The sequence below is a fragment of the Microcaecilia unicolor genome, chromosome 3 (assembly GCF_901765095.1).
Source record: "Microcaecilia unicolor chromosome 3, aMicUni1.1, whole genome shotgun sequence".
Classification (NCBI taxonomy): domain Eukaryota; kingdom Metazoa; phylum Chordata; class Amphibia; order Gymnophiona; family Siphonopidae; genus Microcaecilia; species Microcaecilia unicolor.
In genome coordinates this window covers 248,836,477-248,960,515 of record NC_044033.1, presented here as the reverse complement: position 1 = coordinate 248,960,515, position 124,039 = coordinate 248,836,477, and the positions used below count along the sequence as shown (strand labels likewise).

Genomic DNA, 124,039 nt, shown 5'->3' with positions numbered 1-124,039 from the left:
TGACATTAACAATTACACACATCCTCATGCAAGCCCTCTACTTCTCATATTTAAAAAATGGATGTTTTAACAATACCTTTAACAGCCCAATTAAAGCATCTGGTACACCTGGGATCACCTCTGTATCCGGTCCCACCAGCTACGTGAATCAGATGATTCACCGTACACCTCACTTCCTTCTTTATAGCGTTATCAATAATGGCCAATCCACTTCCTTATTTAAACCATGTGGCTCCATAGTACCCCAATTATATATCAACCGCTGTTCCCTGCGGATTAATTCCCACTCAAGATTGCCCACTTGGCCCTGTAATTGAAACAATACTACAAATCTCAAGTCATCAACCAAATGATTAAACTGCAACCAATGGCTAACAAGCGGAGTGTCGACTTTCTTAAGTCTAATGTTACTCAGGTGCTGTGCTACACGCATTTTGATCTTACGTGTGGTTTCACCAATATACCACAATTGGCACGGACAGCATATACCATAAATCACATTGTGAGAGTTACAATCAGTTTGCATCTTTAAATAATAATATTTACCTATCGATTGAACCCACACACGATCGCTGCACAAAGCGTGTCCACAATAAACACAAGTATTACATTGTGCATGTCCACCAGACCTCCCATATTCACATTGTCTAGCTAGCCTTTTCTTAGATAATATCTCTCCAACATTCCTGTCACGAGTACATGAAAACCGTGGCTTATTTATTAATGCCGGATGTAAGGATAGAACAGACCAGTGTTTCATTAGAATATTTTGAATCAACAAAAATCTTTGATAGTAGTTGCTGCATCAGTTGAGACTTTTCCCCCCTTTTCTAATATAGACACTACAATACTGCTGATTTTGGAGAAATGAAAATTGCTGCGCGCCCATTTTGGGTCTGAGACCCTACTGCTAGCCATTGACCTAGTGGTAAGGTCTCATAAGGTAACTGGGCGGTAATGACGATTGCCGCCTGATTACCTCCAGAAAATAAAAATATTTTCCACGTGCCTAGCAGACGCGCGTCAAAAATGACATTACCGCAGGGGCCACACGGTAGCTGGGCGGTAACTCAAAATTGACATACGTTGGGCACGCGTAGACACCTACACGGCTTAGCAAAAGGGCCCCATAAGATTTTGCTCATTAGACGAATACACAAAGCAGTCACAACTTTATCTGATGACAGTTTTGCTGATGGAGCAGAATCTGTGGTAGCCAATCATTGACATGGATATAACAAAAGAGAGGGAACGAAGTACAAACTAAAGTCCAAACAAAAAAAACAGCACCACGGGCCTTTAAAAATGGAACACAGTTCTTTAATGAATGAGCCTTGACAAAAAGACCCGACACGGGCCGTGTTTCGGTGACTAGCACCTGCATCAGGGGTCTACATAGAATACAAAACATAGAAATAATATATTTTTAAAATTGTTTTAATATATAATGAATAAAACCAAAGATTAATATTTAGACTCATCAAGCATACATATATAAGCCTATATAAACACCTAAAGCATTTAATATTTTAACATTGCATTTAATATTTTAACATTCTCATATATTATTATATAGTAATTTGAAAATAAATGGATAATTAATCAAAACAAAAATGGTAACTCACCACAGTGATGACGTGGAAAACTTGGGGAATAACTCGAATATATTCCTCTACAATATATTATTCCTTACTTTTGGACAAAAATTTTTTTCATATATTAATATTATATGTTTAAAACGCTTATTTTAATTATTTATAATATATTTTATAAAAAGGTCATATTATATAATACTGGCTATAACTAAATTTCATATTCATAAAAGCTTAAACTAACAGGTCAAAAATAATTTTTTAAAACATTTTAAAATATACAATAAATTTCAAACATTACACTGATAATATCATAAACCTTCAAAAACATTCAAATCAGCACAGAAATGAATAAATATATACATTTTCAAATATAAAAAAAGCCAAAACTATAATATCTAGTGGCATTACTTGATCTTAATTTAAAAAAAAAACATTTTGTCACTATTCAAAACGCCATTTGCATAATTGATTGCAATTGGCAGATAACAAGATGAATAACAAATTCAAAAGTATTTTATTCATTGACTAAAGTAGCATTAGCAGTTACAGATAAAATTGGTATATAGCAAAACAAGTGTACCCAGAGCTCCGAACAATAAATAAGTGAATAAAAGCCCTGTTAACCTTTTGTCACTATTCAAAATGCCATTTGTATAATTAATTGTGATTGGCAGATAACAAAATAAATGCAAATTTTAAAGGTATTTTGTCACTAACTAAAATACCATTAGCAGTTACAAATAAAATTTACATAATTAATTGTAATTGGCAGATAACGAAACAAATATACCCAGAGCTCCAAAAGATAACAGAAGCCCTGTTAATGCTATAATATATATATATATATATATACACACACATACATATATATATACACATACATACACATATATATGTTTCTCACATCAGCATTCATTAAATAAAATGTCTTCAATATTTCTTTTAGAACATGATTTTCATAAGCAATAAAATACTGACTTTCATTTTAAGTCAAGTGTCAAAAGAAAAAAATCTGTATACCTCAAACTGTATTGCCAAACAGAAGGGTTTCAATAAGTATAACAAACCATAATGCCACAGACATTACCAAGAGGATTGTGCAATTGATAAAAGTTGTCAAATCATGAGGCAGCAAATACTATAGTGCCTAACTTAGAAACTTCCTACAATTTATTGTCATGACAAAAACTTATCCCCACGTCTCATATAGTAAAAGCTACAAAGCACCAAGGCACTTTCACTTTCTGTATCCAAATGGATGAAAAGCTGTGCTCTCAAAAGGCTCTGCTTGTAATACCAGGTCACACAGGGTGGAAAATTTTTTTAATTAACTTAAGTGAAAACACCTGATCTTCACAAAGCATTAACCTTTATCCTATCAAATGAATTTAGGTGATTACTGGGTCTAAAAGCCTGCCAGATATGCAGGAATCATTTACTAGGTCCTAAAGCCTACATTGTTAAAATATCCATTTGTTTAAAATATATATAAAATGACAGGATATTGAGTAATTATCAAAACAATTAACTAACTATATTGCAATTTTAATCTATTTAGCAAATCTATAAATTGTGTCTTCAATTAACTGTTCATATGCCAATTTGTTATCTACTCTTAAATTGAATATTTATCAAATATTAAATGACCAAATTTAAAAAGATTTTCTGAACAAATATGAACTTACCATACCCCAATTTTAATCTATTTACTAAGTCTATTAATTATATTTTAAATTTAACTGTTCATATACTATTTTATTGTCATTAAAAAAGCTTATAAATGCTAAAATTGAGTTAAAACAGCACTTCATTCTTATAATTGTATGTTTATATTGTGCCATTATTATCTACCTTATGAGTCTATAAATTGCATTTATAATTAATTATTAAATTCTAAATATAAACTTAAATAATACTACAAACATATGGTTTTTATCATTAAATGTACCAATATATTCTAATGTATTTACTATATGAAATGATTATTTAAAAAATGAATTAAAATGAATTAAAAAATTAATGAAAAACATTTTTTGAAACCTTAAAAACATTAAAAACTAGAATGAAACGTGAGTTGCATTACAAATCTGTAGTTTTATCATAATGTTATGTTGAATATACCCATGCAATCAGGTGTTAAACTTAAATAAGTACATATATGAAACATTTGTTCATAAATACATGACATCAGACAATCAAAAATATATGCTTTAAACCAAGCATATATATAAATGTTCCTTAAAATAAACTGCAAAGAACATCCTTCCAATGTTTAAAAAGAAAGAAAACAACATATTGTCTAAATATTCATTGAAAAACAGACAAGTCTATCTCTAGATTAAGTCCTGCAGGAGTTACTGTATTAAATTCAAAAATAGTTCTTTGTTCTCATTGTAACAAAAGCAGATCAAGGTCACCAGCACGCCACGGCTTTTAACCACTTGATAGACAAAAAACTGGAGATCAGACGGGGAATGCGGTTGTTCCATATAATGTTGCACAAGTGGGGCAGTGAGATTACCCCGATTGATATTACTCCTATGCTCAATTATGCGCGTCTTGATTTTTCTCTTTGTTTTACCCACATAAAGTAATGAGCAAGGGCATATAATAACATATACAGCATGTGTGGTATTGCAATTAGTGTGGTTCAGCAGTTTATAAATTTTGCCAGTCTGCGGATGTTCAAAGGAAACAATATCCATTGACAACTGACATACCGAACAACTCTTGCATGGATGATGGCCAGTAACAAAATGATCCAGTTCTAATCGTTGATCATTGTTAGTTTGAGGCAGTGAAGATGGGGCATTGTAACTTTTTTTTATCTCGAAAGCAACTGTGTTCTTCAAGGATATGCCAGTTGTTACATATAATTTTCTGAATATCTCTTGAATAGTTTGAGAACTGTAGGCTGCAAATCTTTGTTTTTATTCATTATATGTTAAAACTTTTTTAAAATATATTATTTCTATGTTTTGTATTCTATGTAGACCCCTGACGCAGGTGCTAGTCACCGAAACACGGCCCGTGTCGGGTCTTTTTGTCAAGGCTCATTCATTAAAGAACTGTGTTCCATTTTTAAAGGCCCGTGGTGCTGTTTTTTTTGTTTAGCCAATCATTGACAACCATTCTTTTGACCATTTTACAACAGGATTCATGATGTTCGCTTGGATCAAAACCTCTCGTCATACTCTAATATCACTTAAATCTGACCTGGGTGAACAAACTCTCCCAGACGATCGCCTTCTCATCAATGGTGAAGTCCGGTCCCTGGGGAGCGTAAGGGTTATAACTTCCAACGACTTCATATTTCCATGTCCCATCAGGTAGGAAGAGCAAATTCACAATATCGTAGCCGGTGCCAAGGTCTCCATTCTCATCCATGTACAGCTCTTCCCCCAGACCGTTCTTAAAGTGGAGGTTCCTCAGGTAATGATGCAGCTAAGGAATGAGGGGTACATTTTCAGTCGTACCAGGTTACACAAGCATACATAAAAACAAAACAATATCTTTATAATTGTAGGAAGCAGTGGTGTAGCTGCATGGGGGCCACAGGCACCCACCAAATTTCCTCTGGCCCCAATCCCCATCAGCTGAAGCCTTGTCCAGTGCTGGTCTCTGGTGCTGCCGCATTGCCTGCTCTGTTCTCTCTTCCTCTCACGTCAGGCACACTCCTTTTAATGAAATAGAAGCGTGCCGGATATGAGGGGAAGAGAGAGCAGAGCAGGGCAGGCAACACAGCGGAGCTGGAGACTGGCGCTGGACAAGGCTTCAGTTGGCCAAGGTATTTGCTGCACAGTGGGTGGGGAGCGGCAGGAGGGCGGCGGTGGGAGTAGAACAAAATGTCCCCCCCCCACCTTGGGCTCTGGCCCCCTCCCATCACGAGGTCTGGCTATGCCCCTGGTAGGAAGAACAAATTTAGAAGTCATTTATGGAGGTTAAACAATGCTTTGCCCAGGCAAATAGTTTTTGGAATGTTTTCCACCCTATATACAAGTAAAATTATGACTTTTCTGCCATTATGCATAAACTAGGGAATTCGATATATGGTGCCCATCGTTACACACTATTTCCGCACTGATTGTTCATCATAGAAAAACATTATAATGGAAGCAAGGTGCCAAAACAGCCCTGTAACAGCAGATTGGCGGCGCTACACTTCCGTGTGGATCTGAAAAGGGCCAAAAGAATAGGATGGATATGGACGGGTCAGGGGTGTTCCCTTAAAATGCGCGCAGTGTTATAGAATTCGGGAGCTCATCGGCTACAAAAAACCTCCAGCATTTGCCCTGCTCTGTATTTAAAAGTATGATGTACAATTATGCATTCATACAGGATTGTCGTGGGAAGGGTGGTGCTCAGATGAACATGATTGTTGAATTTAATTATCAAAATCTTGGAGGCAAGGGCTGTGTAGGCACCCTATACATGAGAATATAAGCATTGCCATACTGGGACAGACTGAAGATCCACCAAGCCCAGTACCCTGTTTCTAGCAGTGGCCAATCCAGGTCACAAGTACCTGGCAAGATCCCAGAACAGTACAATACATTTTATGCTGCTTATCCTAGAAATAAGCAGTGGATTTTCCCCATTTTAATAATGGTTTATGGAGTTTTCTTTTGGAAAATGAACCAAACCCTTTTTAAACCCTGCTAAGCTAACTGCTTTTACCACAATCTCTGGCAATGAATTCCAGAGTTTAATTACTTGTTGAGTGAAGAAATATTTTCTCAAATTCATTTTAAATTTACTACTTTATATCTTCATTGCGTGCCCCCTAGTCCTAGTATTTTTGGAAAGGGTAAACAAGCGATTCACATCTACCTGTTCCACTCCACTCCATCATATCTCCCTTCAGCCGTGCACAGGCCCTCTTCTGACTGTGGACTGAGCATTCGAGCACCCTCCCTCCTCTTCTGAAAGCTTCCTGTTCACTCTGTGCCAAGTACACCACTCATTTGTTTTTCAATATAAAATTCCTTTAACATAATGTAATATTACCTTCCAAGGCAAACCATCCAAAAATTCCCGTTTTTCTCTGTTCCATGCTATGTCATTTCCTGAGTTAGACATGACCATGTCATGCAGCGCGTATGCCACGGCATACATAGCATTGTACACGCTGTAACTGTGTGCAAATTGCGTGGTGTGACAGTGAAATCTGAAGCTGAACATATCCGGAGGGTTGCAATCTCTTTTGATATGTGTTGGACATCGGCTGTCGCACAGGCCCATCCACCAATCCAAAGCTCTGGAATTAGTTGGCATCCCGATAGGTTTCACCTCACGGATAAATTTTAAAAAGTTTGGCATCTCTCGCCTATGCTTTGTTAATATCAAGGTGTTGTTCTTCATACGAAGCTGCAGGAGAACTTTTGTGTCTATCAGCATCTCAGCTATGGTGATGAAAACCTTGCCAGGTGTCAGCAGAAAGTAATACCTCATTACATCCTGAATACGATATGCAAAGTTTTCATTAAAGTAGAGAATGTTCACAGTAGACGATTTGTTAATTGCTCGTTCGATTTTCTCTAATTGCATCTCTGGGTTTCTGCTGTGGTGAGGGAACGTTACGTAGAACGCGATGCAGCCTCCGTTCCGTTCAATCTCTTGTCTCAGGATCTGGACAGCCCTCACGCTGCGGTCGTCATCGGATGCGATGATACCGACCCAGTTCCAGCCGAAGTGCTTCAGTAGCTTGCTTATCCCAGCACAGAGAGGCAACTCGTTGGGGACAGTCCGGTAGAAATAAGGAAACTGGACGGTGTCGCTCATAAAAAGATGCTGTGATGTGTAGCTGATCTGTTGCGAAAAAATTATGAGCGCATCACTATTTTTGTCACAGTGAGAGAACAGTTTTAATCGCAGAAGCCATAGGCTTATGATAGCACATAGTTGGCAGGTGGACATTCACATGGGTATAGTCTGGAAGGAGCCTGGGCAGGACGCATCTTGCGTTGCATTGCATAGTTTAAGAAATGCTATAATCCATGCATGGTCTTGCAAAATATTGTTACAGGATTTTACCATCTTTCCTAGGGCTGGTATAAATTTCTATGCATGTCTCATGTCTCTTTAGGAGTCCTTTTACTAAGGAGCGCCAAAATGTGGCCCGCGCTGGTGTAGACGCGTGTATTGCATGCGCGCAGATCCATTTTTCAGCTCACCTGCAAAAAAAAGCCTATTTTATTTTTGGCTGAAAATGGACGAGTGGCAAAATGAAAATTGGAGTGCGTCCATTTTGGGCTTGAGACCCTTACCGACTTAGTGGCAAGGTCTTACACGTTAACCGGGCAGTAATCGTCAGTGCCGTACAATGCTGATTTCCACCCACTGCTGCAGGTAACTCGAGCTAAGCTTTAGTAAAAGACCCCCCCCACACACACTGTGCCTTAGAGGAGCAGGTGTGGATCAGATTGACAAACCCCTGTTCAGTTCACTTCGTACAGCAATAAGTGTCTCTCCTTTTCTAGTATACCCATAAGGGACATCTGTGGATCAGACTAGCAACCCCTGTGCTGATTCTTCTTTCTCTCTCTCCTTCCCTAAGCCCCTAGAGTAGGAAACTGAGGTAACCAGTTGCTCCTGGACTGACTCCAAGGCAGTGCCGTAGCAAGGCCGGCTGACACCCGGGGCGGGTCGCTGCTGCGCACCCCCCCCCCAGGTGCAGCACGGCACGCACCCCCCTCCGCGATGCACCCCCCTCCACGGTGCACTCCCCCTCCGTGGCGCACTCTTACTTGCGGGGGACGGGCGGGAGGGCCGATCCGCTCCGAGTGCACGTCGCTCGGAGCTGTGTCGGCTCCGCTGGTTCCCTGCTCTCTCTGCCCCGGAACAGGAAGTAACCTGTTCCGGGGCAGAGGGAGCAGGGAACCAGCGGGGCTGACACCCCCCAGCACGTGCACCCGGGGCGGACCGCCTCTCCCGCCCCCCTTCCTGCGCCACTGCTCCAAGGCTTCTCCCTTAACTTAGGGGTCCTTTTACTAAGGTACGCCAAAACGTGGCCTGGGTTGGTGTAGACGTGTGTATTAGACGTGTGCAGGTCCGTTTTTTTAGCGCACCTGCAAACAAGGCCCTTTTTTTGGGGCCGAAAATGGACATTGACTTAGCAGTAAGGTCTCACACGTTGATCGGGCGGTAATCATCAGCATTGCGTACAATGCTGATTACTGCCTGGTTAGTGCCCGTGGCACATAGTGGACGCACGTAAAAAATGAAATTACCGCCTGGGCCACGCGGTAGTTCCGAATGTGCTCATGTTGGATGCACATATGCGCCTAAGTGGCTTAGTAAAAGGTCCCCTCAGGGTTTTATACTTCCCTTCAAAAAGTTCAAGTCCAGTTGTTCCACTTCCTCAGAATAGACCTCAACCTATTCCGATTTATTTGGCAACTGTAAAGAAAAGAGCATTTTGGCATTCTGCTATAGTTGAATTCATTTTGAGGAAGGGTGTGTAGGGATGGAATAGATGGGATGAGTGGTAGGGTTTTAAGTAAGGTTAAAACCTCTCTGACCTGTGGATAGTGGTATATCTGGAACGTATTGTAGAATCGATAGGATTCCTCAGCTGGAAATCCTTCGATGATAGCAGCCAGTGTGCGAGATGAATTGCAGTTGAAATTTACTAATGTGCTTTGTCCGGCCAACATGTTTAAGGCCGCAGGAAGTATGAAGGTTGCAGACCTGAAAGACTCTTCAATCTGAAGTCCCAGTGTGATGTTGGGTAAGAGCTCCGAGCTGTTGTTAATTTCCTCCACCGCAAACACGAAGGCCAAGAAATTGTAGGTATTGTCTGCAAAATACCTGAAATGAAAATTAGGAGGATATTTTTATTGCAAAAGGGCACCTAGAAATGTTTGCAAAATTGCACTTATTTAATGCCTGTTTTATAAAGGCATAAACTCCGAAGCAATAACGGTTCCAGAAGAGTGAGACATATCCACTCCTTCTCTCTACAAAGGCAACACCGGTGCTAAAATACCTCTGGCCCTCTCTGATGGGTCCTTTTACAAAGATGTGCTGAAAAATGGCTTGCGGTAGTGTAGGTGCGAGTTTTGGGCATGCACCGATCCATTTTTTAGCGCATCTGTAAAAAAGGCCTTTTTATTTATTTTTTTGCCGAAAATGGACAGGCGGCAAAATTAAAATTGCTGCATGTCCATTTTGGGTCTGAAACCTTATCGCCAGCCATTGACCTAGCGGTAAAGAATCTGGGCGGTAATGACCTATGCTTGTCAAATGCCACTTGGCACGCGTCCAACACGTGCGCCCGAAAATAAAAAAAAATATTTTTCTGATGTGCATATTAGACACGCGGCAAAAATGAAATGACTGCAACAGCCACACAGTAGTCGGTCGGTAACTCCATTTTGGCGCATGTTGGGCATGTGTAGACGCTTACGTGGCTTAGTAAAAGGGCCCCTGAGTTTCCCTAACCTCAGGCTTCTTAGACTTCCTGGTTGGAACACCAGCCTCTTGGCTAGGCTCTTTATATCTAACTCTTTAAGGAGGCCCTATGGGGGGATGTGTTTAAGGAGGATTGGGGTTAAGTACATAAGTAATGCCACACTGGGAAAAGAGCAAGGGTCCATCGAGCCCAGCATCCTGTCCACGACAGCGGCCAATCCAGGCCAAGGGCATCTGACAAGCTTCCCAAACGTACAAACATTCTATACATGTTATTCCTGGAATTGTGGATTTTTCCCAAGTCCATTTAGTAGTGGTTTATGGACTTGTCCTTTAGGAAACCATCTAACCCCTTTAAACTCTGCTAAGCTAACCGCCTTCACCACGTTCTCTGGCAACGAATTCCAGAGTTTAATTATGCGTTGGGTGAAGAAATATTTTCTCTGATTTGTTTTAAATTTACTACACTGTAGTTTCATCGCATGCCCCCTAGTCCTAGTATTTTTGGGGTTCTTTTATACAGTCCTTACATAGCAACATGGAGGGGCATAATCAAAAGGGACATCCTCGTTTCGATTTGGACGTCCTCGCAAAATGTCCCCATCCAGGGGCGTGGAAACCCACATTTTCAAAACAAGATGGACATCCATCTTTCGTTTCGATAATACGGTCGGGGACGCCCAAATCCTGAAATTTGGTCGTCCTTAGAGATGGTCTTCCCTAGACTTGGTTGTTTCTGATTTTCGGCGATAATGGAAAACAAGGACATCCATCTCAGAAACAACCAAATGCAAACCATTTGGTCGTGGGAGGAGACAGCATTTGTAGTGTACTGGTCCCCCAACTGTACACCATTACCATAGGTGAAGGGGGGCACCTAGATGTGGGTACAGTGGGTTTGTGGTGGGTTTTGGAGGGCTCACTGTTTTCTCCACAAACGTAACAGGTGGGAGGGGATGGGCCTGGGTCCGCCTCCCTGAATTGCACTGCACCCACTAAAACTGCTCCAGGTACCTGCATACTGCTGTGATGGACCTGAGTATGACATCTGAGACTGGCATAGAGGCTAGCAATCAATATTTGGAAAGATGTTTTTTGAGGGTGGGAGGGGGTTTGCGACCACTGGGAGAGTAAGGGGAGGTCATCCCCGATTCTCTCCGGTGGTCATCTGGTCATTTCGGGCACCTTTTTGTGCCTTGGTTGTAAGAAAAACACGACCAGGTAAAGTCGTCCAAGTGTTCATCAGGGACGTCCTTGTTTCTTTCGATTATAGGTCGAGGACGTCCTAGTGTTAGGCACGCCCAAGTCTCACCTTCGCTATGCCTCCGATACACCCCCTTGAACTCTGGCTGTCCCTGCGATGGAAAGCAGTTGGGGACGTCCAAAATCGGCTTTCGATTATACCGATTTGGACGACCCTGTGAGAAGGTCGCCCATCTTCCGATGTATGTTGAAAGATGGGCGTCCTTCTCTTTCGAAAATGAGCCCAATAGTAATGTTGGCAGATAAAGACCTGTAAGGTCCAATATCACTCTGGAAACACCTATACAGGGTCCAAGTACATGTCCTCTTGTTTGCATGTGTATTTTTAAACATGTATTCCTCTAAGCAATTTCATAAGAGCCATGCTACAGACGTAATCTACTTAGATTTCAGCAAAGCTTTTGACATGGTTCCCCACAGGAGGCTTTTAAATACACTGGATGGGCTGAAGATAGGACCCGAATTGGTGAACTGGATTAGGAACTGGTTGACGGACAGATGCCAGAAGGTGGTGGTGAGTGGAATTCGCTCGGAAGAGGGAAAGGTGAGTAGTGGAGTGCCTCAAGGATCGGTGCTGGGGCCAATTCTGTTCAATATATTTGTGAGTGACATTGCCAAAGGGTTAGAAGGTAAAGTTTGCCTATTTGCGGATGATACTAAGATCTGTAACAGAGTGGACACCCCGGAGGGAGTGGAAAACATGAAAAAGGATCTGAGGAAGCTAGAAGAATGGTCTAAGATTTGGCAATTAAAATTCAATGCGAAGAAATGCAAAGTGATGCACTTAGGGAATAGAAATCCATGGGAGATGTATGTGTTAGGTGGTGAAAGGGAAAGGTGAGTAGTGGAGTGCCTCAAGGATCGGTGCTGGGGCCAATTCTGTTCAATATATTTGTGAGTGACATTGCCAAAGGGTTAGAAGGTAAAGTTTGCCTATTTGCGGATGATACTAAGATCTGTAACAGAGTGGACACCCCGGAGGGAGTGGAAAACATGAAAAAGGATCTGAGGAAGCTAGAAGAATGGTCTAAGATTTGGCAATTAAAATTCAATGCGAAGAAATGCAAAGTGATGCACTTAGGGAATAGAAATCCATGGGAGATGTATGTGTTAGGCGGTGAAAGTCTGATATGTACGGACGGGGAGAGGGATCTTTGGGTGATAGTATCTGAGGATTTGAAGGCGACGAAACAGTGTGACAAGGCGGTGGCTGTAGCGAGAAGGTTGTTAGGCTGTATAGAGAGAGGTGTGACCAGCAGAAGAAAGGGAGTGTTGATGTCCCTGTATAAGTCATTGGTGAGGCCCCACCTGGAGTATTGTGTTCAGTTTTGGAGGCTGTATCTTGCTAATGATGTAAAAAGAATTGAAGCGATGCAAAGAAAAGCTACGGGAATGGTATGGGATTTGTATTACAAGACGTATGAGGAGAGACTTGCTGACCTGAACATGTATACCCTGAAGGAAAGGAGAAACAGGGGTGATATGATACAGACGTTCAAATATTTGAAAGGTATTAATCCGCAAACGAATCTTTTCCGGAGATGTGAAAGCGGTAGAATGAGAGGACATGAAATGAGATTGAAGGGGGGCAGATTCAAGAAAAATGTCAGGAAGTATTTTTTCACGGAGAGAGTGGTGGATGCTTGGAGATTTCTTTATTTACAGCAACGAATAACAAAAATACAGAAATCATATAAATACCAATATTCACATGCCTAACACAAACCATTCTATCACCAAAACAATCCCTTCTTCCCCTATACATATATACACCCCTCCCCCTCCCTTTCCCCCCCCTTATTCCCCCCCTACAATTAAAACCAACACAACATCACAGTAACTATAATCATAAGGCCTTTAACCTCACATGCTTCCACCACAAGGACACCATCGGTGAATCCCTCTCCACTCTTTCCCATTGCGCCACTTGCTGTACCGCCCGCACCACATCCCAACTGACCTGTTCAATGGATCTATCTTCTTGGTGCAAGGATACCCGGCAACGAGCCATCCAAAGACAGAACCGGAGAATGAGCGAAATCAAGAACCCTGTCCCCGGATCCAGCTGACCTCTCTTGAATCGATATCCATACACCCAGTCCGCATACGTATAGGAACGGAACGTGGGGATCTGGAGGAGAGCAGAAACCCTGTCACCCACCCCCCGGGAAAAGGGACAGTCCTTCAAAAAGTGGTCCATGGTTTCTAACTTCCCCACACATTCCCCCCTTGGACAGTTCCTGTCCTGGATCTTCCTATCTCTCAGATTCTCTCTGACATATAATTTGCCGTGTAGGGACAGCCAGGCAATGTCCCGATATTTAGCCGGAATCCTCTCCGAATTGATATTCCGTAGCCCTTGCCTCAGCACTTCCCTGGGAGCATCCCTCAGTACCAGAGGGGAAGAGAACATCTGGGAGCGCACTCTCTCCACCCAGATTCCTCTCTTCCCATCCCTAATCTCCCCCACTAGAATCCCCCAGACCCGTACTAATTTTACTAACGTTTTATAGTACCCTACCCTTTCCGGAGCCCCTTTCCGCAATACCCCTACCCTCTCCCCTCTCCTCCACCCCACCCAAACCCTCTCCCACCACCCCAGCACACTACTCGCCCACCCTGGAGAAGCCTGACCCACCGCTCTCCCTAGATTAAAGTGCACAAACAAAGAACTAAAAAACAAAACCGGATTGATCATCCCTACCCCCCCCCTCCTTCCTAGATAGATATGTGGTGTTTCGTTTAACTGGATTCAACCGATTGCCCCACAGCAGCTGGAAGAAAATGCTATACAACGAGGCATAGCACTTTTCAGGTACCAAACAAATGTAGCTGATGAACAAAAAGAGGGGCACCAAATGGGTCTTGATGAGTTTCACCCGATCTTCCATGGACATTTTCCACCTCTTCCACCTGTCCACCCGCCCCTTTGCTTCCTGAAGACACCTGTCCCAGTTGAATTTAGCATAATCTCCTATCTCAAAGTAAATCCCCAAAACCCTCATTCTATCCACCACCCCCGGGAAACCCCCTCCTAATTCAAACTGCTCCCCTCCTGGCCCCAACCACAAACTGTTGCATTTGTGGATATTCACCCGTGACCCTGTAGCCCCTGCGAAATCGTGGATGAACTCCAAAAGTTTATCCCCTTCTGCTTTGTTCGCCACCCACACAGTAATATCGTCTGCGTATGCCACCACCCGCAACTGTTCTCCCGTGCTTACCTCCACCCCCCTCAATCCTCCCACCCCACCCTGCTCCAGACGCCTAATAAAAGGGTCTATAGAAAATGCATACAGCAAAGGGCTTAAAGGGCACCCTTGCCGAACCCCTGCCGTCAGCTCAAATTCCCCCCCTTTCCACCCATTGATCAATGGAAATGCATGTGCATGAGAATATAACAATCGTAATTGTGCCACCCAATCCCTAGGGAACCCGTAATACTCTAAAACCCGCCAGAGAAATTCCCATTGGACCCTGTCAAAGGCTTTCTCTTGGTCAAGCGCCACCATCAGCCACCCTGACCCCTCCTCCCGACTCCGCTCTAAACCTTCCCTCACCCATGCCGCAGCCTCCAGAACCCCTCTACCCGGCACCCCACACGCCTGTGAGGCTGCCAACAAGTCCCCCGAGAATTGCCGCATACGCTTAAAGAGCATCTGCGCAAAGATCTTACGATCACAGTTTAGTAGCGCAATAGGCCTCCAGTTAGTTAACAGCTGCGGATCTTTGCCCTTACTTAACAAAATCAATGCAGACTCCAACAAGGATTTTGGAAGAGACCCCCTCTGACGTGCCTCTTCCCAGAGATCCAATAAAATCGGAGCCAGGCGCCTGCGAAACGTATGATAGAATTCTGCCGGCAGCCCGTCCGGCCCCGGAGATGTCCTCTTTCTCAGGGCCCCTATAGCCTCCTCCACCTCCTGCAGTGTCCAGGGGCACGAAAGGGCCTGGAGATGAGACCCCCAATTCCCCACCCCCGGAGTCCCTTCCACATACTGATCCATCCTCCCCCCATCCAAGTGCTGATCCGAAAAAAAACCCCTGAAGTGCTCTTCCACCACCTTCAATATTCCCTCTTTGGAATCCTGCATCACCCCCCTAGTATCCCTAAAACCCTCCACCACCCTATGCTCTCTTCTTTCCCTACAACAAACGAAGGGATCTGGGCTAATCAATTTACCAAAGTCCCTCTCATAAACTAAAGAGGAATACCGATCGTATTGAGTCTTCTCTAACAGAGACTGTAATTCTTGGATATCCTCTTTCCTCCCTCCCTTGGAAATCAAATAATCCTTCCTTTGCTTCAAGGCCATCCCCAAACGTGTCCTTTCCCTTCCCCTCCTCCGTGCCTGTCCCATGAAAAGGAAACGCGTCCGTTTTTTCACCACCTCCCACCATTCTCCTCTGGAGGGAAAGATCCCCCGTAAGGATAACTGGTCTTCTAAAAAATTCAAATATTTCTTTTGAGCCTCCTCATCCTGGACCCATCTTAAATTCATCCTCCACAACCCCCTACCTATCCTATGAGCCGCCGACCCCCCTACTTCCACAAGAAGCAGTTTATGGTCGGAAAAATCCACGTCCAGCAGGCGAGGCCCCCGCTGGCATACCCCTCTTCGAACCAAAAACCGATCAATACGGCTCCTACATCTCCCCCTGCTAAACGTGAATCCATCCTCATCTGGGAAATGATCTATGTGAACATCTATCAACCCCCCCTCTTTCATGATCCCGAGCAAGCGCACCCCATCATATGTCACCTGTACCTTAGTACCCCCACTATCCTGTTTCCTAAGAATTAAATTGAAATCTCCCCCCCAAATTACCTGGCGTGCAGTAAACAAGTAAGGCCTGATCTTCCCTAATAACAAACTGCGCTCCTTCCTAGTCTGTGGCCCATAAAGATTAATAATTCGCAACGCCATACCCTGCCATAATACGTCTACCACTAAACACCTCCCCACCCCGAGTTCCATCACACGCTGAATTTCCACCTTATGTGACTTAAATAAAATCCCCACTCCCCCATATCTTTCCCCAGCCAGCCCCCACACCGAGGGTCCCCATCTCCAATCCCTGCGCGCCCTTCTCAGCTGCTCCAGGTTCTGCAAACGCGTTTCCTGAATCAGAAAACAATCGGCCTTAACCTGAGAAAAGCACTCATAGGCCAAACACTGAGCTCTCTGGGAAGCCACACTCGCTACATTTAGGGTGGCGAACGTCAGAAGAAGCCCTGCCATACCCCCCATTAGGACTCATGCAACTCCTCACTCTCCTCCTTCCTTTGCATACTATCTACTCTCTGTGGCAACCTGCTACCCAGAATGTAATCCTCCTCTCCATTATCCCCTATCTCTGCCGCCCAGTCCCTTATCCTTGTATCCTGATCCCCACCTTCCCCTCCCCCCTCCCTCATTCCTTTCTTCCTCCCTTTCTTCTTTTTAAACCCTACGGAATCCCTCCCTGCAACCTTCCCCTCTTGAACCTCTCCCCTCTGCACCCCCTCCCCCTCCTTTCCTACCTCTACACTACCGTCCCCTTGAGCCTGCTCCTGGCTAACCACCCCCTGCCCCATCCTCCTCTTACCCCCCCTCCCTTCCCTACCGGAACCCCCTCCTCCTCCCCAACCCCAGCATCTTCCCCTTCCATCCCCCCCTCCTCGTCATGGGTACCCCTTCCCTTCCTACCTTGACTCCTTTCCCCCTTATCCTTTCCCCGACTCCTCTCCCCTCCTCCCTCTTCCTGAGGTCCCTTCTCCCCATCATCCCCCTCCCCCTGTATCTCTGCCCCCCCTCCTCTTCTTCCAAAATCTGAAATCGATTACCCCCCTGCCCCACCCCAGGCGACCCCTGTAATGTCAAACCCTTACCCTTTGAAACCTTCCGTTTCTTTAATTTTGACACTTGAACCCACTCTCCCTTTCCCTCCCCCTCCTGTCCCCCTCTATTCTCTAGACCCCCGCCCTCCTCTAACCGTGAACCCTCCTCTTCCCCCTGCAAACCACCCCTCCCCTGTACCCCCAAACCTCCCTCTCCTCCCCCTTCCTCCCAAGCCCTCCCAACCCCCAGACCCCCAGAACCCTGACCTAGATCCTGCCCCTCTCCCCGAATCATATTCCCCCTGCCCTCATCCCTCCTATTATGACGCGCCCTCGGGCAGTCTCTAAAGGCATGCCCCAGACCCCCGCACAAATTGCAACGGATAGAGGAACAATTTTCTGTATAGTGCTCCTTACTCCCGCACTTTACACACTGTTGTACTGGGCAAGACATACTATAATGGCGAAAGGATCCGCAACGGAAACACTGCCGTGGCTGTCCCTTGTAAAAACAGAGAATCCTGTCCCGGCCAATAAAAGCCGCAGAAGGAATGTGCTTGACCACTTGCCCTTCCTGTCTTAGCTTAACCCAAGCCCCCCACCCCCCTGCCCACACCCTACTTGGATCCGGGAGTTTGGATAACGGGGTTCTCAAATCCGCATGCCTCTGTAACCAGTAGGCCAGGTCTGCCCCTGAAATGGACTCGTTTCGTACCAATACAGTGACTTGCACCAAGTCAGGTCTACTAATAGGAATAACCACATAATTGCTCCAATCCCCCCTTCCTTTCACCCCCTCATACCTTTCCCAAAAGATTTCCATACCCCTCTGCGTTAGAAAACTAACATCGTACTCAGGCAAATTAACTGGGTGAATACAGGCATAGAAGTCCTCCGGCACAAACCCCAGACCCATGACCATCCTCAAAACCCTCTCCCGAGAAGGCATAGCCCCCTCCCCCACCCATCTAATCTGCACAACATTCCTTCGTTTGGGGATTTGCCCCGCCCCTCTCCCTTCCCCCCCTTTCCCCCTTGATCCCTCCACAGGCACTGGCCGCCCCCCCATCTCCCCTCCCCCCTCACCCCTCACCACCGCCGCAAAGGAAAGAGCACCCTGCCCCTCACTTCTCCCATACCCTTCTTCCCTTCCTCCGAATCCCGGCTCCCCACATCCCCCTCCCCCACCTGCCGACAAGAAAGCATACCCCTCTCTTGACCAAGACCCTCCCCCCGCCCCCCACCCTCCCCTCGCACACAGCCCCCCCTCAACCAGTTCAAACCCAGACCTTCAACTGGGACATCAGGAGCTTTAGCAATTAGTGCACTTTCAGAGCCTACTCTGGACTGAGCAATTGGTCCAATGTCCTGCTCCATTCCATGCAACTCCTGTTCCAGCTCCTCTTTCTCCTGCTGATTCTCCATGTCCTGGGAACCATACCCTAGCAGGTCCCCTGCAACCTTGACTGCAGATTGAACAGAGACCTCTCCTGATTCTTCCTCCTGGCAGACCTGCTCTGAGCCAAGCTGCACAGCTGATGATAATTGATTACCAGAAACTGCTGCCTCAATCAGAGCACCTTTGGAGTGCTCCTGCAGTTGGAAGCCTACTGGCTTTTGCTTCTCTTGCAATCTCTCCATACAGGTAAGTTCAATACTTTTTTCCACACCCTGTTCTTCTTCCCCACTAGTGGGTACTGAAAAATTGTCCTGGGTGAAAAGCCTGTCTCCATCCGTTTCAATAATATGAAAGTGTTGTAACTTTGTGTCTTTTCCTTTCTGTTCTACCGGAATACCTGAGGCCAAACAATCCGCCCCTCCCCCTTCTCCTGGAACCGTATCCAACCTGAGTACTCCCTCTTCCCTTGGGCTCATCAGGGCTTTCATAGTTTGCAATGTACTTTGACTGTTTGGACTTTGTACAATCTCTGTTACCAACTGCCTTTTGTGAAACAATGTTCCTGAGCTTAAACTGGTAGATTCCTGTGCTGGGGAAAAACCCTCCTGGCTCATAGTTTTAGATGTACCAGCCTGCATCCTCTCTTGATTCTCATAAACCTCCCTCAAGGGATTTGCAGAGCCTGTTTTAAAACAAGCAATTCTTTTTTCCTTCTGTTTCAGCAACTTTGTTAAGCGCTTTTCTTCCGTCTTATACTTTTGACCATGCTCTGCTGGGGCAAGCCTACTCATGGCTTTAGTCATTTTCAACCGTTTCCCCAGCTCCTCTATTTCCTTCTCCAGAGACTTGATGTGCCTCACCCGCTCCACCGTTTCTCTGGCACACTGTCCTGGGTCCATCTTCTCCCACTCACCGGCCTCCTCCCCTTCTTCTGACCACTCTTCTTCACTGCCGGCTGCCTCAAATCCCAACTGGGCCTCCTGCCCCACCTCCATTCCTTCTTGTCCTTGCTCCTTCTGGGTCTGCACCTTTAGGGCCTCAACCTTCCTCCTTCCTCCCCCATGATCTTCAGGCTCCTTACCTGGACGCCGCTGGGTCATGGAGGAGGCACCAGATCCACAATCCTCCCTGGCCCTGGAAGCTTTACGGTCCAGGGGACTACGCTCCCTTCGTGCTGGAGGAGGGGCTGGCTGAGAGCTACTCCGCCGGGCCTTCAGATCCTTCGGCCTTGTAGGCCCCATAGCCTGGGAGTTTCCTGGGCCTCTCTCCCCAGGACCCCTCCGCATAGCTGGGGAAGGGACCAGGCCTGGCTCCCTTTCCTCAGAGCCTCTGACAGCACCTCCTTCCTGTCCTATGTCTGACAACAACTGACGCTTGGAATGCCCTCCCGCGGGAGGTGGTGGAGATGAAAACGGTAACGGAATTCAAACATGCATGGGATAAACATAAAGGAATCCTGTTCAGAAGGAATGGATACTCAGGAGCTTAGCCGAGATTGGGTGGCAGAGCCGGTAGTGGGAGGCGGGGCTGGTGGTTGGGAGGCAGGGATAGTAGTGGGCAGACTTATATGGTCTGTGCCAGAGCCGGTGGTGGGAGGCGGGGATAGTACTGGGCAGACTTATACGGTTTGTGCCCTGAAAAAGACAGGTACAAATCAAGGTAAGGTATACAGAAAAAGTGGCACATATGAGTTTATCTTCTTGGGCAGACTGGATGGACCGTGCAGGTCTTTTTTTTGCTGTAATCTACTATGTAAAACACATTTTATACATGGAACATGTGTTATAAAGTTACTCCTTAACACAGTCGTTTTGTTACAACCCATCTATCTTTTTAATCAACTCTAGAAATCCCTAAGGTTCTTCCTCTGTAGCAGTGTAGGAACCTCTAGAGAGAGAAGAGCAGGAGACCTAGAATTAGAGGAGAGTAAAAAGAGGCTAGTAATGAGAAAAAAATCATAAAAAGGTTGAAGGCCAGAGGTGCAGATGTTGACCATCTAGTGAGACTCAACATACTCTGCCTGGCTCCCAAAGGCCTAAGTGTAAAGGTGTGTTTTGAGAGTGGCCTTGAATTTCTTAAGGGATGGTTCTGTGCGAAGTGGAAGCAGAAAGGCCTTTTAGAGCTGTGGGCAGTGTAACAGAACGTGCTATGATAGGTCATATCAAGTCTAGCTTGCAAAACAAGAGGAATATAAAATCGAGATCATGCAGGGACTGATTAATGCAGATAGATAACAATATTAGGACCTCAAGCTGCATTGTGTAACCTATGGGAAGCCAGTGGTGATGGAATAGTAAAGGTTTAGCATGATAAAATTTTTTGGTGTGACAGAGATTTTTCTCAGTTGTACTTTGGGCCACTTGAAGACACTTAAGCAATGATACAGCCTTGAAGCTATCAATGCATTTACCAGAGCTATCTGGGATGGATCACCTCATTAGTAACATACCATATGGAATTGGCGTAAGCCCATCTTCTTTAATGCAACAACCTGGTAGTCAAACGAAAGTTGATGATCAAGGAGGGTCTGTAGATACTAAGAGTAATTAGTGAGCTGCAGATAGTAGGGTAAAGCAAGAGATGCAAGGACCAGCCAGTAATCCAGTATACCACAGTTTTGAAAGGATCAAGACAAGATGATTTTCACTTAACCAGGCTGAGAAGGCATCTAAACATTCACTGACTCAGTTACTAGGGACTATATGGAAAATTAAAAGAATATCATCTTCTTAGTATTATCAATAGAAATCAAACAAAATAAAATATTGAAAAGAAAATAAGATGATACCTTTTTTATTGGACATAACTTAATACATTTCTTGATTAGCTTTCGAAGGTTGCCCTTCTTCTTAGTAGAATGTACTTATGCCAGAATCTTGTAGTATAACAGCTAACGAGCTAAGAAAAATATTAAAAAGCAACAGTCCCAGCACAGACCCCTGGGGAATCCCACTATCTACCCTTCTCTATGGGGAATACTAACCATTTAACCCTACTCTCTGTTTTCTATCCTGGATCCCATTAAACAGTGACCAATAAATGCAAGCTAGTACCCCGGGGGCTTTAGAAAAATGCAGTTTCTCAGTATCTTTCAAATTCTTTCATATATCTTTGTTAAACATATTTTCTGCCAGTATTAATATACTTTAAAAATGAACAGCTTAGGCCAGCTAACTGTAATACGTTGGGGCATCTTTACTATGCTATTTTAAAACAATGTATATGCATATTTCTCTATATATTAATATAGAGCATAATTTGCACAGGTAATTTTACTGCTTCAGGTGGTCTCCACTGAGTCTTAAATATCTGGGTATATGAGTAGAAACTTCGTTTTCAGAAAATAGCATTTTGTATAGAATGAAAGTTCAAAGTCAGGGCTCATCATATGAAGCTGAAGGGAGGAAGCCAAAATTGACAATGTGAAAAAAACACTTTTCCACATATTCTGATTAAAATAGATAACAGGGGGTGGGGCCTGTGCAAAGTTTAATGTGGATGAAAGGAGAGGCAAAATCCCTTCTGCAAAATATTTCATAGCTTAGGGCATCAGCCTTTTAGCTGGCTCGCACCCCAGCTGTGGACAAATGGGGAACTTTGCGTATCTGGGTTCAAAAAAGGTTTGGACAAATTCCTGGAGGAAAAGTCCATAGTCTGCTATTGAGACAGACATGGGAAGCAACTGCTTGCCTTGGGATTTGTAGTATGGAATGTTGCTACTCTTTAGGGTTCCAAAATATTCTACTCTTTGGGGATGTACATGTAATTTTGCTATTTTGGGGGATTCCGGAATCTTGTTACTCTTTTTGGTTCTGGAATGCTGTTACTCTTTGAGATTCTTCATGGAATCTTGCCATTCGTTATGTTTCCAGAATCTTGTTACTCTTTTTGGTTCTGGAATGTTGCTACTCTTTGGGATTCCGGAATCTTGCTATTCTTTGGGATTCTGCAAGGAATGTTGCTACTCTTTAGGGTTCCAGAATCTTGCTACTCTTTGGGGTTCTTCATGGAATCTTGCTATTTGTTATGATTCTGGAATCTTGTTACTCTTTGGGGTTCTGGAATGTTGCCACAATTTGAATTTCTGCCAGTTACTTGTGACCTGGCTTGGCCACTGTTTGGAAAACAGGATACTGGGCTAAATGGACCACTGGCTTGACCCAGTATGGCTATTCTTATGTTCTTATACTGTTTGTCTCCAAGGCAAATAATACTTTCTACCCAGTGACCACAAAATGTTTCTGAAAAAACATTAATAATAATCCTTTCCCTACTGTAAGAGAAATTCTTCTGAACCTCTTATTCTCCCCTTTTCATCGAGGTCCCCTCCTTTACATTGATTGTGTTAAATGTGACAGCTCCTGCTCTGTTGGGTGGACAGTTGAGAAGGGAAAATACCCTGCAATCTTGTGAAAAAGCCATGTACATTCTCTGCATTTCTCGTCCTGTCAAAACACCTCTGGGAATACCTTCTCACTGGCTGCCTACAGGTGGAAGAACAAATGTGCTTTTTAGACAGGATAATCAAGACATGTTCATCTGATCTGAAAATTGCTAAAGTCCATAAATATGAATCTGCAAATAAACCCACAATATGATAAAACATTAGTATATAGAAGCTTATTACATGGCTGGTAAGAATTCACCTGCTACAGTTTATAATCTAATAGTTCAATGGTAAGCAAAAATATTCACACATACGTACATATAAGTATTGCCATACTGGGACAGAGGAAAGGTCCATCAAGCCCAGCATCCTGTTTCCAGTAGTGGCCAATCCAGGTCACAAATACCTGGCAAGATCCCGAAAAAGTACAAAACATTTTATGCTGCTTATCCCAGAAATAACAAATCGGAACAAGAATAGAGCTGCAATACAGAGAAGTGACTGCTGCTGGTGCAGGCATCTGTGGGTGCAGGGAAAATCTCTTTTTCTACAGGAGTCTCATATATCGTAAACAGCTGATCACACTTCACCTTGAGGTGAATCTAAACACTGTGTGTATTCTTAATCATTGACTCTCCTTCCCCCTATTATTGTAGGTTCGTTGCCATCAATTCCCCTTGACAAAGCGTCCTTGCGAAACAGGCACCTGTCGGGGACGTGGAGGCACGCCGACCTACACAGATAAGTAAAGCGCAGCAATTGACTAATTAAAACTGTTGGCTTGCTGACTCGAGCAGGCATCAGATTATTTAGCATTAGAAAGGTGGGGGAAGGAGAGTTGATGATTAAGAATACACACCGCGTTTAGAATCACCTCAAGGTGAAGTGTGATCAGCTGTTTACGATATATGAGACTCCTCCTGTAGAAAAAGAGATTTTCCCTGCATCCACAGATGCCTGCAGCAGCAGCAGTCACTTCTCTGTATTGCAGCTCTACTCTTGTTTCGATTTGTTATTAGACATTTATAATAGAGACTAGCTGTTTGCTGTTGACAGTATCCCAGAAATAAGCAGTGAATTTTCCCCAAGTCCATTTTAATAATGGTCTATGGACTTCTCCTTTAGGAAGCCGGCCAAACCTTTTTTAAACCTCGCTAAGATAACCACCTTTACCACACTCTGAATGGGGACACCAAACCCTCAAATGTCTCAGAATTAGCAACAAACAGACCAATTGATGTGAAGATCATAGATCTTCACATCAATTGTTTTTTTTTTTTTTTGCTGTTTGTTACTTTATATGTGAGCAGGGTCTTTGCCTCTTTTGTTGCTGGATCAGATAGGAGGAAAAATCACAAAACTCCTTACTCTTTTTCATCATAAAATAGTGAAGGCCTCTCAAGGAATGGAGTTACATCTCTGCTGTGCTCTTGAACAAATCCTCCGATTATAATGTTACCGTCCCTGTAGTAGTTGCGTTCTGAACTCTTCGCAATGATCTGCCCACACCGGCAATCAGCGGCCTTCCAGAGATCGGCGTACAGTATTATCGAAATCAGAAGAGGATGCGTTCTCATCGTTCCAGGTGGAAAAACAGCCAATCTTCCTAAGCTTGACTCTGGTAAATATATAACGGAGGATACCGCACAGGTCTTGGCGACTCCCAACTTTCGGAATCTTTGTATTGTAGGCAGAAAAGATTGTGCGCTAACCAAGCGGTTTCAAAGTAGACACGGAAAGATTTTTTTGATGGACACAAATCACATCACAGATGGACCACGGAAGTCTTCTGCTGATGTCGATGTGAACTGTGATCCGAGCGAGTATCCAGCAGCTGTGTGGAAACCGTGTGATCTTTATAGGACTCTGCTCCTGAAAGGTTCAGCCTCTAGGGATATCTTCTGCAAATCTATGCATTTAATATTAAATATAGGTTGTTTTTATAAATATGAGCTTACAGAAGCTTTGCTTTCATTAAATGCAAGACAAATATCCATTGGAACAGAATGCTTGGTGAGGTCTGTAATAATCCCAGTCAGAAATAAATAAAGTAGAAAATACGCTTGTGTGATTAAAAATCTATCAGATATTTAATCCCCTGTAGGACAGAGCAGGTGTCACTGCATACAGAATAATATCTTCAGTCTTATAGACAGATTTATCAACGTTATTTTCATGAACAAGGAGAATAAGTACATAAGTACATAAGTGTTGCCATACTGGGAAAGACTGAAGGTCCATCAAGCCCAGCATCCTGTTTCCTACAGTGGCCAATCTAGGTCACAAGTACCTGGCAAGATCCCCAAAAAGTACAAAACATTTTATACTGCGTATCCCCAGAAATAGTGGATTTTCCCTAAGTCCAGTTTAATAATGGACTTGGGGAAACCTTTTTTAAACTCTGCTAAGCTTATTACATGGCTGGTAAGAATCCACCTGCTACAGTTTATAATCTAATTGTTTAATGGTAAGTAAAAATAGTCACACTCTGGATGGGGACACTGGACCCTCAAATGTCTCAGTTAGGAAGAAATAAGAAACAGCAAATAGCAGTAGTTGGTCTCCATTTATCAGAAATCAGTGTATAGGAACTGTTTTTACTACATTGAAAGGGAATTGTGCTGTGTTTGAAAAGACCCTAAGAGTCTGAACTTATTCCTTTATTATGCTTTACACAATGATTTTACGCAAGCGTGTATGAAAACATATTTATATTGTGTATGATGTGAAATGAGTATAGCAATAATAGAGCTATTCTGGGTCAGACTGAAGGTCCATCTAACTTAGGAGTCTTTTACTAAGGTACACCGAAAAATGGCCTGTGCTGTTGAAGGTGCGTGTATTGGACATGCGCAGGTCCATTTTTCAGCGCACCTGCAAAAAAGGCCTTTTTTGGGGGGCCGAATATGGATGTACAGCAAAATAAAAATAGGCGTGCGTCCCTTTTGGGCCTCAGACCTTACTGCCACCCATTTACTTAGTGGTAAGGTCTCACGCGTTAACCGGGCGGTAATCGTCAGCACACATACATTGCCAATTATAGCCCAGTTAGCGCCATACGGTAGAAAATAAAAAATATTTTCTGCCGCGCGTAAAAAATGGAATTACCGCCCAGGGCACCTGGTAGCTGGGCGTTAGCTACAAATTGATGCACGTTGAACCCTTAGTATCCTGCTTCCAACAGTGGCCAACCCAGGTCACAAGTATTGGTGACATTCAAAGACATTACAGGTGGACAAATTTGGAATTTATTAGTTCATATGGAGATTGGATTAAAGATATTCCAGGTGTGTGGCCTAAATTTAACCCCCGCAGGGTGGGTCTATAAAGGGTCCCCTATTTTAGGTGTCAAGAATGTGCCTGTTTGGAGCCCAACCTACACAGAAAAATAGGCCTCTTCTTTGTAGGCCCAAGAGCACGGTTATAGTTTAGGCCCGATCACACTCATCAGCCCTAGAACTGGAGTAAATGCTTGTCCACCTGCAAAGCACGCACCATCCAACAGTGGCACATGCTTACAGAACAGCATGCAGCCAAAAAATGGTAATGTGTCAACATGCATGTGTGTATGATTTGAATACCAGCTTTCATATGCTTTCTTGTCACCTAAGGGGCCCTTTTACAAAGGCGTGTTGAAAAATGGCCTATGGTAGTGTAGATGCATGTTTTGGTCTCAGCAGAATCATTTTTCAGCGCACCTATAAAAAATGCCTTTTAAAATTTTTGCCGAAAATGGACGCACGGCAAAATGAAAATTACCACGCCACCCATTGACCTAGCGGTAATGGTCTATGCATGTAAAATGCCGATTGGCATGCATATCAGATGCGGGTCAAAAATGAAGTTACCGCAAGGGCCACGCGGTAGCCAAGCGGTAACTCAAAATTGACGCGCATTGGGCACATGTATAGAAGAGCCTCCAAAGCAGTGATGTGTAGCTGATATCTAGAGAAAGTTACCCATCTGGGGACATACGTAGCCAATTTGGTAAAAAAGGATATCCCCAATGAACACGAATGAGAAAGACATGCATGAATAAAGATTTCCATACAATGTATAAAAATAGTATTACTACTAGACATCAAAAAAACCTCACAAATGATAGTCATAATTTCCAAATATGCAAGTTATCCATTCAAGCTAAAGACTGACTATTCTGTGATCATGTAGGGGGTGAGGTTGCACTACTTGAACTGATGCACCTTTTATATTTGGACTTTGAATTGGACTTTGAATATACTTTTGTGTTTTAACCAAAGAATCACAGTTCCTCTAATGAGTCTAAACTAAAATCGCACAGCTTGAACTTGTTAATAGTAAAACCTACTTGTTAACCAGCAGCTAGATAACAATTTGTAGTAGTCAGCAATTGGGGCTTGTAAGGGAGACAGCTGGCTCTGTCAGTGCAGTCTCGTGATCAATACACAGAGGCTGTATTATGTGGATGTGCTGAAACAATATAATAAGTTGCATTTTCTTGCAAAGTAACATTTTCTGTGAAACTGACGTATTCTTTCTCTGTGAGAACTACAGAACTACTAAACTGTACTTGTACTGCACATGTGTTGGTGTGATGCTTGTGTGATGTATGGCATGCGTTATGCGCATGGTCACTAACGATGTATAAGAATGAGTGTCAGGTGATGCTCGGGGCACAGTATCCTGAGTCTGAACTTAGTACTGTGTCAGCTAGCTAATAAAAGTTGCCTTGCTTTGGAAGTCAGCGTCTCAGCCTCCTTATTTACTTGCTGATCAGTCCGGTTACAATCATACCTAGGGATGACCTCTGAATATTAGAAGTAAAGATAAACTGATAACATATCAATTTATCTTTATTCAGTAGCATGTCTTTTTATTTCCTGCTGTTCCTATCAGGTTTCAGCGGAATAATGTAGCATTTGGGGAAAAAGATACAGCCCAGGAGTCCAGCACTGGAAGCGAGAATAGCAAATATCTCCACTGCCACCATGTACTTGCCCTTGGTGCTCAGGTATGTTGGAATGAAGGAGATCCAGACGCTACAGAACACCAACATGCTGAAGGTGATGTACTTGGCTTCATTGAACCTGTCGGGGACATTTCTTGCTAGGAAAGCTACGATGAAGCTGATACCTGCCAGAAATCCCAGGTAACCCAGAACACAGTAATATGCAACTATTGACCCTTCATTACATTCAATTAGTATTGCTCCAGTTTCTGATCTCATATTAAGATATGGGAATGGGGGAGCAGTGAACAACCAGGCAAGACACAGAACAGTTTGAATGAGGGAACAGGAAAAGACTATAGAAACTGAGACCCTGGAACCCATCCATTTCCGGAACTTACTTCCATGCTTAGTGGAATGAAAGGCTGTGACCACAGTGACAGTTTTTGAAAGAATGGAAGAGAGAGAGATGTTGAAAGTCACCCCAAAGGCAGTCTATCGGAGAATGCAGGTCAGTTTGCTTGGACAGCCAATGAATATTAAAGAGCAGAGGAAGCTGAGCATGAGAGAGATGAGGAGAATGTAACTGAGATCCCGGTTGTTGGCTCTCACTAAGGGAGTGTCTCAGTAATTAATAAAGATTCCCAGGATGACAGCAGTGATCAGAAAGAAGAAAGTGCTGATGGAAGTCAACACTATCCCCAAAGGTTCTTCAAAGGACAGGAAGGTTGTCACTTTTGGGATGCAGGCGTCTCTTCTTTGATTGGGCCATTGGTCTTCTGGGCACTTCCAACAGATGTCGCCATCTAAGAATGAACAATACCGGCTAAGTATCTCATAAATAGCATTAGTTATAGGACAGTGACAAAAATTCTCTTTTATTATCAATAATTTCACATTGTAGAAAGACAATATCAGAATAAGAACATGGCAGCGCTTCTATATTTTATGTCCTTTGAAAAATGCTGAATGCCTCAAGAGATATAGCAACATATCTCCTTGGAGCTTCTCGCCTGGAGACACCTTCACTTTGGACCTCTCCCCCGTGAGATCTTCCTTGGGGCCTCCATGAACTGTTCTGCCGCAGGGCATTTAACCACTTCTCCCCTCTGAATCAGCATAATAGCTCCACCTGCTGAAAGGTGATTTAACTGCAATACCAGTAAGGGAGTGTTCAAACTTCTTCTACTGACCTATAAATGTACTCACTCTGCTGCTCCCCAGTATCTCTCCACACTCGTCCTCCCATACACCCCTTCCCGTGCACTCCGTTCCATGGATAAATCCTTCTTATCTGTTCACTTCTCCACTACTGCCAACTCCAGACTTCGCTCCTTCTGTCTCGCTGCACCTTACGCCTGGAATAGACTTCCTGAGCCCCTACGTCTTGCCCCATCCTTGGCCATCTTTAAATCTAGATTGAAAGCCCACCTCTTTAACATTGCTTTTGACTTGTAACCACTCACCCCACCTACCCTCCTCTCCTCTTTCCTCTACACATTAATTGATTTGCTTGCTTTATTTTTTTGTCTATTAGATTGTAAGCTCTTCGAGCAGGGACTGTCTTTCTTCTATGTTTGTGCAGCGCTGCGTACGCTTTGTAGTGCTATAGAAATGCTAAATAGTAGTAGTAGTAGTAGTAGTAGGGGCACCTGCCGCTTATATCACTTACTCCCTAACACATGTAGATATATATGGGTATATAACAATGCACATAGGCACATATATGCTAGTATTCTAAAAATGTACTCGCATAACACAAGCATTTATTTTATTGAATTGCCCTTTTAGTGTGCGCTAATTTATTCACTGGCTCAATGGCTAGTGCAAGAGGTCGAACTTAAATATATGAGTGTATTTGCCTTGCTTTCCTTTATAGCATAGACTCCAAATAGGCACCTTCTTGGCACTTAATTATAGCTGCCCCCTTATAGAATTACTCTTCAAGTACATGGCGAAGAATGGGCAGCACAACATCTTACACTTGCAGGCTCATTTTCGAAACAGATGGACATCCATCTTTCGACATAAATTGGAAGATAGACGTCCATCTCCCAGGGACGTCCAAATTAGTATAATTGAGAAACCCGATTTTGGATGTCTCCAACTGCAGTCCGTCGCAAGGATGTCCAAATTTCAAGGGGGCGTGTTAGAGGCATGGTGAAGGTGGGACTTGGGCGTACCTAAGACTTGGACACCTTTGAGCCATAATCGAAAAAAGCAAGGACGTACTAAAGTAAAACTTGGACGTTTTCACCCGGATGTGTTTTTTTTTTACGAATAAGGCACAAAAAGGTGCCCCAAATTACCAGATGACCACCGGAGGAAATCGGGGATGACCTCCCGTTACTCCCCCAGTGGCCACTAATGCCCTCCCACCCTCAAAAAATATCTTTCAAAATATTGATTGCCAGCCTCTATGCCAGCCTCAGATGTCATACTCAGGTCCATGACAGCGCATGCAGGTCTCTGGAGCAGTTTTAGAGGGTACTGCAGTGCACTTCAGACAGGCGGACCCAGGCCCATACCCCCCTACTTGTTACACTTGTGGTGGAAACAGTGAGCTCTCCAAAACCCACCAGAAACCCACTGTACCCACATATAGGTGCCCCCCCTTCACCCGTAAGGGCTATGATAGTGGTGTACAGTTGTGGGTAGTGGGTTTTTTGGGGGCTCAGCACACAAGGTATGGGAGCTATGTACCTGGGAGCATTTTATGAAGTCCACTGCAGTGCCTCCTAGGGTGCCCGGTTGATGTCCTGGCATGTCAGGGGGACCAGTGCACTAGAAATGCTGGCTACTCCCACGTCCAAATGGCTTGCATTTGGATGTTTTTGACATGGATGTCTTTGGTTTAAAAAATTGCCAAAAGTCAAAGATCGCCATGTCTAGGGACGTCCAAATCCAGGGACGTCCAAATTCAAGGACGTCCTTGGAATTTTCGAAATGAAAGATGGATGTCCATCTTTTTTCGAAAATACGGTTTTCCCCGCCCCTGGATTTGGACATTTTACAAAGACATCCAAATCCAAACATAGACATTTCTTTCGAAAATGCCCCTCTTGGTCACTCTATAAGGATCAGTCTAGTTTAGGCTGCAGAAAGGCAGGTAAATGGCAGCATTGTAATTTTTTACACTACTTGTGTTGGGGCCCTTTTATAAAACTGTGATAAAAAGTGGCCTTAGCGCTTCCTTACATGGGTCATTCCCGCAAGCTAAGGCCATTTTTACTGCTGGGGAATAGTATTGTATTGTGCAACTTATCTTCCGCCTTTAACCTTAAGGATGCAAGGCAGATTACTAAAAAGAAAAAAAAAACTTCACCTATGAAGGGACAAACAGCACTCTTCCTTATTAAAAACAAATAAAATTTACAATCACTGATTTAGAAATAGATATATTTTAAGTGCCTTTTGAAATAAATGATAAGATAACATTTGGCAAATCTGATAAGGAAAATTATTCGGAAGAAAAGAGTAGCAAAGTCAACAGAATTCTTCCAGAAAAAAAAACACGCGGGTGATGATAATGGATCAAATTTGAATTTTATTGCATAAAAGGACTCAACACAGCTCAGTGTTTCAGCTAGTGTGCCTGCATCAGGAGTCTAAAAGAATAAATAAATAAACAAATAAATAAATAAATAAATATATATATTATATATAAAAATACATTTATGAGGACAAGATATAATGCTTAAAATAACTGGCGATATGTGTATATACATATAGATACATACACAAACAAGATATAAATATGAAGGATAAAAGTGTAATGGCTCATACAAGGTATACATATAGGGGCACTTTTATTAAACTGCGTTAGGCTCCACGCTCATGCAGCACGTGCCCAAATGAGACTACCGCCAGGCCAGCGCACCCCCTGGAGGTAATTTCAGATTTGGTGCATGCCCATAACACCTGGATGAATTATTTATTTCCTCCTACACATGCCGTTTCCAGCGGTAATCGGCAGTCAGCGTGCGCCAACTGGTCACTGCGTGTGTAGTGCATGAGCCCTTACCACTAGATCAGTGGGTGGCATTAAGGGCTCAGGCCAGTTTTAGATGCACGCTGGTTTCAGTTTTACTGCAGACCCTTTTCCCGTCACTAATACATGCGACAACACTGCTGCAGGCCACTTTTTACCGTGGCTTAGTAAAGGTTAGCAAACTACATGATCAACCATGCATTAAACGATACTTTGATATACAAGAGATCCTTCCCAAATTGACTTTTGACTTACCTTTTTCACTGATGGAAAATCTAAGTTCAATCTCCGAATGTTTCTCAGAATCAACCTATTAATAGAAAATTCTAAAATGTGTACCATTATATAGATGATAAGGGCTCATACGCTAATTGGTTAATACTCAGCAATGTAGCTGCGCTAACCAATTAATGGAGACTATACCCACTCTCCATTCCTAGACCGTCCCCAGCACCTGCACATGCAAAATTGACTGCAAGATGTCAGAATGCAGCCCACGGTAAGCCCACATTAATGTGATGGTTTGGAAAAACTGTCTGAGAATAGAGATCCCCGGGTCCAGGTTGAAAATGATTATAATTAATGTAACAATTAAATCAGGGGAGACAAAAAGCTTGCAGCTAGATGATTCTTACTGGACATTGAGCTAATGTTGAAATAACTTGAGACAGATGCTAGACAAAACACATTTTTTTGTTTTTTTGTTACATTTGTACCCCGCGCTTTCCCACTCATGGCAGGCTCAATGCGGCTTACATATACAGGTACTTATTTGTACTTGGGGAATGGAGGGTTAAGTGGCTTTGCCCAGAGTCACAAGGAGCTGCCTGTGCCTGAAGTGAAAATCGAACTCAGTTCCCCAGGACCAGAGTCCACCACCCTAACCACTAGCAGAATGATAAAGAACACGGAACCGTGTCCCTGATCAGTAAATTTAATTATAGCTTGCTTTTGGGAAATCATAGATTTGTCAGCATTAAATGAGTTGACGTGAATTAGAAAGATAAAATAAAGGTCAGCTTGTTACTAATATGCTGGATGGACAACTGCTGACATATTCTGATATTACAACAATTTTCCATGAATCTGTTGAACTTTCATAAGAAAGGTAATGATTAGTGAGTAATCTCTCTATATAAAAGGCAACCTCAACGTTCTGAAGCCTCCACGGAAGTTGAGGCGCCCGAGATATCCGGTGTGCCCTGGAGTGTCTGCACCGCCCTCGCGTCAAAACGTCATGACGTCGAGGGCGGAGCTATGACACTCGAGGGCCGAAACGGAAACGCCACAGCGAACTAACAAGGCAAGTAGCTCGGAGGGACGGAGGGAGGGGGCCCCTTGCTAGCGCCCGTTTCATTGTGCTCAGAAACGGGCATTTTTTCCTAGTGTTTTCCATATGACGCTGATAACATGTGACTCCTGAATCTAATGATGATGTGGCTTTGATTGCTTACCTATAAAAAGAAAAGGGCTGAAGTGTATCTCTGAACCAGTCCTGTAGAATCTCTGCGGTTCAAGAGACTCAGGAGTTCGCTCTGCATTGGTCTTTACTTTTATTTATATATATATTTGTGTGTGTGCTTTATTCCAATTTCTCTTCATCTCTTCAGGGAATCTAGGATAAAGAACTGATAGGTCCCCTGATGGGGGAGGGCATATAAAGATCAGCTTAGCCCTGCACGCTTTCAAATGCAGCTTAGTAAAAGGACCCCTTTGTGAGTTATCCTCCTAAATCGGCCTCTTTGAAAATTTATTAGGGCCGAGTGCCTAAATTTATATTCAAAATTTCGCTAGGGTCCTAACTTTAGGAGCATTTAAAGTGGGTTAGAACTGATTTTCAGCACTAGGCTCATAAATCAGAAATGACTGACAGGCCTACCAGTTAATGCAGAAGGTTTGAAGTTACCGAATGTTAATTTTGGCAACTAACGTGATTACTGAAAAATCTTAGTGAGGCTTTTTTTACTTTTATTTATTTATTTATTTATTTATTTTTAAAGGCGGGGACCGTAGGCAATGACATTTTTCTCTCATTCTCCAAAGAAAATAATGCCAATCAAACTGTGGATTAGTCATGGTTCCTGAAAGTCCAAACAGGTTCTTTATTTGTACAGACCCAACGTGGCCACGTTTTGCCAATATGGCTGCATCAGGGGTATTGCCATAAAACAGCTAACAAGGAGAAGATTCATCACAAAATGATAAAATGTTTTCACATAAAAAAATGACAATAAGTCATCAGGTTTAAAGAATAGCATGCAGCCAGATGCACTTGGAAATTCTAATTGATGCCAATAATTGATTGTTAACAGTTCATTAGCCAATTAAGTTGCATTCATGTCTTGGCCACTTGCATAAATTTGGTCGCCAAATCAAGGTCCCAGCCCCCGGACTCTAAATAGGGCACTCAGAATTGCATGCCGAAATTTGTGCGTGCACCCAAGATACGTATGCAAATTGAATAATGAGCCCTTAACTATCAATAATTGGGTGCACATTATTGATGTTAATTGGCATTCATTAAAACTGTTATGTATATGCATCTGGATGCACACTGTTCTATAAGGCTCAGCGCTTAACTGTACTAGCAAGTAACTCAAAAGGGGGGTGTGGCCATGGGCGTGTCAGGGGAATTCTGAAAAGTTACACACGCACTTCTAGGATAATGCCGCATTGCGTCAACATTTACACCAGGTTTCAACAGGTGTAAGTCTGGCGCCTACAGTTAGGCGCGCGAAAAAGTACTAAGCACGATCCCGCAAATTTCACAACTTGCACTACCCCAGCTGCAAAGGACTTAAATACAAGCTGATGCATACCTCTACCTTCTCTTACATGAGCACGCAGTTATGGAATGCATTACCAACAGACTTGAAAGCAATCAACGAAACAACTATCTTTCGAAAATCTCTGAAGACATTCCTCTTCAACAAGGCCTACAATGAGAACCTACAGCCTCACTAAGTCACCTCACCAACCCACTCAATTATGCACGCTTACCTTCTACAACTACCCTAATCACTCTCTTCCTTCGTCTTTTTTCCCTTCCTAATCGCTACACATTACTAACTGTATCTGATCTGATATCCTGAATTGACAATGTTAACAAATCTATGTAAGCCACATTGAGCCTGCAAATAGGTGGGGGAATGTGGGATACAAATGCAATAAATAAATAAATAAACAAACAAAGGGTTTACGCCAAATTTTGATTGTCATTTATTCAATCCAGCTCTATATATAGAATCCAAGGATAACATACAGAATTGTATGAGTTACTTCACTCATGCTAGACATCAGGACTCACAGAAACAGAATCCAGATCAGCAATGCGCCAGAGACTGGCGCTGAAGAGGACTTCGGCTGGTGGGGGTTGGGGATCCCTGCCAGCAAAGGTACCTGATGGTGGCAGCGGGGGAGGGTTGGCGGCGGCGGGAGGGGGGGGGGGTCGAATGTGGTGGAGGGTCAGCGGTGGGGGTGTGTGAAAGCAGGGGGCCAGGGCTAAATCTGCGGGGGCCCATGCCCCTGTGGCCCCACCTAGCTATGCCCCTGATGGAAAGTCTGTGATAAAAGAAGCTTTCTGAATTAGTGATCATTAATTGAGTATTGGATCTGAAAAATAACATCCCAGCCATTTTTTTACATATGTAGGAGCAGTTTATGAGATGCGAACCTCTTCCCTGAAGAAGGAATACGAAACCTGGCCATGTCGGCGGAGGTTTGACTTGGGTGAAAAATCGCTGCCAAAATTAAGTATTACTTATACGCATCTCAAAAACTTAAAATACACACTTTTTATAGTATGACTATTGAAGATTACATAAAAAAAGTTAAAAGGAAAAAATCGGGTTGATCAATGAAGATGTGTATAGCGCCATAAATATAGGGACGCTGTTCCCAAATGGGATATGCTGTCAGTTACTCTGATGATCCCCGTTAAAAATATTAAGCTTAATTAAAGATATGAAGATTGTGTGATCTTGGACTGTGCAATGTGTAAGAATTGTGAGTGTTTGGGACAATAATTGATATTGTATTTGATATAAGTCCCCACACCAGTACTGCAAGGTCTCTTTATGTTGATTCTTTAAACCTGAGCATCTGAATCCTATGTTCACATATAATGGTTTTAAATATAATATTTCATGATATTTACGACTCTGTGTTCTGCATAAAGAAATTTAATACAATACTTTTCTTATATGGCAGCTATAAATATGTCTATATTATTTTTTATTTATTTATATATATATATATATTATTTTTATGGCAGTTATTTGATGATTTGGTTTCACTATGATCCCTTTGGGTTGACTATAGTGACATTCTTGTACAGTATTTTGGTCCTCATTTACTCTATTTTAATTTTTGAAACATATATTTTATATAATGTTTAATGTTTAGTAATTAATCTGTAGTAAAAAAAAATTTGATTGTGATTTTTACTGTTCATCTGTTTAAATGGTTGATGTTTACTATACTATTTTATGGATGGTGAATTTTTAAAATATATGTGTAGTGTGTATTTATGATTATATTTTTGTTTTTATATTTGTGTGTTTTTTTGTCAGACCCCTGAGGCAGGCGTTTGTGTGCCAAAACACGGCCCGTGTCGGGTCATTTACACATTAAAGGACGACATTTATCTCTATCCTGAAGGCCCAGTGTTGCTTTTTTGTTTCTATTCATTAAACCTGAGCATTTGAATCCTATAGTGTGCAACCCAAAAGGAGGTGTAGCTCTGACAGGAGCATTTCAAAAAGTTGTATGCAGTGTTATAGAATACTGGGTCTCCGTGCCCAACATGGCTATTGGTATTTACATCAAGTTTCAGCAGGCGTAAGTCTGGTGCCTACAGGTAGGTGTGGGATTTGGTATTAAGCGTAATTCTATTAAGGGTGCACACCCTTTATAGAGTAGTGCTTAGAGCTGATTTGGTTCCTGTGCCGAATTTGGAACACTATTTATGGAAAATGTGTTCTATTAAGTATTATTAAAACATTAATCCCCAGATTCTATATATCGGGCCTAGTGGTATTCTATAACAACACGCGTAACTTAATTGGCTTAACAAGTTAATCAGCGTTGATAACGGGTCTTGACGAGCAATAAGAGAACCAAGTGGCATCCACAACAAAGAAAATGTTTCACTCTGTGGAAACTCAAACGCTTAAAACAATTCTTCTTGAGGGAAACATTTCGCACCCTGATAAAATCAATGGTTGTTGTTGTTGTTACATTTGTACCCCGCGCTTTCCCACTCATGGCAGGCTCAATGCGGCATACATGGGGCAATGGAGGGTTAAGTGACTTGCCCAGAGTCACAATGGTACTAAGCCACGCAGACTACTGCAGTAGAATCTATGCGGGATGCAAAGCCTCTCTGGTACTATGTAAGCCACATTGAGCCTGCAAATAGATGGGAAAATGTGGGATACAAATGTAACAAATAAATAAATAAATAAAATGAGCACAAATCTGCAATAATTAGAACTTATGTGTACACCTCGCTAAGCATATTCTGTAACTCAGAGCATCTAAATTCTAATGTGCGCAGCCAAAAAGGAGCATGGTTATGGGTGGAGCAATGGGTGTTCCAAAATTTACACTTATTGTCATAGATTAAGCCGTTGCATGCCTAAATCTACGCGCCAGCATTTATGACGTTTCCCTTCGTGTAAATGGATGCGGGTCCCCAACCCCCGTCAGCAGAAGAGTTTTCCTCAGTGCCGGTCGACTCTGGCGCCTTCGCTGTGTGATCTGTTTCTGACGCCTTACGTCCTGCATGCACGTTCTGCACAGGGCTACATACAGGACGTGCACGGCGCAGGACGTCAGGAGTTCGAAACAGATCATCAGACAACGAAGGCGCCAGAGTCGACCGGCGCTGAAGAGTCTTCAGCTGGCGGGAGTTAGGGACCCCTGCCAGCAAAAACGGCACCTTGCGGTGGCAGCAGCAATAGGGAGGGTTTTGATGGTGGCGGGGGGGGGGGGGGGCGGCGGCTGGGGGAGGCGGCTAAACAGTGCTCCTCCACCTCGGGCTCTGGATCCCCCCTCCCGCCGAGGTCTGGCTACGCCCCTGGTAGAGCCTAAAGCACATTTGTAAAAGGGTCCCTAAATTTGGTCACGTAGAGAGGCGCTCGGCGTATTCTATATACCATGTGGAAATTTAAGCCGATTCTATAACATTTAGGCGTATTTGGAGAATACTCCTAGGCATATTTTTTTACCCCATGGATTTTTCAGGTGCCAGATATAGAATCTAACCATAAATCATCACTGCTTGAAACTTTTGCACGAGCAGACTTTTTAAAAATTTAAGCTGGACACAGTTCAATATATTTGCTCCTCATAAACCTTCGAATTTTGAGATGTTTATGTCCATTTTATATGTGTAAGGATTCTAAACCTTACATAATATTTTTACGCAACTGTGTATGAAAACATATTTATATTGTGTTTGACATGAACTGAGGTTGCACCAAAATGCACATTTTTTTCGGCTTCCTTTATGAAAGTTTTGCAACTATCATTTCTAGGTGAACATAAGAATAGCTGTACTGGGCCAGACTGAAGGTCCATCTAGCTTAGTATCCCGTTTCCAACATTAGCCAACCCAGGTCACAAGTATATGGTGATATTCAAAGATATTGCAGGTGGATACATTTGGAATTTATTAGTTCATACGGAGGTGGGATTAAAGGTATTCCAGGTGTGTGGCCTAAATTTAACCCTCTGGAGGGTGGGTATATAAAGGGTCCCCTATTTTAGATGTCAAGAATGTGCCTGTTTGGAGCCCAACCTATACAGAAAAATAGGCCTCTTCTTTGTAGGCCCAAAAGCACAGTTATATGTTATGCCCGATCATACTCATCAGCCCTAGAGCTGAAATGCTTGTCCCTATATCCTTGTATAATGTATGCATGTAAATGTATTCTCAACCCATACTTCAACCATGTGATAACATATCAATTTATCTTTATTCAGTAGCATGTCTTTAAATATTTCCTCCAGTAGCTTTTGATAGGTATTTCCTGTTGTTCCTATCAGGTTTCAGCAGAATAATGTAGCATTTGGGGAGAAAGATACAGCCCAGAAGTCCAGCACTGGAGGCCATGATAGCAAATATCTCCACTGCCACCATGTACTTGCCCTTGGTGCTCAGGTACGTTGGGATGAAGGAGATCCAGACGCTGCAGAACACCAGCATGCTGAAGGTGATGTACTTGGCCTCATTGAAAGTGTCGGGGAGATTTCTTGCTAGGAAAGCTGTGATGAAGCTGATGCCAGCCAGAAATCCCAGGTAACCCAGAACACAGTAAAATGCAACTATTGATCCTTCATTGCATTCAATTAGTATTGCTCCAATTTCTGATCTCATATTAAGATATGAGAATGGGGGAGCAGTGAACAACCAGGCGAGACACAGAACAGTTTGAATAAGGGAACAGAAAAGGACTACAAAAATTGAAATCCTGGAACCAATCCATTTCCGGAGCTTGCTTCCAGGCTTGGTGGCATGAAAGGCCAAGACCACAGTGGTGGTTTTTGCTAATATAGAGGAGAGAACGATGGAGAAACTGATCCCAAAGGCAGTGTGTCTGAGAACACAGGTCACTTTGTCAGGGTGGCCAATGAATACCAAGGAACAGAGGAAGCAGAGCATGAGGGAGATGAGGAGAATGTAACTGAGGTCCCGGTTGTTGGCTCTCACTAAGGGAGTGTCTCGGTAATTAATAAAGATTCCTAGGATGACAGCAGTGATCAGAAAGAAGAAAGTGCTGATGGAAGTCAACACTATCCCCAAAGGTTCTTCAAAGGACAGGAAGGTTTTCACTTTTGGAATGCAGGCGTCTCTTCTTTGATTGGGCCATTGGTCTTTTGGGCACATCCAACAGGTATCGCTATCTAAGAATGAACAATACTGTCTAAGTATCTCATAAATAGCATTAGTTTTAGGACAGTGACAATAGTTCTCTTACGTTTTCAATAATTTCACAATGTAGAAAGACAATATCAGAATAATAACATAATAGTACTTCTTTATTTTATGTCCTTTGAATAATGCTGAATGCTTCAGGAGAGGATATTTATCAATGTTTAACTAGGCAGTATCCTCTCTGAGTGCCGCGGCACTGTCATTTGTCGATAATAGTGTGCACTATTTCCCATAGCGCATGCATACACGATGGTTTGCACCTGCATGCGCCATCGGGAGAGAGTGAGCTCTCTCTGCACATAATGCACATTCTTTAAAAACGATCGCAGTCATAATGAAATTCCTTTTGGAATCAAAAAAATAAACGCCTGGAAAAGATAACAATGTAAAAATGTTTTTAAGGAGGGGACAATAGGCAATGACATTTTTCTCTCACTCTCCAATGAAAAATGATGCCAATCAAATTGTGGATTAATCATGGTTCCTACAGCTTTCCTCCTTGACCTCAATTCACAGAGAAGGGGTCATCATGAAAAATCTACAGCCACGTGAAGCACACCTGGTGCATCATATCACCCACCGGTTTGGTTGGAGACCTCTCCCTCCGCACATGGAATACAGTCATAGCAGCAGACGGGCTGTCCTTCCCTGGTTAATTTCCTGTAACCAGGATGGCAACTGGAGCTACATCTGGACGGTGGAGGTGTCTGAGGATTTAGAAAACAAGTTATATAAATGTATTTGACACGGGATGTTATTTTTCAGATGCAATGTTCATTTAATGATCGCTAATTCAGAAAGCTTCTTTATATCACAGACTTTCATTAGAGAGGCCAGTTTACCAAGAATCCACCTAACAAATAGTACCTCAGTTAGACTGTCTAAAAATATTCCTTTCTGGAGCAGCAAATTAGGAACATTGTTTTTTTTTTAATTTTTAGTTCTCCCATGTTAAAGGTTTTAAAGTTTTATGGGGATTGTGTCAAAAGATGTATGAGAAGATAGTGGAAGACCTGAATATGTATACCTTAGAGGAGAGGAGGGACAGGGGCGATATGATACAGATGTTGAAATACTTGAAAGGTATTAACATAGAAACAAATATTTTCCAGAGAAGGGGAAATGGGATAACTACAGGAGAGGACATGATTTGTGGTTGTGGGGTGGTAGACTTAGGAGTAATGTCAGAAAATTCTTTTTAAGATAGAGGGTGGCTGGTTGATAACTGGAATGCCTCCCCAGAGAGGTGGTGGAGAAGAAAACTGTAGTGGAATTGAAAATGGTGTGGGATGAACATAGAAGATCTCTAATTAGAAAATAAGTCAATTATTACATTTACGACGTATTTGTTCATGTTCTGTGGACTTTGAAGATCAGGTTTCTAGAATGTTTATACATTTTTGGATAGAGGCTACCCTTTCAAAGTTGTAAAGAAATCCTATCTTAGAGCTAAATTTGCTTATTGTAACCTATTGTTGCAGTATAAACAATCTGCAGAAGAAGAAAGACTACTAGTTGTGTTACCATTTTCGGGGTTGTGTTCTAAAATCAATCAGTCCATTCATTCACAATGGGAGATGTTGCAAGTCCACGGATGTTTTGACACTCATCCCATTTGTGCACATAGACATAATACACTCGCAGACATTAATACAATACCCATACTACAAAACTACCAAAGAGTAAGCAGATATACCACACCTCACCACACCGACAACAACCAAAATGAAGGAAGAACACAAATAAATGGACACCCCCAACAGAAGGGAAAAAAGATCATAAAAACCCTCACAAACTATGAATCGACAGTTGACAAAAGTCCACATAACACCAAACACAGAAGACCCACACCAAACTATTCAAGTAGGCTACGCTAAAGCCAGATCTGTAGTAAACAAAACAACAATAATAACAGACTGGATCATGTCAGCAAAACTTGATCTACTCTTCATCATTGAAACCTGGATCCATAATCAAGAGGACCCAATCATCCTAAACCTATGCCCTCCAGGATATAAAATCGCTCACTGAACCAGAAAGGAAAAGAGAGGTGGAGGCATATCGCTTATATACCGATCCCATTTCACCATCGAAACAACAGGTGAATCCATAACAACCCAATTCGAAATAGCCTCGATCAGAATCCAACACAAAACCCTACTCGACCACCTAAACTGTGTCCTGTTTTACAGACCATATTGTCTCCAGGATTTGTATTTCCGTGAGTCTTTTCTTCAATAAAGAAGCTTTTATGATATTGTCTCCAGGATTTGTATTTCCGTGGTCAAACATCCCACTTTTTACCTTTTTCTGTTTTACAGACCACCATGCAATTGGAAGGAAAGCCAGTCAAACGTCTTGGATTTCATCTCAAATACCTGCGTACCCAACTCCAATGTATTAGTACTAGGGGACATTAACCTTCACCTAGAAGACCCAAACTCTACCAACGCACGAGAATGCAAGGACTTCCTTCATCTATGTGATCTCAAATGGCCACATATGCAATCAGCCCAATCGAAAGGACACACACTCGACCTTATCTCATATAAACTGTCCACGGACCAGAACCTAACAATAACAAAAACTGAATGGACAGAAACTCCATGGACAGATCATTACAAACTAAACCTATCTCTACAATGGTGGAAAAAAGGTTCTCTGCATATACGAGAACACACATCCTACACCATGAGAGGCCAAATAGACCCAGAAACATTCTGGAAACAGATATACAATAATGATTGGATAACACAAACGGACTTCATATACTACCTCTCAGAATGGGGCAAAATATGTAAACACATATTAGACGAAATAGCACCCCTACGAAAAAGAACCTCATGCAGACACAACTCGATACCATGGAATTGAAAAACTTAAAAACACAATCCAGGAAATTGGAATGTGCATGTAAAAAAATAAAAGATGAATATATACAAATTGCATGGAAACAATTAAAAAGGAAATACAAATATGAAATAAGACAGACCAAAAGATCATACTAGAAAACTAAAATAGGGCCAGATTACAAAGACACGAAGAAACTATAACATCTCTTGAACAAATTACTAGACATAACGCTGATCACCACACCAAATACTGACATCCCATCTGCAGACAGCCTTGCTAAACACTTCAAGAAAAAAATTGCAAACCTACGAAAAACACTACCTCATGACAACATGGACATCGATAACCTCATCAATGTTCTGGATCCACCCCAGTGGAATACCCAGTGGATCGAATCTGGCCAAATTTCGCTCTCCTCACCGCCGATACAGTCACCCAGGTGATTAAGAGGTACTCCAATAGTCACTGCCAATTGGACACCTGCCCTAGCTATCTAATAAAATCCACCCCCCACCGCTTCATAACAGACCTCACATCCCACTTAAACTTCATGCTTCAACAAGGTACCTTCCCAAAAGAAAAAGGCAACATCCTACTCACCCCAATACCAAAAGACACTAAGAAAAAAAACAAATGGAATTTCCAACTGCTGTCCAGTAGCATCTATCCCATTGACAGTCAAATTAATGGAAGGCCTAGTAACCAAACAACTTAATGATTACATAGACAAATTCACAATACTACATGAATCACAATCAGGATTCTGCCCCCTACACAGCACCAAAACAGTATTACTTACTCTCAAGCAGGAAATAGCAGTAAGTAAAAGTATACTTCTCCTACAATTTGACATGTCCAGCGCATTCGACATAATATATTACTAAGAGGGGCATAATTGAACGAAAACGTCTATCTCCATGGGCGTTTATCTCCGAGAACGGGTCCGTGAAGGGGTGGACCGACCCATAATTTCGAAAAAAATAGACGTCCATGTTTTATTTGACAATTTGTGAGCTGGGCGTTTTTGTTTTTCAGTGATAATGGAAAATGAAAGCGCCCAGCTCAAAAACGAACAAATCCAAGGCATTTGTTCGTGGGAGGGGCCAGGAGTCGTAGTGCACTGGTCCCCCTCACATGCCAGGACACCAACCGGGCACCCTAGGGGGCACTTTTACAAAAACAAAAAAAAAGGTAAAAGAGCTCCCAGGTGCATAGCACCCTTCCCTTGTGTGTTGAGCCCCCCAAATCCCCCTCAAAACCCACTGCCCACAAGTCTACACCATTACTATAGCCCTAAGAGGTGAAGGGGGGCACCTACATGTGGGTACAGTGAGTTTGGGGGGGGGGTGGGACGACTAAGCATTAAGCAGCACAATTGTAACAGGTGGGGGGGATGGGCCTGGGTCCACCTGCCTGAAGTCCACTGCACCCCCTAACAACTGCTCCAGGGACCTGCATACTGCTGCCAGGGAGTTGGGTATGACATTTGAGGGTGAAAATAAAAAGTTGTGAAACATCATTTTTTGTGGTGGGAGGGGGTTAGTCATCCCCGATTCCCTCTGGGGGTAATCTGGTCATTTAGGGCACTTTTTGGGGCCTTATTCGTGAAAAAACAGGGTCCAGGAAAAGTGCCCTAAATTCTAGCTACAAACGCATACTTTTTTTCCATTATCGGCGAAAGGCGCCCATCTCTCCTCGGCCGATAACCACGCCCCAGTTCCACCTTCACCACGCCTCCGACACGCCCCCGTCAACTTTGTACGCTTCCGCGATGGAGTGCAGTTGAAAACGTCCAAAATCAGCTTTCCATTATACAGATTTATTCGTTTTTGTGAGATAAACGTCTATCTCCCGATTTGGGTCGAAATCTAGGCATTTTTCTCTTTCAATTATAAGGTGGTAAGACTCCTAGACTACTTCGGAATCAACGGAAATACACTCGAATGGATCAAGGGCTTCTTAACTACAAGAACATATCAAGTGAAAGCCAACACAAACATATCATCACCCTGGAAACCAGATTGCGGAGTACCGCAAGGAGCACCACTATCACCGATCCTTTTCAACCTCATGATGACCCCACTGGCCAAGTCCCTAGCCAACCAAGGCCTTACCCATTCATATATGCTGATGACGTCACAATATATATCCCTTACAGACACGATCTAACAGAAATCACCAATAAAATCAAGCTCAGTTTGAACATCATGGACTCATGGGCAAACGCCAATTAAAACTCAACACAGAAAAAACACACTGCCTCATCATCTCATCCCAATACAACACATATAAACCCATAAATATAAACACCCCAGGTTATACCCTTCCTATCGAAGACAGCCTGAAAATACTCGGAGTAACAATCGACCGGAACCTCTCACTAGAGACCCAAGCAAATTCTACCATAAAGAAAATGTTTCACTCAATGTGGAAACTTAAACATGTGAAACCATTCTTCCCGAGGGAAACATTCCACAACTTGATCCAATCAATGGTACTAAGCCATGCTGCAACGGAATCTATGCGGGTTATAAAGAACAAATTATAAAGAAACTTCAGACCGCTGAGAACATAGCAGCCAGGCTTATATTTGGAAAAACGCGGTTTGAAAGCGCCAAACCCCTCCGAGAAAAACTGCACTGGCTCCCTATCAAAGAAAGTATCGCTTTCAAAATCTGCACCCTGGTTCACAAAATCATCTATGGCGAAGCCCCGGGATACACGACAGACCTAATAGACCTGCCAACCAGAAACACAATAAGATCAGCACAAACATACTTAAATCTTCACTACCCAAACAGCAAAAAACTGAAATACAAATCAATGTACGCATCCAGCTTCTCCTATATAAGTGCACAACTATGGAACGTACTGCCAAAAACAGGAAAAACAACGTACGACCACCTAAACTTCCGAAAAGAACTAAAAACAAACCTGTTCAGGAAGGCATATCCCACTGACCGAACATAAAAGCCTAAATACCTGCAACACAACCTAACCAAAGATCATAAAGGACACACCCCAACTTCCCGCTTCCTCCCTAATTTCCCCCATATACCTACCGTTCATGAACCTTATCTTACCACGATAACACCTTGTATTTGTTCTTACCGGAACTGGGGAATGCCATTATGGTAATATGTAAGCCACATTGAGCCTGCAAAAAGGTGAGAAAATGTGGAATACAAATGTAACAGATAAAATAAATAAATAAACAAAACCATAGGTGAATTATTATCCTGCAATCGGCTGGATTATTTACCTTCTGCTTCTGATAAAGTGGGCATTTTAAATGCGGAGCCTGTAAGTGGTGCTCCACCATTATTGAAGGTACTGACTGGAAACATCCAACCACATCTAGAACTATCACATCTCATAAGTATACCAACTGCCAAACAAGCAAAATAGTGTATGTGATAATTTGTCCATGCTAACTTGTATATGTTGGCCGATCTAGTCGTCCGATCAGAATCCACCTTACAGAGCACAAATTACGGATCAAAACTAAAGTACTATCAGCTCCTTTAGTGCAGCATTGGCATGACTCTCAACATCAATTGAACAACCTGAGATGGCGCGTAATAGACAGTGTACAGATGGGGCAGGGGGGTGGGAGAGTGGTAACATTGATCATCTGTTAAATTTCAAAGAACAATGTTGGATTTTTGTACTTAAAACACTTCAGCCTTTTGGAATGAATTCATAGCTGGAATGGTGGTCCTTAGTTTCATTGGCTGTTGCATATCCAATCAGGTGCTTGGATGTTTTCTTAAATTTATTCTATTGGACAGATTTTTTCTTCTATTTATCCTATTGGACACATTGTTTACCCAACTGGGTGATTTTTATTTTGATCAGCTGATGGCTATTTAAATTTTATTGGCGGCGGGGGGAAAAATAAAGCCAAGGCCATTTTTCTATGCGAGCTACTATGAATATTATTGTTCTATGAGTAATCATATTAAGATGAACTTTACAATTTTTTGAAGGTTCAATGATGATATAGAGTTCACTATGGAGTTTTAAGATGGGTTGAGAGATTTTTGTTTTTTGTCATGAACCTCTTCCCTGATGAAGTACCGAAACCTGGCCATGTTGGTGGGGGTTCTTATAGACCTGCAATCATCTATAAGTTAAGTACAACTACTTGACTTTATGTTTCATCAAATTTTGAAACTTTTGAAGGCTACTGGATGATTTTCAAACAAAATTATTACAAGGCTGGATGAATAATTCTTAAATAAATATAAGATCGATGAAGATATGCACATTGCTGCTCTGATTCAGTTCAGTTTAAGCAACTTTGATGCTGTGAACTCTGAAGATCCTGTTAAAACATTATTTATTTATTTATTTATGTATTAGGATTTATTTACCGTCTTTTTGAAGGAATTCACTCAAGGCGGTGTACAGTAAGAATAGATCAAACATGAGCAATAGACAATTACAACAGTAAAAATATTCAAGTAACAATACAAAGTATGGCATAGGTACACTTCTTACAATGTCAACACAATACGTAATAGAATATTTTAATTGATAGTGAAGGGTAAAGCAAAGATGGAACATATAGATAGGTAAGAGAGTAAGAAGAGTTAGAAAGTAAGGTGACTAATTTAAAGAAAGTTGCACATGAGGTCAGAGAGATGGTTAAATATTATCTCAGTTAGGGTAGGAGTGGGTAAACATGTTTCTGCAGTAAGTGCAGCCCATGTCACTCTTTACAAATTTGCTGAAATTGATATCAGGACATTATATGAGTGAATTAGCAGATATATTTACAGTTGCTTTTGCAAAGCTTATAAGAATACAGTTGCCTGGGATAACTATTACAGTTACAAGATGTGTTAATGGTCCCTGAATGTTAAACATTACAGTCCTACTTACTAAATTTATAATCTACATGCCGGCATTTACACCATGCTTCTCTTCATATTTATGGATGCTTGTAGTTTTAAGCGCTTTGATATCAACTAAGCATATTCTACATACCATTCCTAAATACAGTTGCCAATTACAGAATATGCTTAGGCGGAAATTTATTCCATGGAGAGTTTTCAGACACCATATATAGAATCTCGCCCTAAATGGATGGAGAATTTCAGTAGCAATGATTTCCATATTAGACTGAGGAGCTAGCTAGACAAATCCTTTGAATATTGACCTCATACGTGTGCCAGCCAATTATACATGTCATGGTTTCTCTACGTGACTCAGCATGTTCCATCATTTTCTATTGCTACTTCATTCTAACCTCAGTGAAGTCACTCTCCCACACGATCGCCTTCTCATCAATGGTGAAATCCTGTCCCAGAGGAGCATATGGGTTATAACTTCCAATAATTTCATAACTCCTTATCTCATTAGGTAAGTAGACAATGTTTATGATATCATATCCAATGGTGATGTCTCCATTCTCATCAAAAGAAATCTCTTCACCAAGACTGTTCTTAAAGTGGATGTTCTTCAGATAATGATGAAGCTAAGAATGAAGGGTAATTTTCTGTACTACCAGATTACACATGTAATTTTAAGCATATGTTAAAGCAAATATATGTTCCTTTTTAAAGTTATTCTTAAGAGTAATTTTCATACTGACTGCATAACTGCAAAGGATGTGGGTTTTTTCTAGCTGCGGACATTTGCTTTGAAATTCACCATTGCACCTGCTTTTTCTACTGTCACCTTTTTAACTAAAATAAACGAGAACAATACTTTCATGGTTTCAAATCCCATCGTAATTCAGGTAAGTAATGTGTGCAGAGAATGTAGATAAATAATTTTAGCACACACAGTAAGGACAATTTCTAGATAGTCCATTTACATGGGTAAATAGCCAATTAAGTGTAGATATAGCCTGTGAGAATCTTCACCCCCCCCCCCCCCCCAAGACAAAAGACTCTACAAACGTATACAAGAAAAATGTCATTCATTTACGTACTGAGTTCAAATCTATCTCTAGTATAGTGCTAGAAAATGGAAAAGCAGATGGGTGTGCACCTTGTATACTATCAGGCTTATTTTCGGAAGAGAAGGACACCCATCTTTTGACACAAATCAGGAGTTTTATTTATTTATTTATTGCATTTGTATCCCACATTTTCCCACCTTTTTGCGGGCTCAGTGTGGCTTACAATAAGATATGAATAATGGAAATACATTTGTTACAACTTGGTTATGGATTACATTGTACAGAGTTATGCGAGACATTCGAATATCATTAGGAATATAACAATGGGACATCAACATAGAAACATTGGAAGGAGACAATGGGAAGCTAAAAGGGCAGTGTTAGACACAAAGACATATGGAGGGGCATAATTGAACAAAAACGTCTATCTCTATGGGCGTTTATCTCCGAGAACGGGTCCGTGAAGGGGCGGACTGAACCGTATTTTGGAAAAAAAATAGACGGCCATGTTTTATTCGACAATTTGTGAGCTGGGCGTTTTTGTTTTTCAGTGATAATGGAAAATGAAAGTGCCCAGCTCAAAAATGAATAAATCCAAGGCATTTGTTTGTGGGAAGGGCCAGGAGTCGTAGTGCACTGGTCCCCCTCACATGCCAGGACACCAACTGGGCACCCTAGGGGGCACTTTTACAAAAACAAAAAAAAAAGGTAAAAGAGCTCCCAGGTGCATAGCACCCTTCCCTTAGGTGTTGAGCCCCCCAAATCCCCCTCAAAACCCACCGCCCACAAGTCTACACCATTACTATAGCCCTAAGGGGTGAAGGGGGGCACCTACATGTGGGTACAGTGGGTTTGGGGGGCGGTTTGGAGGGCTCCCATTTACCAGCACAAGTGTAACAGGTGGGGGGGGGGGATGGGCCTGGGTCCACCTGCCTGAAGTCCACTGCACCCCCTAATAACTGCTCCAGTGACCTGCATACTGCTGCCAGGGAGGTGGGTATGACATTTCAGGGTGAAAATAAAAAGTTGTGAAATGGCATATTTTGTGGTGGGAGGGGGTTTGTGACCACTGGGGGAGTCAGGGGAGGTCATCCCCAATTCCCTCCAGTGGTCATCTGGTCATTTAGGGCACTTTTTGGGGCCTTATTCGTGGAAAAACAGGGTCCAGGAAAAGTGCCCTAAATTCTCGCTAAAAATGCATATTTTTCTTCCATTATCGGCGAAAGGCGCCCATCTCTGATCGCCCGATAACCACGCCCCAGTTCCAACTTCACCATGCCTTCGACACGCCCCCATCAACTTTGTCCGCATCCGCGACAGAGTGCAGTTGAAAACGTCCACATTCGGCTTTCGATTATACCGCTTTATTCGTTTTTGTGAGATAAACGTCTATCTCCCGATTTGGGTCGCAATATAGGCGTTTTTCTTTTTCAGTTATAAGCTGGATGGTGTACATAGTTCCGTGAATAAATGTATGATTGACTGGATTACGGGATGAGGGATCAGAAGTGGATGAATGTTGCATTGATGAACAGTGAGTATGGACTCTATGTGTTTTGGCTCTTTCCGTAAGTTTTTTCAAACAGGTGAGTCTTCAATAGTTTACGGAAGGAAGCTTGTTCGTTAATCATTTTTAGGTTGCGCGGTAGTGTATTCCAAGACTGCATGCTCATGTGGGAAAAGGTTGACGCGTGTAGCGTCTTGTATTTCAGGCCCTTGCAAGTAGGGAAGTGGAGGTTGAGGTGTGTTCGGGATGATCTTTTAGCGTTTCTGGGTGGTAGGTCTATTAAATCAGACATGTACGCTGGGGCTTCGCTGTAAATGATCTTATGGACTAATGTGCAAACTTTAAAAGTAACGCGTTCCTTAAGTGGAAGCCAATGTAATTTCTCTCGTAGTGGTTTTGCCCTTTCATATTTTGGTTTTCCGAAGATGAGCCTGGCTGCTGTGTTCTGGGCTGTTTGAAGTTTCCTCAGTATTTGCTCTTTGCAGCCTGCGTATAGTGAGTTGCAGTAATCCAGATGGCTGAGGACGAGGGATTGCACTAGGCTGCGGAAGACGAATCTTGGGAAGAATGGTCTTATCCTTTTCAATTTCCACATGCAGTAGAACATCTTCTTGGTTATGTTGTTTGCGTGGGTTTCGAGTGTTAGGTGGCGGTCGATAGTGACTCCAAGGATTTTTAGCGTTTCTGAGATTGGGAGGTTTAGGTTTGGTGTGTTTATCGTGTTGAATTCATTTGTGTTGTATTGGGAGGTGAGTATCAGGCATTGGGTTTTTTCTGCATTTAATTTCAGGCGAAATGCATCTGCCCATGTGTTCATGATGTGTAGACTTTGATTGATTTCGTTGGAGATTTCTTTGGTGTCTTGTTTGAATGGGATGTATATTGTCACATCATCGGCGTATATATATGGGTTGAGGTTATGGTTTGATAGGAGTTTTGCTAAAGGGATCATCATTAGGTTGAATATAGTTGGTGAGAGAGGTGATCCTTGTGGGACTCCACATTCAGGTGTCCATGCCTTGGACGTGGTTGAATTTGATGTGACTTGATACGAACGCAGGGTTAGGAACCCCTTGAACCAGTTCAGGACATTTCCTCCTATGTCAAAGTATTCAAGTATGTGTAATAGGATTCCATGGTCAACCATGTCGAAGGCGCTTGACATGTCAAATTGTAGGAGGAGTATATTGTTGTCAGTTGCAATTATTTGTTTGATTTTGGTCATAACGGTGACTAATACTGTTTCTGTGCTATGATTCGAACGGAATCCTGATTGGGCATCATGCAGTATTGAATGTTTGTTTAGATAGTCTGTGAGTTGTTTAGTTACCATACCTTCGGTTATCTTGGTTATTAGTGGTATGGATGCTATTGGCCTGTAGTTGGTTATTTCGCTCGTGTTTTTCTTTGTATCTTTAGGAATTGGGGTGAGTAAGATTTTTCCTTTTTCTTTTGGGAAAGTCCATTTTGTAGCATGTAGTTTATATGGTTTGTTAGGTCTATTATGAATTGTTGAGGAGCAGATTTCATGAGGCTATTTGGGCATATGTCTAGTTTGCAGTTGGATTTGGCATATCTTTTGAGAGTTTTAGAGATGAGGTCTTCTGACAGTAGTTCAAATTCGGTCCAGGTTCTGTCTGCTGAGTGTGTTCCTTCTTCTGGATCTAGACAGTCTAGAAGAGTGGTGTATTCTATAGGGCTGGCGGGTATTTTGTGTCGTAATAGTATAATTTTCTCCTTGAAGTATTTCGCAAGGTTGTCGACACTTGGTATATCTTTGCCGTTGGTTGTAACTGGTGTGGTGTCTAACAGTTTGTTCACGAGGTTGAAGAGTTTATGTGTGTCTTTGTAGTTTGGTCCTATTAATGTTTTGTAATGTAGTCTTTTTGTCTGTTTTATGGTATATTTGTATTTTCTCCGAAGTAGTTTCCAGTCGTTTAGTGTTTGTTCGTCTCTCTTTTTGTTCCAAGCTCGTTCTAGTTTCCTGACTTGTGTTTTCAGTTTTTTCAGCTCTTCGGTGAACCATGGATTTGCATTTTTCCTGCGTGATGTTCTGGTTTGGACTGGGGCGATTTTGTCTAATGTTGTTGTACTTATATTGTCCCATTCTTGGAGGAATTGGATGGTGTCAGCGTTTGTAGTCCATTCATTCTGGTAGATCTGTTGCCAGAATGTTGTGGGGTCTATTTTTCCTCTCATTGTGTAGGTTGTTCGCTCATGTTTATTGATCTTGTTTAGTTGTGTTTTTCGCCAGCAAAGAGTGACATTTGCTTTATGGTGGTCTGACCATAATGTAGGTGTCCATCTTGTGTCAGTGAGTATGATAGTTGAGTCCGGTTCGAATTTATTCATTATGATATCTAGTGTGTGTCTTTTGTCGTGAGTTGGTTGCATGTTGGGTGTTTGCAGATCCCAGAGTTTTAGGAATTCTTTGAATTCTCGTGTACTTGGTAAGGTGTCATCTTCTAGGTGTAAGTTGATGTTGCCAAATATAAGGATGTTTGAGGCTGATACGCAGGTATTCGAGATGAAATCCATGAGTTGTGTTTGGGTGTCTTGCCATTTTCCTGGTGGCCTGTAGAATAGGATTGTGTTAAGGTGTCCTATTAGGCTTGGATGGTTGATTCTTGTCGATGCAATTTCAAGTTGTGGTGAGGTGGATTCGCCCGTGATCGTCATGGTGAATTCAGGTTTGTATATTATAGCTATTCCGCCTCCTCTTTTTTTTCCATTTCTTGTCCAGTGCGTGATTTTGTATTCTGGTGGGCACGTTTCTAAGATGGCGGGGTCTGTGGGACTATGGAACCAGGTTTCTGTGATAAATAGGAGGTCTAATTTGTGTGTAATGATTCAATCTAGTATGTCTACTGAGTTGCTTACTGCTGATCTTGCATTAATGTATCCTAGTTGGATTGAGTGATATGGTTCCAAGGTGGGGTGTGATGTGTTTATTTTTATTAGTTGTCTGTTTCTTTGGTAGTTGAATTTGTTGTTGTCATTGTTTTCCTCATTTTGTCGGTGGTGTTCATATCCAGAGATAATTCCAGTTGGTTGGTTGTTGTGTCTTTGATTTTGTAGGTTGTTAAAAGGTTGTGCATAGGATTGGTGAGATGTAAGTGGGTTGTTATGGTTGTTGTTTTGGGTGTGCCTTGTGTGTATGTGAGTGTTATGCGATTTGTGAGTAGTGGGGTTGTTGTTGTCTAGGTTGTGGGTTGTGTTTGCGTGTAAGAATATAATGAGACACTGGATGGTTAGTAGTGTATTGCTGGTGTTCATGTCTATGTATTGGGCGCTGTGGCAAATATGCATCTGGTGTACATTTAAGCGAGTCAAAGTTTACAATTGCATTTGAGCTTGTCTACAAATCAAGCGAGGTAGTGCTGACATTTGCAATTAAGCTTAGCAACAATTTAATTTAAAGCTGGCAGCAGTTCAATGCTAGGCAAGCGAGGTAGTGCTTACATTTGTATTTAAGCTTGGCAACAATTTAATTTAAAGCTTGGCAACAGTTTAGTGCTGGGCAAGCCTATACTTAATGCTTGGCAACAGTTCACTTCTAGGCAAACGAGGTAATACTTGCATTTGCATTAAGCTTAGCTACAATTTAATTTAAAGCATGGCAACAGTTAAAGGTGCTATATTGGCATAGGACACAGTTACTTTCTATTTAAAGTAAGCAGAGCAAAGCAAGGTAAAGCGAAGATTTTTAAACCATGCTAAAGCAGTGCATGCATGCAGTTAAGATGAGCAGACATTTGATTACTCTGTTCACCCACGGCAGTGCTGCTCCTGTTCCTTGGTTGTGATGCGAGGCAGGATGGCCCTCCCAGTCGGTCTCAGTCATCAACGGTCGGCCTTGGCGGCCCGAACGGCGGCCACAGGAACCAGCAGCTCGGCCGTCTGGCCAGAAGGAGAGCTCGACCTGCTCCCAGCGATCCTCCGATCCCGCTCGTCCTGCGTCCCAACCGGTCCTCGGCGTCACGTGGCCTCAGACCGCCGGCTGATCAGTTGCTGGCACTGGGGCTCGGTGGGTCAGGCCCTGCGGTCCCGCTGGGGCTCAGCGGCTCAGGCTCTGTGGTCCTGCCAGGGCTCGGCGAGTTGGGCGTCCTTCTCCCAGGGTCGGTCAAATCGGCATAATCGAAAGCCGATTTTGGCCATCCCCAACTGCTTTCCATCGCGGGGATGACCAAAGTTCCCGGGGGCGTGTCGGAGGTGTAGCCAAGGCGGGTCTTGGGGGTGCCTAACACATGGGCGTCCTCGACCCATAATGGAAAAAAAGGGCGTCCCTGACGAGCACTTGGACCACTTGGTCCTTTTTATCTTATGACCAAGCCACAAAAAGGTGCCCGAACTGACCAGATGACCACCGGAGGGAATCGGGGATGACCTCCCCTTACTCCCCCAGTGGTCACTAACCCCCTCCCACTCTCAAAACATTTTTTTAAAATGTTTTTTGCCAGCCTCTATGCCAGCCTCAAATATCATACCCAGCTCCATGACAGCAGTATGCAGGCCCCTGGAGTAGTTTTAGTGGGTGCAGTGCACTTCAGACAGGCGGACCCAGGCCCATCCCCCCCTACCTGTTACACTTGTGGTGGTAAATGTGCGCCCTTCAAAACCCACCACAAACCCACTGTACCCACATCTAGGTGCCCCTTCACCTGTAAGGGCTATGGTAGTGGTGTACAGTCATAGGCGCCCCGTATAAGAGGCTTGGGGAGGCTAAGCCTCCCCAGCCCAAATGCAACATGGGGCTCTGCACATCGCTGCCTGGCAGATAGCCGGTTCCTGCCCAAAAGAAGCTGGAACTTCCCTTCCATGCTGCCCTGCCGCCAAACCCGCTGCCTCTCCGATTCAGTGGCGATCGGCAAACAAACACTGTGCACGGAGCCATAGAGCTCCGCATGGAAGCGCTGACAGCTCTTCCGGTCCCACCCTTTATGATGCAACGGTTGCATCATAGAGGGTGGGACTGGAAGAGCTGTCAGCGCTTCCATGCGGAGCTCTATGGCTCCGTGCACAGTGTTTGTTTGCCGATCGCCACTGAATTGGAGAGGCAGCGGGTTTGGCGGCAGGGCAGCATGGAAGGGAAGTTCCAGCTTCCTTTTGTTTTTGCAGCTAGGCCAGGGGGAAGAAAAAAGAGAAGATAATGCTGGAGGCAGGAAATGGGAGGAAACAGAGAGGATGGGGGAGGGAAGAGGCAGAGGCACAATGTTGGATTCTGGGGGGGGGGGGGGGGGGGGGGGAGGGGGGGAGACAGAGAAGCAAGGCTTGACTCTGCTTTCGCTTAAATTCTCACAATGTAATCCATAACTGAATTGTAACAAATCGTATTTCCATTATTTACAATATATTGTAAGCCACACTGAGCCTGCAAATAGGTGGGAAAATGTGGGATACAAATGCAATAAAATAAATAAAATAGATGTTGGCTATTTGGGGGGGCAGACAGAGAAGCAAGGCTAGATGTTGGATATTTTGGGGGGGGGCAGACAGAGAAGCAAGGCTAGATGTTTTGGGGGAGAAGAGGCAGATGGGCAAAGCTGGATATTAGGGGGAGAGAAGAAACAGGAGCAAAAACCTGGATATTGGGGGGGGGGGGGGAAGAGACAGAGGAGCAAAGCTGGATAGTGAAAAGAAAAACAGGCAGTGGAAGAAGACAGGCTGAGGTGTAAAGTGAAGAGAGAGAGGGAGGAGCAATGCTGGAAGGTGGGGGAGAGAGAGACAGACAGAGAAGAGATCTGTATGGTATGTGAGGTAGGGTGAGGTGGAAGAGAGAGAGAGGAGATCCTGGGTGCCTGGGGCAGGGGAAGAGAGAGAAGAGATGCTGTATGGCAAGGAGGGGGAAGAAAGATGGAGGGAGAGAAACAGAGAGGAAATTACGGCAGGCAGGGAGAGAGACACACACACAAGATCCTGGATGGTGGGGTGGGAGAGAGAGAAACAGATCCGATATGGCTGAGGGGGAGTTCAGACAGACACACACACACACCCTGGGTGAGGGAAAAAGATGGAAAACAGGGGAAATGATGCATGGATAAGTCTGAGTGGTCAGAGAGGCAGAAAAATGGAAGAAAGCACAAAAGAAAATATCAGTGTTGGAGATGGATATAGTAGAAGATGTGAAGAAGGCATGCAAAGAGAGAAAAATGATAAATGGACAAGATATATGGAAAGAGTTAAAAGACAGAAAGACAGTAACCAGAGACTGTGACCTGCACAATTAGAAAAATTAGATGCCAGATAGCAAAGGTAAAATTATTTTTAATGTAGAATGAAGTAGCCATGTTAGTCCACTTTACAGGTTAATAAATAAAAATGAAACAAAAAAAATGTAAAATAAGATGACAACTTTTTATTTGACTAAATACATTTTTGACTTGCTTTCAGAGGTCTAAACCTCCATCCTCAGGTTAGTAAACTCCAAAAAGCTAGTCAAAAAAATTTATTAAATTAGTTAAATAAAAAGGTATCACCTTATTATACATTTTTGTTTCAAATATTTATTCATTTTTTAATTTAGTGAGTGGAATGTGTCAGTTTCTGAAATTTAAATCTGTTGGTCTGACTCAGTATGGCTATTCTTATGTTACAGTCAATTTGCTTTATAGGTCCCGAGTGACTTTTTTAAGGTTTTGCAATTACTTTTCAATATGCCTAATATTAGAATTTGGACTTTCATAGCATTCTCAGTAGTAGCTCAACTTTCACTTGCTAACCTTGAATCTCACTAATTGGGATGGTACTTTTCACATTTGGGATGGGACACCCTTGGTATCTCTGCACTCTGGAAATTGGACCTTAGCACTGGTGCTTTTGTGTCATCAAAAGTTCTGACTGCCTATTCTATAGAAATGCACTTTCCTTCCAACTATACTGTTCAGCCATCAAGCTCTCAGACAGTTTGAGCAACCACTTTATTCTTTGACATATGATATCAATCTAGTATCTAAATTTAATAAAAGGTATTACTTGTTACTATTTTACTTATTTTTTTCTGTGTTGTCAGATAATTATGGATGTAAGCCCCACCCCTGGCACCGCCCCTGACCCAGCACCCTTTAGCCTCCCCACCGACCGCCTATGTGTACAGTTGAGGGTAGTGGGTTTTGGGGGGGGGGGGGGGGTTTGGGGGGCTCAGCACACAAGGTAAGGGAGCTATGTTCCTGGGAGCATTTTATGAAGTCCACTGCAGTGCCCCCTAGGGTGCCCGGTTGGTGTCCTGGCATGTCACGGGGACCAGTGCCGTACGAATGCAGGCTCCTCCCACGACCAAAGGGCTTGAATATGGTTATTTCTGAGATGGGCGGCCTTAGTTTCCATTATTGCCAAAAATCAGAAACGACCAAGTCTAAGGACGACCATCTCTAGGGACGACCTAAATATCAAGATTTGGGCGTCCCTGACCGTATTATCGAAACGAAAGATGGACACCCATCTTGTTTCGTTAATGCTGGTTTCCCCGCCCCTTCACCAGGACATCCCGCGAGGATGTCCTCAGGAAAACTTGGGAGCCCCTTTTGATTATGCCCTTCTATGGATTTTCACACCCAACTCTGGGTGCCAGACGTACGCCATCTGAAACCTGATATAAATCCTAGCACGGTAGTAGCTCTCAGATCCTCTTTATTCTCTAACACCGCACCCAGCTTTTCGGAATGTCCCTGCCCCTATGTGACCCTCCCATTGTCCGCCCCCATTTAAGTTGCACACAGCAACTTATTTATTTATTTTGGACACACAGCAGTAAGAATAACATGCAGCAAAAGCATGCGCAAATCCTAATTGGTGCCAATTAATTATTATTATTATTAGCATTTGTATAGCGCTACCAGACGCACGCAGCGCTGAACACCTGATACAAAGAGACAGTCCCTGCTCAAAAAAGCTTACAATCTAAATAATACAGACAGACAAGACAGTTACGGGTGAGGGAAGTAATGGGTGAGAAGGAAGGAAGGTACAAGGGGAGGGCAATTGTGGCTAGGAGCTAAAAGCAGCAGTGAAAAGGTGGGTTTTCAGCATAGATTTGAAAACAGGTAGAGATGGAGCTAGACGTATAGGTCCAGGAAGTCTATTCCAGGCATAAGGTGCCGCGAGAGAAAAGGAGCGAAGCCTGGAGTTAGCAGTGGAGGAGAAGGAGGACGACAAGAGAGACTTGTCCAGTGAGCGGAGTTCACGGGAGGAATGTAGGGAGAGATGAGAGCGGAGAGGTAATGGGGGGCTGCAGAGTGGATGCATTTAAAGGTCAGTACGAGAAGTTTAAACTGAATTATTAGTTTAAACTCAATTATTAGTTGTTAGCATCCAATTATTGCTAATAAATGACTCATTATGCAATTAAATTGCGCAACTGGGTTCTGCACACAATTTTGGGTTCTTTAATCTAGGCTATATATAGTTTATGTGCACATACACACATATACACCAATATTATAATCATTTGCGCATATATCTGGCACATAAATGTTATCATCTACATTATTACATTTGCTGCTTAGTGTCTCCACAACACTCTGCCTTCGTTTTCTCTTCCTCTCATAACACTTCCCTTCTACATTATGCTGGTATATAACTCTCCTTTTAGAGAGGTCAGTTTTCTCACAAATGATCTTACCCTCCATGGCAAATTATCCAAAAATCTACTTTCTTCACTCCACGTAGTGCCAATTCCAAAACCAGATGTGACCATGTCATGCAGAGCATGTGCCAGGGTGTACACAGCATTGTACACACTGTAGCTGCTCCCCAAGTACTTGGTGTTGCAATGTGGCTCAAAGAACGATGTTTCATTAGCGAGGCAGGATCTTCTAACGCTTTTTTGGCACTGGCTGTTACACAGGCTTGTCCACCATGAGCATGTGCGAAAATCACTTGGAAGTAGGTTTGGATTCACCTCACGGACAAATTTTGAAAAACTTGGAATATTTTTCTTTGCGACTGTAAATGCCAAAGTGTTGTTCTTCACACTCCTGCCCAATGTATAATGCGAGGCAAAGTCTCGTTCATATGTGGTGATCCAGACTGTTTTAGTTATATTTGTATAATCAAAACGTGCATTCTCAAATATATTCCAGGCATAATCCCTACTACAATAGAGAATGATCACACTAGTTGATGACATATAGATTCTTTCATAAAGTTGGGAGAAATCAGTTGACCTGACGTTGTCACGATTGAAGATTTCTACGAATGCAATGCAGCCTCCGTTCTGCTCAATCCCTTCTTTCAGGATCTGGACAGCTCTAAGGCTCTTGTCTTCATAACATGCAATGACACCAACCCAACTCCAGCCAAAATGTTTCAGTAACTTGACTATTCCAGAGCAGAGATGCAGGTCACTGGGGACAGTTCGGTAGAAATATGGAAACTTTACAGTGTTGCTCATAGCAAGATTCTGAGAGGTGAAACTGATCTGTCAAGAAAAGATCATTAATGCATCACCATCTTTGAAATTGCTCCATAGCATTTCAAATCTCATATAACATATTTAAAACAGTATTTTGCACAGGAATGTAAAAGGCTAAAACTGGGAGATGATAAAGGAGCTCATTTTCAAAAGAGAAAAACGTCCAAAAAGTGGCATAAATCTGCATTTGGATGCACAGAAGGATCCAAAAGATCTTTTACTCTTTCATTATTGGTAAAAACCTTCCTTATAAAAATTTCTTTTCAAAAACTAGTTCTTTTAGCTGCTTATGAATGCTTATTCTGTTTGCAAGCAAGTGTGATTTTGAGCTCTTTGAGGCTTTTCCTTTCATTTTTTTGAATATATGAAACTGGTTATTTTTCATTTAGTGGATTTGTTTTTGTGTTTTCATAATTATATTTGTTTAATCCACACCTCCTTATTTAAGACTATAGATAATCTTAAAAAAAATCTTGCTAAAGATGTAAAAAGACTGGAAGCAGTGCAAAGAAAAGCTACAAAATTGGTATGGGATTTGCGTTGCAAACCGTACGAGGAGAGACTTTCCGACCTGAACATGTATACCTTGGAGGAAAGGAGAAACAGGGGTGACATGATACAGACGTTTAAATATTTGAAAGCTATTAATCTTCAAATGAACCTCTTCCGGAGATGGGAAAGCGGTAGAAGTAGAGGATATGAATTGAGGTTGAAGGGGGGCAGACTCAGGAGTAATGTCAGGAAGTATTTTTTCACAGAGAGGGTGGTGGATATGTGGAATGCCCTCCTGCTGGAGGTGGTGGAGATGAAAACGGTAATGGAATTCAAACATGTGTGGGATAAACACAAAGAAATCCTGTTTTGAAGAAATGGATCCACGGAATCTTAGAGGAGATTAGGTGGCGATGCCGGTAATTGAGAAACAAACCCGGTGCTGGGCAGACTTCTACGGTCTATGCTCTGATTGTGACTGAATAGATATGGATAGACTGGAGTATAAATTTTAAGGGGCTTCAACTTTAGCTTCAGAACTTAGTACAAGAAGAGTGCCGGGCAGACTTCTACGGTCTGTGCCCTGAGAATGGTAAGGACAAATCAAACTCGGGTATATATATAAAGTATAACATACCATGTAAAATGAGTTTATCTTGTTGGGCAAACTGGATGGACCGTACAGGATATTATCTGCCATCATTTACTATGTTACTATATTCCCTCCCCACAATTGCAGAAATCCAACCAAAGGCCAATTTAAAAAATAAGTTTTCAGGGAAGCTGGAAAAGAGGTATAAGAATCATCCATCCTTAAATATGGAGAAAGTAAGTTCCAGAGGGCAAGCAAGAAAAGAGCAGATGACTGAGTAGACTCCCACCATGCCTTTGAGGTATGGGATATAACAAGCATGTTTTCAGTTAGTGAACAGAGGGTTTGAGAAGGTGTATAGTGAACAATCGAATAAGTAAGAAGGGGTAGCAGTGTGCAAAGTTTTAAGTGTCACTGCAAGGATCTTAAACTTTATTTGGAATTCAATAGGTAACCAATGAAGACTTTGTAACTGTGGAGAAACATTGGAAATTTTTGGAGATGTTTTAAATTTACCTTAGTTATACCTGCATAGATAGAACTGCAACTATCATAATGAGAGTTAATATATGCGTAAAACAGAGAGCAAAGTGAGATATTTGAGGTGTAAGAGACAGAGTAGAGTCAAGAACTTCATATTGTATATTGTGTTAGGAATGTTCTGGTTTAAATGGGACATGAGTTGGGTGTTGTCTACATAAATGTAAAATTCAATATCTGAAGACAGCAGGATCAAGTCAATTAGGGCCAACAAGATATTACATAAGATTGGGCGAGTCAAATAAAACTGAGATTCCCGCTACCTGTGGGTAGTGGTATACACTGAACATGCTGGACATCTGGATTGATTCCTCAGCTGGAAGGCCTTCAATGATTGCAGCCAGTGTGCCAGATGTTTTACACCTGTAATTAGGGATCCAATTTTCCCTTTCTGAAAATATTTTCATGACAGCCTTAAGCGTTAAGATAGGATTGGAGTAAGACTCACGTAGACGGAACCCAAGTGTGAGATTGGGTAAGAGCTCGGAGCTGTTGTTGATTTCCTCCACTGCATGAATAAAGGTCAGGTAATTGTAGTAATTCTGTGGAAGAAAGCTAGTATGACAATAAATGTCAGACCATAGAAAAAAATAATGATATATAGGTTATTGAGTTATATTTCATATCTTACAAACATTTTAAACAGTTGACCACCACAGGCTGATTTGTTTTGGAATATCCAGTGCCTTCTTCTACCCAGATACTCAGCAACACCCAAATGTTAACTGGATATCTCCAATATTCAGCGTGATACCCAATTATTGAACAGGAAATTGGACTGTAATTTGTGCATTTCATGTGCCAGCTTTGTTATCTAGGCATTGCCTGCTTTGTTATCCCATCATTGCTGGGTCTGCCAGAACTCTTCCCCTCAAGCACTGCCCTCAGGCTGCCCTGGTTCTAACTGGATAGGGCCACAATGGTCTGCCTGGATTTTCAGTGGCAGTATCTGGTTAAAAGCAGCTGAAAATCCCAGACAGCAAGATTGAACTGAGCGGAAGCCACTCTTGCCCGGGTAAAATGTTTTAAATATCAGACCCAAGATTTTTTACAATTTCTTTATTTTTATATTTTAAGTCTCCTTCTTACTATATGCATCTAACATGAAGAAAAACAAAAGTATTCCAGATTTCAATATAAATCTACAAAATATACATTAATAGGCTAAATACAACAGAACCTGCAAATTAGCACAACATAAGATCTGCTGACATTTTCAGTGCTTCTGTATTCCAGAAAATATGGATTTGCCAAGGTAAGGAAACAAACCATAAAAACAGCGGTTAATAATGCAAGCATGTTATTTATTTACATCTTTAAAGAATATTGTGTAACCTTTCCAAAATTATGATAAACGTGGCTCATGGTAAACTTTAATAGAGGACTGAAGGATATTGGTAGGGAAATCGCAGGAAAGGCTCCTTCATCTACAGATGCCTCTAACATGCATAGGTTAGACTAGACTAGACGTGATTTAAATTCCGCAAAATCTCCATTAGATCCTTCATGGATTACAAAATAGAAGAACGTTCCAAACAGGTGGAATTACAAAGTATAGGTAGAATCCAAGAACAGTACAGTTAAAACGTATCATAAATCAACCTATATCCATGTCTGAAAACATGAGATTTCAGGGTTTTTCTAAATAAAAGATAAGAACAAACAGATTTTAGGTAATCCTTTTCCAGACTTTCACAGCCAGATATTTAAAAGAGGAATCCAAATATCTGTTTGACGTCACTCCTTAACAACTTGGAAATGCCAGAGTATAAGAATGGGCTATTTGAGAAGCCCTGCCAGCAGATAATAAAGACAGTTTAAGTGTTGGATGGGAGCTAAACGCTGATGATACTTACAAAGAGTCTCCGTAGATGGACGGAGTTGTGAAATTCAAACGTTCATATATATTAAAATGTCTCACAGTTACAATTGCCCCAATGATGACATCCCCATCCTTGTAATATCCTGGTGAAAGACTCCTCTTGACTCTTGGTGTACATTGTTGCTCAGTGGTCTTCCAAAGCACATCGTAAAGCATCAATACAATTAGAAGCGAGTGTACAACCATCTTTCAAATGCAAAACAACGTTTTCTCTGGTAATTCCTGCCCTTCAGTTAGGTCTTGGGGATGTTCTACGAGTCAATTGTATCTTTGAATTACAGATAGAAACCCACCCAAACCCAACATATTGAAGTGCCCAGAAAGCAGAGTGTAGAAAGACAGTGAAAGTCTAACATTGAGGTGAATGCTATTTCTAGCTGAAACCCAAAGTCTATAGAGACACCATGTGGTGGTTATCTGACCCTATTGCTCAAAGGTTCAGCCTTGAGGGACATCCTGTGCATTTAATATTAAATATAGGTTGCTTCTCTTATTAAACAAATATAAACCTACAAAAGCTATTCCTTCATTAACAGAGAGACAAATATTAATTTGACTGGAATACCTAGTCATGTAGATAATTATTCCAAAAATAATTTTATGCATTTGGTCTATAGAAAATAGTTCATTGTGGAAAAGTTGGTTGTGTGATCAGAATCTACCAGGTATTTGACTCCCTGCTGGACAGAGCAGGGTTCACTGTTTATAGAACAGTCTTAGGATTGACTTTAGAGAGCTGCAAGGGAACGGGGTTTGCGGGAATCCCGCGGAACCCGCGGGATTCCCGCAGGGATGGAAGCAGTTCTGCGGGGTTCCCGCCGGGACGGAAGCAGTTCCTGTGGGGTTCCCGCGGGGACGGAAGCAGTTCTGCGGGGTTCTTGTGGAAGTGTAAGCTACACCTGCACCAGCCTCTCATCTACCAAGTACCAAGTTCTTTGAGGGTTGTCTCCTCTTCCTCCTCTTCCTCCTTGCTTTAACAGCACAAATGTGGAAAGTCTTCTATTAGGGAGGTGGTAGAGACACAAATGATGATGGAATTCAAAAAGGCGTGGGATGAACACAGAGAATCTCTAATTAGAAAATGGAAGTTATAAAAATCCTAACCTTAAATGGCTGCATGTGTGTATGGATGTGTGAAGTAATGCTTAGATGGTGACTGGCTGTGATTAACTAGGGCCGATACCGGGCAGACTTGTATGCAGGGCTGGTCTTAGCAAGTGCGGGGCCCTATGCAGACCAATTTGGTGGGGCCCCATCCTAGCCCCGCCCCACCATAGCCCCGCCTCAGCCTGGCTCTGCCCCCACCCTAGCCCCACCCCATTGATAAGATTATTCCATTTTTAGAAATTTTTTTTATTTATGAAATTTCAAATGAAGACAAATGACGCTAAACTTGTACAAAGAAACTGATTGAAATAATAAGCACAATGCTATCATGAAACCATAAACAGCACTAATTCCAAGGACAGGATGAGCTACAACCTTATGCGTGGCGTGGAAAGCCAACAGTAATTACACCGGGCTCAAAAACACCAGTGCACAACCTAGTGAAAAAAAAACAAAAAACAAAAATGGCTGCAAACATTTCTTTTACAGCGTCCTAGGGTAGTAGCTTTAGGAACAAATTTTCAATTGAAATTTCCTTGTGTTTGTAGGATACTGTCCAGCTTATTTTCGAAAGAGAAAAACGTCTATAGTGCGACCTAAATCGGGAGATAGACATTTGTCTCGCAAAGGCGCCAAATCAGTATAATCGAAAGCCGATTTTGGGCGTTTCCAACTGCACTCCGTCATGGAAATGAATAAAGTTGACGGGGCGTGTCGGAGGCGTGGTGGAGGTGGAACTGGGGCGTGCTTATTAGCCGAGGAGAGATGGGCGTCTTTAGCTGATAATCGAAAAACAAAAAGGCGTTTTTACCGCGATTTTGGGTCACTTTTTTTGGACCCTTTTTTTCACGAACAAGTCCCCCAAAAGTGCTCCAACTGCCCAGATGACCACTGGAGGGAATCAGGGATGACCTCCCCGGACTCCCCCAGTGGTCACTAACCCCCTCCAACCAAAAAAACCCCACTTTAAAAACCTTTTTTCCAGCCTGTATGCCAGCCTCAAATGCCGTACCCACCTCCATGACAGCAGAATGTGTTCGATCCTCTCACAGCCTTTCCCTGGGTCAGATGTGGCTCTCGGGTGCAGTACAGGGTCACATCAGCATTGTATTGTGGTGGGTGTAGGGTATTGAGCTCCGTGATTTCATTAGCTTGTGTTACAGTCTCACGATGTTGGTAGTTGGTAGGCTCTTCTCCCATGGTGCTTTTCCCCCTGCCTACTGGGTCAGAGTGTGCCCTGTTGTGTTTCCTGTTGTAGTCCATGCGGTAGTGGCCATTTTTGTAAGCCAGTTTTAGTTACCTTTCCTGTGTTAGCCACGTTAGACAACTTAGTTCTTCCCTTGAATGTGGTTGAAAGAGGGCATTGTACAGCATTCTGTCAGCTCTGACCTACTGCTCATCTCAGTACCAGGGAGACTCGTTGCCAGTGGGGCACAACCTCTGATCTGCAGTTAACTGTGAGTAAAGGTGGTTATTCCAATAAAATACGTTTTTGGAGAGATTAGTCTTCAGGTGTCAACTGGTGTGCCAAGGTTATGCAGCAGCAACAAGTCCTAGAGGCCTGCGTGTATGCAGGTCCCTGGAGCACTTTTAGTGGGTACCGCAGTGCACTTCAGCCAGGCGGACCCAGGCCCATCCCCCCTACCTCTAACACTTGTACTGGTAAATGGGAGGCCTGCAAAACCCACTGTACCCACATGTAGGTGCCCCCTTCACCCCTAAGAGCTATGGTAGTGTTGTACATTTGTGGGTAGTGGGTTTTGGGGGAGGGGGTTGGGAGCTCAGTACCCGTGGTAAGGGAGCTATGCATGTGGGAGCTTTTTCTGAAGTCCACCGCACTGACCTAGGGTGCCCAGTTGGTGTCCTGGCATATCAGGGGGGCGAGTGTACTACCAATCCTGGCCCCTCCCACGACCAAATGGCTCAGATTAGGACGTTTTTGAGCTGGGGGTTTTTAGTTTCCATTATCGCTAAGAAAAACAAACGCCCAGCTGAAAAACGTCCATTTTTTCGAAAATACGGTTCGGCCCGCCCCTTCACGGACCCGTTCTCGGAGATAAACGCCCATGGAGATAGGCGTTTCCGTTCGATTATGCCCCTCCACATCAAACAAAGCAATATCAAAATTTTAAACCTAAGCAGTTAGAGGATTTTTTATTAAGCAAAGAGAGTGTAATTGTGAAAATTTAATCCTGAATGTAACACTGTATAGTAGCTTGGATTAAGTCAACAGAGCATGGTGCAGTCTTTGGTTTAACAATTAGAGAATAGGCTTTGTTATATTAGCTTATAATTTAATTTCTTGTTCTTGGATCAATTCCTAAATTGTGGTCGATAAGAATTTTTTTTTCTATTTCTATTATTGTTTCCCTATGATGATGTTGCATATTTCGTGTATTTTATTCAAGATTTATTGAATATTGTAATTATTAAAATTTGAAAATAAATTTTTAAAAAATGGCTGCAAACTATACGCTAGCAGAGTACTGCACCTTCCTTGATCACACCTGAAAAACACATGAAGGCAAAATACTGAACTGGAAAGTAACCTCAAGAAGTCAGAATCAGCATGCAGCAATACTACAAAAATTGAAACTTACATGAAAAATATCACAGATGCACATTTCCAAAAACTGACATATTCCAATTAATAAATCCTGAATAAAATAGTTTTTTCTACCTTTGTTGTCTGGTGACTTTGTTTTTCTGATCATGCTGGCTCAGTATCCGATTGTGCTGCTATCTGTCCTCTTAACTCCGTTTCCAGGGCTTCCTTTCCATTTATTTCTTTACTTTCCGCCTTTCTTCTTCATTTCTTGCTCTACATCCATAAGTAAAAGCTGGGTCCTCCGCAGACTTGACTCTCCAGTGGATCCAGCTTCTGCCTATTTTCTATATCCATGTGCACTTTTTCTCCTCTCTTCCATTTCCCTCACCTCATCTCCTTCCTCACTCTTCCCTCGCCTCCATCCATGTCCAGCATTTCTTCTCTCTCCTCCATCCACCCATGTCCAGCGACCCTCCTGTCCCCCCTGCCATCCATCTATGTCCAGCAACCCCCCTGTCCCCTCTGCCCTCCCCTGCCATCCACCTATGTCCAGAAACCCCCTCCCCTGCCATCCACCCATGTCCAGCGACCCTCCTGTCCTCCCTGCCTGCCCCTGCCATCCACCTATGTCCAGAAACCCCCCTCCCCTGCCATCCACCCATGTCCAGCGACCCTCCTGTCCTCCCTGCCCTCCCCTGCCATCTACCTATGTCCAGAAACCCCCCTCCCCTGCCATCTACCCATGTCCAGCGACCCTCCTGTCCTCCATGCCCACCCTGCCATCCACCTATGTCCAGAAACCCCCCTGCTCTGCCATCCACCCATGTCCAACGACCCTCCTGTCCTCCCTGCCCTCCCCTGCCATCCACCTATGTCCAGAAACCCCCCTCCCCCTTTTCATTTCATTTTTATTTTATTGCATATATGGGTTACAGAGTAATAGGGGAATTTGAAAGTACTGAATCTTTTCTTAATATTTTTCCTTTATTATCCTTTGTTATGAGAATTGGAACTACTAATTGTAGTGGACTTGAACTGAATAATTTTTGGGGAGGGGAGGTTTCATGATAGCTTGTGCTTATTATTTCAATCAGTTTTTTTTGTACAAGTTTAGCTTCATTTGTCTTTATTTGAAATTTCATAAATAAAAAAATGTTCTAAAAATGGAATAATCTTATCAATGGGGTGGAGCTAGTGTGGGGGCGGAGCTAGTGTGGGGGCGGGGCTACGGTAGGGCCCCACCAAATTGGTCTGCATAGGGCCCCGCACTTGTTAAGACCGGCCCTGTCTGGATTCCAGGTGCTCTAACCACTAGGCCACTGCAGCCACCAGGCTGTAGCCACCTGCAGGTAATTTGGATTAGGAACTGTAACCAGAAACCCTCTCCCTCACCACGACTTAAGGGCTCAGTATCTGTGGCCACCTTGAAAATAGTTTGCAGGCTAGAATTTAGAAATGTTGTTGTTCCATAACTATGGAGGATTGTAGGATTGTGTTGAATAATGTGGAAAAGACATTCAGTGCATATATACTCCCCTCTCCCCACCCCCAACAACCTTGACAATGGGTGGGCACTTCATAAAAGGGGACCACAAAAAGGAGCATGGAACCTAGTGGGGAGATACATGAGGTGGAAAGCGGGAAAAAACTACCTGCTGTGGATACCCGTGAACCTGGTGAAAATAGAGGTAAGATTTAAATCCAAAGAACAGAGACAGAATGGGGAGCCCTTGCCCATGAGGGATGCGCACACACAAGAGGGCACTCTTCCCCTCCCACACCCCACAGGCAGCCACACCTGAATGTGTCCAATAGAGAAAAAGACATCTGTACAATGCAGTGGCATAGCCAAGGGTGGGCTTGGGTGGGCCCAGGCCCACCCACTTTGAGTTCAGGCCCACCAATAGCAGCACACCTATGATGTGGCCGGCGGAGATTCCCAAGCTGAGAACTCCCAACAAGTGTCCCTCCTGCATACCTTATAAATAGCAGATCTTCGCCTGCAGGAAGCAGCAACTGATACATACTACTTACAGCGGCCCCACAGCCTTCCCTCTGACGTATTCCAGCCTATGCGGAAACAGGAAGCTGCATCAGTGGGAAGGATGTGGGGCCTGCATAAGTAGTGTGTATCAGTTGCTCCTCACTGAAAATCTGAAATTTAAAAGGTGTGCAGGAGAGGAGGGATATTTGAGAGACCATATGGCATGCAGGCGAGAGGAGAGACCAAATCACCTATGGGATGGAGTGGGGTTATTCTGCCCACCCATCTTGGGCCCAGGCCCACCCAGAATTGGGTGTCTGGCTACGCCCCTGGTACAATGAATTGGGTAGAACCAATCATGGCTCTCAGAGTCCAGTGTATTACAGTCCACTGCTGACTCTTGCAATACTCTTGACCAGCTGTCCTGCAAGATGCAAGAAGTGTTTGTTTAGCACCCACATAGCGGAAAGGGAAGAGGTGGGTGAGAGGTATGAACTTACCTTGAACTTGTGCTGCAAGAATCTGTTGGCTCCAAGGGACCAGAAGCTGCCTGCTTCAACAAAGGAGAAAGAGAATTGGGGGCAGTGAGGGAGCACATCACACACAGCAATGAACTCCTGGAGGGTAGAGAATGGAGAGCTGATTGCAAGTAGAAAATGCAGAGTATATGCTAAGCTACCAGCTAACATCCAATCTGAAACCAAACCCACACACCAGTTATCTTTCAAGAATTGGCAAAACAGTTCCCCCCCACCAACACAAACAAAAACCAAACCCACAAACAAACAAGTGTACACAAGCATACAGTGGGAAAAACAAGGTTTACTATAACTGGAGCTCAAACGCTTTCAAGTGCCACCCCATAATGTAAAGAAATACCTCTGAAGTGCAGCACAGAGTAAGCTGTTTTAAAGAGGTGCCAATAAAGCAAGTGCAAGCTTCCAAATGGGAACAGCAGCTGTGGACGTTTATCATTATCACCCTTAATCGAAGTGAGGACACCCAAAACAGAGCAGCTAGGACCACCCATATTTCCCAAACCTATAATCGAAATTAAGTCGGCCATCTTTGTTGCGATAATACGGCGAGGCTGGCCAAATCTCAGTATTTTGGCTGGTTTTAGATATGGCCGGCATTGATTTCCGCCGATAATGGAAACTAATGTCGGCGATCTCAAACCCGGCCAAATGCAAGGTATTTGGTCGTGGGAGGAGCCAGCATTTGTTGTGCACTCATTCCCCTGACATGCTAGGACACCAATGGGGCACCCTAGGGGGCACTTCTAAAAAGTAAGAAAAAAATTACAATACCTCCCAGGTGCATGGCTCCCTTCCCTTGGGTGCTGAGCCCCCCAAAACCCACTCCCCACAATTCTACACCATTACCATAACCCTTTGATATTTGAGGCTGGCATAGAAGCTGGCAAAAAAGGTTTTTATTTTTACTTTTTTTAGTGTGGGAGGTGACCACTGGGGGAGTACGGGGAGGTCATCCGCCATTCCCTCCGGTGGTCATCTGGTCAATTGGGGCACCTTTTTGAGGCTTGGTCATGAAAATAAAAGGACCAAGTAAACCCGGCGAAATACTGCTTAACGCCGCTTTTTTTTCCATTATCCACGAAAGCCGGCCATCTGGTAGCTACGCCCATGTCCCGCCTTCGCTATGCCGCCGACATGCCCTCTTGAACTTTCGCTGGTGAGGCGATGGGAAAGTGGCAATGTTGTCAAAAAAAGCCGCTTTCGATTATACCGATTTCGCCGGCCATCTCCCGATTTATGTTGGAAGATGGCCGGCGATCACTTTCGAAAATGAGCTGGTATATATGATGCCGAAAAAAATATTAGGCGCAGTTTGTAGGATACATGTGGCACCCGTGCGTGTGTCTAAATTTAGGCCAACTAAAACCTGGTGTAAATGCCCACACCTAACTTACGCCTTTGTTTTCAAAGGCGCGCTATAGATGCGTTAGCGTTTTTTATGTGCATTAGATGCTACCGTGTGTCAAACACTAATGTGCCTGTAGGAATGCGCCTTAACTTTATAGGCACGTTAAAAACGCTAATGTGCCTTAGTAAACATACCCCTTAGGCACAGATCGGATGTGTTCTATAACAGCTGACGGTTTAGGTAATCGAGTGCAGATACTCTGTTGTGGTGGAAATCTGGAGCTTAAGCATTGATGTTGGTGTGTAAGGATCTGTGTCTGAAGAACTTAGTTCGGTTTAAACTCAGGCTTTGCTGAACTTACTCCTGGGGTGCAGGACCTGCAACAACTAGAACCATAGAATCATGACGGCAGATAAGGGCCATATGACCCATCCCGTCTGCCCTTCATCAATAACCACTAACTCCTCCTTTTCCTAAGGTATCCCACATGCCTGTCCCACATTTTCTTAAATTCAGTCTTCGTCTCCATGACCTCCACCAGGAGGCCAATCTACGCATCCACCACCCTTTCCGCCAGACAGTATTTTCTTAGATTCTTCCTAAGCCTGTTTCCTCTCAACTTCAACCTATGCCCTCTCGTTCTAGAGTTTTCCTTCATTTGAAAAAAGCTCACTTCCTTTTTCAAATGAAAGAAAACTCTGGAATGAGTTCAGCAACAGTCCTTTGTCCCCTCCCCCTTTTTGCCAGCTAGTTTCTCTATAATGGAATGTGGGCGTCCACGGTTACAGCATAGGACTCTCACTGTTCGGCATCAGGGAACTTAAATGGGGACATCCGGGTTATAGAAATATGCATTTAATATCGATTATGGGGCCCTTTTACTTCAATGTGTTGTGACAAGGCTACAGCCCAGAGGTACAAAATGAAACAACAAAATCCTGAACTACGTCTCCCAGAATGCATTGCCCGTCCCAGCAAGGGGAGCCCCAGGGATAGACAAGATGGCTATATACCAACTCTGACCACAAGAGGGGGGGAGAAGGAAGAAGCTCAGTTCCCCTGGCTCCGTAATCATTACATCATGCCTCCCACCTGTAAGAGGGAGGGTGGGGTGAGAAGCAGGAGGAGGAGGGGATGGATTGGGTGGAGGAGGGGGTTAAGGAGGTTGAGCAAGAAGCAGAGAGCAGGATGGAAGGGGAGCTGGAGAGCCCTGAGGAAGGTAGCACCTGAAGGTGGAAAGCTATGTGTTTAAAAGTTTTTTGATTTAAAAACTGTTGTAAGGAAGAAGCCTGTTGTGATTAGAACTGTTTGCTGGGGAGGGGGGGGGGGGGGGGGGGGGGGGCAGAGGGCTGGAAGAGTTATAAGCCTGGTTCCCCAGCTGCTCCTGATTGTTGTGTAAGGACTGTGGGAGCTGGAAACCCTGGTTGGACAGGAGGGATCAATCCTGCTGAAAGGCCAGCACTGCTTGTGATACGTACTTTGAAAAGGAAGTATTTCCAAAGGGGACTATTGCAGCCCTCAAGAAAGGGCAGAAACTTTGGATTGCTGGGTGAGGGGCAGCACTACCCTGCCTGGGGCAGCCCTAACCCAGGGCTGGACTGAAGCTTTTGTTTGTAACTTGGAAACAAAATAAAAAGAAAAGAATATTTGAAAGTATCTGCTGGTGGCAATTTGTGGGGCTTGGATTAATCCTGGGGAGGAGACTTCCTTCCTCCCCCTACTGGCGCAGCGGTCCCATTTACAGTGTACATGCGTCAAATTAGAACTACCGCCCAGCTTTCGCATGTCCCGGGTGGTAATTTTAATTTCTACGTGCGTCCAAAATGCGCGGCAAAAAATAATTTCTGTTTTCCACCCTGTAGCGCTAACCAGGAAGTAATCGGCAGTGTACATGTGTCACGTCTGTGGCCGTGACCACCCTCAGACTTACCTTATTTCTGGGGGTCAGCTTCTAAGCTGGCTTCTGCCTATCCTTTCTGGAGGAGTTTTCCTTCTGTGTGCTGGCTGCTTCCAGCATGGCTCTAATTACTCCACTCTACTGCACCTGGGGGTGCTGCCTGAGTTAGCTCTACCTCTGTCTCCAGCCTGGCTCTGTTTGCTCCTCTGTGCTGCACCTAGGTATTCTAAGTCTCTCTATGTTCTGTGTGCGCTCTGCCTGCTCCTTGGTTTGTGCTCCTCTCACCTGCTGGTGGCCAGAGCCAGTGGCTGCCATAGTTTGTCTTGCTGTTCCTACCCGTTCCAGACTTTAGCCCAGTCCGGTCCGGTTCTTCCAGGCTGCCGGACTTGTCTCTCTTGTTTGTGCCTGGACAGCCTCTATAGTTGCTTACTGATGGCTGCAGCTGCTCCTCAGGTGTTGAAGGGCTTTATTAATCACTTAGAGACTGCAGCCTTTGCTTTTGCATCGTCTAAGGTCCCTGGTATGTTAGACTGCTCTGTGCACTGCTACCTTGTCCAGTTCAGTGTGAGTTTCTAGCTTGTTACTAGTAGCTTGGGCATAGCTTTTCTTGTTGGCTTGTGTACAGCTTCACTAGTTCTCCTGTGTGTTGTGAGTTCCTAGCGTGTGACTAGTTAGCTTGGGCATAGCTTTGCTTGTTAGCTTGTGTACAGCTTTACTAATTCTCCTGTGTTTTGCTTAGTGTGGGTTTCTAGCTTGTGACTAGTTAGCTTGGGCATAGCTTTCTTGTTAGCTTGTGTACAGCTTTACTAGTTTTCTTGTGTTTAGCTTTCTGGTTTTCCCGTGTGTGTTTTCCTTTGCTTCTGGAGCCTCAGCCCTAGTCCTGTCCGCTGCCAGTAGTCCTTGCTACTGGAGCTCCAGCCAAAGCCTTGCTACTTGACCTGACCATTGCCTGAATCTGACTACTCTCTGCCTGCTGCCTGACCCGACTATTGCCTGAACCCGGATATTTTCTGCCTGTGGCCAGACCTGACTATTGCTGGAACCCAGACATTCCCTGCCTGTCTGCCTTGCTTTCGCCTAGGTACCTGGGGGCACTTCTGTATCCTGATTCCCGTTGTTCCTGCTTGCTAGTTCCAGTTCCGGTTTTCCTGTAAGCCCTGCCGGCTGCCCACAACTGAGGGCTCAACCCTCAGGGAACGGTGGCTAAGCGTAGGTGAAGCCTAGGTCCAGTGTGTTCCTGTCCAGTGGGTCCCAGTCCTGTGTGTTCCAGTCCAGTGGGCTCCACTCCAGTGTGTACCAGTCCAGTGGGTTCCAGTCCAGTGTGCACCCATCCAGTGCGTTCCAGTCCTGTGTATTCCAGTGCAGAGCTCTAGTCCGGGGTTCCAGTCCAGCCTTGCCTCGTCTCTGCTTTGAAGGTGATCTTGCCTGCCACTGCCGCCTCACGGTAGTGGTCCAAGGGCTCACAACCCAGTGCTACCAGGGAAGAAGCCTGACAACATGTGCTGATGATTACTGCCCGGTTAATGCGTGAGGATTTACCTCTAAGTCAATGGGTGGCGGTAAAGCCTGAGGTCCAAAATGGACGCGCACCTATTTTTATTTTGCCGCACGCCCATTTACAGCCCCCCCAAACAGCCTTTTTTGCAGGTACGCTGAAAAATGGACCTGCGCGCATCCAATACACACGTCTACACCAGCACAGGCCATTTTTCAGCACACCTTAGTAAAAGGGCCCCATATTTCTTAATGTATTGCAACTGCTTTATAATGAATTTGACAATCTGCTCCCCTTTATATATCAACCAACACAATCCCCCGGATTCTATACATGGTCCCAAAATTGTGCACCGAAATTTGGCACGCATCAAGTGTATGCTATAATTGCAGGTGCAACTTAATTAACAAATGAGCAGGTAATTGGTAATAATTTGGGAGATCTGCGCCTAATATATTTGTAAAGATCTACACCAGGTTTCAGTTGGGTGTAAATCCTGACATCAAAATTGGGTGCCAATTTTAGAATTTAGTCTAAAATACTTTATAGAAAATCAGCTTTCAAATTCTGTTTTCTTTTACTAAAGAAGCTTAATCCTTTCAAAAAGAGAGGAAAAAGTTGAGATCAAAAATGAGGATGAAATGCCAAAAAATAGCACTAACCCCTGGATTTTATATATCGCTCCTAGATTTCCGCACGAAAATCTAAGCATATTCCATAACAACGTGCATAACCTAATTGGTTAATGAGCCAATCAGCATTGTTACTTGGATGTTAATGAGCAATTATCAGCACTAATTGGCACTAATTAAAACTTATGCATAGAATTCACTAAACACATTCTATAATGTGGTGCGCATAAACTCTAATACATGTAGTCAAAAAGTGGGCATAGCCATGGGTGTGGAATGGGTGGGTCACAGACATTCTGAAACTTTACATCCACGGTTATAGACTAACCAGGATTTATGCCTAGTATAACGTGGTATAAACGGATGTGACTAAGGATGTGACTTTTATTGAGCCGCGGTAAAAAGTGGCCTGTGGTAGTGAAAAAAAGGCTTTTCTTTAATGGGAGGGGAAAAGGCATGCGGTAAAACTGAAACAGCACACGCCTAAAACTGGCCTGAGCCCTTAACGCCATCTAGCAGTAAGGGATGACGCGCTACACGTGCGGTGACTGGTCAGCGACTGCCAACTGCCAATTACTGCTGGAAACACCGTGGGTGGGAGGAAATAAATAAATAAATCACCCAGGCATTATGGGTGCGCGGCAAATCTGAAATTACCGTCGGGGGGCACGGTAGCCTGGCGGTAGTCTCATTTTGGCGCACGCTGCAGATGTGTAGAGCCCAGGGGCATAGCTACGTGGGGCCCCCACAGATTAAGCCCTGGCCCTCTCTACATTTGACCCCCCCCAGCCGCCAACCTCCCCCGCCGCTGCCGTCACGTCACATACCTTGTTTGCTGGCGGGGGTCACCAACCCCCGCCAGCTGAAGAGTCTTCTTCAGTGCCGGTCGACTCTGGTGCCTTCGCTGTGTGATGATCTGTTTCTGCTGCCTTACGTCCTGTATGCACGTTCTGCATGGGGCTACATACAGGACGTGCACGGCGCAGGACATCAGGCATTCGAAACAGATCATCACACAGCGAAGGCACCAGAGTTGACCGGCGCTGAAGAAGACTCTTCAGCTGGCGGGGGTTAGGGACCCCCGCCAGCAAAAAAGGTACCTGGCGGCAGTGGCGACGGGGGAGGGTTTTGGCGGTGGCGGGGAGGGATCGTCGGCAGAGGAGTGTAGAAAGTGGCGGGGGGAGGGGGGGTCAGCGGCTGGGGGAGGCCGCTAATCAGTGCCCCTCCACCTCAGGCTCTGGATCCCCCCTCCCACCGAGGTCTGGCTATGCCCCTGGTAGAACCTAACGCACATTTGTAAAAGGGTCCCTACATTTGGTGACGTAGAGAGGCGCCCAGCGTATTCTATATACCATGTGGAAATTTAAGCCGATTCTATAACGTTTAAGCGTATTTGGAGAATACTCCTAGGCATATTTTTTTAACGCATGGATTTTTCAGGTGCCATATATAGAATCTAACCATAAATCATCACTGCTTGAAACTTTTGCACGAGCAGACTTTTTAAAAATTTAAGCTGGACACAGTTCAACATATTTGCTCCTTATAAACCTATGAATTTTGAGATGTTTATGTCCATTTTATATGTGTTTGAAAAGCAACTAAGGATTCTAAACCTTACATAATATTTTTATGCAGCTGTGTATGAAAACATATTTATATTGTGTTTGATATTAACTGAGGTTGCACCAAAATACACGTTTTTTTGGCTTCCTTTATGAAAATTTTGCAACTATCATTTCTAGGTGAACATAAGAGTAGCCGTACTAGGTCAGACTGAAGGTCCATCTAGCTTAGTATCCTGCTTCCAACACTGGCCAACCCAGGTCACAAGTATATGGTGATATTCAAAGATATTGCAGGTGGATACATTTGGAATTTATTAGCTCATACGGAGGTGGGATTAAAGGTATTCCAGGTGTGTGGCCTAAATTTAACCCCCTGGAGGGTGGGTCTTTAAAGGGTCCCCTATTTTAGGTGTCAAGAATGTGCCTGTTTGGAGCCCAACCTATACAAAAATATAGGCCTCTTCTTTGTAGGCTCAAAAGCACAGTTATATTTTAGGCCCGATCACACTCATCAACGCTAGAGCTGAAATGCTTGTCCCTATATCCTTGTATAATGTATGCATGTAAATGTATTCTCAACCCATACTTCATCCATGTGATAACATATCAATTTATCTTTATTCAGTAGCATGTCTTTAAATATTTCCTCCAGTCATTTTTGATAGGTATTTCCTGCTGTTCCTATCAGGTTTCAGCAGAATAATGAAGCATTTGGGGAGAAAGATACAACCCAGAAGTCCAGCACTGGAGGCCAGGATAGCAAATATCTCCACTGCCACCATGTACTTGCCCTTGGTGCTCAGGTACGTTAGGATGAAGGAGATCCAGACGCTGCAGAACACCAGCATGCTGAAGGTGATGTACTTGGCCTCATTGAAAGTGTCGGGGAGATTTCTTGCTAGGAAAGCTGTGATGAAGCTGATGCCAGCCAGAAATCCCAGGTAACCCAGAACACAGTAATATGCAACTATTGATCCTTCATTACATTCAATTAGTATTGCTCCAATTTCTGATCTCATATTAAGATATGAGAATGGGGGAGCAGTGAACAACCAGGTGAGACACAGAACAGTTTGAAAAAGGGAACAGGAAAGGACTACAGAAATTGAGATCCTGGAACCCATCCATTTCCGGAGCTTGCTTCCAGGCTTGGTGGCATGAAAGGCCAAGACCACAGTGGTGGTTTTTGCTAATATAGAGGACAGAACGATGGAGAAACTGATCCCAAAGGCAGTGTGTCTGAGAACACAGGTCACTTTGTCAGGGTGGCCAATGAATACCAAGGAACAGAGGAAGCAGAGCATGAGGGAGATGAGGAGAATGTAACTGAGGTCCCGGTTGTTGGCTCTCACTAAGGGAGTGTCTCGGTAATTAATAAAGATTCCTAGGATGACAGCAGTGATCAGAAAGAAGAAAGTGCTGATGGAAGTCAACACTATCCCCAAAGGTTCTTCAAAGGACAGGAAGTTTTTCACTTTTGGAATGCAGGCGTCTCTTCTTTGATTGGGCCATTGGTCTTCTGGGCACATCCAACAGGTATCGCTATCTAAGAATGAACAATACTGTCTAAGTATCTCATAAATAGCAATAGTTTTAGGACAGTGACAATAATTCTCTTACTTTTTCAATAATTTCACAATGTGGAAAGACAATATCAGAATAAGAACATAATAGTACTTCTTTATTTTATGTCCTTTGAATAATGCTGAATGCTTCAGCAGAGGCTATTCAGCAACGTTTAACTAGGCAGTATCCTCTCTGAGTGCCGCGGCACTGTCGTTTGTCGATAATAGTGTGCACTGTTTCCCATAGCGCATGCATACACGATGGTTTGCACCTGCATGCGCCATCGGGAGAGAGTGAGCTCTCTCTGCACATAATGCACATTCTTTAAAAACGATACGCAGATAACAATGTAAAAATGTTTTTAAGGAGGGGACAGTAGGCAATGACATTTTTCTCTTACTCTCCAATGAAAAATGATGCCAATCAAATTGTGGATTAATCATGGTTCCTACAGCTTTCCTCCTTGACCTCAATTCACAGAGAAGGGGTCATCATGAAAAATCTACAGCCACGTGAAGCCGACCTGGTGCATCATATCACCCACCGGTTTGGTTGGAGACCTCTCCCTCCGCACATGGAATACAGTCATAGCAGCAGACGGGCTGTCCTTTCCTGGTTAATTTCCTGTAACCAGGATGGCAACTGGAGCTACATCTGGACGGTGGAGGTGTCTGAGGATTTAGAAAACAAGTTATATAAATGTATTTGACACGGGATGTTATTTTTCAGATGCAATGTTTATTTAATGATCGCTAATTCAGAAAGCTTCTTTACTACTACTACTACTTAACATTTCTAGAGCACTACTAAGGTTACGCAGTGCTGTACAATTTAACAAAGAAGGACGGTCCCTGCTCAGATGAGCTTACAATCTAAAGGACAAAATGTCAAGTTGGTGTAGTCTAGATTTCTGAGTATAGGTGTGGTGGTTAGGTGCCGAAGGCGATATTGAAGAGGTGGGCTTTGAGCAGTGATTTGAAGATGGGCAGGGAGGGGGCTTGGCGTATGGGCTCAGGGAGTTTGTTCCACACATGAGGTGAGGCGAGGCAGAAAGGGCGGAGCCTGGAGTTGGCGGTGGTGGAGAAGGGTACTGAAAGGAGGGATTTGTCTTGAGAGCGGAGGTTACGGGTAGGAACGTAAGGGGAGATAAGGGTAGAGAGGTAATGGCTGCAGATTGAGTGCATTTGTAGGTTAGTAGGAGAAGCTTGAACTGTATGAAGTACCTGATCGGAAGCCAGTGAAGTGACTTGAGGAGAGGGGTGATATGAGTATATCAGTCCAGGTGGAAGATAAGACGTGCAGCCGAGTTCTGAATGGACTGAAGGGGGGATAGATGGCTAAGTGGGAGGCCGGTGAGGAGTAGGTTGCAGTAGTCAAGGCGAGAGGTAATGAGAGAGTGGATGAGAGTTCGGGTGGTGTGCTTGGAGAGGAAGGGGTGAATTTTGCTAATGTTATAGAGGAAGAAGCGACAGGTCTTGGCTATCTGCTGGATATGCGCAGAGAAGGAGAGGGAGGAGTCGAAGATGACACCGAGGTTGCAGGCAGATGAGACGGGGATGATGAGGGTGTTATCAACTGAGATAGAGAGTGAAGGGAGAGGAGAAGTGGGTTTGGGTGGGAAAACAATAAGTTCAGTCTTGGCCATGTTCAGTTTCAGGTGGCGGTTGGACATCCAGGCAGCAATGTCGGATAAGCAGGCCGATACCTTGGCCTGGGTTTCCGCAGTGATTTCTGGTGTGGAGAGATAAAGCTGGGTGTCGTCAGCATAAAGATGATAGTGGAAACCATGAGAAGAGATCAGGGAGCCTAAGGAAGAGGTGTAGATTGAAAAAAGAAGGGGCCCAAGGACAGATCCCTGAGGAACTCCAACAGAGAGCGGGATAGGGGAGGAGGACGAACCATGAGAGTGTACTCTGAAGGTATGATGGGAGAGAACCAGGAGAGGACAGAGCCCTGGAACCCAAAGGAGGTTAGTAGGAGAAGCTTGAACTGTATGAAGTACCTGATCGGAAGCCAGTGAAGTGACTTGAGGAGAGGGGTGATATGAGTATATCAGTCCAGGTGGAAGATAAGACGTGCAGCCGAGTTCTGAATGGACTGAAGGGGGGATAGATGGCTAAGTGGGAGGCCGGTGAGGAGTAGGTTGCAGTAGTCAAGGCGAGAGGTAATGAGAGAGTAGATGAGAGTTCGGGTGGTGTGCTTGGAGAGGAAAGGGCAAATTTTGCTAATGTTATAGAGGAAGAAGCGACAGGTCTTGTCTATCTGCTGGATATGTGCAGAGAAGGAGAGGGAGGAGTCGAAGATGACACCGAGGTTGCGGGCAGATGAGACGGGGACGATGAGGGTGTTATCAACTGAAATAGAGAGTGGAGGGAGAGGAGAAGTGGGTTTGGGTGGGAAGACAAGAAGTTCGGTCTTGGCCATGTTCAGTTTCAGGTGGTGATTGGACATCCATGCAGCAATGTTGGATAAGCAGGCCGATACTTTGGCCTGGGTTTCCGCAGTGATGTCTGGTGTGGAGAGGTAAAGCTGGGTGTCATCGGCATAGAGATGGTAGTGGAAGCCATGAGATGAAATCAGGGAGCCCAGGGAAGAGGTGTAGATTGAAAAAAGGAGGGGTCCAAGGACAGATCCCTGGGGGACTCTGACAGAGAGCGGGATAGGGGAGGAGGACGAACCATGAGATTGTACTCTGAAGGTACGATGGGAGAGATAAGAGGAGAACCAGGAGAGGACAGAGCACACTTTCCATAGAGAGGCCAGTTTACAAAGAATCCACCTAACAAATTGTACCTCAGTTAGACTATCTAAAAATATTCCTGTCTGGAGCAGCAAATTAGGAACATTGTTTTTCTTTATTTTTAGTTCTCCCCTGTTAAAGTTTTTAAAGTTTTATGGGGATTGGGTCAAAAGATGGATGAGAAGAGAGTGGAAGACCTGAATATGTATACCCTAGAGGAGAGGAGGGACAGGGGCGATATGATACAGACATTGAAATACTTGAAAGGTATTAATATAGAAACAAATATTTTCCAGAGAAAGGGAAATGGGATAACTACAGGAGAGGACATGATTTGTGGTTGTGGGGTGGTAGACTTAGGAGTAATGTCAGAAAATTCTTTTTCAGAGAGAGGGTGGCTGGCTGATAACTGGAATGTCCTCCCCAGGGAGGTGGTGGAGAAGAAAACTGTGGTGGAATTCAAAATGGTGTGGGATGAACATAGAAGATCTCTAATTAGAAAATGAATGTTATAAAAAAGAAAACTTTAAGGGTTGATATGTGTTTGCATGTCAAGTGGTGCTTAGATGGCAACTCTTGCTGTATCAAGTAAAGTTGGTGCTGGGCTGGCTTGTAAGGTCTGAGTCCAGCATATAGCAATCTGGTTTAGGATAGGCTGGAGAGAGCTTTGATGGAAACTCCAGTAATTTGGAACGTGAGTCTGTGTCCCGAAAATGACAAGATGGATTCGGATTGGCTTTGATGGCAATTCCAGCAGCTGGAGTTGAGAATGGTAATGGAATTCAAACATGCGTGGGATAAACACAAAGGAATCCTGTTTAGAAGGAATGGATCCATGGAATCTTAGTGGAGATTGGGTGGCAACACCGTTAATTGGGGAGCAAAACCAGTGCAGGGTAGACCTCTGCAGTTTGTGCCCTGATTATGACTGAATAGATATGGATGGGCTGGAGTATAAATTTTAAGGGGCTTCGAGTTTAACTTCAGAACGTTTAGTACAAAAACAGTGCTGGGCAGATTTCTACGGTCTGTGCCCTGAGAAAGGCAAGGACAAATCAAACTCAGGTATACATATAAAGTATCACGTACCATGTAAAATGAGTTTATCTTATTGGGCAGACTGGATGGACCGTATAGGTCTTTATCTGCCATCATTGACTATGTTACTATGGAACATAAAGACCGAGCAGGGCGGACTTCTATGGTCTATGTCCCAGAAACAAGAAAGAAAGACCATGATCAGGTATTTAATATCACATTCTTTGTTGATTGAATCTAGAATTGAGAATGAATGCGACTATTGGGCAGACTGATTGAGCCATTCAGGTCTTTATCTGACGTCACTTACGAAGTTTTTACGCTAAGTTTAAGTACAAACACAGCCATGGCTTTAGCTGACACCGTTATCGGTGGATAAGCCTTTATAAACTTTCAATGTTATCCCTGTCATCCCACTTCTGGCTGGACATTCACTTACATTTATCAGGTAGGGTTGAGCACTGGGAAATCATTTTCAGTTCTTTTTCTTTCGTATGGTCTTTTTCTACATTTCTAGAACTATCTTTTCGTTCATTTCACACTTTGGTGTTAATTTTCATAATACACTTCAGAACTTTTCAACATGTTCAAATTGATTTTGCATGAGTTAATGCAGAGGTTAACCTGTATTAAATTGAGATTTTGCACACTGACCCCTAATTCTATACAAGTCGCCAAAAACTGTGTGCACAAATTTGGATGTGTGTCTAATTTGCAAATGCAATCTAATTGAATAAATGAGCTAATTAGCGCTATTAATTGAAATTAAGGAATCCTGTTCAGAAAGAAGGGATCCTCAGGAGCTTAGCCTAGAATGGGTGGCAGAGCCGGAGGTTGGGAGGCGGGGCTAGTGCTGGGCAGACTTATATGGTCTGTGCCGGGGCTGGTGGGTGGGAGGCGGGGATAGTGCTGGGCAGACTTATATGGGCTGTGCCAGAGCCGGTGGTGGGAGGCGGGGCTGGTGGCTGGGAGGCGGGGATAGTACTGAGCGGACTTATACAGTCTGTGCCCTGAAAAAGACAGTACAAATCAAGGTAAGGTATACACAAAAACTAGCACATATGAGTTTATCTTGTTGGGCAGACTGGATGGACCGTACAGGTCTTTTTCTGCCGTCATCTACTATGTTACTATCCAGCTTATAATCGAAAGAGAAAAACGTCTATATTGCGACCCAAATCGGGAGATGGGCGTCTTTCTCCCGTGGTAGCCCAAATCGGTATAATCGAAAGCCAATTTTGGGCGTTTCCAACTGCAATCCGTCGCGGAAATGGGTAAAGTTGATGGGGGCGTGTTGGAGGCGTGGTGAAGGCGGAACTGGGGCGTGGTTATCGGCCGAGGAGAGATGGACGTCTTTAGCTGATAATCAAAAAAAAGGCGTTTTTACCGCGATTTGGGGGTCACTTTTTTTGGACCCTTTTTTTCACGAACAGGTCCCAAAAAAGTGCCCCAACTGACCAGATGACCACTGGAGGGAATCGCGAATGACCTCCCCGGACTCCCCCAGTGGTCACTAACCCCCTCCCACCAAAAAAAAACACTTTACAAACTTTTTTTCCAGCCTCTATGCCAGCCTCAAATGCCGTACCCACCTCTATGACAGCAGAATGTGTTCTATCCTGTGACAGCCTTTCCCTGGTTCTGATGTGGCCCTCGGGTGAGTGTGACACCTTTTCTGTTATACGCACTGCAGAGTCACATCAGCAATGCATTGTGGTGGGTGTAGGGTATTGGGCTCCGTGATTCCACTAGCTTGTGGCAAATGCTCACGATGTTGGTAGTTGGTAGGCTCTACTCCCATGGTGCTTTTCCCCCTGCTTACTGGGTCAGAGTGTGCCCTGTTTTGTTTCCGGTAGTCCATGAGGTAGTGGCCATTTTTGTAAGCCAGTTTTAGATCCCTTTCACGTGTTAGCCACGTTACAGAACTTAGTTCTTCCCTTGAATGTGGCTGAAAGAGGGCATTGTACAGCATTCTGCCAGCTCTGACCTACTGCTCATCTCAGTACCAGGGAGACTCGTTGCCAGTGGGGCACAACCTCTGATCTGCAGTTAACTGTGAGTAAACATGCTTATTCCAATAAAGGACGTTTTTGGAGAGATTAGTCTTCAGGTGTCAACTGGTGTGCCAATGTTATATAGCAGCAACCAGTCCTAGAGGCCTGCGTGTATGCAGGTCCCTGGAGCACTTTTAGTGGGTACCGCAGTGCACTTCAGCCAGGCGGACCCAGGCCCATCCCCCCTACCTCTAACACTTGTGCAGGTAAATGGGAGGCCTGCAAAACCCACTGTACCCACATGTAGGTGCCCCCTTCACCCCTAAGAGCTATGGTAGTGTTGTACATTTGTGGGTAGTGGGTTTTGGGGGAGGGGGTTATGTGCTCAGCACCCGTGGTAAGGGAGCTATGCATGTGGGAGCGTTGTCTGAAGTCCACCTCACTGACCTCTAGGGTGCCCAGTTGGTGTCCTGGCATATCAGGGGGGGCGAGTGTACTACAAATCGTGGCCCCTCCCACAACCAAATGGCTTGGATTAGGTCGTTTTTGAGCCGGGCGTTTTTAGTTTCCATTATCGCTAAAAAAAACAAACGCCCAGCTGAAAAACGTCCATTTTTTTTGAAAATACGGTCTGTCCCACCTCTTCACGTACCCGTTTTCGGACATAGATGCCCATGGAGATAGGCGTTTGCGTTCGATTATGCCCCTCCACGTTACTATGTAATTGGCTTTTTAGCAAGCGATTATTGGCACTAATTAGATTTAATTGGTATTTACATGCGTAAATTTAGGTGCATAATTTGTGTCAAAATTTTACGTGCATTCCGAAAAAGAGGGTGCCGAAATGGGAGGGGTCATGGGTGGTTTGGGAGAGATCGTGGGTGCGGTTTTGGTTACATAGGGCTCCGCACCTAAATTTAGATGTGGGTATTTGCACCACATTTTCATTGGAGCAAATGGACACCCCTAAATTTAAGCATCACATTGAGACTTAAGCTCTATTCTATAAACCATCCCTCACTTTAGGCATGGCTTAAGCGTTGTTTTGCGCCAATTTTTTAGACGCAATTTATAGAATTGAGCCCTAAGAGGTTAATTCTGTTAAGAAGGTGCCTAGATAAAGGGACCAGATATGTGCACAAATTACTAGAATAATGGAATATATGTGCATATTTATGAAGAAATTCATCGAAAGCAGTGTGTGTCCATAAAGCACATAAATCCCAGACATCCACCCGGTTACTATTCCATAACTAACAGAAGAACAAAACTCTACACTTTACAATCCTACATTGGAAACAAGACACCACTGGTACAATAATAACGTTAATGATCTTATTCTATTGGTCTCCGTAACTATACACATCACTTCTACAGTGACTGCTCCAGCTTTTTCAGCCCTGAGGACCATTCCTCGGTTTGATTTTTGTAAAGCAATCAAAGCTTCTCGCAATGAGGTGGATAAATTATGATGAAGATAATACAAGTCATGTAAAACCCGTTTCTGAAAAGCCAACATTGAAGGATTGATGTTTCCAATCAATACTGTTGTGTGGTGATTCCATTTTTGCAACAATGGACGTCACTTCTTTATATACCGTGATTCCACAACAACTCTGTTGTTGAAGAGCAGTATATATATGGTGCTGATAGTTTCAAATATATTTCAGTGTGGAAATGGTATTTGGATGATATCTTTTTTTATAGTGAATGGGTCGGTGCAAACTCTGCTGGATTTTTCCAACTGGATAAACTCTTTACGACTTAATTTGCAATTTACTATGCACTACACCAGATCCTGTTTGGAATTTTTGGGTGTTGAGAATAGAGAACAAGACACATACCACTCTATTTCAAATACCCACGGCACAAAATACTTTACTTCATTTTTCTAGTTTTCATCCTTATCATCTAAAAGCTAGTTTACCAATAAGTCAATTATTACATTTACGACGTATTTGTTCATGTTCTGTGGACTTTGAAGATCAGGTTTCTAGAATGTTTATACATTTTTGGATAGAGGCTACCCTTTCAAAGTTGTAAAGAAAGCCTATCTTAGAGCTAAATTTGCTTATTATAACCTATTGTTGCAATATAAACAATCTGCAGAAGAAGAAAGACTACTAGTTGTGTTACCATTTTCGAGGTTGTGTTCTAAAATCAATCAGTCCATTCATTCACAGTGGGAGATGTTGCAAGTCCACGGGTGTTTTGACACTCATTCCATTTGTGCACATAGACATAATACACTCGCAGACCTTAATACAATACCCATACTACAAAACTACCAAAGAGTAAGCAGATACTGTATACCACACCTCACCACACCGACAACAACCAAAATGAAGGAAGAACACAAATAAATGGACACCCCCAACAGAAGGGAAAAAAGATCATAAAAACCCTCACAAACTATGAATCAACAGTTGACAAAAGTCCACATAACACCGAACACAGAAGACCCACACCAAACTATTCAAGTAGGTTACGCTAAAGCCAGGTCTGTAGTAAACAAAACAACAATAGTAACAGACTGGATCATGTCAGCAAAACTTGATCTACTCTTCATCATTGAAACCTGGATCCATAATCAAGAGGACTCAATCATCCTAAACCTATACCCTCCAGGATATAAAATCGCTCACCGAACCAGAAAGGAAAAAAGAGGTGGAGGCATATCGCTTATATACTGATCCATTTCACCATCGAAACCACAGGCGAATCCATAACAACCCAATTCGAAATAGCCTCGATCAGAACCAACACAAAACCCTACTCGACCACCTAAACTGTGTCCTGTTTTACAGACCACCATGCAATTGGAAGGAAAGCCAGTCAAACTTCTAGGATTTCATCTCAAATACCTGCATACCCAACTCCAATGTATTAGTACTAGGGGGCATTAACCTTCACCTAGAAGACCCAAACTCTACCAACGCACGAGAATGCAAGGACTTCCTTCATCTATGTGATCTCAAATGGCCACATATGCAATCAACCCATACGAAAAAACATAGTAACATAGTAACATAGTAGATGACGGCAGAAAAAGACCTGCACGGTCCATCCAGTCTGCCCAACAAGATAACTCATATTTGCTGCTTTTTGTGTATACCCTACTTTGATTTGTACCTGTGCTCTTCAGGGCACAGCAGTGGCGTAGCCAGACCTAACATTTTGGGTGGGCCCAGAGCTAATATAGGTGGGCACTGTTTATATAGGTACGAGTAGTGTTTCTTTCTACAAAATAATGCATTAGACTGCACTTGATGATGGATTTCTAAGTAGTATGCCCAGCATCAACATATGGAAAAACCAATATTTTAAAATATGGTTTACACTATCCCACATCTTAAACTTGACCAGGCGTAAGTCTACTATAATGGCAAACATCTCAACACACATGACAGGATCCTACAGTATAATTTCAGACATGATATCCTTCAAACTTTGCTTCCCTACCCCTCCATCCAATCCTCTAGCCCGGCATCAGCCCTTCTCATCTCTTCCCTACCCCCCACCCACCCATAGCCCAGCATCAGCCCTTCCCTTCTCTATCATCCATCCCATAGCTATGCCTTCCCCATTGAGGAAAAAGAAAATTATTTGTATAATAATTATTTTTGTATGTTCTTTGCTTTGTTTGACTGAATATTTCTTTGTATTTCAGTTTATTACTATGTTTCTGTTTAAATGCTAACTTCAATAAAATATTTGAACTTTAAAAACTTGTTTAAAATACTGTGCTCACTGTTAATGGTAAGATGTTCACGCTTTATTATAAAATAAACCACAATGGAAAACATTCACACTGAGTTAGATACTGTTAACTTAATAATTAGCTCGTAGAGGAAAAAGTAGCAAGTCAGAAATATTAGTAAAGGGGATCATAAACCAGAATTTTCCTAGTTTCTAATCCAGACAACTACTAACTGACATTGTGACCTTGGACAAGTCACAGTAACTGCCAGCTCAGCAACTTACTAGATAATAGATGCTATGGCAATAACATGACAAAATTTCTTTTAACTTACACAAATACCTGCAAAATTTACATTCTCTACACGAGGTGCAATCAACATTTATATCATATAATCAAAGGCTTACACAAAGGAAACCCCTCTTTAAATTAAAAGAATTAGGGAATATTATAATTAAATAATTATCAAAGGCTTTTCTACCATACTAAATTCAAGAATTCTAGATCTGGAAAATTCTATAATTACTACATTAATAACGGGAGCTCTAAAACATCTCATAGGCCTCCAATTAAGCAATGAATAAACCTGTAATATTACTAATACTAGCATAACTCAATCAAAGCAGCATTAGGAGGAATAAATATTTTTAGGACCTTAACCCAACTTCCCAACTAAGCTGATCAAATTTATCATGTAAGCAGACTTCAGAACAATTACTTCCTCCCCTTTTTTCTTTAATGAGTTTTAGCTCTTTTTTTAATGCTTATTATATGTGAATTAGTCAGTCACTGGAACACAAATAAATTCTGGACCCAGTATATTTCTCCTACCCCTCAATACAAGGAAAGCAATAGGGAAAAACCTCAGTGCACGATTTCAGAAAGGCGCTAGGGTTACCATATGGCTCCAGAAAAAGGAGGACGGATTGAGCCAGCCGGGTTTTACTTCCATTGCTTTCCATTGAAATCAATGGAAGTAAAACCCGGCTGGCTCAATTACTTCCATTGAAAGCAATTGCTTTCCATTGAAATCAATGGAAGTAAAACCCAGCTGGCTCAATTACTTCCATTGAAAGCAATTGCTTTCCATTGAAAGCAATGGAAGTAAAACCCGGCTTGCTCAATCCGTCCTCCTTTTTCTGGAGCCATATGGTAACCCTAAGAAAGGCGCAGTGCCCCCTCGGGTGCACGGAGCCGAAGATAACATGGCGCCGTGCACCGAGGGGGGCATGAGCGATCAGGCCAGCGGGGTGCCCAGGGCAGGTACGAGGTGTTCGCCTGCCCGACGTAAAGGGGCACCCCGCTGGGAGAAGGGAGGAGAGAAAACGGGGTATAAAAGCCCCGGGGAGGAGCCCGGACACCCTCTTTCCTGTGTCCGAGCCCGGACACCCTCTTTCCTATGTCCGGGCTCCAGGACACCCTCTTTCCTGTCCGGGCTCCAGGTGCTCCTTCCTGCATCGCTCACCTGCATCGCGAACGGGCTACAGCGATCAGACGCTACGGCACGCGAGGAGACGGCGACGAGGATAAATCGACAGCCGAAGAATCCCGGTTCCCCCGCTGGCCCGATCGGCGTAGGGGAAGAAGAGAAACAGGAGAGGAGCCCAGCACGATCCGGCCCTGCATCAGAGCGCTGGAGGTGACCGCCGAGTGTTGCAGTGAGCTGGGAGGCCAAAACGTGAGTAAAAAAAAAAAAAAAAAAAACCTAAAGAAAGAAACCGACAGCAGTTTTGGTGTTCAGGGAGGCATGGTGTACGACCATGCTGCTGCTGGGGGCGGCCATCTTGGTCAGTATGACCATGCTGCTGCTGGGGGCGGCCATCTTGGGTAGAGTAGGGCTCTGTTAATGCAAGGGCGGCCATCTTGGAGAGGGCTGACTCCTTAGGCCATTAGTTTATATTGGTGGTCAGCCATATTGGGGAGGGCATTTACATTCTGAATTAGCCTAGGATGTGAATAGGAGACGGCCATATTGGGGATGGCAGGAATCTATCGATCAACCTCAGATACCAGTTTAAAAAAAAAAAAAAAAAAATCAGATGAAGGATCTTAGCAATTATGTACCTACACAGAGAAGCAGATATTAACTCGTTATCTCTTAAGTCTGTTTAGATACTTGTTTGTCGGCTACCTTGCATTACCCTCCCCCATCAGAATGGAAGCAGGCACAGACGCGATAGAAACCTGCACCACAGTAGGAATCAGAGCGGAGGACGGACACAGAGCATCACCCATGCATCACGAGGAGATGACGGCAAACGAGGCGGACCTGAGCGACGCAAAGGAGCCGTCACCACCGAGCACCGCAGACAAAAAGAAAGGACAAAAGAAGCAAGCAAACAATAAGGCCGACGTCACCGCAGATGCTATATCAGCAAAGAAAGACAAAAAAAAGAAAGCCAAAGGAAAGCAGGATGCAGCCACGTCGGGAAGTTGCCCGTACCCACCAGCATTCCCAGGATGGACAATGCCTCCGACCCCAGTCACACAGGCGAAGGAGAGCTTGGGGCCTCTAGCGGTGAAAGGGCAGCACGCGATCGCGCCTCCATGGCCGTATGGGATAGGATGGGGCTACCCCCCACAGCCACCATACTATGGGGCGTGGCCAGGATTTGGCCCCCCCCCCCTTACCAGCCATGGCAAGCGACGGGCGCTGCTCAACACCCGGCGCACACAGGGGCCTCAGGCAAACCAGACCCTAGTCACTGGGGCTTGAACCCGGGTAACCCGATACGGGACCTCACTAAGAAGGATGATACGCAGACGATAGACACTGCAGGTATGTCCAGCAGCACACTTGAGAATGTAAATGTTGATGTGAAGGAGGGGGAGAGAGCGGGTGTATCAGAAGGGAGTAATGCAGCGAAGGTAGGGGAGCAGGGTGCTCACACGGAAAGAGAGGGCACAAACACAAGTCAAGGTGCGCATGCCAGTGAGGTCAAGACTACGAATGACAAAAAAGCTAAGAAGAAAAAGAAAGGGAAAGGAAAGAAAAAGGCTAGACGAGGAGACTCCGACTCGGAGAGCAGTTCGAGTTCTTCGTCCTCATCCTCCTCTTCATCGGATGGGGACGACGAACCACAAAGAGCGGAGTTAGCGACAGCGGGCGCCAGGGACGAACGCCCACCCCCCCTAGCAGCGTTACCACACATATGGCGGTTAGTGCCCAAATCCATACTGAAAAAGATAAAGAACAGGAAATACTTTGACATGTTTCAGGTGCTAGAGGGGAGGAAGAAGAGTAAGATAAGGAGCAAAGATGCAAAAGACAAGACAGTTACACGAGCAGCCAGTACACCAAGATCGTTATTTAACTGGTTACTGACGTTCCTCAGGGTAATAGATGCAGCGGGACATGCCGACCCAAACCAATTTAGCCCGATGCTGGCATATGCCCACAACATACTGCTGGCCTATAGGGACTACGAGGGATACAGATGGTTAAAATATGATGAAGAATATAGGAACAGAATGGATGGGAACCCTGCATTAGGGTGGGGTTGGAAAGATGCGGACCTGTGGATGTACACAATGACTAACAGGGGGGCGGTAGCTGGCACACAAGGTAGATCCTTTCGGCCCGGGGGGCTACACGGGGCAGGGAGAGCAGCTAGCCCACATGATGGAGTCTGCTGGAGATTCAACAGAGCCACATGTACTTTACCGAGCTGCAAATTCAAGCATGTTTGTGCCTCTTGCGGTGCACCGCACCCGGTCGGCAAATGTGTCAAGAAAGCCCCCGACCGAACCTCCGCCCAGATATGACACACAGAACAGGGTAAAAGCTCCTTCCCCGGTTAACCTAGCCGCTATGCGGCCTTGGTTAGCACTATACCCCCGCAGGAAGGAAGCATTTTCAATCGAAGAAGGTTTTGCACACGGATTTAGAATTCCATACTACGGCACACAGCAAGGGAGAATAGCTAGAAACTCCTCCTCAGTAATACGTTTGCGGCAGGAAGCCAGGGCGCGTATTTCTAAGGAACTAAGCTTAGGGAGAGTGGAGGGTCCTTTCCGTCACCAGCCTTTCGAAAAATTCTTAGTCTCCCCGCTGGCAATCATTCCCAAAAAAGAGCCAGGAAAATATAGGCTTATACACAACTTATCGTATCCAGTGGGCGAGTCAGTGAACGATTTCCTTCCCCCCGAGGCTACCTCAGTGCAATATGCCACTTTTGACATGGCGGTACAACTGTTGAGGCAATCTGGACAGGGAGCACTCATGGCCAAAGCAGACATCGAGTCGGCATTCCGGCTACTACCGATACACCCAGACAATTTCCCCATACTAGGTTTTAAATTTGAAGGGCAATACTATTACGATAAGTGCATGCCCATGGGTTGTTCGGTGTCCTGTGCCATATTCGAAACTTTCAGCACGTTCTTGCATTGGGTAGTTGAGAGAGCCTCGGGGAGAAAGAACATCATACATTACCTAGATGACTTCCTGTTCGTCGGACCGGCAGCCAGCCTAGCTTGCCAATGCACTCTTACTCATTTCCGTGAGATCTCAAAATCATTCGGTATCCCCTTAGCAAGAGAAAAAACATGTGATCCAACTACCCGTCTACAGTTCCTGGGCATTGAGCTGGATTCCAGCAGCATGGTTTCTCGAATCCCGTCGGATAAGATTGAAAAGCTAAAAACACTCGTAGTGGGAGCCTTGAGTAAAGAAAAGGTCACCCTGCGTGAAATGCAATCATTAGTTGGCAGCCTCAATTTTGCTTGCAAAGTTATTATTATGGGTCGGACATTCCTGCGCAGGCTATCCAGCTCAATGTCAACAGTGCGTAAACCATCACACCATATAAGGATGACGAAAGCCATGAAAGAAGACCTTAGAGTGTGGTACACGTTCCTGAGAGATTTCAATGGCAGAGTAGTTTGGCTAGACCCCCCTATATCCAGTAGCGACTTACAGCTGTATACAGATACGGCAGGCAGCATCGGCTTTGGGATATACTTCCAGGGGGAATGGTGCGCGGGCGTGTGGCCGACGACCTGGAAAGAACAGCCCATTATTAGAAACATCACTTTCTTGGAGCTATTCCCGATAGTAGTGGCAGTATCTATTTGGAGCGGCAGACTACGCAACAAGAGGGTGGTTTTTTGGTCGGATAACAGGGCAGTAGTAGACATACTGAATAGACAAAATGCACGCTGTCCGCGAGTGGTGGACCTAGCGCGAGAACTAGTCATGCTGTGCATATTTAATAACATATTGTTGCGCGCGAGACATGTGCCCGGCGCAAGTAACCCAATTGCTGACGCTCTTTCTCGTTCAAAGTGGGAAGACTTCCGGAAACTGGCGCCGCAAGCTGCGGCGGAGGGAGAGCCGGTGCCCAGCTACCTCTGGAAGTTCGGAGCCCCGAGGCTTGGCAATTACTGAAACAATCATTGGCTCCACGAACATGGGCAACTTACATAGCGGGCTACAGGATGGTCAGCGCCTTCCTGCACACACGGGGATGGCAAGACGGACCAGTGTCGGACACCGCGATAGCGGAATACATAACACACAGTTCTGTATCCAGACACCTGACCGCATTCTCATTCTTCACAAAAATAGCAGGTTGGGGCGACCCAAGAAACAGGTTTCTAGCCAAAAAATTACTAGAGGGTTGGCGGCGCGAACGCGGCGCTAGACCAGATAGGAGACTACCAATCACGCATGACGTGTTGTTCGAAATTTGGCGTGCACTACAGTCAGTGTGCACATCAGAATTCGAAACTCGGCTCTTCCGTGCAGCATTCACAATGGCCTTCTTTGGGGCATTGAGGGTATGCGAATTGGTAGCTTCGTCCAAGAAAAACGCTGTTGCTGCGGGCCTCCAGCTAGAGGGTGTCAAATTGTCAGATAATACACTACAGATCGTAATCGGCAGATCTAAGACGGACCAATTGGGCAGGGGGGAGTCAGTCACCTTAACCCAGGTGGATGCGCTACAGACATGTCCAGTAGAAAATGTCAGAAAGTACCTAGCGACGAGGCCCGCAAGCCGCAAAGCGTTCCTAGTTCACCAGGATAGAACCCCATTGACACTATTCCAGTTCTCCGCAGTATTGCGCAAGTGCTTGCTGAAGATAGGACGCGACCCTAAGAGTTTTGGAACGCATTCCTTTAGGATAGGGGCCGCCACATGCGCGGCAGCTTTAGGCTTCCCGCCGACATCCATTCAAAAATTAGGCAGATGGAAGTCTGACGCTTACAAAGGATACATAAGGGATAAGTCACTGGGTAAGCCAGGTCCCTCTGGGTCCTAAGTAATATACACATTCTTGTATGTTGCAGGGTCTCCAACCGTGTGGATCGTCGGCCACTCATTCATTAAATGGGCAGCACGCAGAGCGCAGACAAGACCAGGTGGTGCACATTTAGGTTTTGCCACAAGAGGAATGAGGATTCATTGGTCAGGCGTGCCAGGCATGAAATGGCCCCAGCTAGTGCCATTACTGCGACAGAAAGCCGGCATCCTTGCCACCCCCGCAGCTTTAATAATTCACTTGGGGGGAAACGACATAGGAACTCTCCCCTGCATAGACCTAGTCCGTGTTGCCGAACGAAACCTGTCAATAATTTCACAACTTTTTCCCCAATACTAATATTGTCTGGTCTGACATAATCCCAAGATGGCGGCACAGACAATGGAAGATCTGGGGCAGACCCAGGAAGAAAGTTAACGGGCAGATTGCTGCGGGGGTACTGGTTAGGGGCGGGTGGCAGATCACACACACATGGGCCGACGAACTATGCGAGAGATTATTTTGGAAGGATGGTACGCACCTATCCGCCATAGGAAATGACCTATTTAACAATGACCTGCAAAATGTGTTAGAGGAGATATTTCCTGCATAACAGGCCGCAGCTTTAGAGTGGGAGGTCCGGAGCAAGCTATGCTACCCCGGCCTGGTGGCGGGGTACCCAAGCCTGATGGTTGAAGCTAGGCAGCTGGGGCAGCTGCGAGTACGGTGGAGCCCCCTTGCTAGACGGCGGGGAGCGCAGGTTTACGATTGGTCAGTCCTGCTAGGACGGCGGACTGCGGTTGGACATTGAGCCTAAGGCTGGAGGAGGCTTGGGTATGCCCATTGTGTCTTGTGATAATTAATGATGTTACTGCTAAAAATCTGCAAACCGAGGTCTCTCGGTTGCCTATGTTACAGAAAAGCGCAGTGCCCCCTCGGGTGCACGGAGCCGAAGATAACATGGCACCGTGCACCGAGGGGGGCATGCGCGATCAGGCCAGCGGGGTGCCCAGGGCAGGTACGAGGTGTTCGCCTGCCCGACGTAAAGGGGCACCCCGCTGGGAGAAGGGAGGAGAGAAAACGGGGTATAAAAGCCCCGGGGAGGAGCCCAGACACCCTCTTTCCTGTCCGGGCTCCAGGTGCTCCCAACCCTCCCTGCCCAATTTATGCTATGTTTAATTGCATTGTTCTATACTGTCGCAGCTTTGGCGGGGTACCCAAGCCTGATGGTTGAAGCTAGGCAGCTGGGGCAGCTGCGAGTACGGTGGAGCCCCCTTGCTAGACGGCGGGGAGCGCAGGTTTACGATTGGTCAGTCCTGCTAGGATGGCGGACTGCGGTTGGACATTGAGCCTAAGGCTGGAGGAGGCTTGGGTATGCCCATATGTAAGATGTTTGTATATAAATAAAGCTGCGGCCAAGTTATACCAGATTAAATACATTGTGTCTTGTGATAATTAATGATGTTACTGCTAAAAATCTGCAAACCGAGGTCTCTTGGCTGCCTATGTTACATAGTGGAGTGGAGGAGTGGCCTAGTGGTTAGGGTGGTGGACTTTGGTCCTGGGGAACTGAGGAACTGAGTTCGATTCCCGGCACAGGCAGCTCCTTGTGACTCTGGGCAAGTCACTTAACCCTCCATTGCCCCATGTAAGCCGCATTGAGCCTGCCATGAGTGGGAAAGCGCGGGATACAAATCTAACAAAAATAAATAAATAAAAAATTCCAGACTTCACAACAGTGAAGCGTTTGGTAAGCAGGAGTTGCTGATGACCAGACAGAATGGGAGCTGGGCGGCCGTCTCTCACCTGCAGAGCCAACTCTGCCTGAGGCTCTTCCTCCAGACAATCCTCCATCAGAACTTAGTTTGCTCTTGCCGAGTTTCCACATCCTCCGGGCAGGGATTTCTGCTTGTTTAGTCTGCCACTTTGGGGAATTTTAAGGGGCTTTTAAAATATCAAGGCAACGAGGAGAGGAAGGGGCACGAGGCCTCCGTCGGAGGGAAACCGTCTGGCAGTCAGGACTGTCACCCCTTCCCCCTAATCTTCCAATCCCTCGAGTCACCTGCAGCTTCATCGAGAAAGCAGTACAAACACTGCTTTAAACCTGTCCCTGCCTGGAAGCCCTTCTCTCTCCTACAACTTCCCGCCTACGGGAACAGGAAGTTGAAGGAGAAAGAAAGGCTTCTCTGGGCAGGTCTAAAGCAGCCTGGGTACTGCTTTCTCTCTGACACGACCGGGGGATTGGGGGGACAGGGGGGGGGGGGGGAGCGATACCTGGTGCCACCATGCTGGAGAAGAGCTGCAGAGCTGCTCTTTCCTGTCGGCTGCGGGGCTAAAGGCTGGCTGTGCACTGATTGGAGGAGCAGGGAAAACTGGGTGGGCCTAAGCTGAGATTGGGTGGGCCTGGGCCCACCCAGGCCCACCCGTAGCTACGCCCCTGGGGCACAGACCGTATAAGTCTGCCCCGCACTATCCCCGCCTCCCAACCACCAGCCCCGCCTCCCAACCACCGGCTCCGGCACAGGCACAGACCGTATAAGTCTGCCCAGCACTATCCTCACCTCCCCACCACCAGCCCTGCCTCCCAACCACCGGCTCTGGCACAGACCGTACAAGTCTGTCCAGCACTATCCCCGCCTCCCAACCACCAGTCCCGCTTCCCACCATCGGCTCTGGCACAGACCGTATAATTCTGCACAGCCCTATCCCCGCCTCCCAACCACCAGCCCCGCCTCCCGATCTTGACTAAGCTCCTGAGGATCCATTCCTTCGGCACAGGATTCCTTTATGCTTATCCCACGCATGTTTGAATTCCGTTACCGTTTTCATTTCCACCACCTCCTGCGGGAGGGCATTCCAAGCATCCACTACTCTCTCCGTGAAAAAATACTTCCTGACATTTTTCTTGAGTCTGCCCCCCTTCAATCTCATTTCATGTCCTCTCGTTCTACCACCTTCCCATCTCCGGAAAAGGTTCGTTTGCGGATTAATACCTTTCAAATATTTGAATGTCTGTATCATATCACCCCTGTTTCTCCTTTCCTCCATGGTATACATGTTCAGGTCAGCAAGTCTCTCTTCATACGTTTTGGAACGCAAATCCCATACCATCCTCGTAGCTTTTCTTTGCACCGCTTCAATTCTTTTTACATCCTTAACAAGATACGGCCTCCAAAACTGAACACAATACTCCAGGTGGGGCCTGACCAACGACTTATACAGGGGCATCAACCCCCCCTTTCTTCTGCTGGTCACACCTCTCTCTATACAGCCTAACAACCTTCTAGCTACGGCCACCGCCTTGTCACACTGTTTCGTCGCCTTCAAATCCTCAGATACTATCACCCCAAGATCCCTCTCTCCGCCCGTACCTATCAGACTCTCCCCGCCTAACACATACGTCTCCCGTGGATTTCTACTTCCTAAGTGCATCACTTTGCATTTCTTCGCATTGAATTTTAATTGCCAAACCTTAGACCATTCTTCTAGCTTCCGTAGGTCCTTTTTCATGTTTTCCACTCCCTCCGGGGTGTCCACTCTGTTACAGATCTTAGTATCATCCGCAAATAGGCAAACTTTACCTTCTAGCCCTTCGGCAATGTCACTCACAAATATATTGAACAGAATCGGCCTCAGCACCGATCCTTGAGGCACTCCACTACTTACCTTTCGCTCCTCCGAGCGAATTCCATTCACCACCACCCTCTGGCGTCTGTCCGTCAACCAGTTCCTAATCCAGTTCACCACTTCGGGTCCTATCTTCAGCCCATCCAGTTTATTTAAGAGCCTCCTGTGGGGAACCGTGTCAAAAGCTTTGCTGAAATCTAAGTAGATTACGTCCATAGCTCGTCCCTGATTCAATTCTCCTGTCACCCAATCAAAGAACTCAATGAGGTTTGTTTGGCACGATTTCCCTTTGGTAAATCCATGTTGTCTCGGATCTTGCAACTTATTGGCTTCCAGGAAATTCACTATCCTTTCCTTCAGCATCGCTTCCATTACTTTTCCAATAACCGAAGTGAGGCTTACCGGCCTGTAGTTTCCAGCTTCTTCCCTATCACCACTTTTGTGAAGAGGGACCACATCCGCCGATCTCCAATCCCTCGGAACCTCTCCCATCTCCAAGGATTTATTAAACAAATCTTTAAGAGGACCCGCCAGAACCTCTCTGAGCTCCCTCAATATCCTAGGGTGGATCCCATCCGGTCCCATGGCTTTGTCCACCTTTAGCTTTTCAAGTTGTTCATACACACTCTCTTCCGTGAACGGTGCTCTATCCACTTCAATCTCATTTGTACTTTTTGCAGTCCATCACGGTCCTTCTCCAGGATTTTCTTCTGTGAAAACAGAACAGAAGTATCTATTTAGCAAATTTGCTTTTTCTTCATCATTATCCACATAGCGGTTCGCAGTATCTTTTAGTCTCACAATTCCCTTTTTAGTCATTCTCCTTTCACTAATATACCTGAAGAAAATTTTGCCACCCCTCCTTACATTTCTAGCCATTTGTTCTTCCGTTTGCGCTTTCGCCAGACGTACCTCTCTCTTGGCTTCTTTCAGTTTCATCCGGTATTCCTCCTCGTGTCCCTTTTCATGAGTTTTTTTGTATTTCTGGAATGCCAACTCTTTAGCCTTTATTTTCTCAGCCACTTGCTTGGAGAACCATATCGGTTTCCTTTTTCTCTTGCTTTTATTTACTTTCCTTACATAAAGGACACACACTTGACCTTATCTCATATAAACTGTCCACGGACCAGAACCTAACAATAACAGAAACTGAATGGACAGAAACTCCATGGACAGATCATTACAAACTAAACCTATCCCTACAAAGGTGGAAAAAAGGTTCTCTCCACATACGAGGTCACACATCCTACACCATGAGAGACCAAATAGACCCAGAAACATTCTGGAAACAGATATACAATAATGATTGGACAACACAAACGGACTCCATATACTATCTCTCAGAATGGGGCAAAAGATGTAAACACATATTAGACGAAATAGCACCCCTACGAAAAAGAACCTCATGCAGACACAACTCGATACCATGGTTCAACAAAGAATTGAAAAAATTAAAAACACAATCCAGGAAATTGGAATGTGCATGTAAAAAAATAAAAGATGAATATATACACAATGCATGGAAACAATTACAAAGGAAATACAAATATGAAATAAGACAGACCAAAAGATCATACTAGAAAACTAAAATAGGGCCAGATTACAAAGACATGAAGAAACTATAACATCTCGTGAACAAATTACTAGACATAACGCCGATCACCACAACAAATACTGACATCCCATCTGCAGACAACCTTGCTAAACACTTCAACAAAAAAAATTGCAAACCTACGGAAAACACTACCTCAGGCCAACACGGACATCGATAACCTCATCAATGTTCTGGATCCACCCCAGTGGAATACTCAGTGGATCGAATCTGGCCAAATTTTGCTCTCCTCACCACCGATACAGTCACCCAGGCGATTAAGAGGTACTCCAATAATCACTTCCAATTGGACACCTGCCCTAGCTATCTAATAAAATCCACCCCCCACTGCTTCATAACAGACCTCACATCCCACTTAAACTTCATGCTTCAACAAGGTACCTTCCCAAAAGAAAAAGGCAACATCCTACTCACCCCAATACCAAAAGACACTAAGAAAAAAAGCAAATGACATTTCCAACTACTGTCCAGTAGCATCTATCCCATTGACAGTCAAATTAATGGAAGGCCTAGTAACCAAATCATTACGTAATGATTACATAGACAAATTCACAATAATACACAAATCACAATCAGGATTCTGCCCCCTACACAGCACCAAAACAGTATTACTTACTCTCAAGCAGGAAATAGCAGTAAGTAAAAGTATACTTCTCCTACAATTTGACATGTCCAGCGCATTCGACATGGTCAACCATAATATATTACTAAGACTCCTAGACTACTTCGGAATCAGCGGAAATACACTCGAATGGATCAAGGGTTTCTTAACCACAAGAACATATCAAGTGAAAGCCAACACAAACATATCATCACCCTGGAAACCAGATTGCGGAGTACCGCAAGGATCACCACTATCACCGATCCTTTTCAACCTCATGATGACCCCACTGGCCAAGTCCCTATCCAACCAAGGCCTTAACCCATTCATATATGCTGATGACACGATCTAACAGAAATCACCAATAAAATCAAGCTCAGTTTGAACATCATGGACTCATGGGCAAACGCATTCCAATTAAAACTCAACACAGAAAAAACACACTGCCTCATCATCTCATCCCAATACAACACATATAAACCCATAAATATAAACACCCCAGGTTATACCCTTCCTATCGAAGACAGCCTGAAAATTCTCGGAGTAACAATCGACCGGAACCTCTCACTAGAGACCCAAGCAAAATCTACCATAAAGAAAATGTTTCACTCAATGTGGAAACTTAAACATGTGAAACAATTCTTCCCAAGGGAAACATTGCACAACTTGATCCAATCAATGGTACTAAGCCATGCTGCAATGGAATCTATGCGGGTTGTAAAGAACAAATTATAAAGAAACTTCAGACCGCTGAGAACATAGCAGCCAGGCTTATATTTGGAAAAACGTAGTTTGAAAGCGCCAAACCCCTCCGAGAAAAACTGCACTGGCTCCCTATCAAAGAAAGTATCGCTTTCAAAATCTGCACCCTGGTTCACAAAATCATCTACGGCGAAGCCCCGGGATACACGACAAAACAAACCTGTTCAGGAAGGCATATCCCACTGACCGACCATAAAAGCTTAAATACCTGCAACACAACTTAACCAAAGATCGTAAAGGACACACCCCAACTTCCCACTTCCTCCCTAATTTCCCCCATATACCTACTGTTCATGAACCTTATCCTACAACGATAACACCTTGTATTTGTGTACAGATGGGGCAGGGGGTGGGAGGGTGGTAACATTGATCAACTGTTAAATTTCAAAGAACAGTGTTAGATTTTTGTACTTAAAACACTTCAGCCTTTTGGATTTTTTTTTGTTATATTTGTACCCCACGCTTTCCTACTCATGGCAGGCTCAATGCAGCTTACATGGGGCAATGGAGGGTTAAGTGACTTGCGCAGAGTCACAAGGAGCTGCCTGTGTCTAGAGTGGGAATCAAACTCAGTTCCTCAGGACCAAAGTCCACCACCCTAACCACTAGGCCACTCCTCCACTGAATTCAGAGCTGGAATGGTGGTCCTTAGTTTCATTGGCTGTTGCATATCCAATCAGGTGCTTGGATTTTTTCTTCCATTTATTCTATTGGACAGATTATTTTCTTCTGTTTATCCTACTGGACACATTTTTTTACCCAATTGGGTGATTTTTATTTTGATCAGCTGATGGCTATTTAAATCTTAGTGGCAGCGGGGGGAAAAATAAAGCCATGGCCATTTTTCTATGCGAGCTACTATGAATACTATTGTTCTGTGAGTAATCATATTAAGATGAACTTTACAATTTTTTGAAGGTTCAATGATGATATAGAGTTCACTATGGAGTTTTAAGATGGGTTGAGAGATTTTGTTTTTTTGCCGTGAATCTCTTCTCTGATGAAGTACTGAAACCTGGCCATGTTGGTGGGGGTTCTTTCTATCTCAGTCGATGGCACCCTCATCCTCCCCGTCTCATCTGCCCGCAACCTCGGAGTCATCTTCGACTCCTCCCTCTCCTTCTCTGCGCACATCCAGCAGATAGCCAAGACCTGTCGCTTCTTTCTCTATAACATCAGCAAAATTTGCCCTTTCCTCTCTGAGCACACCACCCAAACTCTCGTCCACTCTCTCATTACCTCTCGCCTTGACTACTGCAACCTACTCCTCACTGGCCTCCCACGTAGCCATCTATCCCCCCTTCAATCCGTTCAGAACTCTGCTGCACGTCTTATCTTCCGCCTGGACCGATATGCTCATATCACCCCTCTCCTCAAGTCACTTCACTGACTTCCGATCAGGTACCGTATCCAGTTCAAGCTTCTCCTATTAACCTACAAATGCACTCAATCTGCAGCCATTATCTCTCTACCCTTATCTCCCCTTACGCTCCTACCCGAAACCTCCGCTCACAGGACAAATCCCTCCTCTCTGCACCCTTCTCCACCACCGCCTATTCCAGGCTCCGCCCTTTCTGCCTCGCCTCTCCCTATGCTTGGAATAAACTTCCTGAGCCTATACACCAAGCCCCCTCCCTGCCCATCTTCAAATCATTGCTCAAAGCCCACCTCTTCAATGTCGCCTTCGGCACCTAACCATTATACCTCTATTCAGGAAATCTAGACTGCCCCAATTGGATTGTCTGCACATTTTGTCCATTAGATTGTAAACTCCTTTGAGCAGGGACTGTCCTTCTTTGTTAAACTGTACAACGCTGTGTAACCCTAGTAGCGCTTTAGAAATGTTAAGTAGTAGTAGTAGTAGTAGTACATGTCAGACCTGATAGACCTACCACCCAGGAATGCTAAAAAATCATCCCGTACATTCCTTAATCTTCACTTCCCAAACTGTAAAGGTCTCAAATACAAACTAACGCATGCATCAACCATTTCCTACCTGAGCACACAATTCTGGAATGTGCTGCCACGCAATTTAAAAATGATCTATGAACTAGCTAACTTCCGAATTCTGCTGAAGACTCATCTCTTCAACAAGGCATACAACAATGATCAACAAATATGAACTCCTGTACACATATCCAGAACTACCTCCAGTATATCTACCTGCCAAAATATTAACATGTTTTCTCATCATCACGCTACCCAAGATCCTCTTGCTATTACTAAATATATATTTTCTTATATAATTCTTATATATTTCTTATATTTCTCTTACTATGCTTGCTGAAAAATACTATCATGTTCTATCATTATCATGTTACCCAAAATCCTTCTGTTATTACTAAATGTATACTTTCTCATGCATTGTCACTACTCATGATGTATTGTAAGCCACATTGAGCCTGCAAAGAGGTGGGATAATGTGGGATACAAATGCAACAAACAAACAAACAAACAAATAAATAAATAAATAAATAAATAAATAAATAAAATAGATAGGTAAGAGAGTAAGAAGAGTTAGAAAGTAAGGTGAATAATTTAAAGGAAGTTGCACATGAGGTCAGAGACATGGTTAAATATTATCTCAGTTAGGGTAGGAGTGGGTAAACATGTTTCTGCAGTATGTGCAGCCCATGTCACTCCTTACAGATTTGCTGAAATTGATATCAGGACATTATATGAGTGAATTAGTAGATATATTTACAGTTGCTCTTGCATAGCATATAAGAATACAGTTGCCTGGGGGTAACTATTACAGTTACAAGATGTGTTAATGGTCTCTGAACGTTAAACATTACAGTCCTACTTACTAAATTTATAATCTACATGCCGGCATTTACATGTTTCTCTTCATGTAAATGGATGCTTGTAGTTTTAAGTACTGTGATATCAACTAAGCATATTCTATATACCGCGCCTAAATACAGCTGCCAATTACAGAATACGCTTAGGCAGAAATTTATTCCATGCAGAGTTTTCAGACACCATATATAGAATCTGGCCCTAAATGACCAGAGGATGGAGAATTTCAGTAGCAATGATTTCCATATTAAACTCAGGAGTTAGTTAGACAAATCCTTTGAATATTGACCTCATATAGGGGCATTTTCGATCGGGGACGCCCATCTCTAAGGGTGCCCATCTCTGAGGACAGCGCCGTGATGGGGCGGGGCCGACCATATTTTCGAAACAAGATGGGCATCCATCTTTCGTTTTAGAAATATGGGTGGGGCCGGCCAAATCTCAGCATTTAGTCAACCTAAATGTTGAGATCGCCGGACTTAGAGATGGGCGGCTTTGGTTTTCACCGATAATGGAAACCGATGCCAGCCATCTCAAACCCGGCCAAATCCAAGGCATTTGGTCGTGGGAGGAGCCAGGATTCATAGTGCACTGATCCCCCTCACATGCCAGGACACCAACTGGGCACCCTAGGGGGCACTACAGTGGACTTCACAAATTGCTCCCAGGTACATAGCTCCCTTACCTTCGGTGCTGAGCCCCCCAAACCCCCCCCTCAAACCTCACTCCCCACAACTATACACCACTACCATAGCCCTAAGGGGTGAAGGGGGGCACCCACATGTGGGTACAGTGGGTTTCGGGTGGGTTTTGAAGGGCTTTCATTTTCCACCACAAGTGTAACAGGTAGGGGGGATGGGCCTGGGTCTGCCTGCCTGAGGTGTACTGCACCCACTAAAACTGCTCCAGGGACCTACATACTGCTGCGATGGACCGGAGTATGACATTTGAGGGTGGCATAGAGGCTGGCAAAAAAAGTTTTTAAAGTTGTTTTTTTTTAGGGTGAGAGGGGGGTTAGTGACCACTGGGGGAGTCAGGGGAGGTCAACCCTGATTCCTTCCAGTGGTCATCTGTGCAGTTCTGTCACTTTTTGTGACTTGGACCTAAAAAAAAAGGGACCAAATAAAACGGACCAAATTCTCGCCAGGGACGCCCTTCTTTTTTCCTTTACGAGGGCGGCCATCTCTTAAGCACGCCTCTGTCCCACCTTCGCTACACCTCCAACATGTCCCCTTTCACTTTAGCCGCCCCTGAGACGGACTGCGGTTGAGGCCGGCGAAAATCGGCTTTCGATTATGCCGTTTTCGCTGGCCTTGAGAGATATGCGGTCATCTCCCGATTTGTGTCGGAAGATGGCCGCCCTTCTCTTTCGAAAATAAGCTGGATAGTGTGCCAGCCAATCAGCAATTCTCACTATTTTACATGAGTCATGGTTTCTCTACGTGACTCAGCATGTACCATCATTTTCTATTGCTACTTCATTCTAACCTCAGTGAAGTCACTCTCCCACACGATCGCCTTCTCATCAATGGTGAAATCCTGTCCCAGAGGAGCATATGGGTTATAACTTCCAATAATTTCATAACTCTTTATCTCATTAGGTAGGTAGACAATGTTTATGATATCGTATCCAATGGTGATGTCTCCATTCTCATCAAAAGAAATCTCTTCACCAAGACTGTTCTTAAAGTGGATGTTCTTCAGATAATGATGAAGCTAAGAAAGAAGGGTAATTTTCTGTACTACCAGATTACACATGTAATTTTAAGCATATGTTACAGCAAATATATGTTCCTTTTTAAAGTTATTCTTAAGAGTAATTTTCATACTGAGTGCATACTGACTGACTGCATATCTACCTGTGGATATTCGCTTTGAAATTCACCATTGCACCTGCTTTTTCTCCTGTCACCTTTTTAACTAAAATAAACGAGGACAATACTTTCATGGTTTCAAATCCCTTCGTAATGCAGGTAAGTAATGTGTGCAGAGAATGTAGATAAATAATCTTAGCACACACAGGACGATTTCCAGATAGTCCATTTACATGGGGAAATAGCCAATTAACTGCAGATATAGCTAGTGAGAATCTTCACCCCCCCCCCCAAGACAAAAGACTCTACAAGAAGTATACAAGAAAAATATCATTCATTTACATACTGAGTTCAAATCTATCTCTCGTATAGTGCAAGAAAATGGAAAATCAGATGGGTGTGCACCTTGTATACTATCAGGCTTATTTTCGAAAGAGAAGGACGCCCATCTTTCGATACAAATCAGGAGATGGGCATCCTTCTCCCAGGGTCGGCCAAATTGGCATAATCGAAAGTCGATTTTGGCCGTCCCCAACTGCTTTCCGTCGCGGGAATGACCAAAGTACCCAGGGGCGTGTCAGAGGTGTAGCCAAGGCGGGTCTTGAGCGTGCCTAACACATAGGCGTCCTCGACCCATAATGGAAAAAAAGGCATCCCTGGCGAGCACTTGGACGACTTGGTCCTTTTTTTCTTACGACCAAGCCACGAGAAGGTGCTCGAACTGACCAGATGACCACCGGAGGGAATCGGGGATGACCTCCCCTTACTCCCCCAGTGGTCATTAACCCCCTCCCACCCTCAAATTTTTTTTTAAAATATTTTTTGCCACCCTCTATACCAGCCTCAAATATCATACCCAGCTCCATGACAGCAGTATGCAGGTCCCTGGAGCAGTTTTAGTGGGTGCACTGCACTTCAGGCAGGTGGACCCAGGCCCATGCCCCCTCTACCTGTTACACTTGTGGTGGTAAATGTGCGCCCTTCAAAACCCACCACAAACCCACTGTACCCACATCTAGGTGCCCCTTCACCTGTAAGGGCTATGGTAGTGGTGTACAGTGGTGGGTAGTGGGTTCTGGAGGGGAGTTTAGGGGGCTCAGCACACAAGGTGTCACAATTGTGGTCGTGACCCCTCTCAGACTCACCTTATTTCTGGCGGTCAGCTTCTGAGCTGGCTTCTGTCTGTTTCTTCCTGAGTTAGTTCTGTCTCTATCTCTGTGTGCTGGCTGCTTCTAGCATGGCTCTGATTACTCCACTATACTGCACCTGTGTGTGTTAAGCCTCTCTGTGCTTCAGTATGCTTTCTGCCTGTGTCTTGGTTTGTGTTCCTCTGGTCCTCTGGTGGCCAGAACCGGTGGCTGCCATAGACTTTCTTTCTGGTCCGGTCTGGTCCAGATATTCCAGCCCTCCAGACTTGGTTTGAAGTTTGGCAGCTAGCCTCATCCGTAGTTGCCTCATGATTCCTGCAGCTGAGTTTCAGCTGCTGATGGGCTTTATTAACGACCTGGAAACTTCTGAGTTTGCCTTTGCATCGTCTAAGGTCCCTGGTTTGCTGGTGCTTTGTTGCACTTCTGCCTAGCCTGGTTTCTTGTATTGTTCCTTGTCTGATTCTAGTTAGTCTGTGTGTAGTTTAGCTTAGGTTTATTTGCTTATTTCCCTAGTCTTGTTTCTGGTCTGTATTCCTTGTCTAGTTTCTGTTTGTCTGTGTCTCTTGCTTAGTGGCTGCTCTGCAGCTTTCAGTCCTGTCTCTTGTCTGTCAGTACTTGTACCTTGTTTTAGTGGCTGCTCTGCAGCTTTCAGTCCTGTCTCTTGTCTGTCAGTATTGTACCCTGTTTCAGTGGCTGCGTGGCAGCTTTCAGTTCCTGTCCTTTAGCTTGTCCATTTCCTGCTTTGTGTAGTATTGTCTGTCTGTGAGTCCTAGCCCAGTTTCCTGCCTTGCTGCCCATGTATATTCCTTTCCCCTCTGACCCTCAGTCCCTATTCAGCCTAGTTGGTATCCGGTGCCTGCCCTGTCCGGTAAGTCCTGCCGGCCGCCTGCACCCAGGGGCTCATCTCCTGGGGAAGGGCGGTCAAGCGCAGGTGAAGTCTAGCTGTTTCTGTCAGAGTTCTGCCTTGTCTCTGGTGTGGGGTGGTTTTGCCTTCCACTGCTGGTCCATAGCAGTGGCCCAAGGGCTCCCAAACCTAGTTTCTGCCTTGAAAGCCTGACACAAGGTAAGGGAGCTATGTACCTGGGAGCAATTTCTGAAGTCCACTGCAGTGACCCCTAGGGTGCCCGGTTCGTGTCCTGGCATGTCACGGGACCAGTGCACTATGAATGCTGGCTCCTCCCATGACCAAAGGGCTTGCATTTGGTTGTTTCTTAGATGGGCGTCCTTAGTTTCTATTATTGCCAAAAGTCAGAAACGACCAAGTCTAAGGACGACCATCTGTAAGGACGACCTAAATGTCAAGATTTGGGCGTCCCTGACCGTATTATCGAAACAAAAGATGGACGCCCATCTTGTTTTGATAATACGGGTTTCCCTGCTCCTTTGCCGGGACATCCCGCGAGGACGTCCTCACGAAAAATTGGGCGCCCCTCTCGATTATGGCCTTCTATGTATTTTCACACCCAACTCTGGGTGCCAGACTTATGCCAGCTGAAACCTGATATAAATATAGCGCTCAGATCCTCTTTATTCTCTAACACCGCACCCAGCTTTTCGGAATGTCCCTGCCCCTTCGTGACCCTCCCATTATCCTCCCCCATTTAAGTTGCACACTAAGGGATTTGGACACACAGTAGTAAGAATAACATGCAGCAAAAGCATGCACAAATCCTAATTGGTGCCAATTAACCTCAATTATTAGTTGTTAGCATCCAATTATTGCTCATAAATGGCTCATTATGCAATTAAATTGTGCATCTGGGTTCTGCACCCAATTTTGTGTTCTTTAATCTGGGCTATATATAATTATTGTGCACATATACACATATACAGCAATATTATAATAATTTGCCCATATATCTGACACATAAATGTTATCATCTACGTTATTACATTTACTGCTTAGTGTCTCCACAACACTCTGCCTTCATTTTCTCTTCCTCTCATGAACATTTCCCTTCTACATTACGCTGGTATATAACTCTCCTTTTAGAGCGGTCAGTTTTCTCACAAATGATCTTACCCTCCATGGCAAATTATCCAAAAATCTACTTTCTCCACTCCGCGTAGTGTCAGTTCCAAAACCAGATGTGACCATGTCATGCAGGGCATGTGCCAGGGCGTACACAGCATTGTACACACTGTAGCTGCTCCCCAAGTACTTGGTGTTGCAATGTGGCTTAAAGAATGATGTTTCATTAGCAAGGCAGGCTCTTCTAACGCTCTTTTGACACTGGCTGTCACATAGGCTTGCCCACCATAACCATGTGGGAAAATTACTTGGAAGTAGGTTTGGATTCACCTCACGGACAAATTTTGAAAAACTTGGAATATTTTTCTTTGCGACTGTGAATGCCAAAGTGTTGTTCTTCACACTCCTGCCCAATGTATAATGCAAGGCAAAGTCCCGCTCATATGTGGTGATCCAGACTGTTTTAGTTATATTTGTATAATCAAAACGTGCATTCTCAAATATATTCAAGGCATAATCCCTACTACAATAGAGAATGATCACACTAGTTGATGACATACGGATTCTTTCATAAAGTTGGGAGAAATCAGTTGACCTGATGTTGTCACGATTGAAGATTTCTACGAATGCAATGCAGCCTCCGTTCTGCTCAATCCCTTCTTTCAGGATCTGGACAGCCCTAAGGCTCTTGTCTTCATAACATGCAATGACACCAACCCAACTCCAGCCAAAATGTTTCAGTAACTTGACTATTCCAGAGCAGAGATGCAGGTCACTGGGGACAGTTCGGTAGAAATATGGAAACTTCACAGTGTTGCTCATAGCAAGATTCTGAGAGGTGAAACTGATCTGTCAAGAAAAGATCATTAATGCATCACCATCTTTGAAATTCCTCCATAGCATTTCAAATCTCATATAACATATTTAAAACAGTATTTTGCACAGGAAGGTAAAGGGCTAAAACTGGGAGATGATAAAGGAGCTCATTTTCAAAAGAGAAAACCGTCCAAAAAGTGGCATAAATCTGCATTTGGATGCACAGAAGGATCCAAAAGATCTTTTACTCTTTCATTATTGGCAAAAACCTTCCTTATAAAAATTTCTTTTCAAAAACTAGTTCTTTTAGCTGCTTATGAATGCTTATTCTGTTTGCAAGCAAGTGTGATTTTGAGCTCTTTGAGGCTTTTCCTTTCATTTTTCGAATATATGAAACTGGTTATTTTTCATTTAGTTGATTTGTTTTTGTGATGTCATAATTATATTTGTTTAATCCACACCTCCTTATTTAAGACTATAGAGAATCTTTAAAAAAAATCTTGCTAAAGATGTAAAAAGACTGGAAGTGGTGCAAAGAAAAGCTACAAAATTGGTATGGGATTTGCGTTGCAAACCGTACGAGGAGAGACTTTCCGACCTGAACATGTATACCTTGGAGGAAAGGAGAAACAGGGGTGACATGATACAGATGTTCAAATATTTGAAAGCTGTTAATCCTCAAACAAACCTTTTCCGGAGATGGGAAAGCGGTAGAACTAGAGGATATGAATTGAGATTGAAGGGGGGCATACTTAGGAGTAATGTCAGGAAGTATTTTTTCACGGAGAGGGTGGTGGATACGTGGAATGTCCTCCTGCGGGAGGTGGTGGAGATGAAAACGGTAATGGAATTCAAACATGTGTGGGATAAACACAAAGAAATCCTGTTTTGAAGAAATGGATCCACGGAATCTTAGAGGAGATTAGGTGGCGATGCCGGTAATTGAGAAACAAACCCGGTGCTGGGCAGACTTCTACGGTCTATGCTCTGATTGTGACTGAATAGATATGGATAGACTGGAGTATAAATTTTAAGGGGCTTCAACTTTAGCTTCAGAACTTAGTACAAGAAGAGTACCGGGCAGACTTCTATGGTCTGTGCCCTGAGAATGGCAAGGACAAATCAAACTCAGGTATACATATAAAGTATCACATACCATGTAAAATGAGTTTATCTTATTGGGCAAACTGGATGGTCCGTACAGGTATTTATCTGCCGTCATTTACTATGTTACTATATTCCCTCCCCACAATTGCAGAAATCCAACCAAAAAGGATATTAAAGTCCAAAGGCCAATTTAAAAAATAAGTTTTCAGGGAAGTTCGAAAAGAGGTATAAGAATCATCTATTCTAAAATATGGAGGAAATAATTTCCAGAGGACAAGCAAGAAAAGAGCAGATGACCGAGTAGACTCCCACCATGTCCTTGAGGTATGGGATATAACAAGCACATTATCAGTTAGTGAACAGAGGGTTTGAGAAGGTGTAAAGGGAACAATCAAAGAAGCTAAGTAAGAAGGGGTAGCAGTGTGCAAAATTTTATGTGTCACTGCAAGGATCTTAAACTTTATTCGGAATTTAATAGGTAGCCAATGAAGACATTGTAACTATGGAGAAACACTGGAAGTTTTTGGAGATGTTTTAAATTTACCTTAGTAATACCTGCATAGATAGAATTGCAACTATTATAATGAGAGTTAATATATGCGTAAAACAGAGAGCAAAGTGAGGTTGAGTCTACGAGGCTATTTACAGACCTAAGATGAAGGAGAAATAAAAAACAGTTTTCAAAACCTGAGCTATTGAGTGTAAAGACAGAGCAGAGTCAAGAATTTCATATTGTATATTGTGTTAGGAATGTTCTGCTTTAAATGGGACATGAGTTGGGTGTAAAATTCAATATCTGAAGACTGCAGGATCAAGTCAATTAGGGCTAATAAGATATTACATAATATTGGGCATGCCAAATAAAACTGAGATTCCCATTACCTGTGGGTAGTGGTATATACTGAACATGCTGGACATCTGGATTGATTCCTCAGCTGGAAGGCCTTCAATGATTGCAGCCAGTGTGCCAGAAGTTTTACACCTGTAATTAGGGATCCAATCTTCCCTTTCTGAAAATACTTTCATGACAGCCTGAAGCGTTAAGATGGGATTGGAGTAAGACTCATATAGATGGAACCCAAGTGTGAGATTGGGTAAGAGCTCGGAGCTGTTGTTGATTTCCTCCACTGCATGAATAAAGGTCAGGTAATTGTAGTAGTTCTGTGGAAGAAAACTAGTATGACAATAAATGTCAGACCATAGAAAATAAATTATGATATATAGGTTATTGAGTTATATTTCATATTTTACAAATATTTTTGAGCACCACAGGCTGATTTGTTTTCGAATATCCAGTGCCTTCTTCTACCCAGATACTCAGCAACACCCAAACGTAAACTGGATATCTCCGATATTCAGCGTGATACCCAAATATTGAACAGGAAATTGGACTGTAATTTGTGCATTTCATGTGCCAGCTTTGTTATCCAGGCATTGCCCGCTTTGTTATCCCATCACTGCTGGGTCTGTCAGAACTCTTCCCCTCAAGCTCTGCCCTCAAACTGCCCTGGTTCTAACTGGATGGGGCCACAATGGTCTGCCTGGATTTTCAGTTGCAATATCTGGTTAAAAGCAGCTGAAAATCTCAGCCAGCAAGATTGAACTGTGAAGAAGCCACTCTTGCTCGGGTAAAATGTTTTAAATATCAGACCCAAGATTTTTTTACATTTTTTTTTATTTGTACATTTTAAGTCTCCTCCCTACTATATACATCTAACTTGAAGAAAAACAAAAGTATTCCAGATTTCAATATAAATCTACAAAATATACATTTATAGGCTAAATACAACAGAACCTGCAAATTAGCACAACATAAGATCTGCTGACATTTTCAGTGCTTCTGTATTCCAGAAAATATGGATTTGCCAAGGTAAGGAAACAAACCATAAAAACAGCAGTTAATAATGCAAGCATGTTATTTATTTACATTTTAAAGAATATTGTATAACCTTTCCAAAATTATGATAAATGTGGCTCATGGCAAACTTTAATATAATAGAGGACTGAAGGATATTGGAAGGATATTGGCTCCTTCATCTACAGATGCCTCTAACAGGCATAGGTTAGACTAGACTAGACTAGATGTGATTTAAATTCCACAAAATCTCCATTAGTTCCTTCATGGATTACAAAATAGAAGAACGTTCCAAACAGGTGGAATTACAAAGCATAGGTAGAATCCAAGAACAGTACAGTTAAAACGTATCATAAATCAATCTATATCCATGTCTGAAAACATGAGATTTCAGGGTTTTTCTAAATAAACGATAAGAACAAACAGATTTTAGGTAATCCTATTCCAGACTTTCACAGCCAGATATTTAAAAGAGGAATCCAAATATCTGTTTGACGTCACTCCTTAACAACTTGGAAATGCCAGAGTATAAGATTGGGCTATTTGAGAAGCCCTGCCAGCAGATAATAAAGACACTTTAAGTGTTGGATGGGAGCTAAACACTGGTGGTACTTACAAAGAGACTCCGTGGATGGAGTTAGTTGTGAAAGACAAACGTTGAGCTATATTAAAATATCTCACAGTTACAATTGCCCCAATGATGACGTCCCCATCCTTGTAGTTTCCTTGTGGAAAACTGTTCTTGACTCTTGGTGTACATTGTTGCTCAGTGGTCTTCCACAACACATCGTAAAGCATCAATACAATCAGAAGCGAGTGTACAACCATCTTTCAAGATGCGAAACAGCATTTCCTCTGGTAATTCCTATCCTTCAGTTACGTCTCGGGCTTGGCGGGGGATCCTCTCTGAGTCTTGTTGATCCCAACCAATTGTATCTTTGAATTACAGATAGACTCCCCCACACACACACATATTGACGTGACCATAAAGCAGAGTGTAGAAAGACAGTGAAAGTCTAACACAGAGAACAAAGTGAACACTATTTCTAACTGAAACCAAAGTCTATAGAGACACCATGTGGTGGTTATCTGACCCTATTGATCAAAGGTGCAGCCTTGAGGGACATCCCCTCCTTATCTGTGCATTTAATATTAAATATAGGTTGTTTCTCTTATTAAAAAAATGTAAACCTGCAAAAGCTATGCCTTCATTAACAGAGAGACAAATATTAATTTGACTGGAATACCTAGTGAAGTAGATAATTATACCAAAAATAATTTTATGCATCTGGTCTGTTGAAAATAGTTCAGTGTGGAAAAGTTGGTCGTGTGATCAGAATCTACCAGGTATTTGATTTCCTGCTGGACAGCAGGGCCACCAAGAGACTGAGCCAGCACCCTCCCCCCCCCCCCCCCCCCCCCCCCCCCCCCAGGATCACCACTGTTGCCGCCCTCTTGCTGGAATTGCAAATACCTTGGCTGACAGGGATCCCGAGGCTCCACCAGCAGAAGAAGTCTTTCTTCCTCTAGCGCTGCTCTTTCTTCTGCCACATTGCCTGCCCCTATGGCTGTTTTTCTGTCATGTAACGCATGCTTGGTTTCAAAATCGAGCATGTGCGGCCTGAGGGCCCAGCAGCCACTTGGCCAGGCAAAGCAAGGGGAAGCCCGAAGCCACAGTTTCTCTCCCCTGCTTCTGACAGGGACGCGATCACCCAGTTCCCATTAGGAGAGAGAGAAACCCTGGGCTGGTCCCTCCTTGGAGGCCTGGGCCCAGGGAACTTTTGTCCCCCCTGTCCCCCCTCTCGGCGGTCCTTTTACTAAGCTGCATAAGCATCTATGTGTGCCCAATGTGTGCCAAAATGAACTTACCGCCTGACTACTGCGAGGCTCTTGCGATAATTTCATTTTTGGCGCACGTCTGCTTCGCGCATCTGAAAAAATATTTTTTATTTTCTGGTGTGCGTAGCGGACGCACGCTAAGTGGCATCCGATGTGTGTAGGTCATTGCCGCCCAGTTTCTTTACCGCTAGGTCTATGGCTGGTGGTAAAATGGTTGCGTGGCAATTTTGATTTTGCCGCACGTCCATTTTCGGGAGAAAAAAAGGCCTTTTTTTACAGGTGCGCTGAAAAATAATTCTGCACACAGCCCAAAACCTGCACCTTCATTACCGCAGGCCACTTTTACTGTAGCTTAGTAAAAGGACCCTTAGTAATTAGATTCAGCCCCAGCTTGATTGCAGCCAGCCTATAGAACCTAAACCTCACTATCTGTTGAACCGTACCATGAGAGGGAAGTAGTCTCCCAAAGTTATGTTTGTGTTGAAAGGATGGATGGAATGGGATGGGACTCACACACATTTAACTTTTAAAATAATATAAATTATGCATATATTGTCAGCTTTATGTTCAGTATATAGATAGAGGAAGGTTAAACAAAACCTTAGGAACAATGAAATCAAACGTTTATTACTATGGGTGTATAAAAATGCTACTAAAATAACATAAAACCAATGCTCAACAATTCAATCTGTAAAAAAACAATGCACAGTAAAATAAATGTGCTAAAAAAAAATCAATGGTATACAATGAGGTGTGATATCTGTGCATACGACTCGTATCAGTACATATAAGTACATATATATAAGTAATGCTACACTGGGAAAAGACCAAAGGTCCATCGAGCCCAGGCATCCTTTCCACGACAACGGCCAATCCAGGCCAAGGGCACCTGGCAAGCTTCCCAAATGTATAAACATTCTATACATGTTATTCCTAGGAATTGTGGATTTTTCCAAAGCCATTAGTAGTGGTTTATGGACTTGTCCTTTAGGAAACCATCAACCCCTTTTTAAACCTCTGCTAAGCTAACCACCTTCACCACGTTCTCCGGCAACGAATTCCAGAGTTTATGCGTGGGTGGAAGAAAATATTTTCTTCCGATTTGTTTTAAATTTACTACACTGTAGTTTCATTGGCATGCCCCCTAGTCCTAGTATTTTGGAAAGCGTGAACAGACGCTTCACATCCACCTGTTCCACTCCACTCAATAGTTTTATATACCTCTATCATGTCTCCCCTCAGCCGTCTCTTCCAAGCTGAAAAGCCCAGCCTGTAGCCTCCTTAGTCCTTTCTTCTTAGGAAGTCATCCCATCCTCACTATCATTTTTAGTCGCCCATCGCTGCTTAAGACTGTTTCCCACTTCCCTACAATACTGTTATTTGTCCCGTGGGACTTGTTGTTGTTCGGTTACCTTTTGGTTTCCAGCTTTTATGTTAAGCACTAGCTCTAATGCTATTGTAAGTGAGAGATAGTAATTTTTCCTTCTGCTTGCAATCAGGGTTCGAGAACCTGAATGAACTTTCTATGGTTCTGACTGATATAAACAAAGAATCTTTATTTTGGTGTACTTTGTCCTTGAAGATTTCATTGACACCTTGAGGAAGGCAGATGGCAAAACTCAGGAATCTTTATTTCGTAGATCAGTTGCTGATATTGCAGGATCACATCTCTGTTTTTGGTTATAGTAGAATTTATTTTATTTAGAGGTTAGCTCCCAGATCGCACTGAGATTTCTGCACAGAAATTGGAGCGAATTCCATAACAACGGGCATAACCTAATTGGTTATCAAGCTAATCGGCACCAATAATTGGATATTAACAACCAATTATCAGCACTAATTGCATTAATTAGAACTTGCTAAGCGTATTCTGTAAAATGGTGCACGTAAATTATAATGCACGCTGCCAAAAAGGGAGCAAGGCCATGCACCTGGAATGGGCGTACCAAACATTTATGCACAGGGTTATAGAATACACCTGGCGTGAATAGATGTGCCTAGAGTTAGGCACTGGCATGGCCACTAGGCATAGTCTATAAACCTGCTTAGGCATATTCTTTAAACCACGCCTAAATCTAGGCATGGTTTATAGACTATGCCTAAGCGGAAATTTTTCCAGTGCCATAAATAGAATCTAGTCCTATATGTGTATTACCCTGGTTCTGATATTTTAACATTATTTTATATATTTCTATATCTGTATACATAAATCGTACAGTACCTTTTCTATATTTCACATCAGATTTTTAATGCATTTATTTATATATTTATACTTTTTATACAATATTTATTTTTACACATTCATTGATATTTATTTTTTGTTATTTCTTTGTTAATAATGTTTATGACACCTGAGGTGGGTGATTTGATCCGCCGAAACACAGTCCAGTGTCAGGTCCTTTCTATGGTGCCTCTTAAGTTTGGGATTTCATCTATCTGCCTACTGGAAGTCATTTGGTCATCCCCTTCTCTTCCTTTTGCCATATAGAATTACCTCCATGATGTATATTCAATAATATCATATTATGTTCTTTAACATCATAACTTATTTCTACTGAAGCTGATAAATTCCTCCCGTTTATATATCAACCAATACAAAATAGTTTATATAATTCAATTTTCAAATTTTGGTTGTCTATACCAATAGCAGCGAAATCATTAAAAAATGGCCCCACATTTTTATTCTCCCATAAATCATCACTGCTCAACAAAAAAACCCAGAATATATTTTAAAAACTTTACACGGCATCAGCATTGTATGAAGAGGAATCAGGTATTTGAAGAGTTGAGGCTTTTTGACATACAAAGGCCTTATTTTATAAGTGTCTTCACAGGTAAACAACGGTATTTCCATTTGGGTATATCAGGTCACGTGACGGTGGGATTAAGGCTGTTCCAGGTGTGTGACTTAAATTTGTCTATATGGATGGTGCTTCTTTGAAAGAGACCTACTTTTAGCCCTAAGAATAAGCCTATTTGGTACTTTTTTTATAAAGAAAAGTTGGCGTCTACTTTTCTTTATAGACTATCAGCTTAATAGAACTGGTATAAATGTTCATGCCTAGATTGTTAAAGAATGCACGTAAATTACAGTACGTTATGTTGTATACCTGTAAATGTGTACCTCAACCATGATCTCTGCATATGCCACCCATGTTAATATCCATCTAGGCAACTTCTTATAGATATACCTCCATACCAGTCATTTGTAGTCAATATCATTTATCATTGTCTATTGTTTATTTCCCTTAAGCGATTTACAATCAAATGTTATCAGGAATGGCCTCCCAGTGGAGGTTGTGGAGACAAGGACTATGTCAGAGTTTAAGAAAGCATGAGACAGGGCATGTGGGATCCCTTAGGAAAAGGAGGAGTTAAGGGTTACGGAGGATGGGCCGACTGGATTGGGCCATTTGGTTTTTATCTGCCTTCATATTTCCATGTTTCTAGGAAAAGAAAGCATTCAAGTATTATAGCGTTGACTACAGGTTTCCTCTGATTAAATTCCTAGATGGACAGAACCACCAGGATCCTTAAAAGGCAACGTAAAAAAAACACATGGGGTTTTAGACCTATCTGAAGCCTTTCCAAACGATCCAGATTAATCTTATGAACCATCTACCTAACACATACCCCCATGATAACAACATTGACCCAAACTTCATCTCCCACCTTACTCCCTCTCCATTGCCTTTTTCTACCTACTCATCTCGTCTATTATTCTGGTATAATTAACTTACTCTCTCTAACAATATTCTGTATTCCTTTTGTAAGCCGCGTTGAACCTGCTTTGAGTGGGAAAGCACGGGATACAAATGTAATAATAAATAATAAATAAATTTTTAAACAAAGGCTCAGAACAAAGAGAAAGAGTCAAAACTGTTCCAAAGGAAGGAAACTAAGAAATAAAATGCACTTTTTTCTGGTGGACCTACCAGTACGCACCATGAATTTATGATCGTTCAGAGATCGAAGATGCCACACAGGAACACAGGGAATTATTAATGCGGCAAAGTAATCTAGGATCCCAGAGTGAAGTGCTTATGTGTAAGATTTTAAACTGGATCCTGTATTCATTCGGTAACCAAAGCAAGTTATCCATCTAGAGATGCACCTAGACAATTAGGTGTTCAGGATATGCAGAATGAATATGAATGAGACAGATTTGCATTCATAAAGCTTTGCAAGCAGTGGGTATATTCTATAAAGCTCACCTAAAGTTAGGATGTGGGATGTTGTGTGCTCAGTGTGGATTCTATATTGACAATTGCTTGTGTGATTGCCATTAAAAAAAATACTAGCGAAAGTCTAACATTACATGCCCAGCTATAGGTGTGAGCACCTACGCCAGCCAAATGAGTTTAGACGCATAACTGCAGGTATTCTGTGAGCGCAAATGCTGGGCATGCTCCAGACCCGTCCATGCCCCTCCCAGGACCACACCCCCTTCCAATTGTGCACTTGAGAATTCAGCGCCTAAGCTATTAAGTACTGACTAAAGGCATTTAGTGCCATACCACCAATTATACCCAATTATTGGTTATTAAGATCGATCAACATCTATTGTTCCATTCCATTCCATGTGCAGCTGACCTTAATTCTATAACTTGGATGCGTAGGTTTCTAGAATTAGGGGTTGTTATATACAAATCCTATTATCAGTACCTACCAGGGGCGTAGCTACATGGCTCAGGCCACCCAGTTTCGCCTGATCCACTAATCGATTCTGTCTTAGGCTTAAGGAAATTGCCAGGGCTCCCGCCTCATTGGCTCTGCTCACAGCCACACACCCAGCAAAAAAAAAAAAAACAGGAGCTCTCCCCTGCCTGCCTTACCTCCTGTTCCCAGCGGCATGCAGACCGGTGTCACAAGGAAATTTCTTCCAGTGTTGCAGCTCAGCTGGAGGTACCATGGTGTGATGATGAGCCGGCTTGCAACCCTCGCCAGAGCTGTTTGTTATTTTTTAAAGAATTTTGGGAGCCGGTTGTTAAACTTTAACAACCCGGCTTCCAAAATTTGGGCTGGGATGGCTCAGGTCCCTTCCTGGCATCGTCAGCTCCAGCTGCCTGTGGCGGGGACGGTCCCACTCTGAATCCGACCCTCGCAGCAAAATAAAAAACAGTATGAAACCATGTGCAGGCCGTAGCCCTGCACGTGCTGCTGCCGGCTCCCTTTCTTCCTCCCTCTCCAAAATGGGAAGTTAAATCCTAAGGGGAGGGAGGAGGAAGGAAGCCGGCAGCAGCACGTGCAGGGCTATGGCCCTGCACATGGTTGTCATACTGTTTTTTGTTTTGCCTGCCACAAGCATGAGGTTTGCAGCTCAAGGTTCTTGCTTCAGCCTTCAGGCCCCAAAGTACCGGCCGGGACTTGGAAGCCGGCAACAGTGAATGCAGGGCTGCAGCTCAAAGAGGTTAGATATGTTAATCGCGTACCCTGCTTTCAAAAGCGACAGAGGTTCCAAGTGTCAGGATTCCTGCGATTGCTGAAATGGTCTGGGGCTATGTTTTTGTGTAGGCTGGGTCTGTTGTCAACCTTGGTTTTGAAAAAGCATACCTGAGTGTTTGATTACGGAGCTCTCTTTTACAACCTGTATAGAAACCATTCTTTGATAAATATCCCGGGGCAATTGCACTGCTAGTTATGATAGAGTACTGTTGTTTTCATGCAGCTTTCAGAAACTTGCGTGCCATGGCTGCTTTGTGTGTTTCATCACTTGCGATATACCTCCTGCTTCCACCTTTATGCATCGATCTAGTCAGGATTCCTCAGAGGTTTGTCCTCTTTCCCTACCATCATCCCAAACAAAGCAAGCAGTCGTTTGAGCTGCTGCATCCATGTTGTCCGTTCTTTAATGTTGGTAGCATGTTTATTTAATCTCACTTATATGTTCAAACATGCCCAGCTTTTCATAGATAGAGTGTAAATTGTTATAAATCGTAATTAGTGTGTCATTGGAGGAGGGGCAGGTTATAGGGACACTCTAGCACTATTGTATTCATGTAGAGCATTTTTTTTCTCCTGGAAAGAGCCACTAAAATAGATATGCATATTATGAGAATCAGGTGCTCAACATCCAGAGTTTTCTATCTGTTTATTTACTTGTTTTAAGTTATTATAACATTTATATTCTGGTAATAATAATGGCCTAGCTTTGGTCACCACTGGAATGTGAGGGCCAAAGCTATGAAAGCCTACAATAACTGAAGAATTAACTGACTAGGCCAAATAACACGTACATGATTTAATATTTCAGAATCTGTAAAAAGCAGGTCTGAACAATGAGTCCTGACACAAACTGGTACAACTGTCACTTTAAATCAGATGACAAAATGGAGTCTATTAGTTTTGTATAGAAGGCTACAGAGGTTATACAGAGTTCTTAAGATGGTGTGAAAAGTATTGCGACACAGAGAGATGTGGAACTGTTATCTCAACGCTTCCCAAAACATGCTGATAAGACTGTGTGGGAAAGTATCATCTCAGAAATTGATAGCTAGGTATCTCACCATAGACTTCTATGGAGAGATTTGTGTATAAAAGAGGGGACAAAATTGCCATAGCTTTGGAATCCTCCCAACGCTTCCGTCAGACGGCGAAGCTCTGTCCGGTTGTACCAAGAATCTGTCTGCTGAATGTACCTGATTAAAGTCTGATGTCTGCATTTGTACCAACTTGAAGACTTGTCTTTGGGTAAGAAATAAAATGTATCTATCTATTTAACCAATCTCTGTCTTTATTCTATCTTCTCTTTACCTTACATTTAGCTTATAAGGCAGATCACATACACTCAGTCTCTGGAGAAACTTAGGACAGATTTTTATTAGGCATTATCTGGGAACATAAATGGCCCAGGAAGACAGAAAGCAGTAGTTATGGGAATTAGATTTCGATTACAGCCCCTAATGCAAACCCAGAGCAGACCTCCTTGTGATTGGGTGACAATGGAGGTTGGAGAAACCATACAGAACCTGTTATGTAAATAGGTATCTTTAGTCCCCGTGTGATCTGGAGTCAGAAAGAGGTCCAAGAGGGGGGAAATAAAACAATTCCCACATTAAACATGAATTAGGTTGAAACCTGGGAGCATTTAAAATCTTTTTTTTTCCTGTGCCTAAATCAAAAGAGAAAGATAGTCGGCATCCCTGCCAGCAAAGGTATGCCTTAAAATGCTCACATGGGGGGCGGAGGGGAGAGTGAGGAGTTCCCCCCTAGACAGTGACGAGCCCACCCAGAAACCCACCAACAAATTTAAATGTGTTTTTGGGTGGGGGGGGGGGGGGGTGGGCTCAATGCCCAAGTTTTTAAAAAAAGTTGTATTTTTTATATTGGTGGGTTGTTGGGTGGGGAAGTCTCTGCAGTGCCCAGGTTAAAATAATAATAATATTATTATTATTAAAAGCTTTATATTTAATGTGGGCAGGTTTCTGGGTGGGAGTGAGGGGATGCCATACTAGGGAGTTATGGGTAAGGGGGTAGGACAGGGCTAATGCTAGGCAGCGTGCAGGGAGGGGTGGGGCAGATGCCTAGTTATCAGATGGATGGTGGGGAAGGGAAGGACTGATGCTGGGCTATGGGAATGGATAGTGGGGGTAGAGTAGAATGGCTGGATGGTGGGATAGGGAAGGGAAAGGCCGATGCCAGGCTACAAGGATGGTTAGGGGGTAAGGAAGGGAAGGACTGATGCCAGGCTACAGACAATTTCTGATTTTTGGTCCTTAATTCTATAATTGATGAGGGTTGGTCTGTGTCTGCGTGTGATCCAGCAGGTGAGAGATTTTGCTGGCATGTAGTTTGTGTGGATCTAGGATTCTGACTTGTCTAGCCTTTCCAATGAGATGCGTATTGCTGTTGTGTGTATTCACTGCTGCCTTTTTAAAGGTACTGTTATTGGCATTTGTATTCAGAATTGGTTAAAGTTTGCAACATAGACTCTAAGAAGTTTCTTTGCAGGATTTTCTCTTACTTCACAAAGTACCTGGAGGTGAAGGGATTTTGTGTTGCTATTATTGAGGTGATACCTGAATTTAAATACATTTTTCCTATGGAAAGCTATAGGAGGAAACATTCTAGCTATGTTTTCTATATGCGACAAATTCCATAGTAGGTTGAAAAGGAAGAAGTCTTCAAAGGTATATTTACCAAATTTTAAATGTTTGATTAATACAGCTTAATAAGGCATATCTACTATAATAAAACTCACTCTCAACGTTCTGAAGACAACGTTCTGAAGTCACTCAGTCACTCACTGAAGGGTTCATGGATTCATGGTGGTGAAGCCACAACACTGACCATGTCTCTCTGCCCCGCCCTCGCATGACGGACCAATCAGAAAAAACACACTCAACATTCTGAAACACAAAGGACCATCACAACACCATTCCCAGGCAACACTAGGCAACGTAAGACGGACCAATCAGAGGAAACTACGTGACAATAAGGGAAGAGCATTCCTCAGCAGAATGGCTCATTATCTGGGCAGCACGGAGAGCACAGAACCACCGCTGGAACGAGAGAAGAATATTCCTGCTGTGGGTATGTGCAAAAATAGACCGGGGGGGGGGGGGGGGAGAAATTTTTAAATGCCTAATGCCAGTACTGAAGAGTGCCAGAGGGCCTATAGCACAGACTATATTTGAGATCCCTTGACATGGAGTCAGAGGAGCCGGAAAACAACGTGCCCGTCACCATCTGGGACGTGGGCGAACAGGACAAGCTGCGGCCCAGCTGGAAGGATTACCCACGACCCAGCCAGCAGCAAACAGTGAGCAAGGAAGGGGGAGGAGTACTCCTTCCCTGCCTAGGAATTGCTGGAGACTGGCTGCCAAACTAACGAAACAACCGCACACCGACGCACCACCTCCATCATTCGAAAGGCATCCACTCTTTCTTCAACAGAAATGGTTATCAATAGAAATCAAACAAAATAAAACATGGAAAAGAAATAAGATGATACCTTTTTTATTGGACATAACTTAATACATTTCTTGATTAGCTTTCGAAGGTTGCCCTTCTTCCTCAGATCGGAAATAAGCAATGTGCTAGCTGACAGTGTATATAAGTGAAAACATTCAAGTATTACTATGACAGTCTGGAAGGGTGGGAGGGAGGGGGTGGGTAGGAAAGTATGCATGGGGACATCAAAGCATATCATTGATATTCTAAACAGGGTGGGTGTGGATAGGTGAGGGAGGGTGATCAACAGAGACATACAGCTTATGGTTTATAATGGGCTAGGAACCCCAGATCCTTGTTAAGTCCTTTAGTAATGCTTGAATGTTTTCACTTATATACACTGTCAGCTAGCACATTTGCTTATTTCCGATCTGAATAAGAAGGGCAACCGTCGAAAGCAATCAAGAATGTATTAAGTTTATGTCCAATAAAAAGGTATCATCTTATTTCTTTTCCATATTTTATTTTGTTTGATTTCTATTGATAAACCTTAAGAGTGTACTAACATGGCTACCACACTCCTCTACTATTCAACAGAAATGCAAAACTAATAATACAAACAAACAAAGAATATTGTTTCTCAGGCGGCTGCAGGTAACTCCCCACCCCCTTCCTCTTCCCCTTTTGCCGAAGATGTGCCCAACCATCCCAGCCTCAGGCAAGCTGTCTCCCACCTCGGGGATTCCCCGAGCACCCGGAAAAAGACGGCGCTGATTCACTTATATACACTGTCAGCTAGCACATTTGCTTATTTCCGATCTGAGGAAGAAGGGCAACCTTCGAAAGCTAATCAAGAAATGTATTAAGTTATGTCCAATAAAAAGGTATCATCTTATTTTTCTTTTCCATGTTTTATTTTGTTTGATTTCTATTGATAAGAGTGGACTAACACGGCTACCACATCCTCTACTATTCAACAGAAATGCAAACTAATAATACAAAACAAACAAAGATATTGTTTCTCAGGCGGCTGCAGGAAACTCCCCACCCCCTTCCTCTTCCCCTTTTGCCGAAGCAGCCAAAGATGTGCCCAACCATCCCAGCCTCAGGCAAACTGTCTCCCACCTCGGTGATTCCCCGAGCACCCGGAAAAAGACGGCGCTGATTCCTGCAGCGCAATAAATGTTCCAGCATTCCCCTGCAGCCGTCAACAACCTGCACACACACTGCACCCTCACACACACACACAAAAAATAACTCTGTGACACATACCACACACACACAAAAAACCACATGCTAGCGCCCGTTTCATTGGTTTCGGAAACGGGCCTTTTTTACTAGTATATTATAATGTAAAGTTGAAGGTATGTACCAAACTGTGGTCATTTTATTTTGTCAGCATCAGAAGGGAGATAGAGTAGAGCTAGAGGAAGTGAAAAAGACTTCAACGTTTACTTAATCAGGCATTTGTTATAAGAAAAGTTTGAAGGATATATGCTATTGCTGTAATTATATTGCAGGATCCTGTCATGTGTATTGAGATGTTTGCCATTATTGCAGACTTATGTCTGGTCAAGTTTAAGATATGGGATAATGTATTACAAATATCTGTTTTTCTATTAAGTATATATGTGGTTTACATTGATGCAGGGCAGCGGTTGGGCAGACTACTTAGAAATCCATCATACCTATAGACATAGTGCCCAACCCATATTAGCTCTCCAGGCCCAGCCAACAATGTCAGGTCTGGCTATGCCACTGCTACCTACTACTACTATTGTTTCAAAAGTGCTATCCAAAATTATATTTGTAAAGTTTGATATCCTGGAAATCTGGCTTGAGAACCACAGATCAATATGGACTGTACCAATAA

At 43.7% G+C, this 124,039-nt stretch overlaps 2 protein-coding genes across 2 annotated transcripts; both read right to left on the bottom strand.

Moving 5' to 3' along the window:
* Window positions 1-38,792: 38,792 nt before the first annotated feature.
* On the bottom strand, window positions 38,793-59,393 carry LOC115464584 (vomeronasal type-2 receptor 116-like). Its single transcript, XM_030194948.1, has 4 exons — window positions 58,623-59,393; window positions 47,842-48,069; window positions 40,315-40,441; window positions 38,793-39,703 (listed from the first exon to the last, which is right to left on the bottom strand). The coding sequence occupies exons 1-4, from the start codon at window positions 59,391-59,393 to the stop codon at window positions 38,793-38,795; spliced, it is 2,037 nt and encodes a 678-aa protein (XP_030050808.1).
* An 11,762-nt stretch (window positions 59,394-71,155) lies between these two features.
* On the bottom strand, window positions 71,156-108,479 carry LOC115464583 (vomeronasal type-2 receptor 26-like). The gene is made up of 5 exons (XM_030194947.1): window positions 107,709-108,479; window positions 104,212-104,439; window positions 78,149-78,275; window positions 76,703-77,584; window positions 71,156-71,223 (listed from the first exon to the last, which is right to left on the bottom strand). The coding sequence occupies exons 1-5, from the start codon at window positions 108,477-108,479 to the stop codon at window positions 71,156-71,158; spliced, it is 2,076 nt and encodes a 691-aa protein (XP_030050807.1).
* Between the last annotated feature and the right edge of the window lie 15,560 nt (window positions 108,480-124,039).

What these genes read in the sequence shown, in the direction of transcription:
- LOC115464584 (XM_030194948.1), bottom strand. Translation starts at nt 59,393, where the DNA reads ATGAGCAACACTGTAAAGTTTCCATATTTCTACCGAACTGTCCCCAGT. An exon ending in TGGATAATTTGCCATGGAGG is followed by an intron (nt 48,070 to 58,622) that starts GTAAGATCATTT and finishes CTTCATTCTTAG; the next exon opens with CTTCATCATTATCTGAAGAA. An exon ending in GGGAGAGTGACTTCACTGAG is followed by an intron (nt 40,442 to 47,841) that starts GTTAGAATGAAG and finishes CTAAATCCTCAG; the next exon opens with ACACCTCCACCGTCCAGATG.
- LOC115464583 (XM_030194947.1), bottom strand. Translation starts at nt 108,479, where the DNA reads ATGAGCAACACTGTGAAGTTTCCATATTTCTACCGAACTGTCCCCAGT. An exon ending in GGGAGAGTGACTTCACTGAG is followed by an intron (nt 78,276 to 104,211) that starts GTTAGAATGAAG and finishes CTAAATCCTCAG; the next exon opens with ACACCTCCACCGTCCAGATG. An exon ending in AGAGGTCTCCAACCAAACCG is followed by an intron (nt 77,585 to 78,148) that starts GTGGGTGATATG and finishes GTTCATTCTTAG; the next exon opens with ATAGCGATACCTGTTGGATG.